The following is a 113,009-nucleotide window of genomic DNA, read 5'->3' as shown; positions in this document are numbered from 1 at the left end:
TATATATAGACTGAACTCTGCACGTTGTTTCTAACCTGACGAAGATCCTAACTCCTTTCAGCGTAGTCGATGGGCAAGTATAGCCATATTCGAGGGCTGATTTATTAGTAACGAAGACTTAGTGGGCAAGGAGGTCTAGTTTCCATTCTGATTATTGGTCATCCTCCTTTCGAGACTTTTCACCTTTGCCATAATCATGTCAAACACTTTCGACAAGAGTCTGGCACATATCATTAATATCCAAAATGTCCTCTTGTGGTTTCTGTACTTCCGTATGTACCTTCATTTCCACCGTCCTTTCTGGTCGTTCTGTGGCTGATATTGTAGACGGCCACTCTTTTCGGAGCTATCAGTAGTAGTGTTCCTCAGGGTTCTGTCCGGGCACCAGTTCTCTTCCTTCTAATCATCAGTGATCTGAGCTGCTCATCTAGTCTTAGTAACTCACACGCTAAGGACTCCATCCTTCACATTTCTGCATGCTTTTCAGTGTTCATCACAGCAGTTATTCAGCAGTCACGAGATAATGCTATATCGCACTTTCTGTTATTTCTGACTGGGGCAAACGAAACCTTGTTGCTTTTATTGCATCAAACAACTCAATTCCTACAGCTTCCAACTCTCCCAAGCAGTGATGATTCTTGGTGGTGGTGTATGATGCACACGAATATTTTCACAAAATTTGCAGTGCAGTATCAAACCACATGAGGTTGCACAGTTTTCCGGTACGACAGATTTTTACGGGTTATGCAACAACAGGATGAGTTGCAAAATAGACAAGTCATGAGATGATTGGCAGGTGTTGTGGAAATCTGCTGCGTTCAATGATTAGAAATAAAATAAAGATTAATGACTGGATATTAATAACTGAACTTAATCCCTTCACCAGTATGACGGATTTTATAGTTTATTCTTGCTAACTCGAAAGGATAATATTTAATTTAGGAGAGACTGTTCGAACTGGAGGAATTAGATACAGCCTTCATGATTCCTTTCAGTATTACGGTGGTCTTCTAAGCTTAATAAAACAGTCTGAAGGCAGCTAGAATGAGAGACGTCATCATCAGACTGTAAATGTTGGACAGGCAGTTACTAAAAATGGCAGCCATAACTTAGAGTAAAGAAAAAGTCATGATCAAAACATATGGCCGTGATCTTGAAGCTCTAGACATAACTGTAATAGTAATGCCAAGGTGAGTACATACCTTACGAATGTTCACAAATCAGCCTGATAAATAAGCCCTTTCATGATCGTGACATCACCGAATTTCTCTTTCATTTAACAGCAAACGATTTTATTCAGCAAGGTCAGTCACAGGTGCTTGAGTCCCTTTCATGGCATTTTATTCCCGCTAACGCCAGACGATTTTATCCAGCTGAGAGTGAGTCACAGGATCCTCTTAATTAATAACCAGAAGAAAAACAGTAATATAGGGAAGAAAGTAAGACACAGATATGCGAAGGAGGGATGAGTGTGTGGAGGGATTGAAGGATATGAACGGATAGTTAAAAAAAAAAAAAAAAAAAAGTGACTAAATACCGATGATGGGTCTCCTTAGTTACTAGACCAATTGACCCTCTATGTTGACAATACTTGGCCATCAACTGAGCTAAAAGAGGTTAGGGATCTTTGTAAGATCAGAATAGTAGTAGTTGTTGTTGAAGTCATAGCCCCAGGTTCATTGGAAATAGGAGCTCTGTGGACTGCAGGCTGAAGTTGTCCTTCTGCAGGCCACAGTCTTCTCTGGGGGGGGAGGGGGGACGGGAGGATAGGGAGAGAGCTGAGGGATGTTTGTATAACCAGGTAGTGGAGCCGCAGAAAGGCGTCCCACTCCATCACCCAGTCAGAGTAAATGCCCCATTAGTCTTCTTAGCCATAAAATATACCTGCCCAGGAGGCAAACATTACGGGAGCAGCCACAGGTGTAATTGAGCGCCCCCCCCCCTCCCTCACACACAGTACAGTTACACAAAGTACAGTTAACGTCTGCTCCCCTTTCCTGCCCCTATTTCGTCCCTTGATTCATAGACGCTTGAATGAGACGTAGTGGACTTAAGGTGCAAATTATCACCCACAGATAGGGAATGATAAGTACTTCAATCCACTATGTCTTATTCAGGCAAGGATGAGTCTAGCAATGAGTAAAAGGCAGGAGGAGCGAATGGATTTTTTTTTTTTTCTTTTTTCTTTTTCTTTTTTTTAGTACTGTAGGCAGGTGTGTGTGCGCGTACGGTCTGTTGAGTGTTGCGTGTACCAGACTTCGCCCATTCGCTGCCTGCAATGACTGCCAATTTGTCTTCCTCTAAGTCACGGAAGGAAAAATCCTGCAAATTGAACTGGATTGCAAGCTGAACACTGCAAATTGAACTGGATTGCAGACTGAACACTGCAAATTAAACTCTGGTGCAAACTGAACACCGCAATTAGAACTCTGGTGCAAACTGAATACTGCAAATTGAAATCTTGTGCAAACTGAACACTGCAACTTGAACTCTGGTGCAAACTGAACACCGCAAATTGAACTGTGTTGCATATGGAACACTGCAGACTGCTCTGTGGTGCAAACTGAATAATACATAATGAGCTGTGATGCATACTGAACACTGCATATTGAACTATAGTGAAAGTATAACACCATATTGAACTGCAGTGCAAATTGAACACTGTACATTGAACAGTAGTGCAAATTTAACACTATATTGAACTGTAGTGCAAACTGAACTGTAGTGCAGACTGAACACTGCAAATTGGAATATGGTGTACTGTGGCTTGTACTCAGCCTCCCTCGCCCGCTGCACGTACACTGACAGCCCCATTTGTCTTCCTCTAAATTACGAAAAGAGAAACACTGAAAATTGGACTCTTTCTTTTTAACACTGTCTTCCCCCAGCGGTTTGAGAGAGAGAGAGAGAGAGAGAGAGAGAGAGAGAGAGAGAGAGAGAGAGAGAGAGAGGAAAATAAATATCGCTGTACTGAAGTGATTTTAGGAAGTCAAAAAATTCATGAACAAGTTTCCCCCGTCGTTCGTGAAAAGTAAAAGTAATTCATTTTAACTTGCATGTGATTTTCGTCCTTTTCTGGCTTCTATCCCATAGCTCATTTGTAGAATACGACACTCCTTTCCATAGCACTTCTTCGTGACTGGCACCATACTGTGGTGTTAATCTCTTGTAATAGCTGGGTAGTTAAAATGGAGGGATGTTACTGTTCGGCAGACCAAGGATTACTCAATAAAAGGACAAGTTATACACCCCAATATATGCAAAAGATGGCTTCCTTAATGTTTCCGTACAAAAGTTTCAATAAAAAGCGGGCTTTGGTAATAAATCTTGAGGGAATCTGGTAATGGGTCAGCATGAATTCAAATTTGTGGTCATTCCAATTGTATCATGCCCTAGGTCCCTTTCCCAGTGTTCACACCGGCCCTGTTAAAGTACAGAAACACAACTTATATTTCACGTGCCTACTTCCTCTTCCTATTACTTCTTCCTCTTCCTCCTCCTCTTCTCTCACGGTAACTATAGGGTACACTTGCCAAAAGCACAATGTAATGTTGGCAAGTCATCCCGTTCACCAGATGCAAGGTTCGGAACTTATCGTGGTTGCTTTACCGCTTGTGGGAGTCATTCACCAGGACACATAACACCACAGCATAATACAGCACATTACACTGCATTACATTACACCACAGCACACTTCACCACATCACATTACAAACACTACACTACATTACACCATAGCACACTTCACTACATTATACCACATCACACCACACCAAAAGACGCGACACAATTGTACCATGCCAAACCACACCACACCACACCACACCAAAAGACACGACACAATTGTACCATGCTACACCACACCACACCACACCACACTGCACTGTAAAGTTGTGGCTGTGTGAAATTAGGTAACTCTTGAGGTGGGAATGAGTCTCCTTGATTACTAGCCAGATTTACCCAATCTGACTACACCTGGCCATCAACTAAGCGAGAAAGGGGTTGTGAATCTTTGTGAGAACATAAACCCACTTTAATTGCATCACAGGGTTTGTTTATGCATCACGGGAGGGTATTTGGACTGATTCTTGATTACTTAGTTGTGGTTGCGTGAAGTCCTGAGTCTTTAATTATGAGGCAGGATTGAATCTCCTTGGTTACTAGTCAGTTTTATTCTCCAGTCTGACTACACTTGGCCATCAAATGAACTGAGAGGAGTTAGAGGTCTTTGTCAGACTGATATCCTCTGTGTTAAGGCTCATTCATGATTAAGGTTTCATCCACTCCATTATATGGAGGAAAGACTTATTAGCCGAGGGCTGTTAGTAATCTTTCACTACGACGGCGATTTCTTTCTGTTTTTCTTCTGGCTACCTTTAGGACGATTTTACGCATCATGGGAGAGATCTTTGGAACTGAAGGTGTTAAATATAACTTCCATTAACCCCATCAGCGCGAGAGTTGAGTGAAATCGTCTGAAAGGAGCAAGGACGGTTCTGGGTACAAACGATACAAGACCACTTAGGGCTCCCTCTGTCTCTAGGGGGCCCCTTATGGAAAAAAGATAACAATAAATTATACTATATCACAGTTCACTTCAGATCAGAGCAGTGAAATAGTTTTTAAAGATGCGTTTTATGTGTTTAACCAAGAATCAAGGTTATTGGGAAAAATAATTACGAACTTGATTTAAAAAAGATACTGAAATAAAGCTTAGTTCGCTCTCTATTCCAGTACTTGAAATATATAGACTTACTATACAAAGCATTCTAAAAGGCTTGGGGTCCAGTTTAGCGTTTTTGTATTTATTTTTTACTTATTTTTTCGGGCCTAGTGTAGCGGGTTCCTAAATAAAATCCTGCTTGGCTCCCCCCCCCCCTTCCCGAAAGCTAGGACTGGCACTGGAAAGAATCAGGAATGAAATGGAAAAAGACTTCACCTGATTCAGGGTTTAACCCGTTCACCACGACTTCTGAATAAGGACGCCTCCATGCGGTGGCACTGTTATAATCGGGATGCTGCACTGTTCGATTATACAAACATCCCTCACCTTCCTCCCTTGATACCCCTGTTACCTCCAGACGATTTTGTTCAGCCCCAGGTTCATCTGAATTGTGAACCCACTGGACTACAGCCTTAAATCCCCCTTTTAAAGTCACCAGCCTCCTTTTGGGGGACAGGGAGTAGTTGAGGTACATTTTTAAAACCAGGCACTTGAACCACCTGGTTAAATCGGTGCCACCACCACCACCACAACCACTACTACTACTACTACTACGACGACGACGACTACTACTACTAGCCTACTACTACTACTACCTCCAAATGATTTCTACACAACTTAGGAAGGTTCTATCGCACTGAACGGGTTAATGAAGGCCAGATCTAACCCCTCCAGTTCTAAAAGTTTCTCCGTGTGAAATACTTTCGTCCATAAATTTTGCTGTATACACAATAAGACCTCGGCGGGAGAGCTGGGATAAATACATGTGTGTGATCTGTATATCTAGTCGTACCGGGATCCATAACACCAGATTCTTAGCGATTTATTCCTCTTGTTACATCTTTTAAAATCTCGCACGTTACTGAATTTCCTCACCGATTTATTTGCTTCTCATATATGTCACTGCCATCCCCCAAAGAAGTATGTGAAGTTAAGTGGAGAGACAGACAGGCAGACTAGGATATAAAGAAGAGTTTTGGTTGTGGTGTGGTTGTGATTAAAAGCATTAAAAGAAATTTGAGATGGTTTGGCCATGTGGAGAGGATGGAGAGAGAGACTAACTGGAAGAGTGTGACTGAGGTGGAGGGGAAGAGGAGGAGGGGGAGACCAAGGATAAGTGGGGAGGTATGGAGTGGAAAGAGATGTGAGAGGAGAAAGGTGTGAGATGGAAGGGAGGACAGCCATATGGCATAGGACAGGGCGACATGGAGGCGATTTGTTTGTGGCCACCCCTTGCTGGATTAAGGCATCTGCTAATAGATAAATAGGCAGATAGATAGATAAACAGAATTATGTCGATACTGTAAATATATAAATATCACAAAGGACACAAACACATAATGAGTCACTAAGGAAAAATATTACGAAAAAAAAAAAAAAACGCAGCTAACGCAAAATGAGTCGCTGAGGAAAATGTGCTACGAAGTCAATGCAACACAGAACACTGCTGCATGCCCTCCTTAACTTGCCTCGTACACTGCGGCGGATGGGCGGAGGATCCGAAACGTGAGGGAGCTGATTGCGTGCGTGTGCGAGGTAGGACGGCGAGGGAGTGAGTGCATTGAGGCAGACAAGCACACAGACACACACAGCACCCTCCCATACTCCTCTCACGCTTGTCACCCCATGAGACCCCAGGGATGCCTTCACGTGGTGGCACATCTGTCCAGGTAAATCTGCTGCCCCGTTATACACAAGACGGTACACTGAATATATACCTTCCCCACACAATCCAACGTGAAGCAACTATAGGGCTTTGGAAGATTCATTTGGCTGGGTGTGCCTTAGTGCCAGCCTCTCTCTCTCTCTCTCTCTCTCTCTCTCTCTCTCTCTCTCTCTCTCTCTCTCTCTCGGTTTCCATTAATTAGCGGGCAATGTAATGTGGATGTGATTTTAATGTACTTTTAATATTTTGATGTTTAGTGGTTGTTGATCTTTCTTTATACTTAAGAAATCATATCCTGTTTGATTCCTTTTCAGGAATATGTAATCGCTACATCCAAAACACGACAGAATTAATGAGAACTTTGATTTTGAGAGTAAAGTAGGTAAAATTTCATCACTACGGAGGGGTAGGAGTCATGAAAGCCACTCAGTACAACAAAGTAGGGCTAAGTGGCAGAATTAACCACTTGATGCAGATGACGATTTTCCTTGGTATGTTCTTGCTATGTCCAGACTGTTTTACGCTGGCAGGATTATAGAACTGCGAAATTATAGGCCCTCACCCTCACTGTGGCTAGCAAAGTCGATGGTTCTCCTGTGAGGCTTCGTGATGTCTCTTCGTCAGCGACTTTTTTGCGCATTACGCCTTAAAGCTTCCGTAATAACTCTTCTAATGCGACATATTTTGCATATCACACCTTAAAGCTTTCGTTATATCTCTCCTTAAGCGATTTAGATTGACAGAGATGATGGTGATGATGATCTTTTCTTTGTGGAAATAAAGACGATGAAAAGTAAAATATAAAAATGGAAGTAACAAGAGAGAGAGAGAGAGAGAGAGAGAGAGAGAGAGAGAGAGAGAGAGAACGTCCAGACCATGAGTTGAGGGAGTGACGACACGGGTGACAACTGCATGATATTGTAGGTAGTGGAGAAAATATAAAGGAATGACAAGAGTTAAAAGAAAAAGAAAAAATAATGTGGGAAGAGAAAGGCAAAGTGACGCATGAGGGAGTCTGTGGGAGGAAACTTTTAACTAACAGAATGGTCCGAAAAAAGCGCAACATTAGAAAGTCATCTAATGGAATTTCATGTGTTGCGGGGACTGCTCATTGTGCAGGTTGGACGTGGGTGTGGCAGTGGGACTAGGAACTGAATAAATTAAGTAGGATAGACACTGATAACACTGAATCCTCCGTCCCTTGAACATAAGTAATAGCCCAGCCGATTGGAAGAGGAGTGTTATATATAGATCACCTTGTATATCTCATTGTATCCCAGGGTTGGCGCGTGTGAAGTGTTGCTGGAAGGGTACTGATACCGCCCTCCTCCTATCGCCTCAGTCGCAAAGTTCATAGATCCAAACCCCAGCGTTCCCTTCTTTACCAACTTATGAAAATGCGTAGTTCCTTCCATTTTACTGAACCTGGATTCTCAGTGGGATATTCTTTTTGTTTTTTCTTTCTTTTTTTTTTCAATCCATTTTCCACCCTACGAGTATTGCATCTCATTATACAGTGCTACATACAGTAAGGAAAAATTGCCACATATATTCCAAAGAGCGACTGAGTTGTGACGGTATTCGCTTCTCATATGCCTACACAGGAGATGGACAGTAGTGTTGTGGCTTATTAAGGTAGCGAACATTAATTTGGAGAACTTGATGATCTCTTTCACTGCTTTTTGAGACTTCAATTCATCTTGCATTGTTTCTAACTGGAGAGGTCAAAGCCTTCAATAACCGCTTTATTTCAAAGAGTCTTTAAGTATACCAAAAACGTCTGGAAGTATATATGCATAAATACTGTACGTACGTACATACATACATACATAAGAACATAAGAAGAGAGGATAACTGCAGTAGGCCGGTTGGCCCATGCTAGGCAGCTCCTAGAAGAGTAACTGAACTACTAGAATGAGATAAGGATAGCAAAGAAGAAGGCTTTCCCCCGCCCTCCAAGCCCTCCAGGGGAAGCCGGCAGGAAAAAGTCAGAAAGAACACCACGCAGTATAGAAAAACTGGCGTGGACATTTTACAGGAAAGTGTGAAAGGAGAATAGAGACTATCATAGTGTAACCTGAAAAGGAAAAATTATGAATTAGTATTGGTTATAAGATTTTCTTTTTTCTATATCCACCCCTTATTAGTCATATGCTTATCTAGCCTATGCTTGAAACTCTCAGTGGAAGAGGCAGCAACTACTTTACTAGGTAGCTTATTCCATTCGTCTACTACTCTATTACCAAACCAATTTCTACCGATTTCCTTACTGAAACGGAATTTTTCTAGTTTGAAACCATTATTTCTAGTTCTATCCTGTATGCTTACTTTAAGTACCTTGCTAATATCTCCCTTATTTATACCCTTCATCCACTTAAACACCTCAATTAAGTCTCCCCTTACTCTACGCCTCTCTAGCGAATGCAGACTTAGTCTTTTCAGTCTGTCTTCATATGACAGGTTCCGGACGTCATGTATCATTTTAGTCATTCTTCTCTGTACATTTTCTAACGAATTAATATCCATTCTATAGTATGGACACCAAAATTGTACTGCGTAGTCTAAATGTGGCCTATACGGGTATATACAATTACATGTATACAAATACATACATATATACATAGACAAAAAAATATGTGAATAGATATAGATAGATGTAATTTTCCTTGCCAGTAACACTAATATAAGAAAGTCATCAGACAGAAGGAATTAACACGTAAAAGACAAAATAAATCGATGAGAAACATGTGTAGAAATCCCCGAAGCCAACGAGAATACGTCCCAGTATATTTCCACATCGAGGTCGTATTTCATATCTAAACCCTTGTCTCTAGGCGATTATTACCTCCGCCAACGAAGCTGGAAAAGGCTATACATTCACCTACGTCTGTCTGTTTGTTTTTTTATGCTTGGAAGAAGGAACCAAAGGCCGGGAGCCCGCAGTTATTGTTCCTTCCAAGAGAAGAACAAAATACAAGAGAGAGCCAAATTCACGATCCGATCATTTCGAGATGCCTGGACACACTGCGTTTGAAATTCTGGAGGTCATAGGAAGCAGGAAATGCGGACAGAGGGAGACAGTTCCAGAGTTGACCTGTTGCATAAATGAAGAACTGGGAGTAACGGTTAACTCTTCCATTAGAGACTTGGACAGAAAAGGGATGAGAGTTTGCTGCTAGACGGGTGCTACGCGCCCGTCGTAAAGGTGGAGGAATGCATGCAGACAGTTCAGAGGAGCAGTGACCATTGAAGTAGCGATAGAAAAGAGATAAAGATGCAACAGTGCGGCGAAGAGACAGAGGTTGAAGGGAGTCAGTAAGCGGAGGAGAGTTGATGAGACGAAAAGCCTTTGCTTGTGTCCACACGATATCTCCAAAAGTTCTCAATGAATTTCAGTGAAATTTTGTGGTATGGTGGGCCAAGGGCCAAGAAATAATTGATTAAATTTGGGGGCGGATCTGGATCCTATGTATCGGACACAATATCTCCACGGATCCAGATCCGGATCCATTTTAATGACAATGGCACTGGCGGAGGTATGTGCTTTCTGCGTGCTTCCTAGTTTTAAGTCTTTGATGGTCGGGATTACCAAAGTCCTCTATTTCAGTTAACACCAGACCATTATCGAAGTGACTGACTGGATTATGATTATTTTTCGCTTTACGTAATGGAAATGGAGATAGTCCTAATCAGTTTCAACATACATCTCTAATAGCGAAGAAATAGTTAACATACACATTAACATAGAGAGGAAGAGCGCCCGCACACGCACACTAATAAAAAGTAAGCTTAAAAAGGAACCAAATGGCAAATCAACGGAATGATACAGATTTTATCCATAGTGACGAAACACATGGAGGCAGAGTGGGGAATGTTGCTGCACTAAACTGAGTAAATATAGAATGCGACCACAGAATGGTGAGAATTCAGGCGATGTTTGATCGCGGAAGGCAGACGGAGAGACTAACCCAGAGGAAAATGCAAAGCCTTTTAGATGTGTGTGTGTGTGTGTGTGTGTGTGTGTGTGTGTGTGTGTGTGTGTGTGTGTGTGTGTGTGTGTGTGTGTGTGTGTGTGTGTGTGTGTGTGTGTGTGTGTGTGTGTGTGTGTGTGTGTGTGCGAGAGAGAGCGAGAGAGAGCGCGGAGTTTATTTAGCTCACAGGAGGATGCAACAGACAACAACATGAGGACACATTAAAGAAAACTTCATGAGAACGACAGTCAAAACGACAATCGAAAACCGTGTCGTAAGCAAAAAACAAATGAATACATAAATGAAACAAAGGAAAAATATACATCACCAGGCTGAAAGGGTTAACTCTGGAGGGGGTTAACAAAAACTAACCGACTCCACGTCACTCTGTCCTCCACCATCACGTTGCCCTTCCTCCACCTCGCATCACCCTCCATCATATCATCCTGGGTCTCCTCTTTCCCTTCATATCAAACACTCGTCTAGTAAGTCCCTCTTCTCCATCAGGCTGCCCCACACCACCCACACCCACCTCATCCTCGGTCTCCTCTTCCCCTCTCCCCCACCACCTCACCCACATACACTATCCTAGTCAATCTCTTATTTCCATTTTGTCTCAGCGTAGTAGCAGTAGTAGCTGTGCCTGCATATTTATCTCAAATGCGAACCCAACGGACTGCAAGGTTAAGCTGCCCCCCCCCCCTCTTTCCAGCAGTCCACTATCCTTGCGTTGGAGGATAAGAAAGTAGATGAAGGACATTTGTATGACATGTAGTTGAGCCCCCAGTTACATCAGTGCCACCACATGAAGGCGTCCCTCTCCTCCACCCTCTTTCATCATACTACAGGAGTTCAATTTTCACTTTCCCCTCCTCGCACCGTCTCTCCCATTTCACGTCGCAATCACGTAAATTTTACTTCGTCTCCACTTGAAGTCGCGCTGGAGCTGCTTTGATTTCAATTCCTCCTATTCTGACCAGCGTTTATGTCTGGGAGCTTTCTCTTGCGGTTATATTCTAGTTGACATGCACGCACGCACGCACAGGCAGGTGTGTGTGTGTGTGTGTGTGTGTGTGTGTGTGTGTGTGTGTGTGTGTGTGTGTGTGTGTGTGTGTGTGTGTGTGTGTGTCGCCGAAGAAAACATAACACAAGCGCTGTTAAAATTACACAGATTGACAAAAGAGTGATAGCGGTGAATGAGACACTTAAACCTAAACCTAACCCCTTCAGTTCGAAAAGCCCCCTCTCAGCTGAAAATAATTGCCTGGAAGTAGCAAAATATATATATAGATAGATAGATATATATATATATATATATATATATATATATATATATATATATATATATATATAGATAGATAGATAGATAGATAGATAGATATAGATTATAGATAGATAGATAGATAGATATAGATATAGATGGATAGATAGATATACAGTATATATATATATATATATATATATATATATATATATATATATATATACAGTATATTTATATATAATATATATATATATATATATATATATATATATATATATATATATATATATATATATATATATATACGGTATATTTATTTATATATATATATATATATATATATATATATATACAGTATATTTATATATATAGATAGATAGATAGATAGATAGATAGATAGATATAGATATTTTATATAGATAGATAGATAGATAGATAGATATATTTATATATATATATATATATATATAGATAGATAGATATTAATCGTCACTTGAGAGAAGAGGTCAATGCTTGGTTACCCGCTGCTGTGTATTTATGAAGGGGAAGACTAACTCAGCCTTCAGACAGAACGCATTTAAGTCAGTAACGAGAGCAAATACATCCGAACCACCTGTTTAATGTTACCAAGAAGGAGGTGCTGGAGAAGGACGCCTTCACTTGGTGGCACCAATATGACTGGAAGGCTCTGATGCCATTACGAAATGTACTGTGTATGTTAGAAACGAAATCTCAAAATGAATGAGGCTAAGTGCATTATTGTCTTCAAGAGAAATTAACTCAAGGAGAGCATAACGAGGGAGGATGGTCAGAAAATGGAGAAAGTTAGTGCCTTCATATGTTGAGGTAGTGTGATGAGCAAGTGCTGAATTTAAAAGATAAAGGTCAAGAAAGAATACATCAGGAAAGAAAGATTGCAGAGATACAAGCAGTAGTGATAAGGAGCAAGGAATGAGCATGGTAGAAAAGAAATCGTTGCGTGACAGTTTTGTGATCCCCACTGGATATGAGGCTTGGTCTCTGATGGACCAGTGGTAAGAGGAATGGAGATGAATTTATTTAGTAACAATCGGAGGAAAACCAGGTAAACAAATTAGGATGTGAAGGAGCGTTGCTGTGTTGCGGATGTGTTGGAAAGCATTAGAAGTGCCTTGAGATGGTTTGGCCATGTGGGGACTGGAAAAAGAGATTACTAAATAGTTTATGAGAGTGAGATGGAAGGGGAGAGCGGAAGTGTGAACCGCGGGTAAAATATGGGGATGCAGGGGAGAGGCATATGAGTGAGGGTGTGAGTTGGAGAAAGGGCAGCCTGATGGTTCGAGGATTAAGGGGTCTTCCTTATATTGACTCATCATACATTATTATCGGCATACATCATACACCAGGGTGCCTTCTGCTTACGTTTTCTGTCGGCATACTCTTAATCTTAAAAACAAAACGTCTAAGTGCTGATTTCTGATGCAGACCAACCACAATTTTGAAAGGTACTTATGTGCTATGTATTCTATTCTGTCTTGACTTTTTTTTTTTCTTATATGGTGTCATGTTTACTTGCTGTTTGTATCTTTAATCCGTACGATAATTTTTGCCCCATGTATGTTCCATAATGTAGTTCTTTGCTCTCACGTACCCTTCGTGCATGGCCTTTGGCGACAACTTTCCCCGAGTGTTAGGCTTGTACTGAATGGTAAAAGAAAAAAAAACTCAGACCGCTCCTCAGTTTTGTCTTCGCCTCTCGATTAGGATATAACATAGAACATAAGAGAGAATAACTGCAGTAATCCAGTTGGCCCGTGTCTGGGCAGCTCCTGCAGAAGTGTGACTAAACTACTCCAATAAAACAAGGACTTTTTTTTTTTTTTTTTTTTTTAAGGACCCATCTTTCTCGTATGCCATCCATCCATCCATCATCCAATCCTACATTGCCCCATGAGGAACGTAGGAGCCCGGGGCTAGACAGTTGGTCCCGACGTTTAAGATGAGAGTGACCAGCCTCACTCATCCCTGAGTGGCATTACATGAGCAATGAACCCCAATCACTCCTTGGATATAAACCTTCACCGGCTCAGTCCGATTGGAGCGCAATAATTACCCACTAAACCACCAGGCGCCAAAATTTGGTTATATACAGTAGTTCTCACCCAGCGTAGTAAATGGTTTCCTGGTGTACAGGGAACCATTTGGCTTGTCACTCAGTGTAGAGTCACCCACAGGCTGAAGGAAGAGGAAAGAATGAAGGAAAGAAAGATAAAAGAGGGAGAGTAAAGTCACCCGTAGGTAGAACGACAAGGAAAGAAAGACAGAAGAGAATGCAAAGAAAGAAGGATGGAGAGGAAAGGGCAGACACCCGAGAGCAGCACTACATCTAGTGAGAGGATAGTGAGCGCCCATCTTTCTCGTAAGCATCTCCATATTTCCTACCTCCGTACACTAAACTATCGCATGCTTTTTCCATGCCAGTAAATGTTACGTTCAGTCACCTATGTCCCTCTGTACTTCTCCATAATCTGGCCTTAATAAATAAAATATTGCATCCGAGACTGCTGTCCTTGTTGGGTGTAAAGCCAACTGTTCTCTTGACATACTGGTTTCTTCACTCCGTTTCTCATAGTTCCACTAGTATTTGGCCCCTATCATTTCTATTTTCAGTTTTTGAAACTTCCTACAGCAGTCTCTTATAACCTTTTCTTGCCTACATTTTAGGTCTCTCTCACCACAAACGCACAGTGGGATTTGTGGCGTTTCATGGGTTCCAGTCTTCGTAAAGCTTTTAATTTTCTTCGTCCTTATGGACAGATGGTGCATCATATACAGTACTTGGATTATTTTCTTATTGTAGCTTTATCAGTCCTGCGACTCCTTCGTAATCTACAAAGGAATTCGTAAGCACTAAGAGTTAGTGCTTAAGAAGTAAAAGCAACTTTCTCATGTTTCTAATATAACCCATGAAATGAAGATATAATCTCCACTCATGAGCCTGCAAAAATAGCCTTCACGTGGTGGCACCACAAACGTCCCGTCCTCCCTTGCTACTTCGAGCGGGTCTTTCACAGTAACTGGTGACTCGAAAGTGTTTTGAGTGTATTACAGTAATACAAGCTAGTCTAGTAGTTTTTGACAGAAAATTGTGACGGATTGTCATGTTTTATTCTTTTAAAAATTACCCTTATCAAAATAAATAAAAATTACTGTTCATTCATGTCAATAATAAGGCTATCTTAAAGAACAGTAACCCATCACAATACTGTATATTTTTTCCTCCTACATGAGAGCTAACCTTCACCAATATGTATGTGATTATGGCTACAGAACTCGTTGTTTTAATCTACTTACTCTGTGAAAATACATTAAAAAATGCATTTAGTGTGTATCATGGGTAAGAGTGAATATGAATTTTTCTCTGACTTTCAAAGGGTAACTATCGTGCTTCTACGACCGACTGCGTAGCGTGTTTGTGCGCTGTATGTCTTTCATTTGTATTTCATGTAGTGTCGTCTATCATTACTTTGTAATTGTAATCAGTACTATAACATCTGCCCCATGTATGCATCAATCTCAAGCCATCCCTATGTAAGCTACCCTTCCCGTTCGGCCTTCACCGACAACGTTCCCCAGTGTTGGGGCTTGTAGCCTACTGAATGGTCTTCCCTACTGGACCAATAGTACCCACTATGAGAGATCTGTTCTTATCTCTGCCCCTTACTTCTATCTCAAAGTTTCTCTCATCAGCGATTTTCAAGCAGCTCTCACCCTTCTTAGCTCCTCCCCCCTCCCCCAAATCCCCCCTCTTTTTGCCTTTGGATTACAACCCATGTTGACCACACCCGGCATGACAAAGTTGTTACCATTACCCGAGCTGCTTGCAGAGTTACCCTCCCCTGTGAGTGCTCAGAGAGGGACGCCTTCATGTGCTGGCACCGATTTACCTTGGCGGTGGAGTTGCCTGGCTATACAAACGTCCCTCAGCCAGTTGCCTCCGTCCCCGCCAGAAGGATAACGGTCTGCAGGAGAGGGCACCTTCGGCGTGCGGTTCACTGGGTTCACATTCAGATGAGCTTGGGGTTGCTACTACCAGCATCCCATATACATAACCCACAAAAATTATCAGCCTGCAGTCCACTGGGTTCACATTCAGATGGGGTTGCAACTACAACTACTACCCCATACATACAACCCACGAAAAATCATGGGTCTGCAAAAATAGGTTCACGTCCAGATGAACAACAACAACATATATATGCTGGAGAGGGATGCCGGGACTCTGCTTGGCGAAAGGGTCCGTTAGGGGGACTGATGACTCGATACAATGTGATTTTCATTGTAGTAACACAAACCTGTATGTTCGAAATTGCTACAAAATTAGGGTCGCTATCTTACATTAATCATTTGAATTTATTTCAGAAATATGTGAAAACCATTGCCCTCTCGTTCAATAATACAATTATTGTAACTTTCAGTATATATATATATATATATATATATATATATATATATATATATATATATATATATATATATATATATATATATATATATACTGAAAGTTCAATAATCGTATTATTGAACGAGAGGCCAATGGTTTTCACATATTTCTGGAATAAATTTAAATGAATATATATATATATATATATATATATATATATATATATATATATATATATATATATATATATATATATATATATATATATATTGCCAGGCGCCTTAATTCCGTAAGGGGTGGCCACAAACAAATCGCCTCCATGTCGCCCTGTCCTCCGTCAGGTCACCGCTCTGCTCCCAGCTCAGACCTCCCTCTCTCATATTCTTGTCCACTCCATCTCTCCATCTCATCCTTGGCCTCCCCCACCCCCTCCCCCCCTCCACCTCACTCATATACACTTTCCTCGTTGGTCTCTCACTTCCATCCTCTCCACATGTCCAAACCACATCAGTGTGGTTTCCTATCACATCCACATCCACACCACAACGCTCCTTCTCTTCCTCACTTGTCAGTCTGTCTCTCCATGTGACTGCACATGCTCCTCTCAAATAACTCATTCCCACTGCTCTCACTCTTGACTTCTGTCCCTCCAACAAAGTCCAAGCTTCACTTCCATACGTTAGAGTTGGTATCACAATACTGTCATGTAGTAGCTTTTTCACTTCCATGCTCACTTCCTTGTTTTTTATCACTGCTCTCAAGGAACCAGTAACCTTTCTTCCCTGTTGCACCCTTTCAAGCACTTCACCCTCTAAACTTCCATCCTTATTCATCACACTACCCAAGTACTTACACGCACTCACATTTTCCATTTCCTCCTCATCCAGCCTCACTGTACATTCACTGACTTCACTTCTATCGAAGACCATAACTTTACTCTTCCCTACATTCACCTTTAGGTTCCGTTTCTTACTCACTCTCCCAGACTCATCCATCAAGCCTTGCAGCTCCTCTTCGTCTTCACTTAACAACACAGTATCATATGCAAACAACAGTACAGGAAGTTTCAAAACATTACCCTCTCTCACTAGGGCCGCTCCAACATCCACTGCCCTACCTTGTATCTCTTATAACCCCATCCATATACAGATTGAACAACCATGGAAACATGACACATCCATGTTTCAGTCCAACCTTCAATCCAACCCCCTACGACTTTTGTTTACTCAGGAAAGGTTCACACCCTGCCCCCTATGACTTCTGTTTATTCAGAAATCGATTCTAGTGGTTCCGCTGGCACTAAGAATCGGGACCATCGATTCTGATTACAAGAGCGTGTTTCGTGCGTGCTAATGACCACTGAGCTCTGCAGTATGAAGAGGCTTTCTCATGGGTAGCGCCGTGTAGTTTGTGTGCCCGCCGCCAAGGGCCTAGGGCGGCGATGATTATGTTTATACACCATACCCAACGCCCCTGCCTCTTGAAGTCAGCCAATGAATTCGGATAATATAGTGCCATAGTCCACAGCTCAGCTAAAATATAGTACCATGGCCCACTGTTCAGCTTATGTAAGCAACAGCAACACAGAAACAGCAAGCTTAGCAGTTAGCATAGTGTTCCAATTGTATTACCATGGTGGAAGCGACGGGTGCAGGTGTTTCAGTGTGGCGGCCCAGGTCACACGCTCGCTGCAGAAATAGCCCCTCCTTACTATAGAGCTCAGTGCTGATGACGCGATTGAGTCCAGCATTCACAGTAGTAATACAAATTATTTTTTCAATATTTGCTCAGTATAGTTTGGCATGGTGTTCATGATGAATTGCTTTAAAATTTGTTCTTACCGAAATATTTCAAAGACATTGTCCTTCCTTTTTTTTCACCACGATCGCCGATTTGGTATTTCGTCGCGGAGACCCTACAGGGTCTCTATTGGTCTCTGTTTCGTCGCACCCGTCCTGCCTACCATTTTCTTGCCCACTTTTGCACTTGGCAAGTGGATCATGCGTTTTATATTCATTCATTGCTTCCTTTAAATATTCGTAAAATTTCTATCTTATCATCGTAGCCGATGCTGGGACATAGTCTTGACTAGAATACCTCCACTTATCACTGGGTTGCAAAAGCTCCTTTGTCAAGGCAAGAATGTTCCTTCGAAGACAGACATGTAAAGATGGGACGAGGCAGGATGCAGAAGGTAGAATCATACTGTAAAGAAGTGGGAGAAATGGACACACACAGTGAGGAGTTCGGGAGCCATGTAGTGTTGGTGTGTATGTAATTTGTGAGGATTAAAAGTACCCGTAGATGGTTTGGCCATGTAAAGGGAATGAAAAGGCAGCAAGAACTATGAGAGAGTATGTGAGTGAAGTGGAAGGATGAGTGGGAGGGGGAGACCGAGCAAAGAGAAGGTGGAGGGATGGGGTGAAAAGGTATTGAGGGACGGAAATTCGATGGCGAATGACAGAACGATGTGCAAATACTTTCTTGGTGGTCACTTACTTTAGGATTAGGGTGTCTGGCTACAGACAGATAAATAGGCAGATTAATTCGTACAGTACAATCACCATAGTTACCCTTGAAAATGTAGTGTCTTGCACTCACTGCTAGTACTGTACAATACCATTGTTTGGTAACAAATGCATTGAATGTCGTGTTTGCTTAGAGTAGGACAACTAAAACGTTATTTTCTTAGACATGGTAATATCCGGCACGAGAGCATGTTAGTTTTCATGAAAAATTTACAGTATGCTGAGTAAAATTAGTGTAAGTTATTTTATGGTAACTATTCTTAATCGAGAAAAGAATGGTTTTCTCCTAAAGCGAAATTTGTATTTTTTAAAACGAGCTGAAATACACTGTCAAATAACTTCATAATAAATGCAAAAACAAGTATATTAGCAAAAGGAAAGCGTTCATCTATTCAGTCATCAGTCAGTATGAGATACGCTGTGATTTCTCTTCGAGAGTCCATCCACATCACCCCGTTATAAAATTGTTGTTGTTGAGTAACCCAAAAACTGTTTTTGGAGGCCCATGAATTACATGGGTGATATGGAACAAATTTGAAGTTCTAATACTACTAATACTGAATAATGGAAGCCTAAGGTTACGAAAGTGCCCTTGTTGCTCACCAAATTCATCACATACCAATCGGCTTACGGTTGCGGCCACACCCCGGGTAACATGTAAGCTGGTGGGCTAAACCAAGTGAGTGTTCCTGTGGGATCTTAACCCATAGTCCACAGCGACCGTCATTAAGACCCAATGTCAGGAGCACTCAGCCTCCCACAGGGATCATAATTATGAAGAACCAATAGTAAAACGATATAACAGAAAACTGTTTACTGTATACCACTAACTTGGTCCCCAATGCGATAAATTATCATCCTCCGACTTAATAATGAATTATTACTTTGCATTATTACATCCTTTTAAAGTTTTCCTTGGTCCATATTTTGATAAATTATGAATAGCCATCATAATTATGAATTATCGTGTGTATCATGAAAACTTCCCTGCATAAGTTTTCCCGACTGCAGGTATTACAGGCAGTGTGTCCCACGCCCATTTATTGTTCAAGCATGGATTTTTTATTTACATGGCATTATGACTTGATAAAAGGATAAACGTGGAGCAGACGCCATGAGGTGCTTAAACACGCTGATTATCTCAGTATTTTAGACGTTAAGTTTGTGGCAGGATATCCACCTACTTTCCAATAATACACGGCTTCTGGATCATCCAGGTTATCACACATACCTCCCCCAGGCGTTAACCTCATGTATTTATTTAACTACCAACCTCCTGCCGGGGAGGGGAGGGGGAAGAATACTTCCGAGGATCCTTGCTTGTCGTAATAGGCGATTAAAAGGGGCCTTTTTGCCCCCAGCCTTTCTCTCCATACTGCCCTCTTCTCTTCTCTCCTACCACTTTCGTTGATATTTCCATGTTTCTTCCGGCCTTCATTTTCCCTCTACCCCTATCAGGCTAGACATTTGGTTTCAAGCCATTTACAGTTTAAGGATCTCCCACTGACGTAGATTCCTCCCTTCCTGGGTCAAGCCTTTCAACCAACTGACCTATCGAGCAACATCATAGCCAAGCCACTTGTATGTTTAGGCCACTTCTATGCCAAGGCGTTCTCTACGCCGAGGCCATCTTTACGCCGAGGCCATCTCTACTCCGAGGACATCGCTACGCCGAGGCCACGTAAACGCCGAGGCCACCTCACTGCCAAGGCCAGTTTAACACCTAGGCCAGTTTAATACTTAGACCAGTTCAATGCCAAGACCACTTCAACACCAAGATCCCTTCAACGCCAAGACCTCTTCAATGCGAAGACTACTCCAACGCCAAGGCCACATCAACGCCAATTAAGGCCACTTCAATGCCAAGGCCATTTCAACGAATGACCTCTTCAACACCATAATTTCTTCAGTGCCAAGACCACTTCAACACCAAAACCACATCAACGCCGAGGCCGCATCAACGCCAAGGCCGCGTCAACGCCAAGATAACTTCATCTCCAAAATCACTTCTGTCTCTTGTCCCGTTTCTGTTCCGTTGCTATGATAGTCATATATTTTGGCTTTGAATTAATGTTAAGTGATCTTTGATACCTGGCACTAGCAATCTATTATTCAGTGCAGTTAACTACCAACCTATAAAAGGTAGACGGACAAATGCATTAAAAAAAAAAAAAAATAGATTACCTCTAGTGTAACAGGGCGGGTAGCTAGTTTCATGTTAATGAACACTTTACAGTCCTTTACTGACACTCCAAGGCCTCTTGCTTTAGTAAACCCCAAGTGAATAAAAAATCTGATGATAGCCAAAAATAATAACTAGTGCTTTGGTGTGGTGCTCCGTTGTTGGCCCATGTCTGCCAGAATTTATTGTTGGGAGCAAAAGTCTTAACGGACACTTTAATGTGGGCGATGGTATTGTGCCAGTTCATATATCTATCTGTCTATCTAGCTATCTATCGGCTATACATACATATACATATATACAGTTTATATATATATATATATATATATATATATATATATATATATATATATATATATATATATATATATATATATGTATATATATATAATTATAACAATCTATTGACAGATGCCATAATGCCGCAAGGGGTGACCACATATAAATTGCTTCTATGTCGCCCTGTCCTCTGCCATTTGGCTGTATTTCTTCCAACTCACCGTCCCTCATCTTATATCTTTCAGTTCCATACCTCTCACTCTTGGCTTCCCCTCCTCTTCTTCCCCGGATATCTGGGTAGTGTGACGAGCTTGTCTCCGGATGTCTGGGTAGTGTGATAAGCAATGGGAGAGTTTACTGGATGATGTGCAACAAAGGGAGCATAAAGGAAAGGAAATCCCTCCAACTGAATTGGATGAAAAGGGGTATGGAGCCAGACAAAGAATACAAGTTCTTGCATGACAGCATTGTTATCCCCAGTCTAGCTTAAGGATGTGAAGCTTGGGTTTGCGGGAAGGACACACATCTAGCGTTAGAAAGGTGAAAATTAGTTTATGTGAGAGATGCTTGTGAAGTTTATTGAAATTTATGATTTTTTTAATGCTCTTTTCCACAATCATGGATCAAAGTTCACTGCACATAAAGTTTCACTCAATGGACCATTTAGCTTTAACACATACTAAACCTTAGGGAAGGAATGATGGAATTTTCATTGTTTTTCTCATCCGTAACTTACAGCAAAAACCATTAACATTTCGCCCCTCGCTTTCGAATATCTATCTCTGAATGCCCTACTGCAGTTCGACCTTCCCGTCCTTCTCCCCATCCCCCTTTTTAACCTAACTTTGCAGTAAAGTCCATCTTGGCAAATGTGTACAGCCTTTTGTATTCATTCACTGCTTCTCCTAAATATTTGTAACGCGTCCGCATCATAACGATTGCCGACACGTGGGCTTCGATTAACTTTATCCTGTATCTCTAATTTTATTAATCCTACTATTATATTTATGCTAAAGAAGTTTTCAGTGTTGCCACTGAAGAGTTTGACAAGAAATCCTTCCATCTCCCTTCTTTTATAGTTTGTCTCTGAGGACAGAATGTGACCACCTAACTATTCTTTCAGTGCCTCACCTCAGCCACCTTGTCCTTCGAACTTATCAAGACCTATGTCATCCCTGTTTACATCCCTTATTTAAAGAATAGGTAAGTTGGGTTCACGGGCAAGAGTCTGGACGCAGTGAGTCGCTAGATTCAATATCCATAGATAGTAAGCTTTCCTTTCCCTGAGATTCTTTGCACTTCTTTCCCTTGAGCACCTCTGACTCCATCCACGGTCAGCAACTGTCAGTGCTGCTGTAGGTACTAGGGTTCATGATATGTAAGACGTTTTAGTTGGTTAGGAAGAGGTTTGAGCTGCTACTAGGCGGAGCTGGCTCTGGCTATTACCACTTTTCGTCAGATCCACAACACTGAACTTAACGAATTAGGTAGCACTTGACTTATCACTGAGTTGCACAAGCTTCGTTGTCAAGGCAAGAAATATTCCTTCAGAGATAAACATGTAAGGATGGGACGAGGCAGGAACCTGAAAGAGAAGCTATAAAGAAGTGGGACAAACAGACAATGAGGACTTTGGGAGGATTGTAATGATGTGGATGTATTTTATGAGGATTAGAAGTACATCTTTAGAATCAGATGGTCTGGCTTGGCCATGCTGATCAAATGAAGAGGCGGAGATAACTAGGAGAGAGTTTGTGAGTGGTGTGGAAGGAGTGAGTGGGAGAGGGAGACCGAGCAGGGATAAGGTGGAGGGGCGGGGTGGAATGGTGTGGAGGGATGGCAGCCTGATGGCTGATGACAGGACGTGTAAGTAGTCAGTTCGTGTTCACTCCCTCTGGAATGAGAATGTTTGGCTGTAGACAGACAGACAGGTAAATAAATTTAGTCTTTTTTTTTTTTTTTTTTTAGGTTCTTTATTTACCAATCAGTAAGAGCCCTAACACTCTGGGGAACAATTTAGTCATCACTTAGTTCACCATAGTTACCCTTTAAAATTTAGAGAAACTTGCTCATTCTATGCTACTGCAATATCCATATTTTGCAATAGAAGATTGACTATATTTGCGTAGAGAGAGAGTGAAAGTATATAAACTATTAGTTTTGTAAACATGATAATATACTTTATGTGATATTGTTAGCTTTTCCAAAGAAAAAAAAAAATAGTACACTGATAAGTTATTGTAAGTAACTGTGGAAACCATATATATATTTTTTTTAAATATAGTGGTTTAGGTAAATAAGGAAATGAAGTTTTTAAACCCGTAAAAGAGGTCGTTTCTAATTTTTTCATAATATCCAAGAAAGTAAGTATTACCACAATCAAACCTTCCTTCTGTTCAGTCACCAGTCAGCATGAAACACACGCGGGCTTTTCCTTCAGAGTACTATCCACTTCACCCCGTTATAAAATTGTTGTTGTTGATTAACCCAAAAACTGTTTTTGGAGGCCCATGAATTTCATGGGTGATATGGAACAAATGGGATTTTGTCGTACTTACTGTACTGGGCAGCCGCCTATGAGGGTACGTAAGTGCCGGGAAACATACCAGCTGGTGGGCTAAACCAAGCGAGTGTTTCTGTGGGATCTTAACCCACAGTCCACAGTGGACGGCGCACACACACTACGAAGCCAGCCAGGAGACAAGGACGTGTGCTGGGCAATCCCCAGGTCGTGTCCTCCCCCCTTACTATTTTTTTAACCAGCCCATATCCCACTGACCGAGCTAATATATGGCCCGGCCTGCACTATTTGTGCAGGAAATCTTTAAACGAACGAATGAACGAAATGGACGGCATCAATACCCAATGCAAGGAGCAATCAGCATACCATAGGAAACATAATTATAAAGGACAAATTGTAATGCGATATGACAGAAAACTATTTATTCTATATCACTGACTGGTTCGCAATGCGATAAATTATGATAAATTATATATATATATATATATATATATATATATATATATATATATATATATATATATATATATATCATCGAATCCTATGTAGCCCCATGAGGAGCGTAGGAGCCCGGGGCTAGGCAAGTTGGTCCCGTCATTTAAAATGAGTGACCAGCTTCAGTCATCCCTGATTTGCAACACATGAGCAAATAAACCACCCTTTGGATATAAACCAACGAAGGCTCAATCCCACGTAAACATAGGTGCGGCAAGTTCCAGAAAAAGTAAGCATTAAATTAAAGCGTGAAAACATTAGACACTCACTGAAGAGTCCGGAAGCGTTGAGATGTTTATGTGGATGTGCTGTAAGCAGCAGAAGTACCTTGACACAGCTTGGCCATGTGCAGCAAATGAAGAAGGAAGAGACTGACTAGGAGAGTGTGGCCGACATATTCTAGGCGTCATTGGAGGCTTCATGGCATCTTCCCGATTGATCCATCATGTTATACCTTAATATCATCTTGTATACTATTAATGCAAATTGTTTCCTTCACATAATGCTGGAAAAAAAATAGTAGTTTGATAAGATGCAATGTACAAACTATATCGGCGAGAAGGATGAGCCACGAAATATCCGAAGCGACTATAAATATGGCTTGAGTGAACCAGGTGGAGGGGAGACAGTGAGGGGCGGAGACCGGGCCAGGATGAGGGACGAGGAGGAGAGGTATGGAGGGATAGCAGCCATGGCGGCGGTGGACAAGGCGACGTGGACGTAATATCTTCGTGGATATCCCTCCTGAAGTAAATCGTCTGACTGTAGATAGATACGTAGATCGGTATTTTGATAGATAAGTACACAGATAGATACATGTAGTCACTCGTAGAATCGCCATAGTTACCCTTCAAAATTTAGATAAATTTGTACTGTGCATTCTTCATACATTCACTGCTATTGTATACCCACAATATGCACTAAAATCACTTTGCTTTATACTGAATCTTCGTGGATAGAGGCAATTAACACATTAGGTCTGTAGACATGATAATACATATTAGGGGTTGTGGCGTTCATAAAGGAACAAGTTTAATATAATGATAAGATTTACTGTAGGTTAATTCACGATAACTATTACTGAAAGATCGATGGTTCTTAGTTACTGGGGAAAATGCGTTTGTAAAGAAATAATCCTCAACCAAGTGTCCAGTTTTTTAGCAGCACTTACATAGAAAGTTCTCATTACTATAAGAAATGGCGTAATTGATCGGGTCATCAGTTAAAACGAAGTGCCTCCTCGTTTCACTTCCAGTCGGTATCCTCGTCAGCGCTTATAAACGTTGTTGTTGCTTAACCCAAACCAATTTTTACAGACCCATGACTTTCATGGGTGACAACCTGGGAAAAAAAAAATCAGCAGCCGCACCTTCAGGGCACTTAAATACCCTTGATAGTTCATTTGAGCAGCCAAAAGTAAGGCCACTCGCCCGCCAAAAGCTACAGTGACTGTTACTTAATAAAAAGTATGGCAAAGGGTGATCACGTGGTAACTGAAGCCTTGATGCTATTCACCATGCTATTGACTTTTAATTATTGTTATAATACTCTGCTATAGCGGTATAGTGAAAAAAGAAATCCTCTCAAACTACGTAAAAATAACTTGTAAAAATTATGGTTTTGTACAGTACTGTAACGCGTTGTACATAATTTACTGGGTGGTCCATATATAACGCTCCGCTTCCACACCGCTGGGAGATTTCTTGTATGGTGTGGGAACCGCTCAGTCAGTGTTAGCAGTATCTTTCCTGCATCATTGATTCATTTTCCACTCCCACTGCCATAACCACGCCCGCACTAGCCGACTGAGATGTCTCTCAACCTCTCGTTTCTCATTTTTCTATGCACGTGAATAGGATGGGGTGAAGGGACGGGGTGGGGATGTTGTGTGAATGAATGATGGCAGTGTGAAAAGAAGGGCAGCTTGATGGTGAAGGACAGGGTGACATGGAAACTATTTTGTTTATGGTCATCCCTTCCAGAATTAAGACGTACAGCTGTGATAGTAGACAAATTAAAAAAAAAAATCTTAAATCTTTATTGCTATTATTCTTTAAGAATATTTACCATTCAGTACAAGCCCCAACACTCCGGGAAACGTGGTCGCTGACGGCCAAGCAGGAAGGGTACAAGAGAGCAAAGGGATACATTGATGCATATATGGAGCAAAGGTTGTCGTATTGATCACAGTTACAAACAAGAAGCGGTGCCAAGGCACAGCAGACCCGTCCCCGGCGGTCATTTTAGTGTTGACGTAAATACTCAACAGGATATCTAGTCAAAGATGTCACATATCAAATTTGGAGTACATCAGGTGAAAATATACGATTTGATGCCCATCTGAAATTTTAGGCCCGACCACCCTACCGATAACCGGGGAGTGACCCCCCTGATATAATGAGGCATGTCATGGGATGCAGATTTGAAGATGCATCTTAAGGTTTTGGCTTCACGTCGATATGACTAATTTGAAAGGAGTTATGGCGAAGTAACGATTTTCCTTTTTTACATTTTTTGGGCCTACAGCCTGGGACTTGGCCCAATTTGGCCCAAAATTTAATCAGGTGATCAGAAGGTCATAGCCCATCATCCCTATAATTTTATTCAAAATCGCACCAGTAGTTTTCGCGTAAAGATGTTAATAGACAGACAGACAAACAAACAAGCACAGACAAACCGAGTGAACAGCACCCGTCCCCGTGCTCCTCCGGGGAGGGGACGGGTAAGAAAGTAAGGAAAGTCGATATACATAAAAAATAATAATAATAATAATATATAGCACAAAAGTAACACAAAATTCTTCAGTAGTACAGTCACAACAGTTATCCTTTAAAATGAGAGAAAATTGAACATTCATTGCACTTGCAACATCCATACCAGACACTAAATCATATTACACTGTATTGACGTAGAATAAAGGATTAAAACATCATATATGCAGCCATAACGATCTAATATGAGTGACGGTAGGCCGTCAAATTAATTGAAAATAATACATCACTCTTTAATGAGTTACTGTACTGTAAAACAATCATGGTGTTAAATAGATTATTAGTATTCACATTTCGATTGATGGAACTTTTAAAATAACATGAACAATTGTTAAAATCTTTAAAAACAGTTAATATAAACAATTGTATTACTATTATAAATATTGCATTCCATCGGGTTACCAGTCACTGCAGCATACACTTTTGCCTAGCTGTTGCCAAATTATATCCCTCTCCAGCAAATATAGTAGTATGTAGTTGCACTTTTTGAAGGCCCAGGGGTGGAGATTATTCTTCATTTCATGGGTTGTTAAGATACGTGATCGAGCAAGGTTATTCTATTAGAACATCTGAAACGTGAACCCAGTGGACTACAGGCTGAAGTTTCCCTCCTTACTACACTAAATGCTTGTTTCTATCGAGTCATCAGTTACTAGGACACAGTGTCGTGCTGTGCTGAGGTGAAGAGGAACGTTTGTGGTGTCACCACGTGAAGGCTATTTTCGCAGGCTCATGAACTGAGGATTGTATCTTCACTTTACGGGCTATTTTAATCATCAGTTGTTTTCGACGTAAACAAGGATAAACCAAGTGGTCTGGAGGATGTAAGGGGGAAGTCATAATGAACTGATCAATATAGACCTTTATTCAAAACTTTAGTCAGTTCAAAAGAGGGAAGTAAGGATGCTGTTATTCCCAGCATTACATGAGAAGTAAAGAAAGCCTTGAAAAAAATTATTTTGAGAAAGCATTTAATTTGAAACTGCGGCAATGATGAAAGCAATTCGAAGAAAAGGAGTAGAAGTGACATGCTAAAGCATTAGAAGATATTTTTAGACAGCACTGCCATCATAAAGCTCCATATGGACTGCCAGAAAATACGAACAGAGAGAGCGGTGCTACACAGAGACAATTTTGCCCTATTCTCTGTGTGCCTACAAGTGTTTTTAGACATTTAAATCGGGAAGGCAATGGATTTAACGTCGTCAGTGGAAGAACTACAAGGCGTGATAGTTGATCTTAGCAAGGAGAATCTGAAAAATAAAAAAAAAAGTCTCAGGTTAGGTAAGGTAGGCTATTGACTCGGACAATGTAATCTGCTACCACACCTTTTTTACTCTAACTTGGCCTAAAAATGCCTATCTCCAATTTGAATGCCGAGTTGTAACAATAGACTAGCACCAGAATATGGTGCTAATCACGTAGAAGTGCTACGGACAAGATATAGAGCCATAGCACTGCCTTTTCATGCCACTCAGGTACATGAAATAAGCTGCAAAAGGATGAAAATTTAGGCCACATTAAGCTGGAAGGGATATACCTGTTTCATGGTCGGGGAGAACCTTCGCCATCATTGTCTTATTCTAGCAATGTAGGCACATTCTTGTAGAAGCTACCTAGCATGGGCCAGCTGACCTACCGCAGTCATCCTCTCTCCGTATGTTCTTATAACTAAACCGGCAAGGTATATATCAGTAGCCTGTGTGTTATACTCCTTTTTGCACGACTGTAGCACACATGACGCTGCATTAAATAAATATATTGATAAATAAACAAACAAACATAGCAACAGCATGCATGAGTAACTTGGCCGATGGGATGTACCTACGAACCTTAACACGGAGTAGACAAAGACCACCATCTTTATTGGCAGCGTCTACAGCAGTCGTATTAGCAGAGGCGTAAGTCAAGGATCGGTGGTGAGGAGATTTGGATGCAAGATGTGAGGCAATTCAAGGCTGGTACTTTGTTTTATAACTGAATTTAGGTCTTGTACTGTTTTGGATAGTACATCGGACTTGCATTGTTATAAATTAGATTCATTTTTTACCATTCAGTACAGCCCCAACATTCTGGAGCACGCCAAATATATGGAAGCTAAGGGATACATTGACGTGTACATGGGGAAAAGGTTATCGTATTGACTGCTAATACGAACACAGCGAATGAATGCGACACTACATAGAGAAGTTAAAAAAAAAAAAAAAAAAAAAGATGAACAACATAGTATAGAAAAGGTTCTAGTCCGTCATCATTCTACCACTATCTGACAAATGGATAACTGCCAGTTTCAAGCACTGACAGTTACCTATTGTTGAAATGGAGATATATGGTGCTCACATACTTCCCTAAATAAAGTTTTTTTTAATTAGCCTCAGAAAGCTTCAAAATCTGTAGCATTAATTAGCGTAAAACCTAGTTACTACTAAGGAAGCCATGGTTTGCTTAGTCATCAGTAATCTTGAAGGACCTCTTGCCTTACTATATCGTCGCCGTAGCTTTCATCATACTGAACGTTAACATTTTTGACAACCCATGGACTTCATGGGTTCTTATGTGTAATTAATGAGGATTCTCCCTTCAAACCTCTTCACTTCAGAGATTCAGCTTTACGTGCCACTATAACCTTCCCCTTCCAGTTTTGACATAAAAGCTCAAGATACTTTGGTCTTCCACCCAGCCAAGTCACTCCATGACCATACCCTCATCCTTCCTTACCATTCAGAATACTTTGATTTTCATTTAATGCAAGTGTCGAAGGAAAACAAAAAAAAGACGAGACAGGTATAGTAAGTATTTGGATTGGGTATCTGGAATACGAGCGGCATAATGCTAGTGGAATTAACAGAAATAAGCAGTTTTACAATTATACATACGTTCTTCAAAAAAAAAAAAAAAAAAAAAAAATCAAATAGGAGGTAGGTCAGATCTGGAACAAACGGTGAAACTGTTTGAAATGTTTATTGTTTTAACAGTCTACAGTGCAGACAAGATTCGGGGGTGCGTGGGGGTGTGCCCATCCCCTATTTTTGACAGACCAATAACATTGCATAATTATACTAAAGAAAAGGTGTTCTTCATCAAAATATATGCAGTAAATATCTCAATGCATCTCATAGTCTTTAAATATCTCCCCCGACTTTGGACTTCGAGAATTCGAAGCAGGCTTAGAGAATCGCGAGTCAACCCCGTACCACCACACCACCATATGACGTAGCCAATTTCCACAACTAGTGGGGGGAGGGGAAACAAATTGGGCCAACCCTAATTCTAAGGGGGCCGCTGCTACACTGTGGGGACTTATTTTTTTAAAAATTCCAAATTGGGGGTCAGTGGGTGGGCCAAGGGTCTAATTGGGAGCCTCGGGCCCCCTCAGGCCCTCCTTCTCCTCCAAGGCTACGCCACTAAAGTTACTTGCCAACCTAGTAGCGCCAGGGTTTGAATCCAGGTGCGGGTTTGGCGCCACTCTCCTCAGCTGTCTATCCACTGTCTGTGACTGCAGTGATGTAGTGGCCCTATATCCCGTCTACTACTTCATGGCTGTGATAACCTTTCAGCCAGCACGTGCTATATGCTTTTGGGTGGGCTCATCCGTGTTCCCCACAGACCCTGGCACTCGGTGAGTCAACGAAGAACCATATACTTGTGTTTTTTCCCCTCGACTCACCTGCGGATTGTGGCTGGACCTGTGGGTTGGTTTTGGTTCTTCTCCCGCGCCACAGCTGTGTTTTCTCCGTCTTTCTGCGATCTTTCATATCATCACACCGGAAACAGAACCCCATGACCCCCCAAAGAACAAAGGTTTATAAAAATCAAGGAATTCTTGCTAGCAATGAAGAACGGATGAATAGTGATTTGTTTAAAGTGAACCCATAAGGGTATTCTGGATTTTGTAGTTGACCATACTGTAGTTTCCTCTACATCTTCATAAAATTGTTTCTACTTCGTCCTCATAGATTAATTTTTCAGCAAATACGTGGATTATCTTGATCTTATATCTCTTCTGTCACTGTTTGGCCGCTACTCTTTCATTTATACTTAAGACTTAGGCAGTAGTACCACTATAGTGCTTTTTTTTTTTATGCGAGTAAGAAGGAACCAAAGGCTAGGAGCCCGCAAACAATTCCTTCCTAGAAAAAAAAAACAAAAAAAAACAATACAAAAGTGAACCAAATTCAAGATCTGTTCATTTCGAGATTCCTGGACACACTGCGTTTGAAGGACTGGAGATCATAGGAAGTAGGAAATAATGACAGAGGGAGACAGTTCCAGAGTTCACCTGTTGCATAAATGAAGGACTGGGAGTAATGGTTCTCTTGCATTAGAGAGTTGGACAGAAAAGAGTTTGTTGCTAGACGGGTGCTACGCGCCCATCGTAGAGGTGGAGGGATGCAAGCAGACAGTTCAGAAGAGCAGTGACCATGGAAGTAGCGATAGAAAAGAGATAAAGAGGCAACAGTGCAGCAAAGAGACAGAGGTTGAAGGGAGCTAGTAAGAGGAGGAGAGCTGATGCGACGAAAATCCTTTGAATCCACCTTCTTGAGAAGAGCTGTATGTGGGGAGCCTCCCCACACGTGAAAGTTGCACTCTAGGCAGAGACGAATAAAACCCGTGCATAAAGTCAAACAACTGTGCAGGGGCAAAGAAGATACGGAGTCAGCTTAGCACACCTAATCTCTTGGAAACTGATTTTACAAGAGATGTAATATGATCTTTCCAAGATAAATCCCGCGTGAATTAAACGCCAAGCATGATCAAGGATGATGCAGGCTTGAGTTGGATATTATTAAACATTAGTGGGTACTCCTGTGGAAGATTCTGTTGGGTTGATAGGTGCAAAAACCGATTCTTTGACCTTGCTGACCAAAAACCTACTTGTTTTTTTCTTTTCTATTTCCGCTTAGCCGATTGCATGAGTATTATAGAACCCACAAAATGAAGATATATTCTTCATTCATGAGTCTTCAAAAATAGCCTTCATGTGGTGGCACCACAAACGTCCCGTCTTACTAAAGCATAGCAAAAGGGTGATTTATGTTAACTGATGACTCGAAAATTTTCAAAATTTGTAATGAAAAAAAAAACGCTTTCTTACGAAATTGTGTGAAGTATGTAAGAGTATTTTATAATATATTATTTTTGGCATTTTTCGGATCAAAATTTAACAAACGATCTTAATTTTTTTTCATTTTAACGATGTGGTTGTTTAACAGTCCGGTCCTCGCGTTTATTATACTTTATTTCTTCTTTTTTTAATGATGCTAACAGTCAGTCATGCGTGCATTCATGGCTATAAAAACTACATTTTAATTCTTCTACCTAACGATAATATGGTAAGTCCATTAAGTCCAAAATTACAGTATAATGCTAAAAGCGAATACAGTTTTCTTTTAATTTTAATGGGAGACTACAGCGATGTTAGGGCTGACATCGACACCATAGCTGCTTTCTGCTTATTTTTATATATGCAACTCTGTTTAGCTAGTAGTGACTGCTTTCCTGAGTGTTGAGGCCGGTCGGTAGACAGAAGTTAGAAGGGAAAAAGAGTATCAAGAGCTTTTCGGTTACTTACAGAGGGGTTATTCCTCAGGACCGGATAAGAGGGAGGCTACAGGGGCTGTTCAAAGTAACCCTGGGGTCCCACAAGACGGTGAATACAAATCTTAGAAGTTTCACGCTTGTAAAATAGAAAGAATAACTGATACTGTGTACTGTATAGGCTACATATTGCTTACAAATGCGGTGGGTGCTTGTACTACTGTGCTCTGTCATTAGTCTTTTAGGGGGCCTCCACAAGTTGCTGTGTCCCAGGGGCCCCACTGTATATGGCTCTGCACAGCCAGAACTGCAGGAACTAAGTTCACGGTCTGAACTATTCTTGCAGTTGAGACTATTCACTTGGCCGGTAACCTACTATTCACACGGTAGGAATTATTCTCATGGCCGGAACTGTTCACACGGTGGGGACTTCTCATGGCCGGAACTAGTCTCACACCCAGAACTTTTCACGTGGCCGGAACTGTTCATAGCCGGAACAAATCTTAGAGTCAGAACCAATCTCACAGCCAAAACTATTCTCATGGCTGGAACTATTCTTACGACTGGGTAGGAGGGATGTGCTACCTTTGTTAAAATGTCCACCTAGGTTAGTGATCTGAAAGCCACATGCAGGCAAATATTGACCAAGAGTGGAACTCTGTATCATTTCTCTTTTGGCATATTATCATGAGTTTTTATTCACGTGAGGTTAACTAATGGAAGGAGACTTGGAGTGTTAGTAATGCACGGAAGTTTTCAGAAGCATGAAGCTACCAGTAACCCCAGAGTTTGAGGTGAGGCAGCTGACGCCAGACGGATCAGCCTCTCTTTGTGTGCTGGTAGTTATATGAGCACCTATAGTAACGCGTAGGGGAGGTAACTGGTTACCTGGAACATATAGTACAGTAGTCTTGTTTTCCAGGACAATAGGTTAGCAACCCGATACATCTATCTATCTATCTATTGCCAGACGCCACATTCCCGTAAGGGGTGCCCGTTGACTTTGAGTCACTTGTTATACGGGGAGAGGCACTAACCCTCCACCAACCCACCTGTTGACACGTATGGTTTGATTATATGGTTACCACCAAGTGTTGTAAATGGTTTCTTGGCTTACAGGAAACCATTTGGCTTGTCACTCAATATAAAGCCACCTGTAAACGAAAGAAAAGCAATAAGAAGTGACAGGAAAGATGGGAGAAATAGGAAGAGAGGAGGGCAGGCACGGAAAAAGAATTATAATGGTCAGTCTAAATTAAGAAGATAAGCGCCGTGGTATGTTTGAACAACAAATGGACGCGAGACACACTGCCTGTAATGCAAGCAGTCGGGAAAACTTTACAAAGATGTCATAATGCAGTGTAATTAATTATTAAGAGGGATGATCATATTATATCGCTCTGCGGACCAAGATGATTTAATCACTTTTCTACCACATCGCTGACGGTGTCTTCAGACACCGCTTTCCATATAAGAGCTAGATAAAGCTGCCTGATCCGTTGCTGCCGGTATCCATCTTATCACTCCCTCCTATAATGATCTTGTACTCATTTTGAAATGAACCTTACGCAGATGTCAAAATATGTAGGAAATAACTGCAAAAACAGAGTTTTAAAAGTTGTGGAAATCCCCTTCATCTGTATATAAAGTTTTCTTTAGCATTTTGTGAGGTTTATTGCATGAAATAAACGATGGCTATGGATTAATACAATACAGCGTGTTATTTTCTCTGTTCATGTGTACAGTTGCTTATGTCATGGCGATACATAGTGATAATATATTTCACAGCAATTCTGTGATACATACATATTATAAAGTTTCTCTAATGCAAAGGCTCTATATTTGTGCAGCAATCACATCCCGGATGGGAGGAGTAAGATGGCCTCTCAAGTGCGCCGTGTGAAGACATCAGACAGATGATAATTTAGGGGGTGTTGTTGTTGTCAGGACTTACAGCTAGACGGCTGGGTTATGCGAATTTTACGAAAAAAAATCTTTGTGAAAACACGAATACGTAGTGGTTCATCATGGAGGAAGTGGACAAAATTTTGATATTCACCTTAAATCATCTTGGCTGGTAAGTGTGGGTAGTATTGGTAAAGGGCCTCTTGTGGTCATCACTACAAATCATCAGTTCAACCATTCCACATCTGTCAGTGTTTAGGCCTACCGTATGGGCTTCCCATTTTTTCCCCCTCTGTCATGGAATGAGTGCAGAGATTTTTTTTTATTTTATCCCCGTCTTATAACCCTAAAGTTGGGGATCCAGCAGGAGTCCAGTATTTTCAGCTGGGGCAAAATGTGACTGCCAAATGGAAGCAAATTAAGTGTAACCAAATCCAGTCCAGCCTAACATCCCAAATCTGGAGAAGGTAGGCCTCCTCCACATTTGACTTTTTTTTTTTTTTTCTCTCAAGTGGTACTAGTTATACTTGTAAGTTACCATATTGTTCATTCAGGCATGGACTGCATTGATTTTATTCTGGAAAGCAGATTTTACTTTTTCTTTTACCATAAGATGATTCATTTCAGTTCACTGTAACCTATTAGAAAAAAAATCGCTAATAAAATAGGTGACATAATCAGAACTTACAGTACTTGGAATGCTTGCCTATGGGATGGGAAGGAAAAAAAATTACATCAGTATTTCTTTGCAGTGAGATTGCTGAAGATGAAGTGAAGAGTGTGGGAGACCTGGGAGTGAGTGGTGTTGTAGGGGGTGTTGTGAGGTGTGTTAAAGCCATCAACCCGGACTCCGACCTGCCTTCCTCCCTCCCACACAACATGGCGCAGCGCTTCAGAGTAGCAGCGGCAGTGGCTCAGGCTGTCAAAGTAGGTGCTGCCCTGCCAAGGTGGGTACTGTATTGTGAATCAAGGTGGGTACTGTATGGTGAATCATGAAGGGCACTGTGCTGACACGGTGGGCACTATTCTGAATCAAGGTGGGTACTGTACTGTGAGTCAAGATGGGTATTATTCTGTCAAGATAGGTACTTTGCTGTCAAGGTGGGTACTGAGCTGTCAAGGTGGGTACTGAGCTGTCAAGGCGGGTGCTGTGCTAAGTCAAGGTGGTTCCTGAACTGTGAATCAAGGTGGGTACTGTGCTGTAAAGGTGGAGACATTTAAACAGAAAGGTGTTACCGTATCGTAAGTTGGCTAAATGCCTCTTCCTTAGGGTGCCTTTAGATATTCTGTACTGTACTGAAGTTGAAAAATGGGTGTTTGGCCTTTAAAAAAAAAAAAAAAAAAAAAAAGTAGCTTGTATCTGTATGTATGATTGGTACACTGTACTGTACAAGTAATTTGATAGATTATGCATACAATCTTTACATTATCTTTTGCAGGACATTGGCTACCCTGGTGATGTTGGGTACCAGTCACTTCTGTATCCGAATGAGACTGACATCAGAAAGATTTTCATGTTTCTCATTGAAAAACTTCCCAAAGACACTGCTGTGGTATCGGATGAGCCTCTCAGTAAGTTCCCATCAGCCACTGTATCATTTTACTAATGATTTCTGGTACATCAGTCTCGTAACCCGTATGTTGTAGCTTTGGGAAAATAACCACCTGACATCATGTGAAAAAAGTATCAGTTCTGTATATACGGTATATACTTATGAATCACTCAGCTGTTAGGATTGTGCATTTGTTTGCGAGATACTGTATATGAAATAGTTTTTGTTGAAATGGAAAAAAAAAATCACATTGAGGTGACACAGCCGGATTTATGAACTGAGAATGAGAGCATAACTAAGAGTGTAAGATAGTAATAATGATAGATAAAGAAGCATAAGAATAAAGAACTTGTAGAAGAATATGCTGAGAGACATGAATCATTGATGAGTAGGTTGACTAAAGATGTATATGCTGTATCAGGTGATTCATATTGGCCTGTGACCTGGCATAGACAGATGAATTCTCTAACTAGTATTAGTGTATGTTTTACAGATAGAGCATCACTGGTACACAGTGAAGCCAAGAGGAAAGTGAGTGATGCTCTGAGTCGTCCGTGGCTGCCTGCCTACTGCTGTCATGTTCTACAGGGCCATGCCACCTCACCCACGCCAGCCACCCGCTATGGCACTCACCACACCAACAGCTTCACCTCTGCCCATTTCACTCAGCCATCACACCCATCAAAGGTTCCAGCAGGTGAGCAGTAATTGCAGTAGCTAATTTATAAATCTCAGCATATCAAGTGTCATTGTGATTGCGGGTTAGCCCTTGTATAATTCATAGAATTTAGTGCTTATTACAGTATTATCTCTTTTGGTCCCCTGAATTCCATTGGGCAGTGTAACCAGAAACTGGCACAGGTGATGATTTAACAGATATGGGAATTATGAGCTTAAAAGAATAATTGGATATGTGATTTTTAAAAATATAAATAAGGAGCCAAAGACTACAAGCCTGCAGAAACATTGCTCTTTCCAGGAAAAAATGAACTGAGAACCAAGCTCTTATTCATTTCAGTAACTGTGGTGGCGACATCAGCCACTCACTTGATGTAGTGCTGCCTACTACTTCTTTAGCCTTTTTCATTCTATTTCTGTGCCTTCCCTCCTGTCTTCCTATTTCCCCCATTTTTCCTGTCTTCTTATTGCTTTTCTTTCCTTTACATGTGAGTGACAAGCCAAATGGTTTCCTGTAAGCCAAGAAACCATTTACAACGCTGGGTGGTAACCATATAACCAAACCATACCTGCTCCCTACGTGTCAACAAGTGGGTTGGTGGAGGGTTAGTGCCCCTTCCTGTAAAACAAATAACTCAAAGTCAATGGCCACCCCTTATGGGATTATGGCATCTGGCAATAGATAGATAGGCAGAACCAAGTTCAAGATCCATCCATATTGAGATTCCTAGACACTCTGCATTTTAAGGACTGGAGGCCATAGGCAAAGAGAAATACAGCTTTGGAAGACAGAACCCTAATTGGCCAGTTGTTAACATGAAAAACTGCAAGTATTGGATAACTCTTGCTTTAGAGAGTTTGACAGAAAAAAGGGTGGGACTACATTGGTAGAGGAGTGCTGCACACTTGCTGTAATCAGGAAGGGATGCAAGCTGGCTGTTCAGAAGAGCAGCAGTCAATGATATGGCAATAATAGGGGAACTTGGCTGGAAGACGATTATGTACTCCCGAAAAACAATAGGCACATTAGTCCTAAACATTGTTAAGGGCAAAGAGCCCTCAGGTGATACCAGGGGGACTCTCATGCTGTCTATCATCTGCAAACCAGTGACAGTTCACCAGTGTCTTCTTTCTGAGTGGATCATGTCAGTCAAGGCCACTAGGGTGGCTCAGTACAAGTGGTAGCTACCAGGGTGCTACATTGTGATGGGACTTATAAATTAATAGTAGTAGTAACTAGAAGTAATAGTAGGTCATTCCTGGTCTGTCTAGATGAGCAGTCAACAACTTCAGGCAAGCAGTCATCCCTGCAGGTCTGTCCCATACAGTGAACCACTGTTTTCCTGTGGTGGACAGCACTTCACTGTGGTGAGATGAGAGAGAGAGTGTGGAGGTTTGGTTCTTAAATGGTTGCTGCATTTGTGTCTCTCCACCCAGTTAACAGGGGCAGCACAGTAGGCTCCACACCACCTCACTGTTTAGTTATATGGTTACCACCCAACTGTTGTAAATGGTTTCTTGGGTTACAGGAAACCGTTAGGCTTGCCACTCATTGTAGAATCACATAAGGAAGAAGTAGGCAGCACTACATCAAGGAAGTAGAGGATGGTTTCTACCACCTACCACCATAAATTTAGTTACTGCAAGTATTACCGTAATACTAATACTGTACTATAGCTTTCCATAAAATTATTAAGCCCAGTTTGCTAGTCATACAGTTTTGTCTTTTACTAATTAATATAGATCAGCTAATTAATTTGCATGTCTTTAATAACTGTGTTGTTTCCCAATAAGAAATGAGGGACTACTACAAGCACCACCTACGACGGGTGTCTGCGGTAGTGGGCTTGAGCCAGATGATTGCTACGCTGCTCAACAACCATGCCACACAACTCCATGCTTCATCAATGCACTCTGCTACAACCACAGTTCTTAAGGTAGCCCTAGTAATATTTCAAATTATGTTACGGTATATATCTTCTGTCATGAGAGAAAGTCATTCCTGTTTTATTTTAGCTATTTATTTATTCATTTATTATTTATTTTGCCATGATAGAATATCATTCCCATTTTTTTATTTATTACCAACTTGCCTAGCCCCAGGCTCCTATGCCACTCATGGGGCAATGTAGGATTGGATGAGGGATGGATTAATTATTTATTTATTTTGCCATAAAATAATTTTATTCATTTATTATTTCCTGTATCATTTATCCTACCATTTATAAAGGCTCCAATGTGCTTGCATGCATTTGATTTGGTCACCTAATGGGCCTTTCCATGCTGCTAGATCTCAGGCAGCCTCCCTATTCAGTCCCTTATCGCTGAGCTCACATTAGGACCTCATCCCAGGTCTTTTTCAGTCAGCCTGTCGCACCCCTACCCCTGATGTTCACACTTCTTACGATCTGCACCCAGGTGTCATCCTCCATCCTCTCAACATGCCTAAACTATATATGTTCACATTTTTGGGATGGGGGGTATACTGTGTACAGTACCTTAGTATTGTATACCTGTAGATAAATCTATCTATTTAATGCCAGAGGCCATAATCCCATAAGGGGTGGCCATTTGACTTTGAGTTATTTGTTTTACGGGAGGGGCACTAACCCTCCACCAACCCACTTGTTGACATGTAGTGAGTACGTATGGTTTGGTTATATGGTTACCACCCAGCGTTGTAAATGGTTTCTTGGCTTACAGGAAACCATTTGGCTTGTCACTCAATGTAAAGCCACCTGTAAAGGAAAGAAAAGCAATAAGAAGTGAAAAGAAAGATGGGAGAAATAGGAAGAGAGGAGGGCAGGCACAAAAAAAGAATTATAAAGGGTAAGGAAGAAGTAGGCTGCACTACATCAAGTGAGTGGATGATGGTCACCACCACCTACCACTAATATTAAGTATTTTCAGTCAGTAATATACAGCAAAACAGAAAAAGGAAAAAGTATATACAGTATTTACCTTGTGTTTGTTTTGGCAGTCATGTCTATCTGTCTATCTATTGCCAGACCCCTCAATCCCGTTCAGGGTGGCCATAAACAAATCTCCTCCACATCGCCCTGTCCCCCGCCATTTCACTACCCTGCTCCCAACTCACACCCCCCCTCTGTCATATACCTCTCCACCTTGTCACCTTGATGAATTTACCTGTTGTTCACCATATTTGAATGTTGTTGAGTAGGCTCACAGGCTGATATAGCTGAAGTTTGAGTTAATGAGGTTTGATATAGTGAGTATTTACTGTTATTTTCCAGGAATATGGAGATGGCATACGACTGGAGACTGTGTATGGTGGTGAGGGTGTACTGGGATCAAAAGGGAACTCAGAACAGATCGTGGAAGAGAAGGTGGACACTGTGAAGGGCCACCCACCCTCACACCTGGCACTGTCACCTTTCCTTGCTGCCACACAGATGCTGGACGTCAAGGTGAGCCTGAAACTTTGTAATGTTGGGAGGAGTTATGTGTACATTATTTTCTCCTTAAATATAAGCATGGAAATCATTCTCATATTTAATGCAGTACAGGTTAGGCTGACAGCACTGCATGTTATCTGAAAAGCTGTTCTTTCTTCATTTTTAGGAAGGGGGCTATAGCACCAGGACAGATATTTCCTAAAAATCCCTTCATTTATGTGATGGAGTGGTCTGTTGACTTGGGTACGAAAGGTGCTATTATTATCCTATTGCTTTCATAACCAGAGTCTGACATGGTCTACAGTCTTACAGATGTGACGGTGCACAATGGGTGTGTAGTTGGTAAATGCTGTACTCTGGACATAATTTCATGACAGACATACTTTTCTTTTTTTTTTTCTTTTTTTCTTTTTTTTTTTTCCTTTTTTTTTAAATAAATGGACACAAGTTCAACTTGGATCTTATAGATATGAAGTACAACTCACAAGGATGGTACCTCACGTAAGTGCTAGAGTTACCACCTCGACCATGCATATTTTCAGCTGTTCAGCCATCCTTCCTTTCCTAGTTCTCCCTTCTGCATCTGCTCTCCCACTTCTCTGCCTTGGATTAGTTTCCAACCCAAAGCAGCCATCAGCTGTATCATGGCCAGTCTTAACCCCTGCTGCACTAGTTCTTATCAACCTGATTACCTTCCCTGATTCATTGTTTTAGGACTTTTTTTTTTTTTTTTTTTTTTTTTTTTTTTTCCAGCTCGAGTATTTCTCAGCTCGAACTCTTCATCACCCTCATCTTTCTGTAATTTACATCTTTTGGGTGGGTGTGAGGGTGGCGGTAAGTCGCCAGCACCAAAGGAGGTAGACGGGCATGAATCCGCCATTGGAGGGCTACAAACGAGAACTGAATTACCATACTAAACATGCGGTATTTGGCAACTGCGGTGTGGCAGGGCTTGGTAACAGCTCCTGGTGGTGTAGAGGGGATCAATGTTCCCATGGAAACCACTGACGCTTCCTCATGCTTGAAATTACGGCGCGGAGACGCATTGCCTCATATGAGGCGATCGGTGCGGCCAAAGATGGCCTGCATATCTGAATTACTAAATACAGTATGCAGTATTTGGCAACTGCAGTATGGCAGGGTTTGGCAACAGCTCTAATGGAGTAGAGGGAGAGTCAACGTTCCCAAGGAAACCACTGACGTTTCCTCGTGCTTGAAATTATGGCACGGAGACCCATTGCCTTATATGAGGCAATCAGCGCTGCCAGAGGTGGCCTGCATATCGCCTCATATAAGGCAATGAGTGCAGTGGGAGTTAATAAGAGGGTTCCTTAAGCACGGTGTCATTTTCATGTGTATATAAAATAAAATTTAAGACTGGAGAACAGCTGACAGTCTCACTCAGCACGACAAAGAAGGGCCCCAAAATTAACACAGTAATACTAAATAGATGTTGACAGGAGGAAGTACCAGACCAAATTTAGGTCAATGCTTGACTTCTGCTCATTTAACATCAGGGACATAATGCCCACTGATAATGTCTCCCTGTTTACTTGATACAAGAATGAATGAATATCCTAGCATGATTGCACCTTACTTCTCATATGCCAAGCCTGTTGTGTTGATACAGGAACTAAGTCTAGTATGCTTAAACATGGTGAAGAGGGGAAGGAACTGTATAAAAGCTTTGACTGATTATAAGAATGATACCCAGAGGAGTCAGCTTCTGCCAAGTTGTTGTTATGGGAGTGCATCTCACCACTGATGCAATCAACTTGGCTGGCTGTCAATTTTAGTAATAATCTGAGATGGATAGGTCATATTCAGCTTAAATACTGTAGATGCATCAGCAGTATTTAACTAATGTGTTAACATATGGAGATTGCAGATTTCACTGTTTCATATTGGTATGGAGAATGACAGACTGACTAAAAATGTATGTGAGCAAGGAGGTATGGGTAAGGGGGAGGGGGAAACTGTGGATGAGGTGAAGGGATGGAGAGGAGAGATACATGAATGAGGGGAGTGTGAGTTAGAGGGAGGGCAGCCAACTTGCAGAGGACAGGGTGACATGGAGGGAATTTGTTTGTGGCCACCCATTACAGGATTTAGGTGTCATGCTACAAATAGTCATATAGATTGTGGTGTTTGTGTGGTGATATACCAACTGCTTTTTTAGGACTGTTAACCCTTTCACTTTCAATGCACATAGATTCCTACCTGCAAGTTACTTTTGCTGAAGCTACCTCAAAACAGTATCATTCAGCTGAGGGGAATTCTTGTTCCCAGAGTTAGAGACTGAGTACCCTTTACATTGTTGTAAATTACTCGACCAGAAAACAATACATACATGTAGTTTAAATATGGGGAAAAAAAAAAAAAAAGTTTGTCCATGGTAGTGAAAATGTTTATGCCTTTTAAGCCACTTATTTCATTTCAACACAGGGTCCTGAGAAACAGGCCACAGAGGTTAGTTCATCGCCTATGCAGTCAGAAGGCAAGACCTCAGAGGAGGAAGTAAGAACAAGGAGGGAGGAACGAATCACGCAGCTACAGAATGAAATTGATAACATCACTAAGAAAATAGCAGACTGTACAGAGGGCATCAAAATGGCTGAGAGTACTCTGGCTGAGGTGGGTTTGATGTGTTGGAATTTGTTCAACAGAAGGCCAACAAGGACAGAACCCCATAATTATGGTTGGATTACTGGTACAGGCATTCCCATGCTCATTCTTGAGATGGTTACGGATGGACTTCATCTACTCTTACAACTTTTGGTAACTGAAATGTCCCCATACAAGATGTGCCTACAGGTTTCAGATCCTTATATTCATAGTGCTGAAATGTAAATTATTGTAGAATTAACTTAATTTTTTTTTTTCTGAGTTGATTTCTGAATAAGCAAATTGAAAAGGAAATTATGAGGTAAGCAGGTGTTAATTCCTCGAGAAGTTAGTGAGTGAAAAACTAGGACTGTAATACTTTTTGCTCAGTTAATACTGAACTGTGGTGTATTATATTTGTTAAAGACAGTCTCTAGAAATCTACCCCCCTGTGTGCCAGAGACAATCTTTAAATCTACCCCCTTGTGTTGGAAGAAAATACTGTATTGTACTCTTATGTCACACATAAAACTTAGCCCCATTGTTTGGGATAACATTTGACTTTTTTCTTTAATACAAAGTGTACATAAAGCATCATCTCTACAGAAAGAAAGAAAATATTATTCTGTGTGCTAATTTTTCTGCCAGAAAATGCATCAGTATAGTTCTCAAGTTCTTATAATGACCTAATTCAGTCACAGTAATTTCAAAATTTCATCTCATTCATAGAAGAACAAGTTTAGCTCTTATGTATAGCTTGTCGTGTTAGCCTGCCTCATACTCCAACATCTTCACCCCATCAGCTTTCTATTGTTGAAGTGGGGTGGCAGTTATGAGGTCAGTAGATATACCATTATGAAGTAATTGATGCCCCTCATATGATAAGTCTACTGTCATGAAACTTCATGATAATGTACAGGCAGTACAGGAACACTAGATGAGAAATGTATTAAGCATATTTTAAATGCTCAAAACAGCTCTGGATTTTATTAATAAATATTTTCATTATAGAAATGCTGACAAGAAAATGTCACAGGCATGCAATACAGTGCATCTTCATGAGAACAGATATACCAGCATGGGGTGAAATCATCGGGCATATTGCAGTAGCCAGTATTTAAGGTATCAGACTGTTTCACATAGAATGTGCATTGATACTTTTTTTCTTTCTTTTTCTTTTTTAAAATAAATTCATTGTATATCATGGGTCCTGAGCCTGAAACTGTGACAACAGGTTGAGAGTGAGGTGGAGCAAGTGCAGCAGCAAAAACAACAACAAGTGGCAGATCTCAAGGTCAAGCAAAAGACAGCCAGTCTACTTCCAGAGTCAGAATCAAATCTACAGAGACTGAAAGTGAGTATCAGGGACTATTGTATTTTTTAAAATTTGAAGTTGCTGGTGAATACTCATCATGCACTGATTTACTCTTAATGCAACCAAAGCGTCAGCAATACTGTATTTTTTGTGTGTGACATACAGTATACTAAACAGACTACTTATCATTGTTATTCGAAGTCACACAAGATTCATTGTACCGCATTCACTTCACTCGCATTACCTTGTATAATGAAACTTTCAATTACATAGAGAGATCCCTTCTCAGGAGAAGAGTCATTTGAGAGCCCAGTTGTATTTCAAAGGGTAGGATACTTAATAAGGAGGCTAAGAGAGCCTTGTGTAAGTGTTTTATTGCTGGCACTTTAGTATGGGATTCAAAGCTGGAGAATAAGTGACAGAAAATTTTTTGTAGGTTGCAAGCAGTTGAAATTCCTTTTTCAGGATAGCTGCAGGCAAAAGGAATGTGGATGGTGTAAGTAAGAATGAAATTTATGAGTACAGCACATGTCCTTGTTTTATGATGAGGATGTGGTAAAAAAAAAAAAAAAAAAAAAAAAAAAAAAAAAGCATAATTATACTGTATATCCTATATCAAAGCATTTATAGCATGGGTTCTATGGGGATGCATTTTTGGCCAAGGGTCATCCACCCAACAGAGTCTAAAAACAAGTTTCCAGCCCACCTCATCTGGTTCTTATTTCACATCATTGCACTTCACTTGCTGCTCACCACCAAAATTAAGTCTTAAGAATTTGTTTTCAGCTCAACTAAGCTTGTACAGTACATACAATCTCCATACAACACAATGTAGGTTATGTGGAAGCTCATGCCGAATTAAGCTTGTGTTAAAACCGGACACATACAATATTTTTATGTAAAATAGGGGGTTAGGTTCTGGAAACCCCTTAGTTTTCCTGAAAAATGCACAATATATAAAGATCAGTTATTATCAGTATGTCTGCCTTAGGTGCCCACAACAGCATGTTTACATAGGATCTTGCCCACCGAACATGTCAGTTTATCCTGACCTAACTTCATACACGTCTTGTGCCCCTAGATCCTCCATAATTTTTACCACCTATGATTTCCACCAAGATTAACCTTGAAAGCCCCCTAATACCAACTAGGCAAAAACTTATAACCTAATCAACCTGTGAATGTGAATGACTGGTAATGCTGTAAAAGTCAGAGAAACCTATCCCGGGTTTATGATTTAATGTTTGCATTTTTGAACATGTGGAGAGGATGAAGAACGAGAGACTTATTAGGAAAGTGAATGTAAATGAGGTAGAGGGGGAGATGGGGAGGGGGAGACAATGAATGAGATGGAGGGATGGAGTGGAGAGATATATGAGAGGGGGTTATGAATTGGAGGGAGTGTGGCCAAATGGCAGTATTAGCGGTCAAGGTGATGTAGAGGTGATTTTTTTTTTAGTCACCCGTTACAGGATTTAGGCATCTGGATATAGATAGATAAATAGATAGACTTTTGAACTTCCTGATGGTGCTGGTGGTTCTTGCCTTTTAACATTCCTACCCAAACACTGTGTACAGTATGCACCACAAATTCTCTAAAGCCATTTATTTCCAGTTCATTGACCCTAACTGCTCTCGCTTTTGCAGTTTCATCAGCTTTTTTTCTGTATATTGTCTGTAAAAATATTGGCTTCTTTCATGTATCTTCAGAGTGCTGTGAAAAACAGTGAAGAAAAAATGGTTCGCCTTCAGCAACAGTGGGAGGAACATCGAGAACCACTGAAGGAACACTTAGCTCGGCTTTCTCTCCAACTGGCCAATACCAAGGTTAGATCAGAAAGACTGACATTTACTATTGTTGTTTTGGGGTGGATAACATTGAATTATGTTTCTTTTTACCAGAATTAGGCAGCCTGTGGCTGCCTGAAAAGTGACCTCCTGCCTCTCAGTAGTTTTAAGCTGCATGCAAGTCATCTTGTGGTAGTTAAAAGTTGCTTTTGAGTCGTCCTAAGGGTGCCGTCACCACATCCATGCAGTTTTGAGTTATGCAGAAACATTTTTGATCTGTAATGCTGCATTTTCTGTTTTCTTCACAGACAAAGAAGGAAGAGAGTGTGGCAGAACTCACCACACTTCGAGACAAGATGCGAGCCATGGTACAAGATGCAGCAAGGAAGGAGACTGCACTTGCTCAGCTTAAGGACCAGGTTGACCGAATGAATAAAGACATCAATAGGTGAGAGAATGGTGCATTTTGGATTAAAACCCTTTATATGCAAGCCTTAGGATAGTACAGTATTTACTACCTCCAGACCCAGCTGAAGGGCTCTGCTTGAGCCACCCCTTTGCCACTCCATTTACAAAATGATATGGTAGTTACACCACTCCCTACAGCACTCAAGAGATTTGTGCCACAGTAACTTTTTGCACACCTCCACCCCATAAGGCATGGATTAGGATGGGAAAATGATGAATGTGAAGGATATTATTTTTATTCTTCCAGATCTATGTACACCAAACGGATAGCAGATATCAGTGCCAAAGTTCGTAAACAGAAGCGTGAAATTGAGCGAGTTCTGAGTGACACGCATGCCATTCAGAAAGAAATCAACACACTGAGTGGCAAGTTGGAGCGAACCTTCACCGTGGTGGAAGGCACTGCTTATAAGGTGAGTGGAAATTTTATTATCTAAATCGTTAACCAAGTGCTAAGTGAGGCAGAATATTCTTTTAATATATAACCTAGGAAAATCTGTACATCTAGGTATTTTGTACGGTAATACTCACCTGTAATAGTATTTTGTGCAGAGGTGTGTATGAATAGGGTTTGGCACCCCATATTAGCTTGACAGTCATCGAATTGACTGTCAGTTAGTTGAATGTGAAGCTATGTGTGGAATAAGTTTTGACTTATGAGGTAGAGCCAGGATTCTGGAAGCTGAATGATGAGGGAATGGGAATATGGCCCATTCATTTGGGCTACTTAGCTTATTATCTCATTCCGTGCTGTTTATTCTGGCTCTGTGAACCCCATCTCACTCCACCCAAGGATGGGAAAGGTGATGTGAATGATGTTGATGATGAAAATAATATAACTGAGTGTAGCTCAAGACTTACTGTATGAATAATGGGGATTTTTTTAATAAGCTTTAGCTCATTCATAAGAGATCTAATGTTTCTTTTGTAGTACTGTACTGACTCAGTCAGGATAACATTAGTGCATCTACTAAGAAGCAGATGACAATATTATTAAGCCTATGACTTGTCTCGCCGTAAGAAGAAAGAGTGTTGGCTGAGTAAAATAATATCTCCAAACAGGAGGCAGGGAGCAAGGAGAAAGTGCGTGCAGTGTACCGGGCTGTAGCAGGTGTACACGAAGGATGTGGGCAGCTAGTAGACACAATCAGAGAGACTGGAGCAGTCCAGCGTGAGATTGCAGACCTCAGGGAACAGGTACTGTTATGTTATATGAGGAAGTTTAACAAATTAAAATGAGTAGAGTGTAGCATGAATTTCAGTGCTAACGATATTATTGATTTTACAAAACATAGGTTAACCTCCATCATTCATGAAAGTGTCAGTCACTAGAGTGACGTATTGGTAGGTGGGATTTCCCATCATCCACCGCCCTGATGTAGTGCTGCCTGTTTCTTCCTTCATGCCTGTTATTCATTTTTCTGTGTATGTCCTCCTCTTTTCCTACATCTCCCACCCTTCCTGTAACTATTTATTACTTTTCTTTTCACGCTGGTTGGCTCTACACTAAGAAACAAGCCAAATTGTTTGCTGTAACTCGGGAAATCATTTATAATGCTGGATGGTACAGTAACCATATAGCTAGATAACGGGGTGGCTGTGATACTCCTGTTAACTGAGTGGAGACACACAAATGCAGTATCCCCCCAGGAACCAAATCTCCACTACTGTGGCAGGGCGCGCTGTCAACCGCATGGGAACATTGGTTCACTGTACGAAACGACCCTGTTGGGGTGGTTGCTTGCTTGCAGTGGATGGGTTAGTTTGATCAGACAGACTGGGGTAGTACAACAAGAGCAACAACAACAACAACTAAGATAATGTATGGAAACAGTTTTGATATCTAACCATACAGTCATTTCACATTTAGGTAGGGTACACAGCCACTAGCACACAGTTCCAGTCCAAGAGGAAACTTTTTACATTGTTACAAGTGCTGATGCACATCACGGATATCCCTCCTGCTCCCATACAGTGGGGCTGATGCCTAGTTTAATACTCAAGCGTATAGCTGTAAAAATTGCTATGTAATGAAAGCTCAAGCTTTCATGTGTAATTTTGTTGTCAATACAGTATTTTCCCTGTGGGCATACCTTGATAGATAATAGCAGTAATTTACATTTTCAGGTGGATCTGGAGAAGAGCAAGAAAGTGGAGGAGACACTACAGCAGTTGAAGGTTGACCTCATCCAAGTGAAAAAGGAAAATTCAGCTCTCAAGGAGCAGCTGGTATAGGGAAAGAAAAAAGCTTAACATTGTGGTTTTGGTTTTTGATAACAGATAATTGAGATCTGATTGTATCAGTTGATTGTTGATTTGTTTAGAATAAATTCAAAGCTGCTGTTAACTGCTGTGTAAACCACTGGCTGTTCTCAGTTACATGGCCAAAGTGTTAACCTGCCTGTTGATTCATGTATGCCCAAATCCTTAGCCACATTGATAACCTTTTCATTGTTATCTAGGCACCATAACATTTCCTTTTTTGTCTCAGTGGTTAGACTGAGATGCTTCTGAGAGTCCCGCACCTGCCATTGCCATTATCTTGCTGGGATGACACTCACTGCTCACTATGTTGACACTGGAGCACATACTCCCAGAGATAAAGACATTTCCAAAGCCAAGTTTAAACAACACCACATGCAAGGGAAAACTGGAGAGGGGATGGTATGGTGCATTGTGCGGAAGGTTTGTTACCATTTATGTCACCATGTGGCAGATTTAAATCAGCAAGGGGGGTTTTGCATTGGGCTCAGCTCTTGCATGCTGCATCAGCACCATGTAAGAGGGATTTTGGTCACAGTGAGGTGCCGTGTATGAGAGATTTGTGCCCTGTGGAAGCATGTAATGGGAGAGAACTATTGTTTGTAATCCAATCTCATAAATCTGAGCCTTGGGTATATTAGCTGAGTCATGCCATATGAGGGATTATGGTCATAGTGAGGTTGCTGTGCATGAGGGATCTACTCACTTTGAAAGCATGTAACTGAAGGAACCACTGAACATAATTTAATAAGAATTCTGGGCATTGGTTATATAGCTTGTAGACTAGAGAAAGTCCAGAGAATATTTGTACAGTTGAGGTTAATGTATAAATGATCTAATTTTTATATATTCCTGGTGTTTTCACAATAGCTATTTTAAGTAATGCCATGATTTTGGATAATTTGATATCTATTGGGCTAATGAACAGAGTATAATTATTTGCATATAATAGTTTCTTTAATATAAGGCAGTCATGAAAACTTAGTACAGGATAGGTCTTAACATATGATTATGACATGTTAATGGTTTCCATAATCCTCTGGTACAGTATTAGTACCAAAGTTATGCTTTATTAATGGAAAAGAAATACAAGATTGACTTTAATATCTTTAATTTTCCTCATTTCCTCCAACTACCTCTTCAAATTTAAGTTGGTTAGTGCATATGCTAGCTTATTCAGTTAATGTTCCCATTCTGTCATTATGGTTTGCTCATCCATAAAATTTTTGTATGCCTTATGTCATGGAAGTCCATATCCAAATGTCAGTGGTCTACCCATGCATTATACATTTCCAGTTAGGTCATGACCAGGTTGGTAGAGAGGTGGTCTGTTGACTTAATGGACGTGAATTCAGTTCCCAGCTGGAGCAGGGAACAGTTCATTGATCTGTCATAAGACCCACCAAAATGTAAAAATGCCCCAACATTCACATACCCACATACCCACCCACCCACCCATCTATCCGTTCACTGACTTATCCACCCACTACCCTATCAGTCTGTTGATCCACTTTCTCACCTATCCACACACTGACACCCAACTACTGTACCCACCTAGCAACCTAATAGCTGATCCACTCAGTCATCTATCCACGCACATATCCACTTGCTTACCAACATATTCACATAATTTCATGAGGCATTCCAGGACACAACTTGCTGAGTGCCTTCCAGCCAACCCAGCTCAGCCACTTAATGCAACCAGCTCAGCCCAAACAGTTACAGTTCAGCCAAGCCAGATCAACCCAGCCAGCCCAAGTCAACCCACTCAGCCATGTCAGCCACCCTGCCCAACCCAGCCCAGTCCAAGACAGCCTGACTGGCCAAATCAGGTTGGTTTAGTTCAGCCCAGCTCAATCATCTTAGCCCAGTCCAGCCCAATGTTGCCCACTGCAATCCAGCCAGTCACTCCAGTCCAGCCAATGAGCCCAGTCCAGCCCAGCCTAGCTTGCCAGGTTATCATTATCTTAACACACCCAGTCAGCTCAACCCTGCCCAGCCAGCAACCCCAGCCCACCCCAACCGAGCCAACTAGCCCAGCCCAGTTCCCCCAAGCTCGGTCAACATGTCAGTCTGCCTTAGACCAGCCAGCCCTGATCAATCAGCCTAGCACAGTTCTTTGAAGCCCAGTTCAGACCGCCTAGCGTGGCCCAGCTTAGCCCAGCCAATCTAGCCCAACCAGTTAGGGAAGGTGAGTGGGTGGGTGTGCGATGGTGGGTAGGTAGGTGTGAGTGGGTGATTGCTGTGTGTGGGTGGGTAGGAGGGAGGGTGGGTGGGCATGGGAGGGTAAGTGGGAGGGAGGGAGGGAGGGTGGATGGGAAGGTAGTCACTGGGCATTGGTTCATGGGTGGGTAGTTGAATGGGCATGGTAGGGTAGGTGGGTGGGAGGGTAGTTGGGTGGGTTAGTGTGGGAGGCTAGGTGGGTGTGGGAGGGTAGATGTGAAAGGGTAGGTGGGTGGGAGCATAGCATAGAGACTCAGTGTGCTCATCTCTGGACCAAAATATGGTAAATTTTGCGCATGCCATCTATGATTGGTCGCCTTGACCCGTAACGTCACACATGGGCACCACTCGCCAGGACAACAGTGTTTTAAGCACCCAGTGTGACGTACGTAAAGCCTGCTTAATTTATACATTTTATGAGGTTATAGTACTTTTCACTTTGTGGTGTGTATGGCTGTTTTGCGAAGACATCCCAAGGTCATTATTTGAGGCGGTTTCATGTGCCAATATTTATCTATCTATCTATCTATCTCTCTATCCATATATATATATATATATATATATATTATAAAGTGGATACATTTGTGTGAAGAGTGGGACAAGGTTGCTTCCCACGGCCGTGTCCACAAAAGCTTTTTCAGTTCGGAACAATATGCAAGAGATCTGCAAAGCCACCTGCTAAGGACACTGCAAAAAAAGTTGCTAAAGCCTGAAGCAGTCCGGTGTCGTACTGGTATTGTGGTTTAATCAAAATATAATTTATGAAGTATATAGATTATGATATGAATGGTAGTTTTACTTCACTAGTAAATGATAATGTGAACTCATTTGAGACTAGCTAAGTCAATTTGACGTACCCGTTGAAAAGCTGAACAGAAGAATCGTCGTTGATATCCCCTAGCAACGCCTAGCAACGGTGTGTTTACTAACATTCCAGCAGTGGCTGACATCGTGGCCGAGACTTGTCTGCGTATCACCGTGCAGGTAACAAGTGACATTCCTCCTAACATCAGCAAACAGGAACCCAGCGACGAGAATGATGATCCAAAACATCCAGATCAGGGATGGAGAGTACACTAAAACTATATACACCATGGTAAGTGAAGTTATGCCACCTGGACCACTTTTTTTTTTTCTTTTTTTGTCTGCAGGTACAGTAGAAGTTGTACATTTACAGAGACAAACAATATTTATGTATGAACTGCATGAGAGCAGTGCCATTCATAAGTGGAATTATGCTTGCTCAGTACTGTTATGTCCCCAACTGCACACTGCCACGGGCTCCAACAACAGGAGTTCAGTATAGGAAGGATGTTGCCCAGTGAGTTGTTCTTCCAATTGTCAGCCATTCAGTGTGCAACAACAAGACCAGCTCAGCCATGGTAAATAAACACTGGCTCCTTAAGTTCGCTTTCTTTATTTTCCAGATAATTACACTTAATGCTTGCCAACTTCACTTCACTGTTTTTACAAGTACCAGAGCTATACAATCTGCACTGACACTGAACTAAACTTGAACTGAACTGAAAACACCTCTAGTCCCTTTCCCATCCTTATATAAGCTTCCTAAATGGGCTACTAGAATTAACTATTACATTCTCGGAGAAACAAGTTACCAGCTCGAAGACATCCAATATATCTAGAGTTTTCTTACACTATGTAACACTCTAATTTATTTAGAATACAAACTGAGATAAAATTACATAATTTAACAATCACATAAATAAAACATTATAGAGAAAAAGAGCATAACATTTAATGCATAACTTTACAATATACCTCTGCTCACAAATAGCAGGCTAACTGGCAACTCTGACACATGACTATTATCTTTGTGCAGTGGCAGTATCGCATAAGTGATGTATTTGCTGCTGCCATAAAGATCAAATTGGGAAAAGTTGTAAAATACCATTCAGCACTTCTGCGACACCTCAGTTTGGGTTACCTTTCCAAAAAAAGGGTAGTCAAGTCATACCCCACCTGCCCGTGGCGACCTCACAGACACCCGTTTTTTTAATTTCTGGTCTCTGTGTTTTTCAGTTTTCTTTTTTTTCCCTAAATTAGGGTAACACAAATGGGGGCGGCACTACCTGGGTTTATCCCAGGTAGTACTGTATATACTTTTTGCTGTTGTTTTTTGTTTTTGTTTTGTTCTTTTCTTTTTTGCCAACCATGAGCAAATAACACCAGTGTCCTCACTGCAGTAGGTCTGTAGTAAAAAGTGCACAAGCACTGAGGTGCGCGTACTGCAGCGAGTGGGTTCATATGTTATGTGAAAATATGGATGGTAATGATTATCCAATTATGAAGAAGAGCCACCAGCAGGACTTTTGTTGGCTGTGTAGCCAATGTGTTGCACCAGCAGATGAGATCTTGGCTGGTGGAGGAAGTAGAGTCACTAAGGAGCTGGAAGATGGGGTTGTTGGACCAATCTTTCAAGCTATCAGAGAGTTTCAAACAGACTGGAGTCACTAAAGATCAAGGTCTCGTCATCCATGGCTGTCATCCAAGACCAGGGCAAGTCATTTGTGGATGTAGTTTGGGAGTCTCTCGTGGCGGAGGGGAAGGATCCGCCTGGGGGCATGGTTGAGATCAGTGCTCAAAGCCAGAAAAAAGCCATTCTTAGTCAACAGGTACTAATCATAAAACCAAAGAGTGGTGCTGATGCTTCCGACAAGTCAAATGGGACCAGAAGACATCAGAGGTGAACTTGACTTGGTACCAGTTGATAGCTGCCTTAAGATCAATTCTAGTCGGCTAGTAATGAAGTTTCCATCAACCGAGGCCAAAGGTGAAGCGGCTGGGATACTGAATAATCATTTTGGCTCTGATGGCACTTTTTGCAGAGCAGAGTCAAAGAAAATACTGCCAAAAATGACCATGGTGGGCCTTTCCTCTTCCTTGGGCAACTCTGACATCATCTTAAATATTCTGAATAAAAACAATAAAATTAAGGTGCTCATTGATCGAGGTTGCACCCTCAACCTTATCTTCACATGAACAAGGAGTGACACCGAAACTGCTGTCTTGGAGATGTCATCAGAGGTGAGATCCTCCATCGTAGAACAGGGCAACTATATCTATGTGGATCTTACAAGATGCCGCACTTTTGACAGATTCAGGGTTACACAGTGTCATCACTGTCAGGGTTTTGGTCATACATCTAAGAGGTGTTCTAGAAAAAATGATGAACCTAAATGTGTTTTTCGTGCTGAGGCCCATAAGTCTAAGGATTGTAGTAACAGAAATTCTCCCAAATGCATCAACTGCTCTTCCTTAAGACACCAAGAAGCTAATACTAATTCACAGTCGGTTGCCTGTTTTGCATCAAGCATCTAGTAGAGACTGTCCAGTTATGATTTCTCATAGGAATAGATTGATTGAAAACACCTATTATGACCATTCAAAAAATGGAGTATGTCCCTCTTGAACCAGTTAAGGATGTTTTTTTTTTAATATTCATTCTATCTGTAATAAGATGACCATATTAATGAAACTCTAAATCAGCACGAGATTGACAGTTTGTGCTTGACTGAAACCCGGTTGTATGAGTCTGATATTAATATTATTTGTAGTGCTCTGCCTAAGACACATTATGTTATAAGCATTCCCAGGCCTGCCATTGACTGTCCGGGAGGTGTAGCACTTGGCAGCATTTGCAAACATTTCTCTCATAGACTCAGACCTGACCCCATCTTCATTTGAATTTCTGGAAGTATTAATAAATTTGTTTGTGGCCACCCCAAATGGGATTGAGGCGTCTGGCAATAGATAGATAGATAGATTAATAAATTTCAGTCAGAATACCATTAGGTCATCCAGGCACAGATCGAGGTTTTATGGAGGAGTTGGGGCAGTTTCTAGAAGTGTTTTCTCTTAAATCTGGAGGAGTTCTTGTTTGTGGTGAGTTCAGTTATTGGGTTGACAGTCCATAGTCAAACCATTTTCTTCAGAATTCCTTGAGTTGATCACCCAGAATTAGTTTTTCAATCATGTGAGTGATCCAACTCATGTCTTGGGACATGTCCTTGACATGATCTTGTCCCCTGTTGGTTGCAGGCATGTATCTGATGTGGAGGTTGACTCAGTTGACCCCCACATCTCTGACCATACTCTACTCACTTTTAGTTTTGATATCCCGAAAACCCCTTTCAATAAAAAGGTCATTAGGTTCAGAAATTACAGGAACGTTGACCACCATTCGATGTGTCATGAAATTGATCAGCGCTTAACCCATTAACTGCGCTTGGCGGTTTTTTGGAGGTGTCCGTGGTGCACAGATATAGGGGTAAAAATGAAATTTCCCAAAGGCCAAATTTTGTCTTAGGAATTGAGAGAACACATGCCAAAGTATATAGTTACGAAATATTAGCTCAGTATTTACCTTGGTAAAGCCATGGATGAACATCGAAGTGTCTGATTCCCTATTGGAATGTATGGTTTTCATTTTCTTTTTTGGTTTTGGGTTTGGTTTTGAAGGTTCAGACATGCTTGCATGGGTCGGCCTTGGTCACCATGACACTATATTCGAAATTCACCAGTGCAGCCATTACTGTATTGAGCAGTCGCACTCGGAACACCCCAGGCTGTATAGAGCAGTTAACGGGTTAAACTACATCGATTCTTCAAGTCTTTCTTTTGATGATTTAGTTTATATATAAAACAATGAGCTTAGGTCAGTTATTTGTTATTATTTTCCTGAGATTGTAAAAACAATCATTGTACATGATAATTCTCTGTAGTATGGTCCCTCCATTAATTCTTTGTGTACACAACGTAGAAAAGCAGTATATGAGTGGCGCTTGTAATGGACCGAATTAAGTTGTTTGCATTATGTTTGTCTGAGAAGAGCAGTTGTTTGCATTGTAAAAGCCCAAAAGACAAGGTATTATCAAAATAAAGTCGATTCACATGGTGGTGATTTAAAAAAAAAAAAAAAAACTGTCTTCGGTTGTGAATAGTTTGGTTGGTTGGAGGAATGTAATTGTTAAACCAACTTTTGTATGTGATGCCCACTTGGCTTCTGATTTTGCTTCAGTTTTTACAATTAAGATATCGTGCATAAGAAATGATTTGTACAACAGGTCTTCTGGTGAAGTGTACTCAGCTGACTTCCAACCACGGCGCACAGGGGGTCATTTACTTTCAACATTTCGTCCAGTGGATGTAAATAAGGTCAAATGTTACATCAGAAAACTTAACAAAACATTTTGCCCACTTGATCCGCGTAACTTGTCACAACTGCCTGATGTGTACGAGCACGCATCAGACTTTATCTTCAACATAATAAATAGATGCTTCTTAGAAAGTAATTTTATGCAGTCTGAGAAACGTGCTTTGCTTAGGCCCCTAATCAGCTGACCTTGATATTGAGAGCATGACAAATTATCATCCTGTCTCTAATCTGTCTTTCTTATCCAAGATTATTGAACGGGACATACTTGATCAAGTCTTATCACTACTGGAACACAACAGAGTTGTTCCTGTTGCTCAGTCAGTATACAGAAAATACCATTGAACTGAAACTGCATTAACAAGGATTCATAGTGACTTGGTGGCAAACACCTGTACTGGGATGTCCTCTTTCTTAGTTCTGTTGGATCTGTCTTCAGCTTTTGAGACAGTAGATCATAAACTATTGCTGGATGATCTGTATTTTTATGGTGTTCATGATAGTGCTATTTTGCTTCTTAAGTCATATCGGTCGGACAGATTTCAGAGAGTGGTTGTTGATTACGCTAGCTTTGATTCTGCTCCCCTTTTGTTCCGAGTCCCTCAAGGATCAGTTGTGGGTCCAATTCTATTTACAATCTACACCAGTAGTTTATTGTCTTTACTTCATGCTCATGATGTGTCCTATCATTTTTATTTTGGTATGACAGTACTGTCATGCAGTGACTTTTTTTTTACTTCCAGCTCTGTGTTAAGATATCAGATACTGATAATACCAAGACTAAGCTTGAATCTCGAATGTCTGATATTAAGATTTGGATGGCTAGGAGGAAACTTAAGCTGGATGATGGTAAAACTGAGATCATCATCATCAGAGGAAACAGAAAGGATGACAACACTGATAATGCCCTGGCTTTGAATATTGATGTGTCACAGCTTCATCCAGTCAGTTCTGTTCGAAATCTGTATTTTTATTTTAATTAAAAGGTAAATTTCAAAGAACATATTAATCAAGTTGTCAGTGAGTGTAACTTGCATGTCAGAAATCTGTACTCTGTGAGAAAATTCCTGAATAGACATTGCCTCTTAATATTGGTCCATGCAGTGGTCTTGTCTCATGTCAGTTATTGTAACTCACTGTGGATTTGTCTTCCAAATAATATACTTACTAAAGTCTGGTCTGTGTTGAACAGGGCAGCAAGGCTTATCTTTGGTTTTCCCTTGAGAACCTCAATTACCCCGTTCTTAATTGAGCTGCATTGGTTACCAGGAAAGACTAAAACTGAATTTAAATTGTGTTTTATTACAGTCTAGGTACTTGAGTTTGGTGAACCAAAGTGTCTTGCTGAATTGTTAAAACTTCCATTGGCACGCCTATGTGTGATGTTACGTACCTTAGTGAAGATGATTCGTTGCGTCTTGATAAACCTAGAGCCATTCTCTAGCCATCTTTCTCTTATTGTTCTTTTGTGTATAGAGCCCCTTAATTGTAAAAATAATGTATATGTGTGTCAAGCACTACTGAATTCCATATGGAAGAACTGGTGCTTTTGAGAAACAAATGACCAGATTATTATTATTATTATTACTGTATTATTATTATTATTATTATTATTATTATTATTATTATCCACCTATCCATCTATTTATTGCCTGATGGCTTAATCCCATAAAGGGTGACCACGGACAAATTGCTGCCATGTTGCCGTGTCCAGTGCCACTTCAATGCCTTGCCTCCGGCTCACACACCCCTCCCTCATATACCTCTCTACTCCATCCCTCCATCTCATCCTCTGCCTCCCCCTTCCTCTCCTCCCTTCCACCTCACTCACACACACTCTCATCGTTCGTCTCTCGCCCTTCATCCTCTCCACATGGCCAAACCACCTGAGTGTATTTCTCGTAACATTTTCTATCACATCCACATCCCATCACAGCACTCCCTCACTTCCTTATTTGTCAGTCTGTCTCTCCATGTAACTCTACATGCCCCTCTCAGATAGCTCATTTCCACTGCTCTCACTCTTGACTTGTGTCCTTCCAACAAGGTCCAGACTTCACTTCCATACATTAGTATGACAATACTGTAATGCCGTGACTTTCTTTTTTTTTTTTTTACTTCCATGCCCCACTTCCCCGTTCCTTATAACTGCTTTCAAAGAACCAGCAACCTTTCTTCCTTGTTGTACCCTTTCAAGCACTTCACCCTCCAAACTTCCATCGTTACTCATCACACTACCCAAGCACTTAAATGCACTCACATTTTCCATTTCCTCCTCATCCAGCCTCACTGTACATTTAGTGACTTCACTTCTCTCAAAGACCATAACATTACTCTTCCCTACATTCACCTTTAGATTTTTTTTCTTACACACATACCCAAACTCATTCACCAAGCCTTGCAGTTCCCCTTCATCTTCACTGAACAATACAGTATCATCTGCAAACAACAGTACAGGGAGTTTCCAAACACTGCCCTCTGTTATTAGGGTCATTCCAACATCCACTGCCCTACCTAGTATCTCTTGTATAACCTCATCCCTATACAGATTGAACAACCTTGGGGACATGACAAATCCCTGTTTCAGTCCAACATTCAGACAGAAAAATTCATTCAGTTCACTATCTACATGCACTGCAGCCTTAGCATCCTCATGCATACTCTTCACAGCATTCAACAACTTCCCATTTACTCCATATATCCTCAGTACTTTCCACAGTCCTTATCTATCCACCCAGTCACATGCTCTCTCCAAATCCATGAAGGCCACGTACAACTTCTTTCCCTTCTCTAGAGACTTTCCACAAAAGACCTAAGAATGAATACCTTATCTACACAACCTCTTCCCTTCCTAAAACCTCTCTGCTCATCTCCAATTAATTCTTCTGTTATTTCCCTAACTCGGTCAATAAGTATCCTACCATATACTTTTCCTATTACATGAAGAAGACAAATGCCCCTACTTGTACAGTACTGCTGCATGGTATTGTGAGTATTCGTACCAAAAAACTGTAAAGCAAAATTCCTATCCTGACATTTATGTTTTTTGATTAGTTAGTTGAAGCCTACAGTGCTTTTTGACACTACAGTCTTTGAGCCCAACATTTATATACCATATACTGTAGTAACTCATAGAAACCATGGGATTTCCCTACAGCTGGACTGAGGTTGCATAATAGAACATCAGTGTTGAACTTGAGTTCCTGTGAAATATTTGTTTATATTGTAGATATGTATTTGGTAAATGTGATTCAGCCTATAAATTCAGAAAAAAATTATGTGTATTTTTAACATTTTCAGAGCAGTTTGGGAGTTCTTCTGACTTTCCATTGTAGATGCTGAGTTTATTACTTAGTGCCTAAGGTGTGTGGGGGGGGGGGCAGGAGGGGGAGAGAATTCTTCAGCTCCTTGCTTTGTCCATTATATCCAACCCAGCTCAGCCTAGTCAGACTTCACGTAACCTAACCAAAGTTAACAAGTTAACCTAACCAAACCTAACTACTTAACCTAACCAAGCTAGTTAACTTAATTTTAATATAGATGTAATAACACAGAACTTGGAGTTGGAACCACCCCCCCCATTCCTTGTTTACTAAACATTAAAAAAAGCATTTGCAACAAAAAAGATATTGAGATTCTCTAATAATTTAGTCTGGAAAATTGAAAAATAATTTTTTTTTTTTTTTTTTTTTTTTTTTTTTTTTTTTACATTGTCAGACAAAATTACTAATATATTTCATAACAGTACATGCCAGTAATGTTGCATCATTATGTTTCTGCATTTCAGATCAGAGAGCAACAATACAGTGAGGCTGTTCAAATTTTAAATCACATCATTGAATCCTACCCAAGTGTAAGTACTACAGTAATTTTAGGGCATAGTTGAGTAATGTACTTCCCAGTGTACCGTAGAATAGTATATGTGTAACAGCTACTTTTTTTTTAAAACATCCTGTTTACACAGAATCATTTAGCATTGCATGTCACATATTAATTAATATAAGCAAAGTTCAGATTCCACTATGATAATAATCAGTTTTGTAAATTGATGTTTATGTAAATATAAATTATTTATATTAAAGATATTCGTTACCTGTACTGTATTCAATGTTTACTGCTGCAGACTGTCATGCTTAACTTATATTTTTGTGCATCATATGGGACATTCATTCTCCAAAAGTCAACAGTAAGTGGACAAGAGTAATATGGCTTGTTGCATATATGCACTTTTTTTTTTCTTTTTTGCTGCAGTTCATCATCTTAGCAATTGCATCCTTCATTAGCACTGAAAATTAGATGTCCTCACATTCTTGTGTTGTGTTTTTTTTATAATTTATGTATATTTAAGTATTACATCAAGGTTTATTTATTCTGATAAGTCCATTCTTCTGTCTTTCTCAAATAAATCTGATATTATGATGGAAGAATTGAGAGAAAGGATGGGACTGGAGTCGTTTGGTGTAGTGATGAGGAGGGGTAGATTGAGATGGTTTGGACATGTGGAGAGAATAAGGAATGACAGTTGGGTGCAAAAAGTGAAAAGTGTGAACAATGGGCGTAGGATTGCAAGAGGCAGACCAAAAAAGACCTGGGACAAGGTCATAGAGTGTGACCTCAGGGATAAGAGACTGAATAGGGAGGCCGCCAGAGATCGAGCAAAATGGAGAGCGACTGTTAGGTGACCAAGGCTGATGCACACAAGCTGTTAAACTTCACCACTGAAGTTTTACTGCAGTTATACTGATACCATAATTTTATAAATATCAGTATACCAGTATGTACATAGGTATGTGTTTATGTGTGTGTGTGTGTGTGTGAAAGGATTAAATTTTCACTCTACTTCTCTACTGTCCTAACAGTGTTGTTTTGTCTATATTCGTATTTATGATATTGATTTTTTTTTTTTTCTTTTCACCCTTAGGGCAGTATCAACAGTTGCTTTAGATTCTTGACAATATACTGTACTGTTCATTAGCTGATCACCACCTGTGAACTGTGGATAAGATAGGAACGTTCTAACTGTGTGGTGAAATATAAATAAGTTCAAAGTTCTGCAACACACAAAATGACAAACTCCCCCATCCCACATTTTCCCCTTGTACTTAGATCACGAAGTAGTAGGTTAAGAAAATGTTGACACACCTCTACCTTGGTGACAGTGGTGTGATGAAGGTTGTAAATTCTGCAAAACAGAGCTCTGCCATACTATACATGATTGAATATTAAAATGATATTTCAAGAACTTTAGGTGAGTGCAATAATAGTTTGTATATGGTAACCATAGAGGCATTGCCTGCTTAGTGTGACTGGAAAAATATATGGTAGCATACTCACTGATAGGGTTAGGCATATAACAGAGGAGCTAGTTGGAGAAGAACAAGGGGGATTTAGGAAGGGAAAAGGGTGTGTAGATCAGATATTTGTTTTAAGATGTTTAGTGGAGAAGTATCTAGAGAAGGGAAAGAAAGTGTATGCTGCCTTCATGGACCTAGAGAAAGCTTATGACAGGTATGTGGAAGGTATTGAGAATACCTGTATATGAAGTGGAGGAGAAATTGTTGAGTGCTGAGAAGAGTATGTATGAAGGAGCTAGGGCTACGGTGCAAATGGATGGCGAGCTGAGTGAGTTCTTTTATCTCCGTGTGGGACTGAAACAGGGTTGTGTGATGTCTCCATGGCTGTTTAATATATACATGGATTGGGATGTTGGGTCTGGTTAGTACTTGGATGGGTGACCGCCTGGGAACACCAGATGCTGTTGGCATCCCTACGTGTCAAGTGGGGTTGGTGGAGGATTAGTGCCCCTCCCTGTAGAACAATTAACTCTAAGCCCTTGACCACCCCGTTTGGGATACATGGCGTCTGGCAATGGATGGATGGATGGATGGGATGTAAAGGAGGTGCAAGGTAGGGCAGTGGATGTGGGGGTGGCTCTAATGAATGAGGGTGAGATTTGGAAGATTCTGGTGTTGTTGTTTGCTGATGACACAGTATTGTTGAGTGAAGATGAATGGGAGTTGCAAAATGCAAGGTTTGGTGAATGAATTTGGGACAGTGTGTAGGAAGAGGATTCTGAAAGTTAATGTAAACAAGAGTAAAGTTATGGTGTTTGAGAGGAATGAAGTCACAGAATGCACGGTAAGGTTGGATGGCGAGGATGTGGAGAATGTGAGTGCATTCAAGTACTTGGGTAGTGTGATGAGTAAAGATGGAACTTTGGGGGATGAAGTGCATAAAAGAGTACAGCAGGGAAGGAAGGTTGTTGGCGCACTGAAAGCAGTGATGAGAAATAGGGAGGTGAGTATGGAAGTTAAGAAGTCTCTGCATGATAGTATTGTGATCCCTACCCTGACGTATGGAAGTGAGGCATGGACCTTGCAAGAGGGGAACAAGGCAAGAGGGAGAGCAGTGGAAATGAGTTACTTGAGAGGAGCATGTGGAGTGACATGGAGGGACAGGTTGACGAATGAAGAAGTGAAAGAACGTTGTGGGGTGGATGTGGATGTGGTTGAGAAGATTAGGAGAAATACGCTGAGATGGTTTGGATATGTGGAGAGAATGGAGAATGAAAGACTGACTAAGAGGGTGTATGTAGGTGAGGTGGAGGGAGGGAGAGGGAGGGGAAGACCGAGGATGAGGTGTAGGGATGGAGTTGAGAGGTATATGAGGGAGGGGGGAGTGAGTTGGGGGAAGGGTAGTCAAATGGTGGGTGACAGAGCGACTTGGAGGCGTTTTGTCTGCGGCCACATTTTGTGGGATTAGGTCGTCGGGCTATAGATAGATAGATAGACATTTTTTCTCATTTATCCAAATACAGTATCATAAGTTGACTCAGCACACTTCAGATTTGTCTACACTACCATCTTGTAGAAGAGCATAGCTTTTTAGCTTTGCTAAAACTAGTCATTTCTATGTAAGTCATTTAACTATGGAAGCATTAAGTACACTGAGGTGGTTTGGACATGTGGGAAAAATGGAGAATGAAAGATTTACTAAAAGGGTGTATGTAGGTGAAGTGGAGGGAGGGAGAGGGAGGGGGAAACCGAGGATGAGGTGGAGGGATGGAGTTGAGAGGTATATCAGGGAGGGGGGAGTGAGTTGGGGGGAGGGCAGTCAAATAGTGGGTGACAGCAACTTGGTGGCGTTTTGTCTGCAGCCATCCTTTGCAGGATTAGGGTGTTGGGCTATTGTTAGATAGATAGAATAAATTAAGTGTATAGGCAATATGGTATGAGTTTTTTTTTTTTGTGTGTGTGAATGAGCATTTAAGGATGGGTATCAGGATAGCTCATTGAATTGTTTACTCATCCCTAATTGCCAACTGTTAAATTGTTTTCTCATCCCAAATTGCCAGCTATTAAATCACCTCATGTTCTTATTCATAGAAAGTTGAGTGAACCAAAAAAATATATAATTTGATTGTAGTCTTTATGCTGCAGCAGTCAGTTGTACATAATACAGTGACAGTCAACAGCATAATTTCCGTACAACTGTGTATGATGAATTTCAGGATGAGTTCTGTGGCATCTGTCTACCTTAGAATGTTGTGTTACCTGGTTAAAAAGCTCAAAACAGTTTCATGATTCTGTTTGTGGCTTATATGGTACAAATGGAATTTCCAGCTGAAACTACTTTACTGCTGTATTGTTTTTGATGTTCTAAGATTCAGAGAACATCATTCAGATTTTGTTGTCTTATTTTACATGCGTACAGAGTTGGATCCTGTGTGTTGTTGACTGTATATATTAGTGCCAGCTAGACCTACCACAATCATCATCATCACTGTCAGTTGCTTGAGATGGCCTACTGTAGGATAATGATCTCTCCTATCATTCTACCTTTTACGCTGTTGATTCCCTTCCATTCCAGCCAGCAACTTTACTGCTTTCTTACTTCTGCTAACAATTCGGCTGCAGAGCTACAGTAATCCCGAGTCTTGTAAAATGAGTAAGGCACGCTACCATTGTGCTGTCGTACTGTGTTTATCAACAAAATTTCAAGCTATCGCCCACAGTTTGAATAACTGAAAAAAAAAATGTCTTGTTTATCATGTCTCATATATACCTTCTTTTCACATGCAGACAGCAGTTTGAAGTGTGTTTTCCCGTAATTTTCAAAACTGAAATAATAACAGATTTCTACATTTTTTGCAACTGTTAAGCACTCTTTGGAATATCTCTAATCATGTTACTAGTTTTTAGAAATTATTCACCAAAACATATTAAGAAATATCTTGGCTGTGAAACTGTTGGACTGACAAGGGTGACCTTTTCTTTTGGACTGTTTTTTGTTCCTGGTGCACTATATGGTATATTATTATTTTTAAGATTCGTGTGTTGTTTTTGCTTCATCTGTATTTCATCAGAAACTTTCCTGGCCCCGAAGCAACTTGTGTTATGGGTACAGTGCAATGGGACATAACCCCATAGCCACAGCATCATAATTTTATGCCAGTTTATAACACAAAATGGTAGCTCTTAATGAGACACCATATACTATATGCAGAGATGATGAAATGTAGCGAAGAGAATGGAATGAAAATATTGTGGGAAATATGTCAGAGAGCCTTGGTGAATGGAGTAATACCTAACAAGTAGAATAAGGCTGTAACTGTGCTGAGGAACCCCCTTTCTCTCACAGAAGATATGGCCCACCCCCACACATCGCTTCATGGACAGGTATAGATGTGAAAGTGTTCCCTTGCCATGTTTCAGGGGTTTTGTGGCCTCAGTCACAGACACAGCCTGGCTGGCCCTGCTGTTACCTGCAACTGACTGGCATCACTCAGTTTGGTGAAGGGATTCATAGTCATATTCTTAATTCTTAAACTGCAAAGAGGAAGGAAAACCTCTTGATTTTTATGGTAGTTTTTGAAGACTGTAGTGAGGAATGAATGTGTCTGGCCTCTTAATATTGCTGACCACTCCATAATAGTGAATGCAGGTTTATCACACCTGATAACCTTAGGTGCGTCATGAATGACTATCAGAAATTAGGTACTTGCTTTTGTCATCACTGTATAAGTATTGTGAAAACAATATGGCCCTCAGTCCCATATTTCTTGAAACTCTAGACATTTTCCTGCCAATGGTTCCTGAGTCAGCTGTCAGGGTGAGAATACTGGAGGCTGGCAGGGAAATCCAGCACTAAGAATCAACATTAATGATTGTTGCAGTTATTGTGTTCAGTTGCTAATCAAGAACCTTATGCCTTGCCAGTGGCATCAGGACCCAGGCTTATCTGGCTGTGAACCAGATGAACTGCAGGCTGAAGTTTACCTTTTACAGGAGTCCCCCATCCTCTTTTTTGAGGGATAAGAAGAAAATTGAAGGGCATTTGTATAACTGGGCAGGTTATATTGATATCACTGTGTGATGACATAGTGTACCTCTCTGGCACCTTGGCTGATGGAATTTAGTTCTAGCAGAGGGAATATGATTTTAAGTCATATTCAGAAATATAGCACAATGTAGTACCAAGGAAACTTAATAAATTTAATCCAAAGAGAGTTCAGCCCTTGCCTTGTCCGAAGAGCTACAGCCAAGATAAAGTAATCAGCAAGGCCTCATGGAGTTAAACTTTTAGACTGCCAGTACAGGCATTAGGTATTCCTTTGGAGGTTGTTCAAGTTTCTGTTATTATAATTTAGAAATTTGGATGCTCAGAAACTTATAGTTGATACTTAAATTTGAAAACTAATAGACATGCCTTTAGTACAGTATTTTTAGGTATTTGCATCCATCTTTTTTTGCTTAAAATGAATGTTAAGTTTCTTTTACTAATAATGGTAGAAAATTATGAAATTATTAGTTTGTGATGTTGCCTTCACTTCAGTCCCGGGCAGCTCTCTCTCTCTTGGCCTACTGTTACTTCTACATGCAAGACTTTGTCAATGCTGCCAATTGCTATGAGCATCTCACCATCATCTTCCCAGACATTGAAGACTACCGACTCTATTATGCTCAAGCACTCTACCAGGTAAGGCTACTGTACTGTGATTAATCCAGTTTATTAATCAGTTATTATAGTATGTAAAGTGTGATGAACTTGGTTTGTATGCAGGATTACCAAAGCTACTTTAGCTCTTTTGGAGTATTCTAACTTGACAGACATTGTAACCATTGTTAGGACTCTATAAGGTATGTTACACAGCCATGTTCAGTACATTCAGTAAATACTATTTGTACAGTTAATACAGCTATACAGTACTATATTGAAATAGTATACAATATATAAATGTGTGTGTTTGGATAAGTAAATTGGGAGGGAATGTGTCATCATGTCTTGGCTACATCCCTTTCTTTGGGGGAAGCAGCGTAGGTGTACAGTATAGATAGATAGATATTGTACTGTATTCTTAATGTATACAGTACAGCTTCTTTGAGTATAATCAGACCTTCCTTATCCGTACATTCAGCCATAAGTGCTAATTATATGATAAGTTCATGTACCAGTATTAGTAATTTTTTATGTAATCCTCAGTCTTCAGGTGCAAAGTGTTCAGGAACTTTAAACTCAGTGAACCCAGATATAATGTTTTGTGTGTATGCGTGTGTTTTAAGAAGTTAAATTTTGTAAACATTTTTGTACAGTCATTCACAGAAGTCATGTTAATCCTGTCCCATACCCCAGTCCTCAGACATCTAGTCATCCTCGCCCTCCAGTCCTTACTAACGTAAGTCCTTCTTACTGTACACTGTTACCAGAAACATGTGTCCTCTGTTTCATATCTACTGACTCACAGAGATGCTGTTTACCGCAGGCCATGATTGATGACATGGCTTTTGTGGATGATAGTACATTTCTAACCATGAACTGACTGACTTACCATACACTTCACCCTGTTTTTATGTTGTATCTTCTGTCTGTCTCTGTCTACAGCCAGACTCCATAATCCTGTAAGGGGTGGCCGTTTGTTTTTGAATTAGTGGTTTTATGGGGAGGGGCACTGAACCTCCATCAACCCACTTGTTGGCACATAGGGAACATGTTTTGGTTGGTTATATGGTTACCACCCAGTGTTGTAAATTTTTCATGGCTTACAGGAAACCATTAGGCTTGTCACTCAATGTAAAGACACCTAACAAGGAAAAAAATGTAATAAAAGTGACAGAAAAGGTGGGAGAAATAGGAAGAGAGGAGGGCAGACACAGAAGAAGAGTGATAAAGGTGAAGGAAGAAGTAGACAACACTATGTCAAGTGAGTGAATGATGGTCACCATCACCTACCTTGTAGGTTATATCTTGCAGTGTCATAATCACACATTTCAAACTAATTTTAATGCACTCGTATATCATTATATATATTATAATCCTTGTGTGTGTGTGTGTGTGTTTATTTACCTAATTGTGATATACAGGAAATGAGCTACATTCGTGGGGTCCCATCTTTGTTTCTCAATAAGTCAGATTTTGCTTTGCATTTATTTAAGTTTTTAAACTGGAGGATCTCTTCGTCCAGGCTATTCCACAGGTCTGTGCATCAACATGGAAAACTATATTTCTTGATATCCTTCAAGCAACTTGTTTTTTTTTTTAGTTTCATTCTGTATCCTCTTGTTACTCACCCATCCCATACAAACAGATCTTCTCTGTCAATTTTTTCTACTCCCATCCTGACCGTGAACACTGCAGTCTTGTCGCCCCTCTCTTTCCTTTCTTCGAAGGAGGACAGGTCATTTTTCCAGCCTTTCCCTGTACGACATCTACCAAGCCAGGGACCATGTTGGTTGCTGTTGGTTTTTTGTATTTTCTCGATCTTGTTTATATCTTTCTTTTTATGTGGGGACCACACTACTGCTGCATATTCCAACCTGGGTCAGATCATGGTCACTATCAATTTTTTCATCACCTCCTCGTCCATGTTATGAAATGCTACTCTTATGTTAGTCAGGCGATTATACGTCTTTATAACTATCTTGTTAATATGTTTTTCAGGTGACAAATTATCCTGGACCAGCAGTCCCAAGTCCTTCTTTTCCCTCACTTTTGTGATTGGTTCATTACCCATCAAATAATTCAGTGATGGTCTGTTGGTACTTTTACCCTTTTCCAATATTTTACATTTTTTTGTGTTGAATTTCATTTCTCACATCTAGCTCTGATCATATATCCTATCCAAGTCCTCCTGCAGTATTTTACAGTCGTCTTCAACTTCTGTTCGCCTCATGATCTTTACATCGTCAGCAAACAGACTTGCATAACTGTCCATTCCGTATACCATATTGTTTACGTAAATCAGGAACATTATTGGTGCTAACACCGAGCCTTGTGGGACTCCACTTGTTATGTTCCTCCAGCCAAACATCCTGTTTTTATTATTGTCCTCAAGATGTCTGTCTTTCAAGAAGTTTGTTATCCACTCTAAGAGGTTCCCCTTCAGTCCTCCTATGTGTTCCAATTTGCACATCAGTCGCATGTGGGGTACCTTGTCAAAGGCTTTCTCCAAATCTAAATACACAAAATCCACCCAATATCTCTCTCCTGTAGCAAGCCTATCGTTCTTGAGTAGAAGCTTAACAAGTTGGAAACACATGACCTTCCACTTCTGAATCCAAACTGACTGTCTGCCAATATGTTCATCTCCTCCAGATATTTTATCCATCTGTCATTCAGGATTCTCTTGCACAGTTTTGCAACCGTGGTGGCCAGGGACACTGGTCTGTAATTCAGGGGTACGTCCTTGTTCCCTTCCTTATAATTTGGTACCACATTGGCTCTCTCCTATTCCCGAGGCACTTCCCCCTCTTCCATAGAACACACAATTAAACCGTGAATCCTATCCGCCATATCATATATATTATAATGTGTGTGTGTGTGTGTGTGTGTGTGTGTGTGTGTGCAGTGCACCCAAAACTGGAAAAAGAAATTTGATGAAATGTGGCAGGGTGGTTGCAACTTTCTCACAGATGGGCCTGTTTCAGTTTCATCTCGATTAAAATTTTCTAAATAGATATTTTGGCCCTTAATTATCCCTGTTGTTTGCTAGAGCAAACTATTGGGTCATGAAGCACTTGCCTCTGTGTTGAACATAAATTGTTGACGTCAAACAAAGCAGAGTGCGATCCAGAAACAGCTCCAATTTTGGCAGTTGAGCAAGTGCTGAACAACCTGATAGAGCTGCAGAATGCTTGTCTTAACTATAATCCTTCACATTGCTTCCAACCCTCATATTACCACTGTACTAGAGTGACACATCACTTTTTGTTTAACCCACTTCCCTTTTATTCAACCTAGAGAGAGACTTCTCGAATTGGGATGAGTTAGATATGGCTCTCATAAACCCCCTGCATGTGATAGATCATTCCCAAGTTTAGTATTCTGCAGGTAAGAAGAATAAGCTAAATAATATGTCACTGGAGTGAAGGGGTCAAAGAACATAAAGTAACGGTATCAGTGATATCCGCAATCACATCCCCTCTTCAGGCATGCCTATATGAGGAGGCAATGAAGGTGACACATCAGATGGAATCACCTGAATACAGTGGTCGACTCACCAAGCTACAGGCAGCCATCAAATATGGTGAAGAGGATCTTCCTGGAGCCAAGAGTTTGGTAGACATGTGTCCTGCTGATGACCCTGACACAGAAGTCAACCATGGCTGCCTCCTGTACAAGGTCAGTCCTCACAGTTGTTTGAAATGATCAAGGTTTGGTTTCGTGCAAACTGGTGCAGAGTTTTAGTGATGTCTGTGAGCAATGTGCTTTAGAGTAAATGAAAGTAAGAGTAGTGTGATGGCTGCTCCCAATATGATGTTAGGGTGAATGGAGAGAGACATGCATTGGTGAGAGAGCTTAAGTACTTGAGTGCAGTTACAAACTAGAGAGGTAAATCTTCAAAGGAATTACAGTACGAAGTTGAGTGATACAGAGAATGAAAGTGACTGGTGCCGTGAAGGCCTTGATACAGAACAAACATCTGAGAATGGCAGCTGCAAGAGGACTGCATGGAGGTTTAGGACCTATATTGACATATAAGTGTTCAAGGTTGGGGTGGCATGAAAATGTTAGGTCAAGAGTTTGAGCAGTTTAGATAAGGCCATTGGGAAATGTGTGTGGAGAATGGATAGCATAAGATATATGGTGCCATGATTTGTAAAAGATGTGGAGTAGGGAAATCTGTGGACAGTAGAATTGAGGGGAGCATGCGTAGGTGATGTCGTATGGAGGGAATTGGTATACATATTGTAGAATGGTGAAAAGGGTATACCTATGTGAGTGAGTTTGAAGGTGAGATGAGGGATAACAGGCCAAGAAAAAGGTGGATAGATACTTTAAATGAATATGTGAGAAAGTGAAGTATGGTAGTTGATGAGTCTGCGGAACTGACAACACTCAAGCTGATTGAGTAAATTTTGTACAAAAGAGTACATGACAAGAGTTTGGCTCCTCCTTTTTAATGTGATAATTGTTGGATTCACTCATTCTGATAGGTAGTATGAAGTGCTGGTATGGAAAAGGATGCCTTAGCTGTACCATAGTCAGGATTCTGCCAGCTTGACTGGTGAGTGAATGAGAGTGTGGCCCATATCATTGGAAATGCTGTTGATTATTTTTCACAGTCATCATTTTTTTTTTTCTGGACTCTACAGTACCTTACCCCACCTGTAGGTGGGAAAAAAGAGACAGGATGATGATGATGATGATAATGATGATGACAGTTTCATGGAAGAAATAAGTCATCCAGCTCACTATTTAAAACTATTTAAATTTTAGTAGCATGCAATTGTTTCTTCAGTTTTGCTGGTCTCAACATTTTTAATGTTATTGGGGCAGAAAGCAGTACAGTACTTTATTAGTAAAAGGTTATAAAACGGCCTTCTTTTTCCCAGTGAAGAAGTGAATATCCAAAGCCAAAGAATTTCATAACGTGTGATAATTATTTAGTATTAAAAAAAAAAAAAAAAAAAAAATGAACATTACATGAGACTGAGATAAGTCAAAACATGGCTAATTATGCATGAGGAGTAAGTTTGAAGGATGGATGGAAAATAGATTTTTGAGGCTGTTGTTGTGGAGGTTCATGTGATGCAAAAACAAAAGAGAAAGTGTTTGATATAGTTTAGATACATGGAGTGACTAGAGACTGAAAGACTGATCAAAGTGATGCATGATAGTATGCTGTATGAAAGAAGTGGGAGATCACAACTGTTGTGGAGGGACAGGGTAGATGTGATTGTGTATGTATGTGATATATATACAGTATGTATGTATTGTTTGGGGGTGGGGTTTTGAGGGGTAGACCAAGAAAGACATGGGACGAGGTCATAAAGTGTGACCTCAGGGTTAAGGGACTGAAGAGGGAGGCTGCAATAGATCGTGTAGCACGGAGAGCCGCCATTAGGTGACCAAGGCTGACACATGCAAGCATGTTGTAGCCTTTAAAAATGAAACAAAACTTATGTATTGTTTATTATTATAATGGTATTTGAAGCCCTCTCACTTGACTTCAGAAATGGACTCCCATGAGAGATTTTGTATGCCGAAGATTTGGTGATGATTGCAGAGAGTGAAATGGAGGTGGAGGAAAGATTTAGGAAGTGGAGAGATGGCATGGGACACAAAGGCTTAAGAGTGACTTCAGATGAAACAAAAGTGATGGACTTAATTCCATCTTGTGCAGTGTTTGTGATAAGTGGGTGCATAAGAGTTGTAGTGGTTTTAGAGGTAGACTGGGAGATAATGCTGATTTCATGTGTGCGGTGTGTCAGGGTGAGCATGTGAAGATTGTCAGGCGTGAAAGGATTGAACTTGCTGGAGAGTCTCTTGAGTGTGTGGAAGAGTTTTGTTACTTGGGAGACATGTTATGTGTTGGACATGGGGCTGAGGCTAGCTCTGTGTGGCTAAAGTGAGGAGTGGTTGGAAGAAGTTCAGGAGCTGTTGCCTCTCCTGACTGAGAGGGCATTCCCACAATGCTGAGATCTTTGTGTGTAGCATACCAGTATGTTGGGAGTGTAATGCTGTATTGAAATAAGACCTGGGCAGTAAAGGAAGAGGATATTTGCAGGTTCAGATGTACAAAAATGGCAATGATCAGGTGAATGTGCAGTGCGAGGTTTGGGGGGGCCAGGTTTACGATGGAAGAGTTGAAAGGTAGGATGGGACTGGAGTGTATTGATGCTGTTATTAGGAAAGGTATATTGAGATGGTTTGAGCATGTGAAGAGGATGGGGGATGATAATTGGTGCCGAAAATGGGAAGTGTTTATGTTAGGGTAGGGTAGTGAGAGGTAGACCGAAAAAGACCTGGGACGAGGTCATTGAGTGCGACTTCAGGGGTAAGGGACTAAACAGGGAAGTTGCCAGAGATCGAGCAACATGGAGAGCCACCATTAGATGACCAAGGCTGACGCATGCAAGCATGTTGGAGCCTTCAGAAACGAAACAAAATGAAATTATTGTAACTACCAACTCGCACATGCCCTAAATGGGCATGAAACTGTATTATACACATTTAGGCTTTGTTATATGGGTCCTAAAGGGCAGCTGAATCCTAGAGCCAGTGAACATCACTTTTTGTCATTAGAGAGGCAACCTGTCCCCACACACTCTTGCAAATGGATATAGGTGTGAATGGGTTTTGAGCAGAGTGAGAAGTGTCTGTGGAGATTTGTGTTGGAGTGACAATGAAGAAGGGCAGTGTATAGTGGCAGGTGTAACTGCCCATGAGTAGGATCATAAATGACTAGAGGTCAGTTAGCTTTAGCCACAATTTTGAGGATATAGTAATAATAAATACAGTAGCTTCATGGGACGAATATGTACAGTAAGTCCTTGTTATAAGTCACCTTTCTTGACATTGCTATTGCTATTATACTCACATTTTACCTTTTTTTCTTTCAAAATACCATTACTACTTATAACATTTCTCTTAGATTCCCAGGTTTACAGGACCAAATCTAAGAAAACAGGTGATATAATTGAGAACTTATCCCGATCATTTAATGAGGGTTGATTGATAGCAAACTACAGTACAGTACTATCCTGATTAAAACTACAGTTTCTTTGTATAGTATGGAAATTGTGATACCTACACCTCTTAAGTTTTACTGATACTTGCTGTTGTACCCTTTTTGATGATAGGGACATACTCAGTATTTTATATGTTATAGATGTTATATATTAATATATCACAAGCCACACAGGGTTTGGCTTATCCATGAAGGCTGTAATCTATAAACTGAACTTTTATTGTATGAGTCTCATCTCATATCTTGTACAGAATGTAGACTAACATAATCTGTATGTGTGTATGTGTGTGTGTGTGTGTTCAGGAGGGCCGATATGATGAGGCTTGTCAAAAGTTCACAAGTGCCCTCCAAGTGGCAGGATACCAGCCTCACCTCTCCTACAACATCGCCCTCTGCCATTATCGTCTCAAGCAGTATGCTCCTGCCCTGAAACACATTGGTGAGTTGACATTTAACTCTTTTGCTGTAGCTGGTACACTGGAGTATTTTATTCAGGCTAACTCCAGAAGACTGTTCAAGTGAGAGAATTTCAGTTGAGAGAAATTCTGCCAGTCAAAGGTTTAAGAAACTATCTTGAATAACCCGTTGCTATTGGTACACCTACAGATTGTATTGACAGCCAGGTGATTTGGTTTAGTCAAGAGAAATCCAAGTAGTAAGAGTAGTAGTAGTAGTAGCAGAAGTAGGAATAGTAGTAGTAATAGTAAAAGTAGCATAGTAACGTCTCAGTTCTCCGTTGTCTCAATATCCGGCCCAGTGCAACATCCGATGCTGCTGGCTCGGCTCTATTAAAGCAATGTCCAGCTCCGAAACAGGACATAACCAGCGGTTCTATGCAATATCCGCATGTGGAGGCATATCAGCCGGCCAACCAGCTCTGTATTACTATACTGTATCATTATTTTATTGTATTTTTTGTTTGATTTTCATTTTTTACTCATGGTATAGTTTTAGGACAGAGGGTCCAGACAGATAGTATCAATGTATCCAGCTTGATGCTGAATATTGAGCAGATGGGGGGTACTATGCGATATCCAGTGTTTCCCTTTATTCGGTGTAGGCCTTGGCTGAATTATGCCAGATAATTGAGAGTTCACTGTGGTAGTAGTAGCAGATGTAGTAGTAGTAGTCGTAGTAGCAGTAGTAGTAGTAGCAGTAGTAGTATTTATGTGGACTTGAAACCAGTGGACTGCAAGAAACTGAAAACTTCAGATGGGTGCTCCGAATGATCTTTTATTGAAGCTATATTGAAAGATTGCTTACTTACGATAGTGAAGTACATGAGGTTAGGAAGTAGTGTGGGGGACTACATTGCCATGTGGGCAACTGGGCATAGTAGATTGTTTGTGAGTTCCATTTTTTATTGGTGCTGTAGCAGAGGAGGGTGATGGCCTCATTGTAGTTTAGGTAGGTGCACTTTAGTTTCTCTGATTAGGATAGTTTCTGGGGGAATGAGCATTGGGTGGTGGTTCATGAAGAATGCTGTTTGGCTGGAGGTATTGGTGGTAATGTATTTTTGAAGCATAGTGTTGGGTGTAGGAGGCAGGATGTTTCTTAGGCATTCTTTTAGTGTAGTGATTGAATTGGAATACATGCTGAGAGTTAGAAAGAGGGATTTGGGGGAGAAAGTTCTATAGGACTTAAATCCATGATTTTGAATGATGTACAAAGCAGCAGTATTGGTCTGTGTTATACATAGAAGGACAGTTGGAAACTACCTGACTTTATCAGTCAAAGGATTAAACCACCTTTACATTGCAACATTGTTTTTTTTTTTTTTTTTTTTTTTTACGTGTCCGACTCTGGGCAAAGGCTCAGGGCCTATTTCTTGGGGGCAGTCACCTATCCCAAGGCCCAGTAGTCCTCCTACACCTCCACATGTCATGTATACATGAACTGCTTCACTCTACTTGCACAGTCTTCCGTTGGCACACACACACACACACACACACACACACACACACACACACACACACACACACACACACACACACACACACACACACACACACACACACACACACACACACACACACACACACACACACACACACACACACACACACACATTCGCCCACATTAGTAGTCCAACTTTCAATCTTACCCACGCAATCCTTTATCCAACTGATCCATACTCTTATATTTGCCCTCCATCTCTTGCACAACAATACACACTCCTTCTTTTGTCCTCTTATTCTCACTCACTCCCACGTGTATAGTCCATCCATATTCTCATTCTGTCACACTCTCACCTCTCCATTTAGCCTCGGTTATTCCACATATATCCACTCTTGCACCCTCAAGCACCTAGAAAATCTCTCTTTCACCTCATCATTCGCACCCATTACATTCCATGTCGCAGTCTGTAACATGTCCTTTGTACGGTCCTTTGTCGTCACCTGTTGCACAGTCCTGGTCTGAGGTTTCTTGTTCGTATTTTTAGAGGGGCACTAATCCTCAGCCAACACGCTTGTTGTCACATAGGGAAGATATGTTGCTTGGTTATAGGGTTACCACCCAGCATTGCCAATGATTTCCTGGTTTAAAGGAAATCATTTGGCCTGCCACTCAGTGTAGAGCTACCCTAAAGCAATGTATTGCTACACTAAGTGGGTGAATGATGGGTACGTCCACTTACCATTCATAGGGAGGTAAGCCTAAATAATATCTCGATGGAAACCACTTTACCACAGTTATGGATAACAAGAAGAATGACAGTGTTTAAATTCAGCCAAAACTCCATCAGACTTAACAACTGCAGGCAAAATAAGTAAACACTGCTGGTGTTATTTGTTCTAGCATCTTTTGACAACTCATATCTTTATATGCTTTAAAATTTGCCTACCTGATACAAAGAGGAAATTCTCATTTTTATACAGCTAGTAAGAAACGACCATTTGCGCAAACATCGCATAACAGGTATTCAAAAATATATTGGAAAATCTTCACTTGCAAGGTTGCAGTCATGAACTATGTGTAATTTCCACAAATTACTGATATTGCAGATTGTTGCATGATGTTGCTGCATATTATGAATTTGTTGTTCAGAAACACGCGATTTAGGAGATTCCACTGAAGTTTCCAGTTATGATTTACTGTATGTCACTACTAGAAATGTGTAGTGTACCAGTATGTGTTTGATTGTGATTGTTGTTAAGTGTTATGTGAGATTCTGATTTGTGCATTTTGATTAGATTTTTTTATTTGATCTTTTTTCTGCCTGAGGATGGACGCACACATCATCTACCCACTTGACTACAGTACAGTACGTTGATTGAGAAGCCAGATAGTTTTTTGTAGTCCAGGAAACCATTTACATACTATATGGGATGGTAACCATACAACCAAACTGATGCTTGTTAGTCGAGCAGATTAAGGTGCTTCATCTGAATGTGGCTTGTAAGGGTTTATATTTGAGGGATGGTTGAGATTCATTCCTCGTATCATGTCACTCAGGTGGGTGACTTATCACTCATGTGTTATACTGTATGTCTGGACTAAGTTGCATAGTGCCAGGCCTCTATACTTTTGATGGGGCAAAAAATTGGATGATAGGTAGATAGATTAATAGAATTTTAAGTAAATTAATCATTGCATAATTTTTACACTTTTTTATGCAATCTCTACAGCTGACATTATTGAGCGTGGTATAAGAGAACACCCAGAACTGAGTGTTGGCATGACCACAGAAGGTATAGAAGTGCGAAGTGTGGGTAATACTCTGACGCTGCATGAGACAGCACTCATAGAAGCATTTAATCTCAAGGCTGCCATTGAATACCAACTAAAGAACTGTAAGTACCTCTTTATTTTATTGTAAGTTGTTGTGGTGATACTGGTAGTGCTCTGCCCCAGTCTGTTTGGCTGAGCAGACCCACTGACACAAGCAAGCAGCAGGCTTCCAGTGGCAGACAGTACCTCACCATGGTCAGAGCAGGGCCCTTCCACATGGCAAAGTGAAGGGAAAGTGAAGGAGGCATAGCCCAGAAAAGAATGAGCTGTGTGTGTGAGATATGTCTGAGTAGTATTCTTGGCCTGGACTTTGGCTACTGGGTAAATATAGTTGAGTTCCCTGCCTGGGAGTGCTGTTCAAAGCCAGCTATTAGGCCTTGGCCCCACATCATCCTCATGATAGTACCTTTTGGGACAGTGGTAATCATTCACCTCTGAACCTTTCATTTTTGTGTACATTTAGTTAGCTCATGCTCATCTAGAGGTTGCCCATACATTGAATAAAACAATCTTCAGGTAGGCAGGAAAAAATTAAGATGATATTAGTCTGGTGGGGAATGTTACATATATGTATGTGTGTAAGTCTGCATGTGTTTATTTACCTAGTTGTGATTTACAGGAAATGAACTACGCTCATGGGGTCCCGCCTTCATTTCTCAACAAGTCAAATTTTGCTTTGAGCTCCTTTCAGTTTTTAGACTGGACGATATCTTTGTCCAGGCTGTTCCACTGGTCTGTGCATCTATATGGAAAACTATATTTTTTGATAACCTTCATGGAACTTGGCATTTTCAGTTTTATTCCATATCCTCTTGTTACTATCCCATCTCATACAAACAGATCTTCTCTGTAAATTTTTTCTACTCCCATCATGGCCCTGAACACTGCAATCATGTCGCCCCTCTCTCTTCTTTCTTCTAAGGTAGGCAGATTTAGCTTCTCCAGCTTTTCCATGTATGACAGATCCGCTAGGCTAAGGATCACCTTGGTTGCTGTTCTTTGCATTCTCTCGATCTTGTTTATATCTTTCGTTTTATGTGAAGACCACACTACTGCTGCATGTTCCAACCTGGGGCAGACCATGGCCACTATCAGTTTTTTCATCATCTCCTCATCCATGTAATGAAATGCTGCTCTTATGTTAGTCAGGCAATAATATGTCTCTCTAACTATCTTGTTAATGTGTTTTTTGTGTGACAAATTATCCTGGACCAGCAGTCCCTAGTCCTTCTCTTCTCTCGCTTTTGTTTGATGGCTCATTACCCATCAAATAATTCAGTGATGGTCTCTTGGTACTTTTATCCATTTCCAATATTTTAAATTTTTTTGCATTGAATTTAATTTCCCACATCTGACTCCAGTCATGAATCCTATGCAGGTCCTCCTGCAGCATTTTACAGTCTTCTTCAACTTCTACTTTCCTCATGATCTTTGCATCATCATCAAACAGACTTGCATAACTGTTCATTCTACCATATCGTTTGCGTAAATCAGGAACATTATGGGCGCTAACACCAAGCCCTGTGGGACTCCATGTGTTACTTCCCTCCATCCAGATAATCCTGTCCTTTATAACTGTACTGTCCTCATTTGCCTGTATCTCAGTAAGTCTGTCATCCACTCCAAGAGGTTCCCCTTCAGTCCTGTGCACTCCAATTTCCCCATTAGTCACTTTTGGGATACCTTATCAAAGGCTTTCTCCAGATCTAAATACAGTCCACCCAACTATCTCTCTCGTGTAGCATGTCAATCACCCTTGGGTAGAAGCTCAACAAGTTGAAAACACATGACCTTCCACTTCTGAATCCAAACTGACTTTCTGCCAAAATGACCATCTCCTCCAGATATTTTATCCATCTGTCTTTCAGGATTTTCTCGCACAGTTGTGCTGCCAAGCTGGCCAGGGACACTGGTCTATAATTCAGGGTTTCCTCTTTGTTCCCTCCCATATAAATTGCTACTACATTGGCCCCCTTCCATTCCCAAGGCACTTTCTCTTCTTCCAGAGAACACACAGTTAAACCGTGAGTTTTATCCACCTGTTGTTCTCTACATTCCTTTAGTATCCAGTTAGAGATCCCGTCAGGTCCTGGGGCCTTCCTCATATCTTGAGTTTCCAGTAATTTGTATACTTCTTGCACTTCAACTTTTACATCATTTAACACTTCATTTCTAATCATTCCCTCCTCCTCCACAAAATCACTTGCTCTTGTGAAGACTGATTGGAAGCATTTGTTCATTATTTCAGCATGCATAACTGCATCTCTATAGGCATTTCCTTTTACTTTCAGCTTATTGATTCCTTCCTTTTGTTTTAATTTACCATCAGTAACCCTGTTCTTCCATACATTTGTCAGTTATACTTTTTTCAGAGTTTCTCTCTTCCTCTCTATGTATTCTTGTACAGTCATCCCTTAACATCCATGTTTTTAACATACACAGTTTTAAATATCCGCGGATGGATATAACATAAACGGTTTTAAATAACTGCATGTGGCTACAGTACCGGGGCCAGATTCACTAAAGCATATTACATCATTGAACTCTGCTGACACTGTTCACTGCAAATGTAACATTATCCCAGGCACAGTTCATGGCTGTTTTAGTGATGGCATTATCCAGTGAATCAAATATAACACTCTTCCTTTTGGCCACTTCATTTATTAATGCCATTAATTCATCAGGGGAAAAGTTAGGACGGGCTGGCTGGGAGTATTTCTTTTTTCCATGTACCTTTGATGAGCTGGTCTAAACCTCCCTCCCTCTCTCTCTTGTCCCCCTCAATGAGCTGGTCTAAACCAGTTTGCTGCCCTCCCCCCCCCTCTCTCTGGTAAATAATATGAAGCAATTCTCACCCAAATCGCACTGAAATCATACGAGAGTGGCTGAAAGTGTTATTTTATATTGTGAATTACTGTGATTAAATACAAATGATTTAGTGATATTTTTGCAAGAATCAGAGAAGTCATGATGCTGAGTGCATTAGTTAATGCACATTTTTGCGATTGCAGATTGTGCAGCTGTGCTATGAAATGACTCATGACATTATATCAATAAGCTTTATAAGAGCCAGTGGTAATAAAAGTCATTCATGAAGTTTGATAAAGTTTGTAATGATTTTCCTCACGTTGTTACTGTTTCCCTAAAGTCTAAAGTCAACGTAAACACTGGAATATCGTAACAAAATCATAGGAGACTGGCAAGAAGTGTTTTACTTTTATTATTATTGCAATTGCTGTGATGAGGTAACATGGCTGTAACCCTGTTTTGTATGGAAAAATCTTGTGGTTTGGTGGAAATTTCCACCTCTCTGGGCGACTTGCTGTGTCAGTCAAAACGTACCTTGTATTCTCTCAAACCGTTCTCTGTGCATGGCTTGGAGTGCCTACGGACATGCAGTTTGTTGCAAACAATAATAGAAAGATTGATGTTAAAAATTTTCTCTCTCAAGATTTATGGTAAGTGGGTTAAAACACGAGTTGAAAACACCCAATTTTTTTTCTATTTCTCCACAGTGAGCACAGTCAGTACATTGACATCACAGCCATTGCAACCAAAGGGTTAAGGGGAGTCCAGGGTTGTTTTTAAGGGGGACAGCAGATATGCGCGGAGTTTTAACATATGCGGGTGTCTTTATTAGCTAACCCCAGTGGATGTTAACCCTCTCAGGCACAGGTGGTTTGAGTCGTTAGATTTTTTAACAACCTGTAAAGTGCACCATGACACGAATTGGGTAAAAAAAAATACCAAAATATGACACACATCGGCAGGAAACTTGTGTCCTCCTTTGTTTGACACGATGTGCATCATGGTGCGTTGTACAGAATGGTATTTAATGACTCGATTGGAGTCCATGCATGAAAGGGTAAAGGGAGCACTGTATATTCATTTCTAGTTCTTTTAAACAGTATTCTTCCTTTGCTCTGTCACTACTTCTCTTTCTTATCCCTTTCTGTTTTTGCAGTCAAACACCTGTTGTTGAACCAGTCATTTCTCCAGTTCTCATTCCCAGTAACTTCTGGCACATGCTTTTCCACACCCATATTAAAGAAGTCTAGAAAGATATCCCACTTCTTTTGTATATCTCTTGTAACTTCTGAACTTTGCCAATCTGCTTCTTCGAAAAATTTTCTCAATCCCGTAAAGTTTGCTTTCCCAAAGTAATATCTTCCATGCCTGTATAGCTCATCTCTTGTCTCCGTATTTCTTTCTGTTGTTTGGAACTCTATCATTACTACATAATCACAGTTCCTATAGGGCACAGATATTTCAGAGAGTCAGTTGCATCAGGTTCTTTGGTTAGAATTAAATCTAGTTTTGTTGTGTGTCATCACCTCTAAATCTCGTCTCTTCTTTGACCCACTGGGTCATTACAGTATCCAATGCAATATTTAACAGTATACTGTACTTGTAATGACTGAAATGAAACTGAACAAAGTAATCACTGGTCTGACCGAGATTTGATCTCAGGCCCTTCTTCCTGAATTTTCCTCCATCCTTTATATTCATCCTTGATTTCCTTAATGCATCATCATGCATCTTTGTTTTTTATTAATACCCTTTGAGTTTACTTTTCATCCTATCCCTGTCTTCCTCCAGCCTCATATTTTCTCCTTTAAGCTGTTCTATTTCATTTGAGGCTGAATCATTCCTCACTTTTAATTTTTGTATTTCTCTCTCTTGCTCTGTGCTATGTGAACAGATGCTCCCCACCTCATTTTTCAATTCCTTAATCTCTTTCTTTTGTTGTAGTGTTCATTCATGCAACTCTGTAATTACTGACCATACCTTAGAACTGTATATATGTAATGGGGTCTGTAAAAAAAGCCCATGTTGCTTAGAGGCAAGTGGGGATCCTCTAGTTAGCCCAGTGGTAATGTGCACGCATGATAAGCATGAGGACCTGAAATCAAATCTTGGCCAGGACAGTGTGAATAATTTGTTAAGTTTCAGTTTGGTTATTACTCATACAGAACATTGTATATTAGTAGCTGAGAGTGAGGAACCTTTATGTTCTCCAGTGCAGTAAATGATAACTTTTGTTAAAGAATATTGACCTTTCCAAGTACACTGACAGCTTGTCTTCAAAGGGAAAAAAGTTTTTAACTGTATTAGCTGACCAAAAACTTGGTAATGAATGTTGTTTTGTTACCTCAGATGAAGCTGCACGTGAAGCTCTAACTGATATGCCCCCACGCTCAGAGGAGGAGCTGGATGCTGTCACTCTTCATAATCAGGTAGAAATCCATTTACTACAGCATTGCCTCTACTCCTCCATTAGAGTAGTTTGTCATTCCATAGCCAGATGCCTCACTTAAAAAGGGGGTAGTCTTGAATGAATTCCCTTCGCCATGTCCCCTGTTGTCATGTGTCCCTCTTTCCATCCCATACCACTCATTCATATAATTCTTCATTGTTTCCCTCTACCTAATCTTAAGTCTCCCTCTCGCTGTCTTTGCGTCCATCTCCTCACTCACTTATGTTCTCCAATCATTTTTTCACTTTCCATTCTTTCCACATGCCAAAACCATGTCAAGGTACTTCACATCACATCAACAGCATAATGCTTTAGTGGTATAAGCCATTTACCAAGACATAACCCTCTAAGATGTATCCAAATCATTTTAGTAAACATAACCTGGTTTGGCATTAGCTAGTGGATGTTCTATCTATCTGTCTATTGCCAGATGCCTTATTCCCATAAGGGGTGGCCATAAACAAATTGCCTCCATGTCGCCCTGTCCCCCGTCATTTGACTGCCCTGCTCCCAGCTCACACTTCCCTGTCTCATATACCTCTCCACTCCATCCCTCTATCTCATCCTTGGCCTCCCCCTCCCTCTCCCTCCTCCACTTCACTCACATACACTCTCCTCATCAGTCTCTCGCTCTCCATCCTTTCCACACATCCAAACCACCTCAGTGTGTTTCTCCTAGCATTTCCTATCACATCCATATCCACACCACAATGCTCCTTCTCTTCCTTTTTTGTCAGTCTGTCTCTCCATGTGACTCCACATGCTCCTCTCACATAACTCATTTCCACTGCTCTCACTCTTGACTTCTGTCCCTCCTACAAGGTCCAAGCTTCACTTCCATACGTTAGAGTTGGTATCACAATACTGTCATGTAGTAGCTTTTTCACATCCATGCTCTCCTCCCTGTTTCTTATCGCTTCTTTCAAGGAACCAGCAACCCTTCTTCCATGTTGCACCCTTTCAAGCACTTCCCCCTCCAAACTTCCATCTTTACTCATCACACTACCCAGGTACTTAAACATACTCACATTTTCCATTTCCTCCTCATCCAACCTCACTGTACATCCACTGACTTCAGTTCTATCGAAGACCATAACTTTACTCTTCCTTACATTTGCCTCTAGATTCCATTTCTTACACACCCTCCCAAACTCATTCACCAAGCCTTGCAGCTCCCCTTCGTCTTCACTTAACAACACAGTATCATCTGCAAACAACAGTACAGGTAGTTTCCAAACACTCCCCTCTCTCACTAGAGCCACTCCAACATCCATTGCCCTACCTTGCATCTCTTTTATAACCCTATCCATATACAGATTGAACAACCATGGAGACATGACACATCCTTGTTTCAATCCAACCTTCAAATAAAAAAATTCACTCAGTTCACTATCCACACGCACTGCAGCCTCAGCACCCTCATACATACTCTTCGCGGCCTTCAACAACTTCCCATCTACTCCATATATTCTTAATACTTTCCACAGTCCTTGTCTATGCACCCTGTCATATGCTTTCTCCAAATCCATGAAGGCCACATACAACTTCTTTCCCTTCTCTAGAAACTTTCCACTAAAGATCTAAGAATGAATATCTGATCTACACAGATATTCATATTTAGGGGAGGCAGTGGCTCAGATGGTAGAGAGGTGGCCCGCGGTCCTACCGGACCCAGGTTCAAATCCCTGCTGGGACAGGGAACAGTTTAAGGATTTGAATTTTATGTAAAGCAGACTTTACCGATCTACCGGAAGACCCGCCGACATGTCGTAAAAAATACCCCCTCTAATACCAATACACCAGTCCTGTATAAGGCAGCCCTAGCATGTATTCAATATGGAGGGTGGGTGTTAGTGCCGAATTGGTGATATGTAGAGGTGTATGATATGTAGGACTACTGGGTCTTGGGAGCAGGCTGTGAAGCCTATGCCCAGAGTCAAGCGCACACACACACACACACACACACACACACACACACAAAACTCTTCCCTTTCTAAAATCTCCCTGTTCTTCTCCAACTAATTCCTCTGTTATATCCCTAACTCAGTCAATAAGTATCCTACCATATACTTTTCCTATTACACTAAGAAGACAAATGCCCCTATGATTACCACACACTTCTTTTTCCCCTTTTCCTTTGTACAGGGGAATAATTATACATGACTTCTAATCCTCCCGGACTGTGCCCTCCTCCCAGGCCAATCTGCACATCTGCCACATCCATTCTACTGCTATCTCTCCCCCATGCTTCTGCATTTCACCACACACTCCATCAATTCCTGGGACTTTCCCCATTTTAACTTTCTTCATTGCAACCACAGCTTCCATCTTACTGATTTCTTCCTCGCTTCTCATATCCCTCCTTCTCCCAGCCATTCCCCAGCCACCTATACTTACGTTACTTTCATTCTCTGTGTTCAACAATTCTTCAAAGTGTTCCCTCCATCTGCTCACTTTTTCTCCCCTCTCCACAAGTAATCTACCATTTTTATCTTTCACTCCCCAGCTAACTTCATTGACACCCTGTCTAACTTTCTTTATCTCTTTTCAGAGCAGTTTCTTACATTCCCTCCACTTTGCACTCAAGTTCCCTCCAAATTCCTCATCCACTCTTTTCTTACTCTTTCTTACTAATCTTTTCACCCCTCTCTTCTTCTCGACATATAACTCTCTCTTCCATCTCCCAACTTCTTCCACGCCTCTGTTTCTCATCTACTCACTATATGCTTTCTTCTTATTTGCCACAGCCTCTCTCACCTCTTCAATCCCCCATGCTGTTCCCTGCACCCCCTTTTGTCTTCTCTTCTCCCCACACACCACCTCACGTGCTGCACAGATTTTGTCTGTGAATATCTTGTACACACCTTCCACGTCCCCCATCTGCTTCAATCTATATTTACCCAATTGCTCTTCCAGTGGATGTTCGTGGATTAATTTGCTTGTGAACTAGATATCGTTTATGAGTATTCTCAATCAGTTACCCACATCTTTTTAATTAATAGCCACCATAGAGATGTGGCATGATCATTAGTATATTTAACACCTGCTAATTTTTGCACTGTCATTCAGGTTCAGTCATGGTAATACTTAATTGACATTCAAGACTAACAACCAATCTGGAACAGAGAAGTGTAGATTAATTTGGATAGAATCAGAGGTTGTAACTCACCCAGCAATGTTTACTTACTAAACACTCCAGGTCTAGAATGCTGTTCATGGCCATTTGTAGGATTTAAATACATAATAGGTGAAGTATGGGAAATTCAATTTGTGCCATCTTTTAGCAGCAACAGAATTACATTTTGATACCCTAAAGGCCTGCTACTTTCATGCATTGTTTTGAAAACAGAATACAAAATCAAAAGTTATGGCTTTCTTATATTTAAACCTGTTTCTACCCAGCAACACTTTTGATGTGACCAAATGTATAATAGCTACATGGAATTTTAATCTGAACTGCTGTTAAATCAAAACTTTCTGCTAATGTTTTCTTGATGATACAGGCCCTGATGAATATGGAGACCAAACCAACTGAAGGCTTTGAGAAAATGCAGTTCCTATTAGGCCAGAATCCATTTCCTCCAGAAACATTTGGAAATCTGTTACTTCTTTATTGCAAGTATGAGTATTACCACTTAGCTGCTGATGTCTTGGCAGAGAATGCTCACCTCACGTACAAATATTTAACTCCGGTAAGTTCAAGCAGTTTTCTCAAACAATCCTTTCACTGTGTCTTTTGGTAAATTTTATTACTGTGGAGTGAGTTTTGTCTGGGTTTCATTGAAAAGAATTTGAGTTTTTAATTGCATATTTCTGTACCTTAGTTATAAATACTGTTGAAGTTGTGTATTTCTGAACTTGATGTGCATTTTGTGCTATATTTTGACCATTTTATTCTGTGTAAGTAGCGTGATCTTATGCTAAAAACACCCGCAGCACCTGTTTGACTTCCTGGATGCCCTGATCACACAACAAACAGCAGCATCAGAGGCGTACCGCAAGTTTGATGAACTGGGATCCCGGCATATTGAACTGTTGCGGAAGCTGACCAAAGTGGTTCAGGAGGCCCGGCAGAACCACGACGATGACCAAGTGAAGATTGCTGTTAATGAATATGAGGAAGTTCTTGAGAGGTATCCTGCTCTTGAATTCCATTTAGCATTTTTAACACTCCTAGTGGTTATGTCCTGTAAGGGACTTCACAAGAGGGAACAGGGCATTTGAGAGGATAATAATGAATATTAGAAATTACATAATTATTCTTTCAGTCCCATGGAGTTGACTGTAAAACACCACAGTATGAAGCTGTTGGGAGGGCATGTGGTTTTTTCTCAATCCCTCAGCTCAGCTCTACAATTTTTAGCATGCAATGGCAGATGAATTTCAGATCACTACACAAATATCAGAGATGGAAAGTGAGAGAGAGAGAGAGAGAGAGAGGAAAGCAGAGAATCAAATGTATGGATGAAGTTCATAAATTCTGGAGCAGAATTAAACAGACTGACAACTATATGGTTAGAAACTAGGAAGCTGAGAGGGGCTTCTGGCCTGTACTGGACTGGTGCCAGCTGATGCTGATGATGATAAACCCATTGCTGGTGATTAGTTATGTATGGTTTCTTAGGCTTCTAGACATTACCACATGAACTCCTCTCTGGGAATAGAAGTTCCTATAGACATAAAGGGAACTGAAGCAGGAGATCAATAGGCTTTTATTCCATATGACCAATTTTCATGGGGTGAGAGAATCCTTGAGATCCTTGTAGAGAATCTAATTTTAATCCTCCTTGGGTTAACCTTCATCGATGAAGGTAAATGATTTTGCCTATTGGCTTAAACGTGGCACCAAACAATGACACTTTGAAACATCGCATTTTCCAAAATCATTTTCTGATACTATATACTGAGTATATAATTTCACCATGGTATGGCAAAAGCAGCAAACAGATTAAAAAAGGGATGAAGCAGAGGAGTCATTCTCAGGTAGGGTAACCATAAACAGGCATCCATGGTAATGCTGATTGTAGAAGTGGGACAACTTGGTACAAAAAACAGTTTTATTTTCAACCAATTTCATTAATTTTTTCAAAGATATGAAGATTGTGTATGTTTAGTGGCAATCTTATCTGTGTCCTGTATTTTGATTTGCTGGAGATCTCTTTACATAATGCTTGACTTATCTTGCTTTCTAGCACGTGTACTTGAAGTGATTGTTGACGAAATGGATTGATGCTGTTAACTTTTAATTCTCCGGTTCTTTCTTGATATAATATTGTCCTTGTTTGATGCTTTGAAGATATTATCCATATATTTCTCATTAGCTGCTTTTGAATGGTCAACCTAGCTAGCAGTGCAGTCAATACCTTGGTTGGAATGTGGGAACTGCTGATTCAGAATACCCTTCATAGCAGCGTGGTATTAACCAGTGGGGTTCATTCATGCTATCCCAAGATATGGTGTTGAATAGTTTGGGTATTTCAGTATACAGAACCACCTGGCAGTGATGCCTTCATCTCTTAACTTCTTCTTGTCCTTTCTGTAAGTTTTTTAATGTTGGTTGTATATTACATGGATGGTAGCTTTTATTGTCACCAACTCAGTAGGTAATCCTGATGGAGCTGTCTGACAAATTTTGACCCCACAGTTGGATCAAGTGAGCTCTGATATGTATTGAGGACCACCCAGCAGCCTCTGTGCAACCCATTACTATATTGACTGGAAAGATTAAGTTCTTACATCAATTCCCTCATGGCATTCTGTCTGGATAATTAGATTTAGAGTATTGGCTGACTTGAAGCCTGCATAGATTAAACCCTTCGTCCTGAATGTGTCCTCTTTATTGTATTTTTGCTACCTCCAGACAGTTTTATTCAACCTAGGGAGGACCTATAATAGTAAAAGGGATAATGTAAGCTGTGTGTAACCCCAGCAGTTAGAAAAGATTATCCTAAACTGAATACAGTGATCAAGTGACAGTATGAATAAGATTAATATACCATCATCTGACTGATGCAGCAGAATTATGGTTAGATGGTGAACTGTGACACTGTATATTCATTTACAGTTCTGATTATTCCTGAAACACAGATTTCTCATAACTATAGTTCATCTTAATTAGGTGAAAATTTTTGTCATTTTGCAGTTTATTTTTAAAAAATGCAGTACTGTATTATGGCTCTAAATCCCTTCTATAGCACTTCTTCATAACTAGCACCATACTTTTGTGCTAATCTTTTGTCACAACTCTGCATTTAAAGCAGAGAGACAACAGTTTTTTGTCTAATTAAGTGAACAGAGTGTGGAAGTCACACATGTAACTGCTTGCTCTTTTGTTGATGATGCATTATTATGATAGTTTTGTCATATTTATGTGTCTCTCTTTATAGGTATATTCCAGTTCTGATGGCACAAGCAAAAATATATTGGGATCTGGAAAACTACTCTCAAGTGGAAAAGATCTTCAGGAAATCTGTGGAATTTTGCAATGAATCTGACATATGGAAACTCAATGTTGCTCACGTTTTGTTCATGCAAGAGAACAAATTCAAAGAAGCCACAGGATTTTATGAGCCTATTGTGAAGAAGAATTATGACAATGTAAGTACCACTTAGTTCATTGTATGGAATTGCATGTACAGGTACTTTTACACAGTTCAGTACATTGACATTTTATGCTGAATAGTAAGTGTGGAGAATGCATTAAGGAAGAAAGATATTTATTGATATATACAGGGTGGCTCATATATAATGCACCTCTTCCACTACACCAGGCAAAATCTTGTGTTGAGGGGACAGTTTGGCCAGTGTTACTTCTGTCTTCCCTGCATCGATTATTCATTTCCTACTCCTACTGCTATAGCCATGCCCATATTAGCTGACTGAGCCGTCCCCACAACATGTACAATACAGTATTGCGATGTGAGTTTTTAGTGGAGTGCTATTTTCAGCCCCCCCCCCCCTCCCCCCCCTTTTTTTTTTTTCCCCATATAGAACAGAGGAAGGAAAAACAAAAGAATAAAAAAAATAATCCATACGCCAGATTAGAGGTGTCCTTCATTTATTAAAAATCTGTAACAGTTGGACTTGAACAGCCGTAGGTTGAACTTTGGGGAGAAACCACTCTGGGGAATCGAGTCCCAAAGAGATGCAGTTCAGGAAATTAAAGAATTCCGATAGGCAGAAGTTCTGGAATATGGCAGTGTGACAGTCCAGTTATTTAAGAGGAGCCCGTGGAGTCACATGGAGAGACAGGGTGACGAATGAGGATATAAAGGAGCGTTGTGGTGTGGATGTGGGTGTGATAGGAAGCGTTATGAGGAACACACCGAGGTGGTTTGGCCATGTGGAGAGGATGGAGGGTGAAAGACTGACGAAGAGAGTGTATGTGAGTGAGGTGGAGGGGAGAAGAGGGAGGGGGAGGCCGAGGATGAGATGGAGGGATGAGGTTAGAGGTATATGAGAGAGGGGAATGTGAGTTGGGAGCAGGGCAGTGAAATGGCGGGGTACAGGGTGACGTGGAGGCAATTTGTTTGTGGCCACCCCAAATGGGATTGAGGCGTCTGGCAATAGATAGATAGACAGTCCAGTCATGAGCACTACCAGATACCTATGTAGGGTGGGGGAAGGCATGGAGAGGTGGCACAGTGGATGCAACTTCATCTGAGCATTTTCCATAAAAGCATCTGTAAAGTAATGCAAGAGAGGAAACGTTCCATCTTACTTGTAGTGGAGGCAGTTAATTTGTAATAGTAGGGTTATTAATAATTCTGACATCTTTGTTCTGAATTTTGTCCAGTTATTTTAGTGCAACCTCCCCCCACATCCATTCCACAAGGGGGAGCAATATTGCAGCTGAGAGCACAAATGACTTTTATAAATTACAGCTAACAGCTCATCTGTGAAGAAGTTACAGACTCTGTGCAGTAACCCAAGTTTCTTTGAAGGATTTTAGGAAGTGATCTAACTTGAGAGGTCCAGCTGAGGGCATTGTTAAGTGAAACACCAAGAATTTCAGGACTTTTAGTAGAGTTTGGAATATTAGTAGCACTGAAGGTAAGGGGTGTGAATGATGAGGTGAAGAGAGATTGTCCAGATGCTCGAGGATGCAGAGTTGACATAAGTGGATTAACTGAGACTAAGTGAAGAGGTGAGAGTGTGAAAGAGTGGGAGTATGGATGAGGTATATGTGTGGGAGTAGATGAGAATGAGAGGGCAAAAGAGGGTGTATGTATTGTTGTGTGTAAGTGATGGAAGGAGAATGTAAGAAATTATGGTTCAGTTGGTTCAATGAGTGTGTGGGTAAGATTGAAAGTGGGAATACAAATGTGGGCAATTGTGTATGTGTATGCGCTAAAGCAAGATCGTGCAAGCAGTGTGAAAGAAGAGTTCTGAGCAAACATGGAAGCGTGAATGGAAAAGTTTGAGTGGAATGAGAAAGTGTTTTTGATTGGGGAGATGAATGGAAAAGTAGAGAATGTGAAAGTGGATAAAGTAGTTGGTGAGTGGGGTGTGCCTGCAGAAGTGGATGAGAATGTCAGTGCTCTAGTGCACATTTGTGCTGGGAGGGGGTTGGTGATATTCAATACCCTCTTTGGGGACAAAATGATCCACTGTTTTATGTGGCAAGTGATGAGATGAGTGGGTTGTGAACTGATTGAACAGAAGGCAGTGATTGATTATGTGTGTGTGGATGATTGAATGAGAAGGTATGTAATGGGAGCAAGAGCATACAAAGGTTGGGGGAGTGGGTGAAAGTCAAGGTTCAAATACAGTGCAGGAATAGAAGGAGGGAAGGATATGAGGAAGTAGTCCATACAAGAAGGACAGAAATGTTTCTGGAGGATGGAAAAAAGGGAGAATATAAGAGAGAAGTGGAGGATCAATTGGGTACATATGATTTGGAGCAGATGGGGGAGGTGGAAGGTGTGTGCAAGATTTTCACAGAAGAAATCCTTACAGCATGTAAGGTAGCGTGTGGGATGAAGATTATATGTAGAGAGGAAGAAAGAGGTGAAAAGATTAGTAGGAGAGAGTAAGAAGATAGTGGATGAGGAATTTGGAAGGTATTTGAGTTTAAAATGGAGGGAATGTAAGAAAATGTTCTAGAAGGAAGTAAAGAGAGTTAGACAAGATGATAAAAAAGTTAGTAGGGGAATGAAAGATAAAAATGGTAGATTGATTGTGGAGAAGGAAGAAACGTGAGCAGATGAAGAGAACACTTTAAGGAACTGTTAAACATAGAGAATGAAAGTAATGCCAATATAAGAGGCTGGGGAATGGCAGGGAGAAGGATGGTGGTGAGAAGGGAGAATGAGATCAGTAGGATGGAAGTAGTGGAAGTAATGAAGATAGTCATAATAGAGGAAAGGCCCGGGAATTGATGGGGTGTGTGGTGAAATGATGAAGCATGGGGGAGAGATAGTAGTAGAATGAATATGGAAGATGTACAGATTGGCCTGGGAGGAAGTTAGAGTCCCGGAGGATTGGAAGTCAGGTATAAGTATTCCCCTGTACAAAGGAAAAGGGGAAAATGAAGTGTGTGGTAATCGTAGGGGCATTTGTCTTCTTAGTGTATTAGGCAAAGTATATGGTAGGATACTTATTGACAGAGTTAGGGAAATAACAAAGGAATTAGTTGGAGAAGAACAGGGAGGTTTTAGGAAGGGAAGAGGTTGTGGAGATCAAATATTCATCCTTAGGTCTTTAGTGGAAAAGTTTCTAGAGAAGGGAAAGAAGTTGTATGTGGCCTTCATGGATTTGGAGAAAGCATATGACAGAGTGGATAGACAAGGAATGTGAAAAATATGAATAAAATACGGAGTAAATGGGAAGTTCTTGAATGCTTTGAAGAATATGTATGAGGGTGCTAAGGCTGCAGTGTATGTCGATAATGAACTGAGTAAATTTTTCTATCTGAATGTTGAATTGAAACAGGGATGTGTCATGTCTCCGTGGTTGTGTAATGTATATATGGATGGGGTTATGAAAGAGATACAAGGTAGAGCAGTGGATGTTGGAGTGGCTATGGATGTGATTGAATATGTTAGGAAAAATACACAGAGGTGGTTTGCCTGTGTGGAGAGGATGGATAATGAAAGACTAACAAGGAGAGTGTATGTGAGTGAGGTGTGGGGGGAGGTAGGGGGCGATGCTGAGGATTAGATGGATGGATGGAGTGGGAGCTGGTGTACATTGTTATGAATTACGTGGAATTTCAGGTAGCATTGCTGATTTAAGACTGCAGGAAAAAAAAAAAATTGGTACAGTATGTAACTGTATTTTGGATTTTCTTCACCACATGAAATCCCAAGCTCTTAGGAAACCAGAAACAGTGACTCCCAATTGCTCTTCTGACTCCAATACCACTAGCTCTGTTCCATGCCAGCGATCTCAGAAAAGTAAATCATCATCATCATCAGCCAGACCTCCTTTCCCACCCTAGGGCAGGGTGAGGAGTAGCAATGTCCAGACAGCCCAAGTTTACCCAATTCAATGGGTTACACTTCCATTCTCTTATCGTTCAAGTCCCCGGAATCCTGGCTCTATCTGATGCGCTAAAAGCATTCACCAATTTCTGCAGCTTCACATAAACGTATCCAACAGAGTCAATCCGGATGCTGTCACATTAAAAAAGGGTGCCAGATTCTTGATCATGCAATACTTCTCACAAGATTCATCCAGCCAGCTCAGTCTTTTGTCAGTCCCTTTGTCTCACTGACTTCCTAACCTCTCTTCCTCACACACTCATCCACCATATCTCTCCATGTTTTCCTTGGCCTTCCTCACCTCCTTCCTCCATCAAATTTGTTCAGATATACCTTTTACACCACTCTATTGATATCCATTCTCTCCACATGATTATACCATCTCAGTACACTCTCTTCGACTCTGGTGTCCACAGACTTCCTCATTCTGCATCTTTCATGAATAATAATGATAAAACTAAATTAAGTAGATAAAATAAAAGTACAGGATACTGTACTCCATTTTTTATTTGGAAATATAGTGACTGAGTGTGTTAGACTGATGTGTATGGGAGGCAGTAGGTGGAGGTGTGCTGACATCAAGAAGAGATCTGAATCCCACAGGTATCTTTTTTTTTTTTTTTTTTTTTTTTTTTTTTTTTAATGTCCGACTTTGCGCAAAGGCTTCAGGGCCTATCCCCAAGTCCCAGAAGTTCTCCTTGGGGCCCAGTAGTCCTCCTACATCTCCACATGTCACCACTTCAGTGCTAATACCCACCATCCGTACAGAATACATGCCAGGACTGTTTCATGCAGGACTGGTGTTCTGGTATTAGCGGGGGTACTTTTATGACATGTCAGTGGGTCATCTTGTCAGTTAAAATGATTTGTGACAATTCCTTCCTTGCATCCCATCACTGCTAGATGCTAATATTGTCTGTAACTTGTTATATGGTTACACTCTGTGCCCTCGTTGGGGTGAAGGCTTTGTGTGGAGTGATGACTATTTGACCTCACTTAAAAAAAGAAAATGGGACAAAATTAGGAAAATATACATAACCCCTTCACTCCCATGACATCTTTTGCTTTTATTCTTACTACCTACAAAAGATTTTCTTTAAAGTAGGACAGACTTCTCAGATTGCAAGGATTAGATATATCCTGAAATAAGTCCTTCATTGATGAGGTCCTTTCCTAATGCAGATAAATTAATCTGGAGATAGCAAGAACAGAATAAAAAGAAGTCATCTGATGTTTCCATCTTCATTAGATCCTGAATGTGAGTGCCATAGTGCTTGCCAACCTGTGTGTGTCGTACATCATGACCAGCCAGAATGAGGAGGCAGAGGAGTTGATGCGCAAGATAGAAAAGGAGGAGGAACAGCTGGCTTATGAAGACCCAGACAAAAAGATATATCACCTGTGTATTGTCAACCTGGTTATTGGGTAACTCTGACTTGTTATTCCACACAGTCACAGATGCTGATGCAGTACTGTAGTTAGGCAGTCAAGTGTTTCCTTTTTCTAGTTCTCACCTTATGCTGGAGTGCATTGGTTTATTCATATAAAATCTTTGCAGTACAGATTAGGAGTTTTTCCACAGTCAGCAATCTCTTTCCACACAGGAGTTTATGAAAGCATCTTAGAAGCTGAAGGCAAAATGGTTATATGTGACCCCTCATTCATGCTTCATGATAAAGTGATGAAGTATTCCTGATACTGGCAAATTCAACCCTTATTATTTTTCAATAATTCCCTTTACTTAACAGAGTGAAAGTCCCTCGGTTACTTCTGTCAAGCTATTCCCCATCACTCCTGTATACTGTAGTATAAAGAGACACTTGTTCCATAGAACAATAAGTTAATAAGGTATGTGGCCAGCTGATCCACCCAGATACACTCCATCCTTCCAGTATCACTCACAACCATTCTTAGAGGCCTGAGACCCCAACATGAGAAAGCGACGGCCACATGAACCATCCATCCTAGTGTACAACAGTGGGTGCATCTCTAGCTTTACCAACCATAGCTTCATTTTGTATGTATTTTATCAGGAATATTTTAGGAATCCTGAAAGTAAAGGTTCTTCCTAATTTTCCTTAATTTCATTCTTATGTCTCAAGTAGGTGGGAGTACCCACCATTCACTCACTTTTTGTGCTACCTTCAGGTAGCTCCACAGTGAGTGGTAGTGTAGCCAAGGAGACAATTTAGTTTTACATTGGGTGTTAGCCATATTATCAGATGGATGCCTGGTGGTCTAGTGAGTTAGGTGCTCCAACTGGATGTGGCCAATAAGAGTTTATATAAGAAGGTTGGTTGGGGTTAATTGCTCGCATAATGTCAGTTAATGATTAACACCGGTAACTGATCACCCTCAACCTAAATATTTGCCCCACACCTCTGTGCTTCTGATGGGACAAGGAAGGATTGATTGATTGATGGACTGATTTGTCAAGTTACTAGGATAAGAATATTCCCTTTGTTACAGTGGTTCTTTCATAAAAGGTTATTGTAGCTAATTTACATCACATCCTTTGGAACTCCTTAAATTTGCCTGCAGTGGAAACTCTGGTTGTGAGAAGATAATGAAAATTGAAAATAAGCCTCCCTATCTGATGGATTACAGCTCCTCTCAGAATTATTTGAAGGTATAGAGCTTGTCAGAAATGTGGGGGAACAGCATCAGATGTTTATGCAACCAAAGAGGATTTATTGTACTGCTTAGAATGCCCTATCAGATATTAATTGTCTACCAACCTTGTTTCCTTCACTTGCTGCATCATTTTCTGCCAGATAGCACCTTTTCTGAAGCTGAGCCTGAGCACAAACTTCTTTGCACTTTTTAAAGTGTCCTACACAGAAGCACAAACTGTCCCTCATCAACTTGTAAGAATCAAAGAAGCCATACTGCCACATCCTGACAGGATTGTAAAATTTTTTGCTCTGATTATCACGTCATGATACTCACCTAAATTTTCATTGTCACTTATGATTTGTGCTCACTTTGCTGGATTCAAATACATGATTGCATGTTATGTACTTTATTATTGTTTGAACTAAAGGAATGCAGTCATGCCACCACTTACACTGGCTTGGTAGCCATAGCTATACAATAACATTGGGTGCTTAGTTTGTACAAAAAAAAAGAAAAGGAAAATGTTATAAATCACCTTCCTAGATTTCTTTTTTCTCTGAAGATAATAATAATCACCCAAAAATTGCTCATTAGTGTACCATTGCTGCCTAGAAAGCTGAACTGCCACTTGTAGATTTTAATAACAGTTGTATGATAAAACATGTGATATTTTACAACACTACTTATTTCTTATAAGAATTGCCTGTACAGTGCAACACTTGGTTTGTTGTCATTGAACATCATCACCATAATCATCATCATCATCATCATCATTTAATCCTGTTTTCCCTTTCACCTCAGTTGATAGCCAGATGTAATAAGATGAGGGTAAATTTGACTACTATCAATGGAAACTCATTCCTTCTTCATAACTAAGACATCAGAATCACACAGCTATGACTTAGTATTGAAGTTGCAAAAACAGCCAGGTTTTCATCTGAAAACATACCAGCTATAGTTCAGGACCATGACACTCTAGCCATGGCCTTTTCACTTTTTTTTTTTTTTTTTCCTGTTATTGGTATTATCTTTTCTCTTGCATGAGAAAAAAATAATTATTTATCATTGTATGTATTAGCAATATAATGTGCAAGGAGTTCTCTCAGTGTAAGGAGATCTGTCTTGAATGTGAATAATACCACATGGTGAATATCATATGGCAGTAACAAGAGGAAGTATAAAGCATATATTATATTGATGGGGTTTAGCGAGACTTTTAACCCCTTCACTATGAGAGATGTGTCTTAAAGCTGAATAGAATTATCTGGCAATGGCAAGAAGAAAATATAGTTATCATTATACTGGTAGTGTTAATAAGAGGCCACCCTTGTTATCAGCATAGATTCTGATGTGGTGTGATGAAAAGTTTACAAATAACATGCATTACTTTTGTAAGATACTATTTAAATCTGATCTGTAATTGTCTGATGCTTGTTCTCATGCATTTTTATGTGCATGATCAACAGGAGTTGTAGCTTGACTTAGGAATGAGTTCATTTTAGGTTCTGCTTATGTGCATGATGGTTAGAGTGCTGTACGTAGAGTGATACAGAACATTCCTTGCTGACCGCAGTCAGGTACTGAACAGTAATAATGATAGGACACTAATGCATCTCAAAGTTAGTGCTTACACTCTCTGTCCATGTAGAGGTCATATGCCTTCCTCATAATGAGATGTAATTCCATGCAACACTGATCTGGATAACTGTGTGATTGTTGTTCATTTTAGATTGTGTGCCTTTTTTACGAAATTACTGTACTTTCAATAAGTTAATTGATGTTATCACTACATGCACATTCTGTGTAATTCCTACTTATATATCTTCTTTCAGAACTTTGTACTGTGCTAAAGGTAACTACGAGTTTGGTATATCCCGTGTGATCAAGAGCCTTGAGCCTTACAACAAAAAACTTGGCACTGACACCTGGTAAGTCATTATCACAGGGCTAGTTATCCTGTCAATAAGTATAATTATTTTTTTTTTTTTATGTACAAAGACCACAAATATATATTAGATCAATTTCACCAAGAAAAAAAGTACTGTACTGTACTCCACTCCCAGTCAAGGATCACAGGAACATGAGGGGTACACAGTTCATAGCCTTAGCACAGGATTCATCCTACCCAAGTAACTATGTTGCACCATTCAACACCATAAAGGAACAAATACTGAACAACTTCTCAATACTACATAGGGTACCTCAGCAACAGCCTTCGTCCTCCACCCAGCACTACATTTCATAAGCACAGCCATCCAAAACCGTCTAAGTGATATCTTTCACAAACCTCCATCAGACATTATTCTCACAGAAACTGTCCTTCCCAGAGACACAGAACTGCATGTAGACAGACTATGATGTGGTCATCACTCTTCCCTGCTTCAGTACCAACACCAAATACAACTCTCAGACAATCCACTATGCCATCACCTTCATACAGCCACCCACCAAAAACACACTTACTCACCTTGTGCACCTCACTCTCACAACACAGACAATTAATTCTTCAGCATAGTTTTAACAAAAGATCTCTAGGAGCACCTGATTGAACAGGCCAGTTTCATGTAGTCCACTGAGTTTGTCAGATGAGCCTCATGTCATAACAACAGCAATATCAGTTTGGAATTTTTCAGGTACAATAAATGCTTTGTTTAATCTTTGGTGGATAGAGGTGGAGCTGTTGTTATTGATCAACCCCAGGCTGTCTGGTTGAGCAGACCCATCAGCTGCAGGCAAGCAGCCACCCCTGCAGGGTTGCCTTGTGCAGTGAACCGATTTTCTCTTGAGTGTGACAGCGTCCCACCACAGTGAGGTGTGGGAAATATTGTGGAGGTTTGGTTCTTGGATGGACTCCACATTTGCATCTCTCCTCCCAGTTAACAGGGGCATCATAGTAGGTTCCTCTTCACCTCTTAAATTGTTTATATGGTTACTGCCCAAAGTTGTAAATGGCTTCCTGGGTTATGTTGATGGAATAAAGTCAAAGGAATTTAGACTGAATGTGAAGAGAAAAAGAAGTGGTAATCATTGAAGTGGATGGTGCTCTGTAATGTCAATGTGTGTGTGGTCCTGTGCTAAGTGTCAGAATGATGTTGCAAGCAGTTCACTCTCATGAAATGTTTGGAACTAATGGGCTCAGAAGAACTGCAGTGGTGTCAAGAAGTAGGCTGCAGGGAATGATAGGCTTTGAGTGAGCTCTGTGTAAGGATGAAGAAAGAAAAAGGGATATGTGTATTAGGACTGACTTGAGAATGTGTCTTTGGAGTGTGTAGAGGAATTTTGCCCTGGGTGATATGATCTATACTGAGGTGGGGATAGCTGATGCTAGGTCAGTTACTGTGGTCATATACAGATGGAAAATGAATAGGAACTGTTGCCTCTTCTGATCTGCAAGGGATTTTCCCCTAACATTATGGGAAAACTGGATGCTGAATGTGTGAGAAGTGTAATGCTTTATGGTAATGAAACTTGGGTAGTAAATGAGGAGGATGTGCATAGGTTGAGCATACAAAGATGTGGATAAGCAGATGGATGTGTAGTGGTTCCCCAAATTACAGTATTGCAAATGGCAGAATTACAAATGAGCAGCTGAAGGATCAACTGGGAATTGATGACATTGGCATTGTCATGTGTAGGGGGAAATTGAAGAGGTTTGAACAGGTAGAAAGCATGGAGGGTGAAACATGAGTGAAAAGATCTGTGAGTGTGAATGTGGAGGGTAGAACACAAAGACCTGGGATGAGGCCTTGCAAAGTCTTTCAAAACAAAACAAAAATGAAGTTACTGTATTTGATTTCTAGTAATTCCCATGAACATTTTCATTATCATCTTCCAAACTCAGCTTTCCATGACTTATAAAATATTATCCATATTTTTTGTTGCTTGTTATGCAACGTTTCACTTGCAGATTGCATCACGTGTATTCTGATTTATGAGAAAATAATTAAGAAATAATCTGACTACACTTATTATCATTGGCTTACATCTACAGTATGATGTATGGTAGTCCTTGATGAATTTTGTCATAAATTAGTGGATACATCAGTATACCTAGACAGATCAAATTTCACTTGTTATTCTGCTGTAGTCTTATGACATGTTTTTTACAGGTATTATGCAAAAAGATGCTTCCTGTCCTTGATAGAAAATTTGGCAAAACATATGATAACAGTCAAGGATTCTGTTGTCCAGGAATGTATACAATTCCTTGAGCACTGTGAAGGTAAGTCCTAGTGTTTTTTATGATATCAGAATGCAGAAATACCAAGACATTCTTTTGTGGATGACTTAAGAGAGTAAAAGTAATTAGTATTTGTAGTATTATGCTGTATACTGTGTTCACATGAATGATAATCCTTAATCTTTTACATACTGCATCTTCCCTTAGCTAAATTAAATTGTTGGACTGTAGAATTACATTACTGAGTCATAGAGCACTAAAAGAGCTGAGATAGGTTTAACTCTTGAGGTGCTACGTAGCATCATCATCTGAATCGTCTTTGTGGAAATGAAAATTGGCCAGTAAAGAGGGTCAGTGTCCGTAGGTTTGAGCATAGAGAAATGAGGATGGTTGAATATTTATTGGCAAAGAAAGATTTTACCACATCCAACTGGTATATAATATTTTTTAAACTACCTTTCTGGTTGTAAAGTACTTTTTAGAAAAGAGAAGGAAGGTGGGAATAGTGAAGAACTAGCAATAATCCATAATATGACTACTGTACATGCCACTGTAGGAGCAGAGAGAAAATAATGGCTGGAAGAAACACGGAACTATCAAAAAGAGAGGTAAAACAGAGGAGCAGAAGAGGACAGTAAGGGGAGAGGCTGAAAACAAAAAGGCCTCTTTTAGTTGCCCACTGGGAAGTATTCCTTCCCCCCCCTTCCCCAGGAGGAATTTTAAAATGGAGAAATTTAACTCATTGTTGACATTGTTTTTGTGTTGTTGATGAGCATGAGTATGTTTGATTCTGGCAGTGTATGGGCGCACTGTGAAGGGCATCATCGAGCACCCACTTGAAGAAACTGGCATCCATCCAGGCAAGAACACCGTTACCTATGAGTCTCGTCTCCTCAAGGCTCTCCTTCTCCAGATTCAGCAGATGTAAATGAACTAGCTAAAGAAAGTGCAGATGCCTATGTAATATATTGCACCATAAAGTGTGCAATATTTATTGTATAGCTGCTGTCACCGTATAGGCTACTTGGAAACATCATGTCACCATTATTATATATGCTGTGTTAATGAGGGTGCACCAAAAGATATGGAGAATTGAAAGCAAAGTTGAATGGGAGAGTTATAGAACCTTGTTGGTATCATGTTTGATGTTAAATATATGTATATATCATTACTGATATACTGCATAGACTTTTTAAATTAGAAAATCCCACTGGCATAATGATATATGTTATGGAATTTATGATTGCTGTTTAGACATAAGTTAACTCTCAATTATCTGTCATTACAATGTCCGGCACTTTTTACTCAGCTCTATTAAAACAATATCTGGCAAAATTATACAGTATTCTCCTTTCATCTCTTGCACACAGTACAAACTCTATCTTTTGCCTTCTCATTCTCACCTACATCTGCACATATACCCCATCAATACTCCCATTCTCTCAGTCTCACCTCTCCATTTTATCTCAGTTATTTCACCTACATTCACTCTCGCATCCTCAGGCACCTGGACAATCTCTTTCTCTTTCACCTCATCATTCACACCCCTTAAATTCCATGTCACAATCTGTACCATGTCCTTTGTTCAATCCTTAGTTGTCACCTGTTGGTCAGTCCTGGTCTGAGGCTTTTGGTTTGTATTTTTAGTTGTTTTCCAGGGAGGGACACTAACCCTCTGCCAGCCCATTTGTTGTCATGTAAGGAACACGTGTTGGTTGGTTATGAGGTTACCACCCGGCACTGTAATTGATTTTCTGGTTTACAGGTAATCATTTGTCTTGCCACTCAATGTAGAGCTACCCTAAAATAGAGCACCACTACACTAAGTGAGTGGATGATGAGTGCCCCCACCTACCACAGCCTATTATGGTTAATGATAACCGCATTTACTTCAGCTATTGAAGAAATGAACACCAACTGAACTCCATTCCATGCAAAGGTTAGTATTAAAATACAGTGTGATTAGGTAGCTGTTGCAGTAGATAGAGAGATAGACAGTGATTAGGTAGCTTACATAGGTGGTGTGGCCATTTAGAGATGGATATGAACTGGTGGTGAATGACATTATGCGAGTTAGTGTGAAGGTGGGAGGTTTGAAAGACTAAGAAGATGGCTGGAAAAGATTGTTAAATGAATGTATAAGAAAGTGAGATCTAGAAATCAAAGAAACCAGAATAATGACAGAGTTTATGGATGGACAATATATGTGTTCAGATGTACAAGACAGGAGTGCATCCCCTCTTAACCTGTTAGTCAGCCAGATGGTTCAGTCCTACTGACATTAGGGAAGAAAGAGAGAGAGATTTGTTTGGTTTTCATATCAACATGATGGAGGGAAGATTTCAAAACTTGCTTCATAAATAAAGTGATGGTTGTGGAGAGAGAAGATAACTTAGTGAGATGGTTTTTGATGAATAGAGAGAGGTGAGCTGGTGAGAGACTAAGTGCTGGATGCAGTAACAGAAAAGTGAAGTAAATGTGTAACACAAGTGGAAAGTACAGTGACACAGGGAACAAAAGTGGTTGGTTGCTATATGAAGGCCTTGGTACAAAATAGAGAACTGGATGTGGCAGCTGCAAACAGATTATATGAAAAAGTTTTAGTGCCCATGTTAATTACTGGTGCACGACTGGTGTGGCATGAAAATGAAAAGTATAGGTAACCTGTGGATAGTTTATTGAGAAATGTAGGTGGAGTGAAGAGAGGGGAGAGAGTAAGAAACACATTAATGTGATTTGTGAAAGGCGTGGGGTAAAGAAATCTGTGGACAATTCAGGTGAAGATAGTGAGCTTAGTTGGTGAATAGGTATGGTAAATGAGTTTGTGAGAGCAAGGTATGGAGGTTGGTGAAGCTAGGAAACTGACAAAGGATCAGGTTGGTTGGTTGAATTTTGCACTGAGGAGTGCATGACAAGGATCTGACTCCCCCTTTTCAATAGTCGATAGTCATCAAACTAACCTGTCTTGCAGGTAATACGAAGCACTCATGTGTGGGGATGTGTACCTGTGAAGTAAAAACAAAATTCCAGAGGCTTGAATGGTGAATGAGTATTGCCTATTTCACTGGGCATGCTTTTGATTCATATTATTTTTATTTAATAACAATCATCATCATCATCATCATCCAATCCTACATCGCCCCGTGAGGACCGTAGGAGCCCTGGGCTAGGCAAGATGGTCCTGACATTTAAGATGAGAGTGACCAGCCTCACTCATCTCTGAGTGGCATTACATGAGCAGTATACTCCAACCACCCCTTGGATATAAACCTTCACCGGCTCAATGCGATTGGAGTGCCATAATTACTCACTAAACCACCAGGCGCCAAAATTTGGTTATAGGGTTACCATCCAGTGTAGTAAATGGTGTCCTGGTGTACAGGAAACCATTTGGCTTGTCAGTCGGTGCAGAGTCACCCACAAGCAGAAGGAAGAGGAAAGAATGAAGGAAAGGAAGACAGAAGAGGAAATGTAAAATCACCCGTTGGCAGAAGCATGTGGAAAGAATGAAGGAAAGAAAGACAGAAGAGGATGGAAGGAAGGAAGGATGGAGGAGCGGAAAAGGCAGACACCCGAGAGCAGCAATATATCGAGTGAGTGGATGGTGAGCGCCCCCACCTAATAATAATAATAATAATCCATCCATCCATCATCCAAATCTACGTTTTCCCATAAGGAGCGTAGAAGCCCGGGGCTAGGCAAGTTGGTCCTGACATTTAAGATGAGAGTGACCAGCCTCACTCATCCCTGAGTGGCATTACATGAGCAATAAACCCCAACCACCCCTTGGATATAAACCTTCACTGGCTCAATCCGACTTGAATGCCATAATTACCCACTAAACCAACAGGTGCCAAAATTTGGTTATATGGTTACCACCCAGCATAGTAAATGGTTTCCTGGTATACAGGAAACCATTTGGCCTGTCACTCTGTGTAGAGTCACCCACAGGTAGAAGTAAGAAGAAAGAATGAAGGAAAGAAAGACAGAAGAGGAAGTGCAAAGTCACCCACAGGCAGAAGGACAAGGAAAGAATGAAGGAAAGAAAGACAGAAGAGAATGGAAGGAAAGAAGGATGGAGGGGAGGAAAGGGCAGACATCCATGAGCAGTACTACATCGAGTGAGTGGATGGTGAGTGCCCCCACCTACCACTAATAATAATCATAATAATAATAATAATAATAATGGACCATTCTTCACCTTGTCTGTGGGTGAGTGGAGAGGGAAAAAAAGTAGATGATGATAACAATGATGAATGATAATTTAAAGATATTGTGGCTTATTTCACTAAGTATTATTGGTAATCCTACATTCATGCTTTCAGTTACAAATTCCAGGTTCCTTTGTTTTTTTTTGTTTTTTTTTTTTTTTTTTTTTTTTGGTGGGGGGAGTAGGAGTAGGATGATAGCTTTATGTGAGGAACAGGAAGGCAGCACTTTCCCCCTCTTCTCTCCCATACTTCACTTTACCCTAGCTCCCTTACTTAACCCTCCTCCCTCACATGCTAAGATGCAGTTCCCTCCCCCAGTTCTCCATGTCTCACTTTGCAAACAAATATGTGCTGATGGTTTTGCTTGTGAGGTGGAACTAGGATTTTTAAGGCATAAATGATATGTAAATGATTGTGACCAATTTCACAGGGCATGTTAATAGTTCTGTTTTAATGGTTCCTGTTTTTGTATCTGAATCCTACCTCTCCACATCTTTCTTTGGTAGGAAGGTGGGTTGGGATGATGGTATTAATATAATGTGAAAAAGCTCAACTTGTAAACAGTGTCAGAAACATACTTCTTGTTAGCTGAAGTGGATGTGTAACACAATATGCAGTGCCATATACTATGTCCACTTTAACTTATACTTGTCATCTCTCAATCAGATATGCTGAGCAGTAATAAGAAAGGAACACTAGAACATGGTGCTAGTTGCAAGAAAAAGTCATGGAACAGTCATAGAGCTGTAACACTGTATTATCTTTTCCTGCTACTGAGCAATGGAAAATAAGCTGCAAATAACAAAAGCACTGGCTGTTAACGTGGACATATTATGGGAAGTACCAGCATTGTTGTGATGTACTGTACATTCACAGAGAAGTCATTAAAGGATATTACAGAAAAATGATTCAGGGGCACATCAGCTTTATTCACATTTCTATAAAGCATAAATACAAGTACTATTTACCATTATATGGAGAAAAACTATAATTGCATAAAAATAAGATACAGTATTTACATTTAAGCAATTCTTCAAGTTCTGGTGAGTGAATGGAAGCGTGGTCCATTGGATTGGGCAAATTTAGGCTGTCTGGATGTTGCTACTCCTCACTCTGTCCTAGGGTGGGAAAGGAGGTCCAGATGATGATGATGATGATGATGGTGATGATGACATTCAAACAATGCAGGACTGATAAAGTAATACCATCATCAATATCAAAAGCTTAAAAATAGACTATGTGCTCAGTGTTATGAAAACCAGTGTTCACACACTTCACAACTCTTCATTACATGAAGCTCAAGTTTCCATACAAGTAACAGGTCAGCATCCCTCAGTGACCTCAAATAGAACTCAGCCTTTCACTTCAAGGACCTCCCCCCCCCCCCTCCCCCACAGCTATACCTCTTTTTACCTTGATTTGGCCCAGATTTTTTATTTTTCTCTTTTGCAGCTTGTTTCATGCAGCTCAGTGGCATAAGAAAACACTACTACTGCTCATCATCCTTTAGCTCTTCTTTTTGACTGGCATAGTATTCTTGTGCTAATCTATTGTTACAACTTGGGATTCAAGATGGAGAGATGGCAATTTTAGGCCAAGTTAAACAAGTCAACTATTGTATACAGCTTATGGGAGACATATTGCAGTGATGGTGTCTGTAATGTCATATCTAACTCTCATGTTCAAAAAGTACAGCAGCTTATTATAATCATCTGGATATATTGGGGAAAAAAAATGGATGGAAGGAGTTAAGGTGCCATAATCTTACCTAGAGACTCAACCATTTTGTGTTCAAGTCATTTTGTATTCCGAGTTATCCAATCACTATCATAGTCTGGGCCAGATTAAGGGTCACTTTTTTTTAAAATGCCTTTGGAGATTTTGCAACACATTTTCCTTAGGTAATTTATTCTGCACATTCATATTGTTTCACTTCATCTGGAAAGATGCCAGCATGCTTGAATGCATCAGCCTTGGTCTTCTCAACAAGGTGGAGTCAAAGGCTTTTAATCTCATTAACTCTTCTCCTCTTCCTGGCTCCCTTCAACCTCTGTCTCTTTGCCACACTGTTGCATCTTTAATTCTTTCTATCAGTACTTTTAGGGTCACTGCTCCTCTGAACTGTCAGCTTGCATCCCTCTACCACTGTGGTGGGCACATAGCACCTGTCTGGCTACAAGCTCTCATCTCTTTTCTGTCCAACTCTCTAATGCAAGAGTTAACTGTTACTCTCAGTCTTTCATGTATGCAACAGGTCAACTCTGGGACTGTCTTCCTCTGTCTGTATTTCCTACTGCCTATAACCTCCAGTCTCCCAAATATAGTGTGTCTGGAGAGGATGGGAGGCCAGCTCTCCATGCTATCTAATCTCTAGCAGTCTCTCTCTTCAGTTCCTCATCCCAGAGGTCACACTCGATGAGCTTGTCCCAGGTTAGCCTCTTCCAACCTTATCCTCAATGTTCACACCTCTCACCCACAATATTCTTTGGTGTTATTGATGCACACTTTGCCATTATTAAAATGGTATAAATTATCTATAAGAGCATATTTTGATGTACTCTGGAAAGTAAATTGCTTAGGAAGAGGTACTATACTGCAAAAACAACTTTGTTACAAGGAATACTGTACAGCACTTACTCTGGAGGGGGAAAGAGGGAGGGGGAGGCCGAGGATGAGATGGAGAGATGGGGTGGAGAGGTATATGAGAGAGGGGGGTGTGAGCTGGGAGCAGGGGAGTGAAATGGCGGGGGACAGGGCGACTTGGAGGCGATTTGTTTGTGGCCACCCCAAACGGGATTGAGGCGTCTGGCAATAGATAGACTTACTCTGAGTGCCCAAAGATGAGGACAAGCCCTCCCTCTTTTTTAAACCACATGATAATGGCATTTGTCTGACCCTTTTGTATTGTTGCTGATTATACTCTAATGTGGGATCCATACTTGATCACATGTGACAAATACAAGGGAACATGGATCCACTGGGTGGAATGGCCCTGCACAGGCATTTGCTTGCCTGCGATTGATGGATCGGCTCAGCCAGACATACCAGGGTTAATAACAACAACAACAACATGTACTGGTAAAAATAAACTGATGTTACTGTGTTGGTACAGAAATGCTGTACATGGTTGCTAAGAAGTGTTCTTTAACCCCTACGAGCCGGGGGGTTTCTGATGTCGCATGCTCCTCCCCAGGGGGAATTTCGTGATTTTGGAAAAAATACCCATACCTGAAATCCTAATATCCGCCAAACTACAACAGCAAAAGAAAAAATTAAGATACTGTACATAAGACTTACCAAATTTTCCCCTTTCAAATGAAAGTATCCCCACATTTCCAGGTGGTCCCACTGATGAGTAAGGATAAGTTAAAGTTCAAAGAGTGGTGGGAAGATGCTTGCAGCTATGCAAGTCAACCGGCTTTGCACTGCACCAAAATCGTGACAACTACACACGTCAACTGGGACGTAGGGATTAAAGTAATGTTCAATACAGTATCATGATTTGTATCTGTTGTTTGGTACTGGAAGATCACATGACTCCAATAAGTGGTTTTTGGACATAGGCTTATGAAGATATGTTGATTTGCTTTAAGGATTCATACATATCCCTAAAATTTGGTACCAACTTGAGTAAACAAACTTTTGAAGATAAAAAAGTTGCCAATTTCTTACACTGAAAAGCTAATACAGTATTTTTAAGTACAGTGACAATATCTGGTGCTGGAGAGGGATGCCTTTACAACGTTGACACTTATATAACCATCGCTGCTGTCATACACACATCCATCAGCTCCTTCCCTATCTCCTGAAAGAAGATTAGTGGACTGATGCGGAAGAGCAACTTCACTCTGCAGCCAGATGAGTCAGGTCACAACAACAACGTAATATCTTCCCGCATCTTGTTGCACTTCCTTGCTGGACTGACTTGCAGATGAAGGAAATTCATCAATCTTCTTCAAAATACTCATCATGGCTGCTGTCATCACAATTGTTGTCTTGATCACTGTCGAACACTGGTAGCTAAGTGGGAAAAAAAAAAAAATCAAAATCATTATCTTAATCACGATGGCTTCTTTCCCTCAGTCATTTGCTTACTTTATCAAACCACTGTCTCCCAATCCTCCTACCACCCTCAAATTCACTCACATACACCCTTTCTTCTCCACCTTAGTAAAATCTAGTTTCTCAATCTGACCATAATATGCTATGCACATATACTTTTTGATCAGTGGTGTGAAGATTATCATTGTTTTACCAACCATATTTCCTATTAATAACTAGGATAGGTAGGACACCCAAAACAAGGATAGGGAAGCAAAAAAGCAAGAGAAATGTTGAGAGACTATCCAGTGAAATGGGCCACATCCATCCAATACCATTCAGGCTTTCAAATTTTTCAGCTCTAAATCATATGCAAACCATTCATACTTTTTTTGTGATTCACTTGCATGATAAAGCCATTCTGACAACTGTGATGATATAAAAGATCTGCAACTATAGTCACGGCACACAACTCTGAGGTTGTCATTATCATACTCTGGCAACCTTCCATTCAAAAGTGCATCCGATTTCGTATCATACTATACATGAATCATATTATTATGCACAAATATATTGTACACGAATATTATTATACACGAACATATTACAGTAATCCCTCTACTATCCGATGTAACAGAGCCAAAGGCATGTCTGGAAAGTGGTCCCATCCGGAAAGTCCTAGACTGGTACTTAAGGACCCTAACCCAGCCTAACTTTGAAAGCCACCTAAATAACTCCCTACCGGACATGCATAGCACCTACTTAAACCTATTTAAGACCCTATTCACACCAATAATGGACAAGCATGAAATAAATGAAAAGGAACCAAGAATGAGGAATTAGAATTGACTGTACCTCAGCCAGGGTACTTACAGCACGTTTGTGGTTGCCTTCTATAAGGTTTTGGCAGTGGTGAAAATGCTCTTGAAGCACATACAGTAATCCAGTGCTGTGCTGCACTTAATTCTTTGCACTGTGAGTTATAACTGTTTAACACTGCACATTATTCTTAACTGCACCACGCCAGTTTCAACCGCCAATTTGCACTCCACAGTCTATCCTTTGCACTCTGAATTCTAATTTCTTAACACTGCACAACACTGTAAATTCCCATGTGGTCTAGTTATTCTAATGTTTCTTCTGTCCATATCCAATATCCCAATGTCAACAGTAAATACCCCTCTCCTCCTCTATTCGACAGGAATGTGTTCCATAAAAAGTGGCTGAATAACAAATTGGTTGACTAATGAACCTATTTTTCCCTTAAGATTGTTAAGAAATGGGGGGGTTAGGTTTCTGACCACCTTCGTCATTCAAAAAACATTCAATAAAGATGGTAAAATACCCGTAAATATGAATGAAAAAGACACGGGTTTGAGCTGTTTTCTTATAGACCTATATTCTCAAGGAAAATTATTTTAGTACAATACAGTACTACATACAGCTCTGAGGACCGACATTTGATTTTCAATGAAAAAAATATTGGAAAACAAACGAAATATACCTACTTAGCGATGTTACAGAATGCAGCCTGATCGCCTTCGATAGCATGATTACTGCTGATCCCGCTGACAGGACATGGCATCACCACGCCAAACAAACGCAAATATATACAATTTAAAACCATAAATACTCATAGCAGTGGAAGCCTAACTGGAAGCACTGAAACCTAACAGTACTCTGTGGGTGGTACTAACCTCCATAGGAGTGGTGTGATTTTTCATGTTATTAGATGCAACATTAGACACAGACTGACTCTCTTGCACGGCTCGCCGGATGCCACGAGGCCTTCCCTTGTTATTCTTCATATGCTGGTATATTACTTGCAGTGCCTCTCTGAAAAGCAATCTCATTAGCGGTAAAAAAAAAAAAAAAAGAAAAAGAAAAAAAAATCCTAACAAAGAAGGGTGGGTGGGAAGAAGTAAAACTTGACACTGTGTTGGAACATTTTTCTTTTGTTTAAGTGTCAGTTTTCTAACCCAGGGCCTTTTTCATAGACATTTTTATTGTAAGATGCAGCTCTGAGTTTTTTCTTCCATTGATTTTGTTTTGTCTGCACAAATTTTATATATATGATAGGATTCAGTACATTGTGTACAAAACTCTCTCATTAGCTAAATAAAAGATAAACAACTACTGGCATTATGCCTTCAAGCCAGACTTACTTTGTATTTTATTCTACAATTCTATCTATCAATTGCCAGATGCCTTAATCCTGTATGGGGTGGTAAAAACAAATCACCTCCATGTTGCCCTCTCCCCTGCCATTTCACTGTCCTCCCCCCAGCTCACATCCCCCTCTTTCCTACACCTCTCCACTCCATCCCTCCATCTCATTCTCAGCCTCCCCCTCCCTCCACCTCACTCACACTCTCCTCTTTAGTCTCTCACTTTCCATCCTCTCCACATGGCCGAACCACCTCAATGCATTTCTCCTAATGCTTTCTCTCACATCCACATCTACACCACAATGCTCCTTCACTTCCTCATTTGTCAGTCTGTCTCTCCATGTAACTCCTCTCAAATAACTCATTCCCACAATCTCACCGTTTGACTTGTGTCATTCCAAGGTTCAAGCTTCACTTCCATATTTTGGAGTAGGTATCACAATACAGTACTATCATGCAGCAACTTTTTTACTTCCATGTTCATTTCCCTATGTCTTATCACTGCTTTCAAAGAACCAACAACCTCTCTTCCTTACTGTGCTCTTTCAAGCACTTCACCCTCCAAACTTCCATCCTTACTCATCACACTACCCAAGTACTTATGTGCACTCACATCTTCCATTTCCTCATCATCCAACCTCACTGTTCATTCACTGACTTCATTTCTCTCAAAGACCGTAACTTTACTGTTCCTTATATTCGCCTTTAGATTCCATTTCTTACACACTCTCCCAACTCCATTCAACAAGCCTTGCCATTCCCCTTTGTCTTCACTTAACCCTAACAGGTTTCTGGGCTGGGCAGATTATGTCTGTGTTAGTCAGGTGCTCTCATGCTAACCCACATCTTTGCACCACAATATTTTTCTTTGATCACTCTGTGTAAATACACTTTTCATGGCAGAATGTCGGTTTTGGTATAAATTTTAAGTTCAAAAAAGGAAAACAAAGAAAATAAAAAGTCAAAATGACAAGTTGAAATTAAGCAAAAAACAAAAATTTTATACCTTGCCATAGAAAAATATTTGGAAAAAAACAAATGTATAAAGATATATAAATCTGGTTTAAACCACGCAAAACGACAATAAATTACCTTTACAGCGACATACAGTCAGCGCTCACATGATGTGGGAATATTGTCCCCAGAAGCTCCCGTTTTTGGAGAATTCCTCGTTATGGGCCCATATGTTTACACGTTAAGAGTTTCATGGTACCTAAGCCAGCCTCAAGTTCCACTTTGGGGTCATTTTCAGTGTTTTTACCTACATAATAAAGACTTCATTACATACAAACACTGGAGGATTCCTCACCTTTAATGGAAGAGGTTGAGCTTGCTGGGGGGAGGTGGAGTGGGGTTCTGCGACCAAAAAAAAAGAGCAAAGATCACACACACCATGTGTGCAGCCAGAACGAGGGGAAAGGGTAGGCTCAACTGGGTCAAGAATGATCAGTGGACTGTGATGACACCCCGCGCAGACACGTGACACCTATAAGTCATAGGCTGATGCAACTCATGCCTGTGACTATCACTGGCCATGTTGTGTCTGTTCCCGCCGCGTTATGACTGTTTGAAGCATATATGTCTATCGTCGCTGCATAGTGTGGGGGGTTGGGGAAGACAGCAGCTTTCTCCACCTGAGTAATGTCTATCATTTCCACGTTGTGATTTAATTCGGTGGGAGGGGGTTGGTGATGGCCAATACCCTCTTCAGGCATAAAATGATCCACAGGTATACATGGCGAGTGATGAGAAGGGTGGGTGGTGAACTGAATGAAAGGAAGGCAATGATTGATTATGTGTGTGTGGATGAAAGGATGCGAAGATGTGTAAAGGATGCAAGAGTGTATAGAGGTTGGGGGAGTGGACTTTCTGACCACTACTTGGTGGTGGCCAGAATTAGGATGCAAGTAAGATGGAGGAATAGAAGAAGGGAAAGACGAGAGGAAGGAGTAGTTGCAAGGAGAGTGGAAAGGTTACAAGAGGATGAGAAAAAGGCAGAGTATAAGAGAGAAGTGGAGGAACGATTGGGCAAGTATGAATTGGAGCAGATGGGAGACGTGGAAGGTATGTGTAAGATATTTACAGAAGAAATATGTGCAGCATGTGATGTGGTGTGTGGAAGGAAGAGAAGACGGAGGGGGGGTGCAAGGAACAGCATGGTGGACTGAAGAGGTGAAACAGGCTGTGGCACAAAAGAAGAAAGCATACAATGAATGGATGAGAAATAGGGGCGTGGAAGAAGTTGAGAGGCGGAAGAGAGAGTTATATGTGGAAAGGAAGAGAGAGGTGAAAAGATTGGTAAGAGAGAGTAAGAAGAGAGTGGATGAGGAATTTGGAAGGAATTTGAGTGTAAAGTGGAGGAACTGTAAGAAAATGTTCTGGAAAGAAGTGAAAAGAGTAAGACAGGGTGGAAGTGAAGTTAGCAGGGGAGTGAAAGATAAAAATGGTAGATTACTAGTGGAGAAGGGAGAAAAAGTGAGCAGATGGAGAGAACACTTTAAGGAATTGTTGAACGTAGAGGATGGAAGTAATGCGAGTATACAGTAAGTAGCTGGGGAATGGCTGGGAGAAGGAGGGAGGTGAGAAGACAGGAAGAAATCAGTAGGATAGAAGTTGTGGAAGCAATGAAGAAAGTTAAATCGGGGAAAGCCCCAGGAATTGATGGAGTGTGTGGTGAAATGCTGAAGCATGGGGGAGAGATAGTAGTAGAATGGTTGTGGAAGATGTGCAGATTGGCCTGGGAGGAAGGTAGAGTCCCGGAGGATTGGAAGTCAGGTGTAATTATTCCCTTGTACAAAGGAAAAGGGGAAAAAGAAGTGTGTGGTAATCATAGGGGCATTTGTCTTCTTAGTATAATAGGAAAAGTGTATGGTAGGATACTTATAGACAGAGTTAGAGAAAGAACAGAGAAATTAGTTGGAGAAGAACAGGGAGGCTTTAGGAAGGGAAGAGGTTGTGTAGATCAGATATTCATTCTTAGATCTTTAGTGGAAAAGTTTCTAGAGAAGGGAAAGAAGTTGTATGCGGCTTTCATGGATTTGGAGAAAGCATATGACAGGGTGGATAGACAAGGATTGTGGAAAGTGTTAAGAATATATGGAGTGGATGGGAAGTTGTTGAATGCTGTGAAGAGTATGTACGATGGTGCGAAGGCTGCAGTGCGTGTGGATGGTGAACTAAGTGAATTTTTCTCTTTGAAAGTTGGTTTGAAACAGGGATGTGTCATGTCTCCATGGTTGTTCAATCTGTACATGGATGGGGTAATAAAAGAGGTACAAGGTAGGGTAGTGGATGTTGGAGTGGCCCTGGTGAGAGAGGATAGTGTGTGGAAACTCCCTGTATTGTTGTCTGCAGATGATACTGTGTTGTTGAGTGAAGACGAAGGGGAGCTGCAAGGCTTGGTGGATGAGTTTGAGAGAGTGTGTAAGAAACGGAACCTAAAGGTAAATGTAGGGAAGAGTAAAGTGATGGTCTTTGAGAGAGGTGAAGTTAGTGAATGTACAGCAAGGTTGGATGGAGAGGAATTGGAAAATGTGAGTACGTTTAAGTATTTGGGTAGTGTGATGAGTAAGGATGGAGGTTTGGAGGGTGAAGTGCTTGAAAGG

The 113,009-nt window shown here is 40.7% G+C and overlaps 2 protein-coding genes and 1 long non-coding RNA gene across 3 annotated transcripts; 2 read left to right on the top strand and 1 right to left on the bottom strand.

Annotated features, from left to right (window-relative positions):
• Window positions 1-34,347: 34,347 nt before the first annotated feature.
• Window positions 34,348-49,366, top strand: LOC145405124 (coiled-coil domain-containing protein 22). Its single transcript, XM_080276632.1, has 13 exons — window positions 34,348-34,438; window positions 35,019-35,193; window positions 35,706-35,838; window positions 36,313-36,516; window positions 38,292-38,434; window positions 39,752-39,925; window positions 42,359-42,547; window positions 43,752-43,871; window positions 45,543-45,659; window positions 45,929-46,068; window positions 46,336-46,501; window positions 47,151-47,285; window positions 48,216-49,366. Exons 1-13 carry the CDS (start codon window positions 34,389-34,391, stop codon window positions 48,321-48,323), a joined length of 1,854 nt encoding a protein of 617 aa, XP_080132758.1. The 5' UTR covers window positions 34,348-34,388; the 3' UTR covers window positions 48,324-49,366.
• Window positions 49,367-51,538: 2,172 nt separating this feature from the next.
• On the top strand, window positions 51,539-100,122 carry Ttc30 (tetratricopeptide repeat domain 30). The gene is made up of 14 exons (XM_080276637.1): window positions 51,539-51,669; window positions 59,534-59,599; window positions 65,581-65,724; window positions 69,172-69,363; window positions 73,019-73,154; window positions 76,345-76,509; window positions 81,605-81,684; window positions 85,208-85,396; window positions 85,641-85,837; window positions 88,091-88,301; window positions 93,438-93,613; window positions 96,637-96,732; window positions 98,914-99,026; window positions 99,782-100,122. The coding sequence occupies exons 1-14, from the start codon at window positions 51,610-51,612 to the stop codon at window positions 99,910-99,912; spliced, it is 1,956 nt and encodes a 651-aa protein (XP_080132763.1). The 5' UTR covers window positions 51,539-51,609; the 3' UTR covers window positions 99,913-100,122.
• Window positions 100,123-107,032: 6,910 nt separating this feature from the next.
• On the bottom strand, window positions 107,033-109,089 carry LOC145405110 (uncharacterized). The gene is made up of 2 exons (XR_013898261.1): window positions 108,934-109,089; window positions 107,033-107,215 (listed from the first exon to the last, which is right to left on the bottom strand). It is a non-coding gene; the product is annotated as an uncharacterized LOC145405110 (long non-coding RNA).
• Between the last annotated feature and the right edge of the window lie 3,920 nt (window positions 109,090-113,009).

The sequence above is a fragment of the Coenobita brevimanus genome, chromosome 7 (assembly GCF_032717465.1).
Source record: "Coenobita brevimanus isolate Jiangsu-jjx chromosome 7, ASM3271746v2, whole genome shotgun sequence".
Lineage (NCBI taxonomy): Eukaryota > Metazoa > Arthropoda > Malacostraca > Decapoda > Coenobitidae > Coenobita > Coenobita brevimanus.
Note: the sequence above shows the minus strand (reverse complement) of the source record. Positions and strands in the feature narration are given on the sequence as shown.

Coding starts and splice junctions, on each gene's coding strand:
- LOC145405124 (XM_080276632.1), top strand. CDS start 34,389: ATGGAGGAAGTGGACAAAATTTTGATATTCACCTTAAATCATCTTGGC. Junction 35,194..35,705: donor CAGTGGCTCAGGCTGTCAAA/GTAGGTGCTGCC, acceptor TATCTTTTGCAG/GACATTGGCTACCCTGGTGA. Junction 46,069..46,335: donor ATGAATAAAGACATCAATAG/GTGAGAGAATGG, acceptor TTATTCTTCCAG/ATCTATGTACACCAAACGGA.
- Ttc30 (XM_080276637.1), top strand. CDS start 51,610: ATGATGATCCAAAACATCCAGATCAGGGATGGAGAGTACACTAAAACT. Junction 85,838..88,090: donor TATGAGGAAGTTCTTGAGAG/GTATCCTGCTCT, acceptor CTCTCTTTATAG/GTATATTCCAGTTCTGATGG. Junction 99,027..99,781: donor ATTCCTTGAGCACTGTGAAG/GTAAGTCCTAGT, acceptor TGATTCTGGCAG/TGTATGGGCGCACTGTGAAG.